This window comes from Manacus candei, unplaced genomic scaffold (assembly GCF_025592945.1).
Source record: "Manacus candei isolate 608988 ecotype Guabito, Panama unplaced genomic scaffold, ASM2559294v1 h1tg000015l, whole genome shotgun sequence".
Lineage (NCBI taxonomy): Eukaryota > Metazoa > Chordata > Aves > Passeriformes > Pipridae > Manacus > Manacus candei.
This window is the reverse complement of record NW_026138063.1, coordinates 4,331,383-4,453,278: the sequence shown is the minus strand read 5'-3', so window position 1 is coordinate 4,453,278 and position 121,896 is coordinate 4,331,383. Positions and strand designations below refer to the sequence as shown.

The 121,896-nt window shown below is 43.6% G+C and overlaps 5 protein-coding genes and 1 non-coding gene across 17 annotated transcripts in view; 3 read left to right on the top strand and 3 right to left on the bottom strand.

Moving 5' to 3' along the window:
• The first annotated feature begins 244 nt into the window (after window positions 1-244).
• On the top strand, window positions 245-45,659 carry LRRC31 (leucine rich repeat containing 31). Its single transcript, XM_051781738.1, has 13 exons — window positions 245-574; window positions 2,415-2,550; window positions 4,936-5,137; window positions 30,473-30,738; window positions 31,181-31,438; window positions 32,718-32,867; window positions 33,249-33,416; window positions 35,889-36,056; window positions 36,917-37,084; window positions 37,856-38,023; window positions 39,122-39,289; window positions 40,394-40,561; window positions 41,717-45,659. Exons 4-13 carry the CDS (start codon window positions 30,726-30,728, stop codon window positions 42,034-42,036), a joined length of 1,749 nt encoding a protein of 582 aa, XP_051637698.1. The 5' UTR covers window positions 245-574; window positions 2,415-2,550; window positions 4,936-5,137; window positions 30,473-30,725; the 3' UTR covers window positions 42,037-45,659.
• SAMD7 (sterile alpha motif domain containing 7) lies at window positions 6,705-14,244 on the bottom strand. The gene is made up of 8 exons (XM_051781741.1): window positions 14,142-14,244; window positions 13,284-13,410; window positions 13,011-13,147; window positions 11,834-11,912; window positions 8,814-9,493; window positions 8,031-8,152; window positions 7,655-7,765; window positions 6,705-6,977 (listed from the first exon to the last, which is right to left on the bottom strand). Exons 1-8 carry the CDS (start codon window positions 14,242-14,244, stop codon window positions 6,705-6,707), a joined length of 1,632 nt encoding a protein of 543 aa, XP_051637701.1.
• Window positions 45,660-48,343: 2,684 nt separating the features above from the next.
• On the top strand, window positions 48,344-70,095 carry LRRC34 (leucine rich repeat containing 34). 7 transcript variants are annotated; one of them, XM_051781746.1, is made up of 11 exons: window positions 48,344-48,556; window positions 48,840-48,958; window positions 49,831-49,955; window positions 50,114-50,178; window positions 50,917-51,000; window positions 52,027-52,155; window positions 53,410-53,505; window positions 54,852-55,006; window positions 55,098-55,253; window positions 56,335-56,461; window positions 56,738-57,683. In XM_051781746.1, the coding sequence occupies exons 1-11, from the start codon at window positions 48,548-48,550 to the stop codon at window positions 56,939-56,941; spliced, it is 1,269 nt and encodes a 422-aa protein (XP_051637706.1). In that variant the 5' UTR covers window positions 48,344-48,547; the 3' UTR covers window positions 56,942-57,683. The 7 variants fall into 7 exon arrangements, 5 of the variants coding, with proteins under 5 accessions (XP_051637706.1, XP_051637703.1, XP_051637702.1 ...); XR_007903584.1 differs by lacking the exons at window positions 48,344-48,556; window positions 56,738-57,683 and adding exons at window positions 57,694-57,793; window positions 70,000-70,095 and having other exon boundaries at window positions 48,563-48,958; XR_007903585.1 differs by lacking the exons at window positions 48,344-48,556; window positions 56,738-57,683 and adding exons at window positions 57,694-57,793; window positions 58,334-58,589 and having other exon boundaries at window positions 48,563-48,958.
• Window positions 59,323-71,050, bottom strand: MYNN (myoneurin). The gene is made up of 8 exons (XM_051781735.1): window positions 70,752-71,050; window positions 69,962-70,260; window positions 67,458-68,269; window positions 65,940-66,099; window positions 65,073-65,251; window positions 64,703-64,786; window positions 64,192-64,278; window positions 59,323-63,034 (listed from the first exon to the last, which is right to left on the bottom strand). Exons 2-8 carry the CDS (start codon window positions 70,225-70,227, stop codon window positions 62,766-62,768), a joined length of 1,857 nt encoding a protein of 618 aa, XP_051637695.1. The 5' UTR covers window positions 70,228-70,260; window positions 70,752-71,050; the 3' UTR covers window positions 59,323-62,765.
• TRNAV-AAC (transfer RNA valine (anticodon AAC)) lies at window positions 70,998-71,070 on the bottom strand. The gene has a single exon. It is a non-coding gene; the product is annotated as a tRNA-Val (tRNA).
• A 26,664-nt stretch (window positions 71,071-97,734) lies between these two features.
• The window catches only part of MECOM (MDS1 and EVI1 complex locus), a 333,582-nt gene continuing 309,420 nt past the window's right edge, over window positions 97,735-121,896 (top strand). For 3 of the 6 annotated variants that reach the window (XM_051781691.1, XM_051781689.1, XM_051781690.1), the window contains exon 1: window positions 97,736-97,927. In XM_051781691.1, coding sequence (XP_051637651.1) covers window positions 97,891-97,927 — 37 coding nt within the window. In that variant the 5' untranslated portion in view covers window positions 97,736-97,890. Of the gene's footprint in view, window positions 97,928-121,896 lie in introns of all 6 variants that reach the window. The other 3 variants (XM_051781688.1, XM_051781694.1, XM_051781695.1) reach the window with 3 other exon arrangements.

The following is a 121,896-nucleotide window of genomic DNA, read 5'->3' as shown; positions in this document are numbered from 1 at the left end:
ATCATCCCTCATACCTCTACTTTTGGGCTCTTTTAAGATCTTACTTCCCTATGCTCCCTGTCTCTTTGAATCTATTGCTGATTCATAAACCCATTTTTAATGCTTAGCTCTTCATTTTGCAGGGTTTTTTTTGGCATGGTATGTTATCTGCAGAACATCAAGCTGTTTGCTGCCAGAAAAGCACCTTGACTATCTGGTTAATCTCTATTTTGCTTTCCCCCCCTCCCCTCCAGAAATTTTAATTCATCTGAACTTTGAGAAACACTAAGTTGCAGGAGCTCTTCCTAGGACAGCTGGGCATGGAGCAGCACAGGGAGCAAACCCATCACTTCAAGCAGATCTCTCAGAAAGGACTGAGGGATGGAAACTGGGCCAGGGAATGTGTCCTCCTGTGTAATGCACTGGATGGACCTACCACTATGGAGCACAGAGCAGAGCAAGACTGAAGTGTACCTGGAGCAAGTTTATTTGCAGTCATCAGTATGATGCAAACAGGAGAGAAGCAAATGGCTGAATCCCAAAAAAACCCAGGGAGTGGAAGTGAAGGTTCAAACTGCTTGTGTTTAAGATCAGTGTCTGTCAGCTGAGGGGAAGGCTGCAAAAAGCAGCATTTCAGAACCTTCCAGTGAAGTCACAGCCCCTAAAGGGCCAACTGCCCTTGTGATTAGGGTAGATTCAGAATTGCTGTTGGGAAGGATATTGCATACAAGAGGGGTGGTTTCCTCTTTCAACTGAAGCCAAACCAACAGCATTTCATTAGCTTACTTTCCCTCTTCTTCACCCCAGCTGTGTGATCTAACACAGCAGTAAGGATGCTGGAAACTTAGTCAAAAAACCAGCTGGATACATCAATGGAACGAAAATGCATCATGAGCTACTGTTAAATACAGAAATCACCTCTGTTTGTGAAATAGGTCCCTGGAGATAAAGAAATTATTCTGAAAGGTTTGCTTTCTTCTTCTGCTCTCCTTTAGGTGTCCTCTCTTGGCCCCTGAGGCAGGACACTAAGATAGGTGGTGTTCTACTCTTTCTGGTACATATTTTCTTATACCCTTAAATTCACTTGTTCCTGTCAATTTATTGGCATTCGTGCTCTCTGTTGTCTGATTGCTTTGGGCTCAGTCATCCTGGATCCATAAGATCAGTGGACTTACCACTGTAACATACACATCAGAAGGACAAGGCTGCATGTTGGCAATTGAATTACAACCATGTCTCTAATCCTCTCTGGAGTCATGCAGCCTTCTGCAAAACAGAAGCTGAAGTCACACTAGAAGTGAGAGCAAGTGTTTGCTGAACAAACCATTCACTTGCAAGAAGCTTATCCACTGGACCCATGGATAATCCTTCTGGCTTTGGGGGAAGAGAGGGGAAAACACAAATCACAATTACCTCACCTATTCTGTTGAGGGGCAGGAAGGGAAGGAGGAGAGGGAGGGAGGGAGGGAGGAAGACAAATTCTCTGGCAATATGTTAGGAGACATCTCCTAGATCATCTGCAGGTGATATCTGGATGCAGGCTCTGGACTGACCTCCCTTTTCATCCAGTCAGCTTCAGCACCGATTATGGGTTCAAAACATAAGGAATAGGGGCCTTGTGCTGTACAGCATCACATACTGTCAAGGCAGGTTCAGCTAAAATCCACCCACAAATACATGAGTCATAACTAAGAAACACGTTCCACTGTAGACATATCCTGAGTCACTTTCATCTCTGGAACTTATAAATATTTAGTTAGCCACTTAGCTTTTAATTTAGCAGAACAACAAAGATTCATCAGACAAATCTCCAGAATTATCTTTCACTAAGAAGCTTCTTAAATAATTCCTCTCATTGAAGTTCCTTTTCATTTCTATACAACTCAGAATTATTTGATATATATAATCGACAAAAGTCACAGGTGAGCTAAGAAATCATTTCTCCTGATTCTGTTCCTTCTGCAATTAATTGCATCTATTTCAAATACCAGCTTTGTTCACTGCAAGAGTATATTCTCATTTTAGTAATAACTGCTGAACCCTAATAAGGACATTAAGGGCATATCTCTCCTGGTGTGGGGTGGCACATCAGATCTTCCTAAAGACCACTGTCAGTCAGACTGTGCTGGAGTCAGTGGGGATGTACCTGCACACATAAATGGAAAACACATCAATACATTTTTTTAAGAACCAGCTGAGATTCAGAGAAAAAAAATACATGAAATGGGCTCGCTAGTATCTCTGTATTTTTGGCAGTGGCAGGAGGGGAGGATAAGAATGGTAATATTTAAGGATATAGCATTAGGAGAAAGTATTTGTTATTGTTTTATAAAAATCATAGATTTGTTGTTATGACTACAAGTGGTTGAGTTAAAAATATTTGTTATATAAAAATGTGAGTCTTGAGTTTACTTCCCTCCATTTAACAGATTGAGCCAGAAGCCAGTGAGAGCTTTACAGACCATCCTTCAATGCAAACCATTTAGGAACTGCTGGAGTCCCAAGAATCCCAGCTGTGCAGAGCTGTTTGAACCCTGGGACTGGAAGCTAATCAGCAAAGAGGAGAACCAGGTTGGCTTGATGCTTTCTTTTTTTCCCCCATGGTCAGCAGTGCTTTTTCTGCTTTGCTGTTTTGTTTGATTGATATTTATGTCAGCAATTCACACACACAGATGCCACATGTGCTTTTAAATTTTGATAAATCAGAACATCTATTCATGTCTTTGCTGTACTGTAGGAAAAAATACTGCATCATTCTCTATACAACACAGACAATAGGTCTTGATAGGTTTTCTGTGGGCTGGGTTAAGGGCTTTGCAGCCTCACTAACAGGGAAATTGGTGGTTCAAGAAGAACATGTGGGTAGTACAGAATTAATGTCTGTCTGGGAGAAAACAGGCTTGGGCAAACTTGGCAATGAGGCAAAGGAAGGGACTGCATAAAGTCCAAGCTAACAGAGTAATTCTTGTGACCTCAGTATAGGTGAGAGTAGGAGCAAAGCCTTCCCAAAGAAAGGAAAGGAGCCTTGCAACTGCAAAAGAACCCCAAACCCTAAACAAGTGAGAAAGGAGAGGTCAGGTTTTCTCTTACTACAACAAGTACTTTTATACTGCAATTACCATAGCAATATAGCTACAGCTCTTTATTATAGCATGAGGGGCTAATCAAAACCAACCACTGCAGGTAACAGAACCCTGATGAACACAGTGGGCTGGAACTGGATGATCTGTGAGGTCACTTCCAGCCCAAACCATTCTGTGATAGAGTAGACTTGTTATTTTCCAGTGAATGATAGAGGGCTTAGATAGAACATTACCAGAGCAAGGTACCAAAATGAGCTGTGTCTAGTTTGGGGTGCTTTCCTGTAAAATTTCTGATGCTGAAGGTGACTCAAAACACTGCACAACCAATCAACATTCTGTGAGGGTAAAGTCAAAAATATGACAAGTTTCTTCTTAGTTTAAAAAATAGAGGCAATTTTAAAAACTAGAGGTGATTTTTTTTTTTTGTGGTTCACACTTAAGGATAATTTAACATTCTGAAAATTATTTTGTGGCAGATTCACAATAATATGAAGTTTTAAAATTTAAATTTTTATAAAATAGCTGGTGGCATGGGTATGGGTCAGTTTGAAATACCACTGCCCTGTGGATATGGCTGCCTGCTCTTGTGTTGGTGTGCTGGATTAGAATGAATACCTGACTTGGACCAGGTGGGAATTCTCCTCACTTGTATATTCATAGCATTTTTTAGAGATTTTTCACCTGTGGAATTGAGCAGAGAATGATCTGTTTGGCTCTGTGTGAGTATATATTCCACATCATCACTATATGCAGCAATCATAAGGTCAGAAACCCAGGTTGTCATAGGAAGGATAAGCCATTTCTTCTTTTTCAGGACTTTCCTAGATGTGTTATTTATAGTACAGAACCATTTTGTTATACGTTTATTGGACCTTTTTATTAATCTTGTCTTTAACCTCAGCCCTATTAAAAAAAAAAAGGGAAGTCTCTGTCCCTGGTAGCCCACACATTTAGTGTAGATACAAAATCAGATACATCTACCTCTTGCAAAAAACATTCTCTTCTTCATTAACTGCATCACTGCTATGAACTAACACAGCAACAGATGTTAAGTGAAACATTTCTAATGATGCCACTCAAAATAAGTCATCTGCATCCCCTTGGGATTTTAGTGCCATAGCAGAAAAAATGAATGCAGTGGTGGCACAGACACCAGGAAGTCATTAAGTGGCAGAGTTCTGCCAGCTTTTTTAGTTACTTTTGATTGCTACCTGAACCCCTTTGCAGCTGGAATAAGCACAAAAAGTCAAAAAACATAAGAATCAGTAAGGCCTCAACGTTTACTTATGAACATAATTCATGAAAGCACATCAAAGCCTGGAAATATTGGTCTGTCTACTGATTCTATGGTTTTTTTTAATTTATTTTTAACTTTTTTTTCCTTCATTTTCTTTGAAGTGTTTGTAGCAGAGGAAACATTCATTACCAGTGGTATTTCCTTCATTAGAAATAGAATCAACTATGTCTGTTTAGCTAAATCCCTTTCCTTCCTATTGCACTCCACAGCTGTTTGCAGTCCAAGCCTTATTGCATTTTGGCTGCTCCAGCACATCTCCCCTGAGTACAGGAAGCCATGAAGTCATTTTTTTTTTTGTCATTTCGGGAAGAAGTGCCCAGTGTGTGTAAAGGATCAGGTGTTTGGGGTGTTTTTCAGTTGCAGAAGTAGTACGAGACTGCAGAGTTTTCATCCCAACTTTCTCAGCTTTTGGCATCGCTCATGTCTGAACCATTTACAGAAATAATCACACTCTTCAGAACCACATTTCAATCTTTCCTCCCTGGCATATGGGATTGCAAGTCAAGCTTCTCTGCTGCTACTTTAGAAAAACAGGTTCAGTTTCTTCACATCCTCGCCCTTTTACCTGTCCCTCAGGTGTGCTGCGTTTCCCTCGGGAGGGCAGCAGGTGACCTCGCGCGGCTTTGCAGCGACATCTCGTGGCCTGACTCACCTGGAGCCGTGTCAGGGATTCCTCTTCCAGGGTGGAGAAAGCCTCGTGTGGATTGAGTCGAATATTTCGTACAGTGAGGAGGTAGGATGCCATTTGAAAACCAGGTCATTAAGTGTGTTTAATTAGGTAAGTGACACTGTCAACATGATTGTCAGTCGTACAAAAATAAGTTAGAAATTGTTGCACATGCTAAAAAGAACATAGGTATTTGCCCTTCTTCCAAAGGCTGCAAAGTTTGGACAGTATGATAAGATGAACATCTGAAGTCGCTGTTGCAAACATCTAATTACACATTACTGAGTGCACAAATATAGCAAAGACATAAAATAAGTTATCTTAAGCTAAAGTAAAAGAACAGAATATGGAAATACTCTCCCTCCTCATGTGTTTAGCCTCTCACCGTCTAAACAGCTTTATACCTCTTGGGCTTTAAGTACTTGAGGCCACACAAACTAAACTAAGGGGAGCGAATCTAAAGTAGCAACATATAGCAGATCCACAATTTGTCAAACCTCAATTCACAGAACTTCAATTATCAAAAATATTTGTGTGTCCTTTGGAGTAAAGAAGTGTTCTTGCGAGGAGAAGAGTGGAAATATACTGACTTCCAAAGCCTCAGTGGAAAACCAGTGTATGAACAAGCCCCTCCAGAGGGAACAAAGATAAGTCACACAGAAATCACAATAAATGCTGAGGGTTTATCCTTAGCCAAAAGCTCTGTTTCTTGTTCTCTTGTTCTTGTTTGTTGCGAGATAATGACTCATCAGTAGCACAAGTGAGGGGAAACCATATTTTTGCAGAGAAAAGGGAGTTTTCAGGCTAAAATGGATGTCTTTTTCCAAAAAGAAGAACACTGAGCATGCTGCTGAGTGAACAGCTTTCCATGGCTTTCCCAGGCAAGCCAAGGGGAAGGTTGTTCTGGCAGAGGTTGGCAGGAACCAGGTGGGTTTGAGCCTGGTGCCTGCAGGAACATTACTGTCCTCCAGCGACTGGTCTTCATGGCAGAGTCTGCTGGTGCTTCCCCCTAAACTCATCTAAGCTGTGCAGTCACACGAAGCAAATTCCAGCCCTGGTGATAAGAATGCCTTGGAATAATTAAAATTAATAAAATTAAAATTACTGTCACACATGGTATTTTCATGTCCAGCGTTTAATCCGGGTATCTTCTTTATACCCTGTATACCCTTCCCAGGCACTTAGAAAGGTTTAGTTCTGGAATAGCAATGGGATTAACTCAAATTTCTCCATATTCTGAAGGTAATTCCATACTCTCCCAATGAATTCCATATAAATATAAATTTTGTTCAGTAGAAGGAGGAGTCAGCTGTGTGTTGAAGCTGTGACTTTCCCAAGTAGTTTCTCAGCAGCCCACAGCAACACAGTGTAAGACAGATGTAAGACAGACAGTGCACTCTGAGTCTCTGACAGCTTTCAGTGATGCCACTGGACCTTAATGAAAAAATAAATTTCCCTGCTAACTATAGTGGTATTCTTTTCAATGAATTGCACTTGAAAGTAATTGCACTAACATGTAGTTGCATTTTTAACGCCTCTGAGATACTACACTTCCTCATGCTGCACTGGCAGCTTATTTCCTTCAGCCACACAGAGGTTTCAGGCTGTAGCTTCTTCTCAAACGCTTTGTAACTAGAGGTTCCTGTATTATTAAAACATGTTGTGTCCTGGACTTAGCTCAACTTTTCTGGAAAGCGATCATCTGGAAGTCAGCCTGAGACCCAGCTGTGTCACAGGGATTTTCCCTGCTTTCTGAAACGATCTGCTCCACTGCTTGGGAAGTTTCTGGGTCCTGAGAGCAGGGACTGTCCAGCGTGTCCCCGCTGCTGTTGCAGTGCAGAGGGGAGGCCATGTCAGAGGGCTGCTCCGAGGGTTTCCCGGCAGCAGGGGGCAGGGGCACCGGCAGAGGGAGATTCATCATGTAGAACACGTTTCCCAGGCGTCGGGACACCTTTAAAGACAAAGGCACAATCGCAGCAATCGCTTCTCGAGACACTGTTAACGCCATTAGACATCAGGGTTGACTCTCGTGTAGCAACGCCAGGGACATCCAGGGGATCCCAGCCATCTCCAAGGGTTATCAGTGGTTAGCAAAAGCGAAAAAAAAAATCTCTTGCATTTTCCCTCTCTCATATTTTTCTAAGCCCGGGTTGTGGAAGGAGCTTGTCAATACTCAGTTTGGGACTGTGGGGCCTGACTGCGGGATCCTCCTGCTCCCTGAGAGCAGCAACACCCCCGGGAGAGAGGGAAGGCAAACTGCCAGCCAGGAGTGGGGAAGGTGGTTTTAAGGACAGAAGAGTGAGAGAAAAGAAAAGAACCAGACAACAACAGAAACACACAGAGAGTTGGTATTAGTGGATGAAATTAAGGGCAGAAAACTGTAAACACAGAGAGACTAACTGTCCCTGAAAAATGTTTGATCATATTCCTTAGGGTCTCTGTGTGCTGTGGTAACATGCAGAGAAGCAAAAGCAAACTATGCTGGAGTAATTTCTTTTCTCCCAATATTATGGTAGTTACCTTATCAGTGAAAAAAAAAAAAAGTGGTTTAGTTTGGAAAAATTTCATCCTGTGAGCTTCTGGCTCATTCATGTGCCTGTGACTTGGGCATACATTTAATGATCATACCTGAGAGCGGATTTTTAATGCTGGTCCGAGTTTTAATCCCATTGTATCCAGGAGATGTTCCTCTGTTAGCAGTGGGAGGGTTTCTCCATCAATAGCATGGTCTTTAAATATCTGATGAAATGATAAAACACATCATAGTGTGCTAAAACAGACTGATTGTTTTTTATGCTTAATCCCAAGACACAAAGAATAAAAGGAGGAAATAATAATTTTATTGATTTATCTTTGTATTCATCTCCTAACGGCACAATGAAAACTACTATTATATTTGTGACTTTGTGACAACCAGCTACCCTCTCACATTGACATTTATTTGGTGACCTTTAAAGCCAGATGGTCCTAAAGACCTGAGAACGTGATGAATGTTTATAATCACCTGGGCATAATCTGAGCAGCCTGGGAGGCTGACGATGAAGTTGTGCACGTCATCAACAGTCCACTTGCGAATGTCTTCGATGGAGGAGATGTCTTCTCCATTCAGGATCAGGCCATGTGCTCCTTGGAGGAGGAAACACAGAAGTTATGGTCCTAGAATTTTGCTGGCAAATCAGGAGGAAGTGGTTGTTAACATGAAAATTTTTACACTTCTCCAGAACCCAATAAATTAATAGCAGTGTGTAGTCACAGACAGATATTACAGGAGTCTTGGACAAAAAAATCTCCACATAGTCAGTAACACCTGGATCTGGAGGGGATTTTTTGGTGGGTTTTTTCTTGTTTACTGCTGGCACTGTACCTACCAGTCACTACACATACAAATGATGCTGCAGTATTTCCTTTAATGAGTACATTATCCAATATTTTTGATTCCTTAGATGTTACTGTTACTTTAATTTTACTAATATGTCAGTAGAACAGATCCAAGCCTTTGCTAACCCATAGTGCCTACTGAGAGTTAGGACACATAAAAAAGTTATGGGCAGAAGGGAGAGACTAACTCACAATTTCAGTCAGCAATTTTGTTTATTTTAATTGATATTCATTTTTAAAGCAGGAATTGAATTCAGTTATTACTGTTTGCAGCATGTGAATTCTACATTTGGTTGCAATGACTCTACCTTAACAAAAATTTACTTAAAACAGGGAGAAGAAATAAGAAACCATATCAATAAAGACAAATGATATCAACATATAACTGTAATCTGGAGATCTGACAAACCTGAAGGTAGCAATGGGTTGTTGGGTACTGGAAATCCATATGGTAATGCTGAGAATGGGATTGCAGAAGGGTACATGTATTTGTCATCAAAAGCAGCACAGGAGCTATTGGCTTCCTTCTCATTTGTGTTGCTGCAGCTGTTGGTTTCAGTAGAAATTTCATGAGTAGCACAGTTCTTTCTCAAGCCTTGCTCAAACTCTTTACAGTTTTTGGCAACTGCAGATGGCTCAGTCTGGTTTTTGCTTTGCTCATGTTTGTTTGGTGCCTCCACCTCTATTTCTTTCTTGTCTTCTTTCTCATCATCCACTGCAGCTGAGGCAGAGTCCGTGGGTTTGTCCTCAGCCTGGTTCTTCGTGCCATTGGCACTGCAATCGGCAGTTTTGTGGTTTCCAGCTCTTCTCCCTGGCCGACGTCCCCTCTCCCTTTGGAGCGTGGCCACTGGCGGGTACGGGCTGGTTGCCATGAGCATGGTGTTCCCATGGATTTCATCCAGGGTGGGGCGATGAACATACAAGTCACTGGGAAGGTGGCCCTCAGGCAGCCTGTGCCTGCCACGGAAAGCAATGGGACTTGCTGGCATCCCATGGTAAAGGAAAGGTGCTTCCAGGCCCAGCAGTCCTTTCCGATGGGCTTTCTCCATTTCCTTTTGCTGAAAAATAGCACTCATCTCCATCTCCATTCTAAGAGACACACAGAGCAGGGGCAGTTAGGGCAGCTCAGTTCCTTCATCACCTTTTTTTTCAGCACAAATGAAAACTCAGATAATTGAATAGGCAAGAGAACTGCTTGTCTTGTCTCTCCCCTACAGTGCTGTGTGTGAGAGGGCACAAACTGCAGATGGAATGGCAAACTGGCTGTATTTAATGTGCTGTCACACACATAAAGTAAGCTAAAAGGAAGGGAAAATATATCTTCCTTGGGATGCCCCTAGATAATATTTCAGACAAAAAAGTGTCATTTGTGTATTGGCAATCCAGGCATTATGAGGTGATTATGCTCACTTGGGGTTTGAAAAATTTTCTCCAGGGTCCTAAGGGTTGGAGACTAAAGAAAATAAGTGAATTACATTACTAATCAGAAAACTGTACTGAAAACTGCAAAATTCCACTGATATTGCAAATGATAAAGAACTAGAATTGTATTATCTCTGGAACGTGACATTCAGAGCTAATGCAAAGTCCCTTGGGTAACTCTCCATAGTGCCTGGCACTGGAGCACGGCTCTGAGAGTGTGAAAAGATTAGATCCGGGTGGGAAGTGTTCAGCTGATCTCCTTCCTTGTGGATAAAGCCAATGCTCCAGAGTCTGTGCCAGCTTCCTGCCCCTGGAGTAGTGGGTAGGAGGGCTTACTAGTGGGATACGGAGACTACAAGGAGTAGTATTTGTCTCTGCTGTACCAACCTTTGCTGGCATCAGCTTTCTCTGGAGCCAAGCCAGTGACCAAACGGAAAACTAGAACTCCTAGAGGAGCTTTGAGGAGCTTTCAGTGGGATTTCTGCATCTTTCTTTGGAAAAGGACCTGTGAAGTTCACCAAGATAGCTTTCTTAACACTGCAATGAGGATAACAGGTCAGAGAGAGTCTGACTTCTAGAAGAGTGGAAAATTGTCAGAGAAACAGTTTGGGCAAAACTATCTATTCAGATTTTTGGTTTGAGCAGGAATTAGTTGATCACTCCATTCAGGGATTTTTCTCTGCCCTCTTTTCATCTTTGCAACAGCCTCTAAATTATTGATTTTCTGCTTTCAGAGATCCAAAGGAAGTGTTTTGTCTGTGTACCATGTCCTTGTATGTCTTGCCCCACTGTCAGTACTCCCACACAGCTCTTGAAGTGGAGATAAGCAATAGAAAGAATTACATTCCTGCTGCTCCTCCAGATAAGATGGTCTGTTCCTCTGAGGACCAGCAGATGGGGAATCACTGAGCTTTGACATGAGGCAGAGTCCCTTGGAGAACAAGGATTTGGGCCCAGGTGCTCAGCAGCACAACTGCAGGCAGCTCTATAGGTGATGTGTGCTGCACAAAGCAGTGTGAAAAAGTGGAAATCACCAGCGTGGAAAAAACTTGAGGTAAAAGATTATCTCATGGATTTAGGCTGGGTTTTTTATGTCGGGGTTTTTCTGGGTTCTGTGGGCTGAGGGAAGAGCCTGAACAGGTAGGGCCAGCTCTGATGTGGCTGAGACTGGATGTGATGGTCATGCTTGCTGCTGGTTATTTTACTTGTTTTTCTCAGGGCTTTTCCATGTGGTAACAGCTAAGGGAAGTGCATTGCTGATGCAAATCTTGTGCAATAATCAAGCTAATAATCAAGCTTTGTTGACTGAAGAGCCTAAAACACTTCTGTCATAATTCTCTTCAGATGCCTACTCATAATTTATCTGTTCTTTGCTCTTAGTCTCACTGTGTGAGGGATGCTACCACTGAGTGCTGTGCTGCAGCCCAGGGCAGGAGTGGTTGAGTTTAGAGTTCTGCTATGGAAATGGTGTAGCTGTGAGGGAGGGCACTGCTGGTTACTTAACCAGCTACTGATTACACTCACACTGGAACAAATTAGTGGACTTCTCTATAATCACCCTGATATTCCAACTATTTGGTAGCTTAAGAAAGCTGCCCACCCTGGTAGGGTGGACACATAGCTAATTATCCCAGGGGCCCAGCTGTAGAGGCTTAAAATGTTGTGTGTGACAGCACACAGCTGGAAGGTTTGAATTAGTTTCTGAATTTTTGTAACTTCAAGGTGTTTGAATCGAGAGTTCAAGGGCTGAGGCTGGAGTTTCTTTGTTTCCTTAACCAAGCTAAAGGGTTTGTTTCTTTACTTACATAATTTTAAGACTAAAAGCAGAATAGAGGCAAGCAGAATGTTCTGTATCTTCAGATCTTAATAGATAATCAAGGGCCCTCTGCTTCTCTGGATGACTTGAAAAAATATCTCAACCACTGTAAACAGTAAATGTGTGCTTTAGTAATTGCCAACTGCCCTAATCCTGGCAGGCACCTCAGAGCAAAGCTTGCTACGGATTACCTGGCAATGTTTTGCTTTTGAGCCAGTTCCTGTCTTCTGGCCACAGCTTCCATGGATTCTGGTTGTAGAAAGCTGTATCCTTAAAGGAAAGGAGAAAAAATAAGTCTTTAAAATTCACTTGTTTCCTCAAGCAAGTGCACAAACCCCAAAGCAATGCAGAGACACTTTAAAAAGCTTTTTAAGACTTTGACTATGGAGTCCACCAGGAAGCAGATATGACTTTAAGTCAAATCCTATTTGTGGTCATTGCTTTGGTGGGAATGAGTAGAAGAAACATGAAGTCCAGCATTAGGTGTCTGCAGGATCAGATCTGTAGTTAGGAATATCTGCTGTTATCGATAAAGAAAGGAGACAGCAGGGTAGTTTTAGCTGGAGTCTTTGAAGCACATATAACTGCTCAGAAAATAATAACCATCAACTGAGCAAAGCAAACCTGATCCTTCCAGACTGTTTTCAGCCTGGAGCCCATGTAATTTTAAATTACATTTCCTCTTGAGGCAATGTCTTATTTGAGATCTGCATTAGGTGGGAAAAAAAGCTGAAGCCAGAAATACTTCTTTATAAATCAATGTGACATTGAGAATTCATTCACTCATCTCAAAAAAGGAACCATGAGATCACTTTATATGAAGTGATATGTAAATTTATGTGCAGCATGACACGAGTGCCACAGCTGTGATATCCAGCCTTCCCCTGGGAGCTATGTCCTGTAATTTTAAACATTTATTAAAAGGACTTGCAGTTGCTCTACATGAATAAGGTGGCATGTGATATTATCATTATAGAATATGATCAGTATAAAGCAGCCAATACTCATACAAGAGCAAGAGTTAAATGTAGCGTGAAAGTGCTGTTGATTTGGCTCATTTGTTTAGCTACAGCCTTCTTTTCAGATGTGAAAATGCTTGGAAAATACAAAAAGAAAAAGAGTAGAAAAACATGCAAATGACTTTGAAAACAGTGTATTTAACAAGAGCTAAAATGGATGCATTTAGACCTAAACTGGTGCAGTTTAGATTCTCTGGTGGACAGGCTGTTTCCATTCAGTGAGACTGTTTTTCTAAAGAAAATAAACTGTTGCTGACACTACCAACAAACCAACGGCAAACCAGTAGGTGCAGTTTGCTCTCTCATTTACACACTCTCACTTTTCAGGATGCAGACGCTGCTTCGTTACCTGGGCCTGGGTAAACTCGGTTGGCCAATATGTTTGGCACGTTTGGGTGCTGCGGGACTGTGGGTCCAAGGTGGGAGGATATGTGGATTTGTCTGGGATCAGCCGAGGCCATCATTTCAGTGGAAGGTAACAGGTCTCTGAGAGGGAAAAAACCCCAACATTCAGATATGCAGAGGACACTGCTTAGTTGAGAATAATCAAAGGTCCGTACATGCTCAGGGACAGCACAGTTGTTATTAACTGCAGTGCTGTGACAGGGAATGGTGCCCGTACCTGTCGACCAGGCGCGGCTCAAACTGGGCGGGGATCGCCTGCACCCTCTGCTGGCCCGGCGCCATCAGCTGGGGGTTCACTGCCATCAGCTGATTCCTCATGAGCATCTCCTGCCGCTGCCGCAGCTCTGGCACAAAGCAGACACAGCTCTGGGGTCAGTGTACTAGCTTAGAAAGTCATTCTGTCTGCAATACAACTTCACCAGAAAAAATGATTGTTTTTTCCTCTCAAGTACGAGTTAGTAAGTCACACTTTTTTTTTTTTTTTTAATAGCAGCAACTAAAAAATATGTTTCTGCTGCCACCATAACTGCTTTGTTTAAATAATGCAAATTTATACAATCAAACTGCATTAAAACTAAACAAGGATGTGCACAGTCAAGTGTACAAAAGGACAATTTACAATGAATAGTAATTCACATGACATTATGAAATAGAAGAAGATAGCCATGGATGTTAAGTTCTCTGCTTGAGACAGCTTTTATTTCTAATGTAGTTTCATTTTTAGAAAAATCATACTACCTAGAACCTACCTTGTCATGAAACATCAACCCCAGAAAGAAGAGCCTACAATGGTGAGCCAGAACATCATAATGTCCAGCTATGGCTTTTGTTGCTAAGTTCTTTTGTGACCTTGACTTGTCTTTCAGATGCTCAGCATCTCTTAATCAAATTCAGAATTCCAAGAGCCCCCTGTGTTAACTTTAAATCACCTTAGAGAAAGATTTCTGCAGTTACTCCTAAGATAAATTTGAAATGCCTTTTTAAGACATCCAACCTGTTGCTGGCTGGTTTTTGTATATTGTAGAGGAATTAGCAATCCTATTAACAGATGTAGTTTGGGGTTCTCCCTGCTCACCTCCTGCTGCCATTCCACTTGCTAATCGGTACAGGTGCTTCTCTTCCAGTGCTCCTTGTTCCCCCAGGATAGACATCTTCCTCATGTGCTCCCGAGGAGTCATGCTGCAAGGAGACAGCACCAGCTTTGCTGGGGTAAGGATCTGAATCAGCAGGGCCAAAGAGAAGAAAGACATTCAACAATGTGGGGAACAGAGCAGGTTATGCCAGTTATTTCTCAGAGAAGCAGCTAGTCCTGCCAGTCACAGCTGGACCCTTTAGTGTTTGTGGGTTGTACTGTTTTCCATACAGAAACTTTCAGGTTTCAGGACAATGCTAATATTGCCTGTCTTTACACCGAGTTGATCAGTGTCCTTGGATCTTACAATGCAAGGAAAGCCAGGATGTTGGGAAACAGCAGCTCAAAAGGATGTAATTAAGCCAAAGCCTTTGCCTGCAGTATCACAGCAGCCCTGAGATTAGTCACGTGCTCATATTTAGGAAGGCAGGTATCTTTGGGTTCCTTTGGGAATTGTAATAGTTTGGAGCCCTCTTTACTGCAAACTAAGTGAAACAGATGGAGAGAAAGGGTAGAAATGAGCTGTTCTAAAAGACATCGACCCCTTAGGGCTGCCAAATGCAGTAGAAAAGGTAAAATAACATGCTTTGTAGTGATGAAAACACTGATAGAACAAGTGAGACTCAGATTAATTACCCATATATGTACAGGTGAATAAAGCCAGGCGAAGAGTAGAAATCCAGACTAAAACCTAATACACTGCAAATGCATGGCTGACTAGCTGCACTGTCACTGAGGTGGGTTGTGAGAGCATTTCCAAGTCTGTCCAAAGAGGAAGGTGACCAGATTAAAAATGATCCTGATACCAGTGGAATGAATAAACACAATATGCCCTGCTCAGGATTTTGGGTGAATAATCTATAGCAGGATTATTTGTGCAGACAGGTCATAAAGAAAGCAAGTCTTGTAACCCAGAGCCTGGATGTTAAAAAGTTATCCTGTATGGAATGCTTTAAGCTGAGGAGTTGGCAGAGGGAGCAGGCCAGCTCCAAAAGCAGCAGTAGGGGCATCTGAACACTCATTTCAAACCAGAGTTGCACAGCAAATGATTGGTTCTTAATTTCTTTTTTTTAAAGTATGTTGAAAGTAGGGGCTTGAATTTCTATCTCCATTTAGCTCTGATTAAATGGACTCTTTCTGTCTTCTGAAAGAAGGAAGATGTAATGCCTAAGTGTTCTCATCCTGTAGATGGAGAGTCATAGCTCCATGAGTTCAGCCAGCATTTGGTAGAGGAAACAGTGAGGGAAATGCAAAGACAGGGGCACTGTTCATTATCCAAAAATCAACTGGAACCCAAATCCTGTATTTTGTCACCCAAGCCATTTATAACTTAATCATTATAAGTTCTTTTGTTGCCTTTGCCCTGTTGATGAGTTGAAAAAGAATTACGGGAAAGCTCTCAATCTAATTCACATTTCTCAGGAATTTACCATTTCCTTGGTATGGTGAAGATACTTGGTCTGAACCTCAAAATGAGTTTTCCAAAAAGTGGACAAGTGAGTAATTTCAGCCACTCAGACTGAGAGTAGAGGCTACACTTGGACTACCCCACTGGTGCTCCCTCAAAATAAAAAATTCTTTACATTTGTAAATGTAGATGCTGGATTCTGTGTTGGCCAAGATTCAGGTCTTCCTGGCAGCAGACATCCTGTCAAATCCAAGACTAGCACCATGTCCTTTGTTCTTGACATGTGTATTACCCAAACATGTGCTGCTGGATATATTTCCATTTGCCTTTTTTTTTTAGGATACTTTAGACTTAAAGCGATTTAGGATGCTGGTGCTTCATGAAGAGCATTTGAGCTGCCAAAGTGCTTCTGAGCTGCTAAAGCATTTTAATGCTCAGTACTAAAGCGATTTAGTGCTGAACTAAACTTTTCAGCAGCTCAAAAAATAGGTGGCAACTGGGATGATGGTATTTGCCACACCATATTGTCCAGTGAGCCATTTAGGTGGTTTCTTGTCATGGATAAATGACTGCATTAAATGTTCTGCAAAACAAATTGCAATTTTAAACTTCATGCTGACCTCCTTACAGCCTGATCTTTGGCCTTTGCCTGGTGCATCTGACCAGAGCAACCTGATCCACCTAAAGATGTCAGTGCTTATTGCAGGGGGATTGAAATAGATGGACTTAAAGGCCCATTATAACCCAAACTGTTCTATGATTTTGTGATATGAAGATGCAAAGAAACCAGCAGAGTTCTGGATAGACATTATAGGAAAAAAATCCAGGTTTTAAACTTTTTATTCTAGTAAATCAGAAAAAAAACCCTTAAAAATTAGTATTACCACTGACAAAGTTTTATCTGTCAGATGACTGACAAGTTGTACCACTTTTGCTTTTTAGGAACTGCTGGAATGCATCAATCCCCTGTTTTAGTCACAGCTGTGAATGTGCTGTATTCTGGGGAATATGTCCCTGTGTGGGAAAAAGACACACAGATAAAAGACACTTCCTTCATCAGGCCTACCTAGAACTTCTACACTTGCCCCTAAAATCACACCTGTGACTAAAATTAGGTTGTTCAGCTCTAAAGTGTAGAATCATGGAAAACCTAGTGGGAAAAGACCCATCTTTTCTGTCCCAGATCCCCCACGTGGGATCCCATATACCCTGTCTGTTGTGACAGATATCTATCCACAGCAGTAACTGTGGTTAGAAACCAGTAGCACCAGTATAGCTGTGGTGTTCTCTGTGCTGTCTGTGCAGTCCCTAAAACAAATCTGGATTTTGTGTTGGATGTGATACAGTGTCTGTTGACAGGCAGTCTCTCACAGCACCTCCTTTCAGAGCTGAAGCAGAAACTATTAAAGAATTTGCTTTAAAACTTTTTTTTTTCAAAAGTGAGGTTTTCCCTGAATGAGGGGTATTGAATGCAGCAGCACCCACAGTGGAGTTGATCCATGTTTACTGATAGATTAGAGGACCAAGATTCACAGAACATCACTTCAGGCAGCATCCATTGCTTCAGGCAATGTGCATCACATAAACAACCCAGCCCTGCAAAGGTAGACTGTGTGGTGTGTTGGTTTGACAGGGAAAAGATATACTACTGAAAAATAGTATTGAAAATTCATTGATACCTTCTTCCACTCAAGCTCTAGCATACTGCTTCCATTGACCCAGTTTTTGAATCATCATGAGCCAAAAGGAGGGTTTGATTCCTTAATGAGGTTTTCACTGGAGTTGCTTCATGACATCATTGGTGTGATAATCAATCCTTTTTAACTTAACTTGGATTTTTGTCTCAGATACATAAAAATAACTCCGGCATTTGTGATAAAAAATGAGATGTTATTTCTACCAAAATTATAATCTACTTCTCCAAGTTGAATGGCAGAGTATCAGTTTGGTTCAAATTTAACACAAAGAACATGTTTTGTATGTATATGTTATCTATATTAACTTAATATCCCTGAATTTCCTGCTCAGGGAAGTATTAAATTGATCAAGTAAGATAAATAGCTTACTAACATCCTGTAAAGACTTGTATGTAACTCTGTGTCTGGAGGTGGCACTGAACTTGACTAATCTATGTTATTCCATTTGGAAAAGCACCTCTTTTGGTTACTTAGCTGTGGTTCTGCCTGGCAGGTCAAATTTAGGGTACTCACGGTTCAGACTATTTTCATAAGAATGGGCATATTAGAAACCACATCAGCAAAGCCTCTGTGAGGGAACAGGGAAAGTATAGTTCTGATACATTTATTAGCTGGGATTTGAGGGTAGCTCAAAATCTGGCATCGGGGTTCATATAAATTCATACACACCAGCTGTCCAGCGTTAGATTCATATATGGCTCTGCTCTGATCCTATTGCACAAATCCTGGCTGTACAGCACATTACGGGGATGAAGACAAGTTAATCTCTACTTTTAGAGTTTTACCCTTAGCAAACCCTTCTTGGCAGCAGGCAGAACCACTCACCCAGGACTAATTCTGTCTCAATTTATTAGATGAGAAGTGGCAAGACACGAACTTCATGAACCAGAAGCATTTGCAAATCTAATCATGCTCCCATGCAGTTTCAAAATGTCTGTACCAGGCCGTGTGTCCATGTTATTAGTTACATTGGCAAGATACAGTATAGTCTTATGTATAATATAGGCCTGGTGGAAGACTTGTTTTTATGGTTAAATGCATTAAGGTTTCATTAACCCATATTGCATTTATTTATATCAAGCACATGGAATTAGCATTTTTTAAAGTCAATGTTTGGTGTACCTCAGTAGTGGCTCCACAGACTGTCTGGAAGAAGCTGAGTATTATTTAAAATGCTCAGTTAATCTGTGTCAGAGACATCAGTCAAACATATAAACTTGTATCCCTGCTTATGACTGAAATCATACATGGTCTCATTTGTGTTTCCACTGGCTTCCTTTTTAGAAAAACCTCTCCTGATTACCTGAGAAATCAAGTGCTGTTTAAAGAAATAGATAAATATTCCAATATTACTAATACTCCTAATGTCATTAACTGTAGGATCAAGGGTTCTTGCTCTAAACTCATGCTAAAAGTCACAAAACTAGAGACTGTAATTATTCTGGAGTCTGCAGCCAACAAATTAAATGACTTTTGGAAAGCAAAAAAGCAATTATATTAACATTATATCATAGAGGAACACAAAATATGTCTTCTTAATTGGGGTAAGGTGCCATTGGAGAGGCTGTGGGGCTAAATTCTAATCCTAGATACGTGGGCACAGACTGCTCAGAGACTGAGATTAGAGTGTAATCCTAAAACTGGATTGAGAACGATACATTCCCTAAAGAAAGGAAAATAACTATATTTATACTGTATGTAACAGCCAGAAGAGTTTGCATTGCATTCACACGGATTTGGAGACATGGATGTTTCTCCATTTCTGACCCAGCTATTTGGTAAGACTGCAAGCAGCAAGTCACTCTTTCTGTTTTTGAAACACACTGGTCTCAGGAAGTAGTCAAGGCTTAGTACTGGCAAACTCAATCCTTCAGGAACTAAGCTAGGTTCATAATAGAAGTTCATCTTGTTCCCCCTGGAATGGCTGGAGGCAAAGGGAAACTTATTCCTGCATGCTACTAAGGCAAGTGATGCATTGACTAAAACCAGAGGTGGAGGTGGCTTGTGCTGAGCACAAACACACACTGAGATCCCACAAAGCCTATGAGGTGAGAGAGGCAGATGGTGGAGGAAAAAGGAGCAGTCCTGCTGTTTGATATGGCACTGGAGGCATATGGATCCAGGACAGTCAGCAGCTGAGGTGGGAATTGTGCTCAGCTCTTCTCCCTCTCAGCTCAGCACTGTAACCACAGGACTGGGCTCTGCAGAACCACAGGGCTGATGTTATTTATTTGTGTTCATAGCAGCACCCAAAGGCTCCAGCTGGGGTCACACTGAGGGCTTGAATTATGCCTTTTAAAAATCTAAGTACAATAACCAAGCAAGAACTAGTAAAAATAGTGGTTGTAGAGGAGAAAGTGTGTGTGTGTGCACATGGATGTGACATTGCACACCCACCCTGTATCCTGGCAAACTGGCACAGGGAGAAGGTGTTTACAAGGAATGAGTCTTTCTATTACATCAGTTATATACACAGAGATAAAAGCATGATGTCATTTGTTTTCCCTGTGGGTTTATTTCATAATTAGGGATGACATTTGAAACATTATCCTCTTTTCTTTGACTTTTTTAGAAGCCCAAAGATTGCAAAATATGGCTTAAGTGGGATCAGTTAAAAGGAAACTAAACTCTTTTTAATAATTTTAATTTTAAAGCATAAAAAAAATAAGTAGGGTTTTATCTATCTATTTATTTATTTATTTACTAATACTGGAAATGTAAGTGTTGGGGTAGAAAGCTTTCTAATTATTGGAGGGCAAAGTTGGTACTTCCAAGTGAAATGCAGTTGAGTTTCAGTGGGATTTATGTCTTGCTTTAACATTAAATACTGGTGCAAATGACAACTCTTCCAGTGCCAAAAGAAACCAGATAGTGGAAAGAGGAAAGAGTTTTAGGAAGGCTATTAAAAACTCTTTCCATTTGGCAACTCTTCAAATTCACTGGTTATCTAAGAATTTGAATCTAGAAAACTTATACTGAATCCTCAGTATCTGACCCTTTAGTCAGGATATTAAATACTGCAGCAGGATCCCTTAGATTTCCCCAAATCCTCCAATAAAACAGAGAACTGCATTTGATGTGTCTTAGACCACTAAGGTAAATCAAGATGGTGTGAGTTTTCATCATTAATAATTCCAGGTCAGCTTGCTTTATTACAAAGCAAGACAGTGTATATTCATATGAAAAAAAATACTTGCAGGTATATTAAAATATATGTAAGTCACATGTGTCAGATACTAAAACCACTATTGTTTTATGAATTCATGTATAAAGTCACAAGTTTAATACAAAATTTTCCCCCCTATGAGATTAACATGTGGAATTGCACACCTGATCCTGTAAACAGACAATGAAATCAGCAACTCAAACAGACTGAACATTTTCAGCTCCAGTTTGAAGGATCAGACCATGATGAAATTCCTTGAGTTAGGATTGCCTCCCTCTCCCACTCCTTCCATATCTCTGGGGCACTGCGGAGATCTGGAAATTCACATGTTGTGTAACTAAGGAACTTGAATTTTTAGCTCTGAAGGCAATATATTAGTGCCCAAACCTTTCTCAGCCTACAGCTAATTCCATGCACAGAATCAGATAATAACAAACTGTAAAGAACCCTTATTACATTATGATATTATTTTTCAAAAATATATCCTACTACATACGCTGGTGTTCCACAAGCTGCCAGCACTGGGGTTTGTTACAATGGCTACACACAGGTAAAATTTTCATTGGGTAAATCTAATGTGGGTTTATCAGACTAAATGAGCCAAATATATCTGTGTGATGATGGCCTTGATTAATTCTGATTGCACACTGATTTAGAAAATCCACTGCTCCAGGAAGTATCTGTAAAATGCTGAGGTTTTTCTATTGTACTTTAAAAATATAAATTATCACAAAGATTAAGATAAATATATATATATTAACAACCAGCTACCTTTTAAGAATATCGTGTTACCGTTAGACAAGACAGGGAAACATTGGTGCATATACATTAAGCAACACAATCTGTATGCAAAGTTTTCTAATAAAATACTTAATATGCAATGACAATCCTTCCCAAAGTAAAATCCTCCATTTGCAAAATAGATCTTTAAGTACTTCTAAAATGATCAAGTTTATATCATAAAGAATACAGCGTTTGCAACCAAATATGCAGAATTATTTACTCATAGGAATACGTATAGCAGATTGCTGAGAAATCAGAACATAGCTAATCACATACTTTACTTTTTCTGCATCACCTCTGCCTATTCATAACTTTAGTCTCTGCACTCCAGTGCTGCTCTTATGTAAAATCACCATGAACAAGTTTGCTTTGATCTGCTCCGTTTCTGTCACTAGACAAGACTTTCCTATCAAAATCTGAAAAATCATACACCTCTTGGTATTGCTTAACAGGTGTTGCATCACCATTTACACTAAAAACCAGCACTTTTTGTTTTATGTATACTTACATCTATTGTGCAGGCCTTAGTTTTGGGTAAAATGAAGACACCATGAACATCCAACAGTGTGTGACTCTGCTATAAGTCTTCCTTTGAGGCTGCCTCAGTAATGTGTTTGGCAGCTTTTAAAACACATCAAGATTAACATGTCAAAAACTGCCTTAACTAACGCTGACTTGACTTTAAATACAAACTGAACTTGTCTTGATTAGCCCTCATCCCTGCTCCTAAGCCCTCCCCACTCTGACATCACAAGCTCTTCTCCAATACCATCCCCTAACCAGGCTGTAAAAACATAATTACATGAAGAGCACTACACTGAGCTGATAAACCTATTTCACATTTAACCTGCTAAGCCGTTGTTAGCTTTTAAGATGCTTGATGCATTCACTTAAAATCTTCCTGTTCCAACAAGAAATACAAGAGAAGGTTTGCAGTTGCCCGGCTCTCACTGTTCTGTCACCTATTCCTCGTGATTTTTAGAAAGGGTGCAGTTCTGACCATTGTCAAGCAGTTATCCCAGAACTGTGATATCCCAGAACTGCGTATCCGATTGGATTGGGGGGAACTGCAAGGTGGAAATCCTGTTAAGCATATTGTGAGGCTAACACAGGGATCAGATGGTTATACTGCTCAAGCCGGCAAGTTACTCTTTAATTCTCACTGGCCAGGAGTTGGCTCCCAGAACCAATTCCTAGAAATGGCAGGTTTTGAAATGCCAGGGAGTGCTTAGTTTCTTCCAATATCCATGTCAGCTGATGGTACAGCAGTGTTGGTGTTTGTTAATCCTTGGACACCTGCCTCAAGTTCATCAGGTGCTCACTGCAACAACTAAAATTGTCCCTCATCCTCTCTCAAACACTAAACCAATGCCTAAATCTGGAGAAAATGGGCTCATTCCTACTGAAAATCACTCTCAGGGAAGTTTTATTGTTAGCAAAGTGATGTGATTCTGCTATAGTTCAGCAAATCCTCACAGAAAACAAACTAATTGTTTATAACATAACACAAAATACATATGCAGTATCTAATATGGGATTTTTTTCAAGTGACTGTGGTTCTCTAAATATTTTTGTTGCAAATGCCATCGTGGCTCTTTTGTTGCTCTCTGGACCTTGTTTACAAAGAAGAAAATCAGAAACATTGCTTAAAAAAATCCAATAGTAGATTTTAAATATTATTTTAGGACTTCCTTTACAAAAAAAATCAGAGACCAGCTAAAATAACCTGAGAATAATTTTCATGTTGTTGTCAAGATCTTTGCATGTACAGGCAGACAAGGAAGCAAAGGAGCATTCCAGGCTTAAAGATAATTTTCAGCTTGTGTTCAGTCCACTCCACTCGGTCTGTAGCTACCTACAGAAACCTGTGACTTGATATGTAATGAGTAGATGCAGTCTTGAAATAAGTTCCTCTGCTGGAATTTTTTGAGATTTTCTGGGTGAAGTTGAAGCAAATGCTGTGTAAGATGTGGGGTTGCCCAAAAATATTAAAAACAAAGTCTTGCATCAGCATCCATTTTTCATCAGATATTTTAATCCATGTGAATGGCATTACAGAAAAACCACAAAAATTTTAATACCAGGAAAAATTACTTCCTGAGGTAGAAACAAACCAGGAATATAATAAGGATATATATTTATTTTTTCCTGTTTTACCTAATGAGGGAAGTTTGGAGAGAGAACAAACTGCTTCACAAGATCCCTGGCATTGAGCCCTTGGTTTCTGGCACAGAGGCAGGATTGCTGTGGGCTGCAGTGACCTGGGACAAACACAGTGCACAAAGATGCTTCAGTGGTCCCTGTCCAGAGAAGACCAAGTTGTTCTTGATGAGATTTTGCAGGCATCAGGCAGGGATGTGTTTCTGAGTATGCAGTGGTCTGTGTGTCTCTCAGCATTCCTGTTCCTGCTGGTGGTCTTCACCAGCACGAAAAATGGCAAAGCAGCAAAGGAGGGAGAGAAAGGGATGTAGGAGATGAGTTGTGAATGGGACAAAGTAATGTAGAGTTCTGGGCAGTTTAGGTACTATTCCAAAGCTGAATTAAGAACAAGGAGACTCTCTCCATTAATTTCAAAAGAAATGTCAGCTACTTCACATCTTTCACAATTCCTGGAGTACCAGAGTGGGCTATCAGTGTGGAATGAGCTCCTTGCACTAAAGTAGATATAGTCTTATCATTGTCACTTGACATTTTATCAGCACTGATTTGGGCCAGAACTTTTCTTTGTTCCCTTTTGACAAAGTCAGTGACAGACCTGGGTCAGCTGATGGAATGTATCAGTCTTCAAAAATGGAAGGCAATTGTATTAGATAATTTTATTACTAGTTCAAGAATTATGCTGGTTGTCAAAATGCAGTGCTGGAATGGATTTGTCTAAGCAGAGAACCTGCTAAACTAGAATCTAAGCAGGTTTTAATCCACTGTTTCTAAACACTGCCTGACATAAGTGAGGAATCTGTGAAAGAGTGATAATCCCTCTTTCTTCTCCTTATCAAATCTACTGAAGCAAGATAAAAATCTACTTATCTCCACTTCAGTGGAGACATATTTCTGTATAATGAAATTAACTGGACTGATACAGAACCTGGTAAATGGCTTATTTATCACAGATCAACCTGTCTTTTCCCAAAATGAAGTTGGTGTTCAGACACATCACGGTTTTTATCTATATCTTTATCTTCCATGTTTTCCCCAAAAGGTCTAATCTAGAAGAGCACAGTTTCCACAAGCATAAGTAAAGAAAGGAGGAAGGTCTGGGAAGTTTAGGACCTGTAGGCTGGGAATTGCAAGAATAAGTTTGAACAAGAAGCTGTGTCCTAGAATCCTGGGATTAGGAACAAACACCAGACTTTACAGTGACACAGAAACTTAGAAAGAGGTGGGATCTTGCTTCACAAGAAATTGAAAAATAACCAGGGAAGGGAACAGGCAAAGCTGTGTGCCAGAGTCACTGTAATCATCTGATGTCCTGGCTGTGCATGATGTCCTTCAAGCTAGAGCATTCCTTGGGAGTTAATTTTTTCCCCAGTCCTCAGCCCTTCACTTGGTTGCGGGGTAGCTCCTTATTGAGTTGCAGACACTCTGAAAAGTGCCCAACTTTGGTGTTCTCCTCTACTAAATTCACACTGACAGGGCCAGCAGATACTCACTGCAAAGGCAACAGGTTGCAACACGATTGCTCGTTCAGTGGAAGAGCATTACATTTACCACAGCTCTTGAGAGAAATTTGGAGAAACCAGTTGGATTACACAGCTGCCTCATTCCCAATGGAAATTCAGGAATTAATCAGAGAGAACTGGAGCCAAACTTTAGACAAAAAATGGAGCCACTAAATTTTGTTTAGCGTGGCTGATCTCAATTCCAAAAGCCAGTGAGTGAATCTCAGTGATGAAATATGGCAAACCATTAAGATCCTTTGGAAATTAAATTGACCAAATGTTCTATGTGGAAAGAAGACTGGATTTTATGTGTCCCTGAATGAAAACAGTTGGAAACCATACAAGTTGAGGTTTCAAAGACCTGATTTTTTGTTTGGCTAACATGATGTAAGACAAGACTAATGTGTTTTGGTCAAAACTTTTAAACTTGCCACATGTTGAAAGAGCAAATCAGTTGATAAAATTAAATTACCATTTCCATACATGCACACCAGATGTAATGGAAACTGCACTGTGCCATATTCATGTCATTTACAGAATTTCACCTTGTACATGCCTTTTTATTTTGGAATAATAACTAACAAAGCAAAACCTGATGATACACATACTTTATAACTCTAATTAAACCATTTCATGGCAGACATTTTCCTGTTTGCCTATTTAGCCATTTTTTTTCCATTACCTCGAGTATGGATTTAGGGTTTATTTTGAACTAACAGCCAGAATACAGGGATCAGGTGCCATCTTTTAGGATTACCCTAAAAATGCTTTACAACCAGCTCCTGTATCTGCCTAAACTTGCTCTCTCTGTCAACACACATTCAGGCTGAAGCTGCACACAATGCAATGGGGAGTTTTGGTGAACCCTCCAGCCCCATTGTACCAGATGGTACCGTATGGAAGTACCACTGATCCTTTGACTCTGTTGATTTGTAATTAGGTTTCTAGTAATTAATATAGTTTGCAGGCCTTGTGTGAACTCTGCAGATTGCCCATTCATGTAAATGATTAACTGAAAGGGGATTAATCCTGGCATAAGTTCAACTAAAAAGAATTTTCCAGACTGAAAATCTTCTCCATTAGTCTCGTATATTGTAAGAGAGAATGAAACATTAAGTTTCTACTTGTGTAGTTCCATTTAAAAAGGAGTAACTTGATATCAGAGTGTAAAAAATGTCTGCATTGGGGATATAAATATACATTTACTGCTATAGATCTTTTAGTCTTTAATTTTATGGAATTCAAAATGCATATTCAATACGAATGAGTAGTTGGAAAAATCTAATTATCATTGCTAATATTAAATAGTTCATAGGGTAAATTCTGGCTTTGAAAAAAAGAATATGTTTTAGAATTCTACAGTTCGTATTTAGCAGCTGTGTTGGTATATGCAAGGTTGAAATTCTTACAGCTGTAATAAATCAGTGGCAACAGGGGCTGTCACACACCTCTGCTCACAGCGAGTCCATCCAGCACATGTCACTGTCATAGAATCCCAGAAAGGTTGGGGTTGGACAGGACCCTAAAGACCACCTCATTCCATCCTTCCACTAGACCAGGTAGCTCCAAGCCCGGTCCAACCTGGCCTTAAACCTGGCCTTGTCCTGCCAAGTGTGCAGCCCCCTCAGGTCAGGCAGAGCTCACTTTTGCATGCTGGCACCAGAGTTGCATAACTTTACTTTTTGTTATGTTTTAAAGTATTAAAGTACAGTGAAATATCAAAATCTTCCTCAACCTTTCCACCCACGAAGTCTAACGGAGTTTAGGGGGCTGTTTAAGGTTACTCAGTGCACATTTGTGAACCCAAGGTTTTATCTGTATTTTCTCAGTGCCTCCTCAAACTCCTGTGAGCACTCTATGGTTATCCATAAATATGGAATGAGGTGGTTGGATTTGGTTTTCATTTCATTTCACACAGTGAAACGTATTTTAAATGGCTGCCTGAGGAACTACTGAGGCTTCTGGGCCATTAAAATCAGAAGGTTGAATATTTATTTTGAGGGAAAAGATGAGGATACTCAAACACTTTGGATCAAATTGAATCCTCAGGCATGCACACTGATCTGGGAAGTCTGGAATGAGTTTGCTCCAGGGAAGTCTCAATGTTGTAAAATATTTCTGAGAGTGTAGGAATAGATGAAAATAAAGTGTTTATCCAGAGGGTAGCACAGTGCTGATCTGTACCTGGAAGCCTGAGCTGTGTTTCCTAACCTTGGTTCTGCAGAGCACTTCCCAGTGAGTGCAGCTGTGTCCGTTCTTCCTTGGGGAATGGTCTTTCCACCCCATCCTCTTTGCAGTCTCTTCTGAAGGATTTTATCTGGCCCTAAAGCTGATCCCTGCTGCTCTGGGGATTGCCTGGGTGTGAAGAAAGTCAGCATCAAATTAGTGGATGACACAGATGTTGTGGCACAGCATCGCTGCCAGCTGAAGGATTCCCAGCTGTGTAGGCAAGGCTGAACTTATGAGGGGTCAAAGTCAGAGCTAAAAACAATAAAAACAAGAAAAAAACAAGAAAAACAATAAAAACCCAATAAAACCCCTAAAAACAATAAAACAATAAAAAACAATAAAAACAATTAAAAACAATTAAAAACAATTAAACCAATTAAAAAAAAATGGATGGAGACAGCTGTGGAGAGCGTGGTTTGATGTACATGGCTGGGAAAGATGAGGGCAGTGAATGTGGTGCTGGATCAGGCCACTCTTCCCCTACCTCCATTTGGCAGCAGCTCCTGGCATGTGTGTTCTGAGTCAGCACAGCCCAAGGGTGAATCCCCTGGCACTGGCCAAGTCAACCATGGAGCAATAAACATTTTTCCATCCCCACAAATTTCCTGGTCCATGAAACTGCCCCCACTTCACTGGGGCAGCAAACTGGGCCACACAAGAGAAGCCCATGGAGGCAAAGCTGGGGAAGGGAATTGCCATGGAAGCAAACAAAGGTCACAGTGTTACTATGTGCTAAAGGACTCAAAATATCAAAAATCCCTAGCAGATAAATACCCAAAATCATTAATTTCTGTATATATACTGGGCCAAGTGCCTCCCTGGCATAAGTGCAGCATTTGTAAGGCAGCAAGGATGGGTTTAGTCCAGTGTGTTTAGATTCTCCATTATTTATACCAGATGCTTGGGGTTTTGTTTTCCTTAATGGATAATAAGGGTCATCCCAAACCGAGTTGTTACTTTGTTTGGGTTTCATTGAAAGAGACACTACTAAAGGGAGAGGAAATCCCCAAAATGATACTTGGTGATTAAGCACATAGAATATAGGATTTCAGTGTTTGCAAATCCTTTTTTTCAAATGAACTTGTGGCACTAATCCTCTAATGGCATTATTTCTTTGGAATATATGCCGGATTAAGGAGTCACAATGAGGCAAAGTACAAAAATCCACATTAATCTCTCACTGATGGATGCTGTGTGGGATGCAACTTTAACTATTTTGTTCCAAAACTGGTTCTGTTCCTAACCTTGCCCTAGGCCTAGACAGAGGGCAGAGTGGACATAAACAAGTGTGACACTGAGCACCCGGCAGATGGTCACAGACATTTAACTGGATAGAGAGGGGAAGGCATTTATTATTTTTAAACTCCAAAAGCTCAGCCTGCCCCACGCTGCCCGTGACGTGCTGCAGGAAGCAGACACAGGTCTGGGAGGCAGGAGCAGGACACCTGCTCAGGAGTGTGTCACAGAGGAGACAGACACAGCAGATAACAGGGCCTGGCTGTCATGATAGATCCTGTGTTACAGCACAGCCTGTGGCAAAGCACTGCACGTGTTTGCAGCCCAGTGCAGCCACCTCACTCTCATTAACTGCTTTGTTTTGGGATAACCCTGTTGTCCCCTCTTCCCTCACAGCTGATGTAAAAAAGGTAAAGATTTGCTTTCTACGAAGAGGAGACCCTGTGAAACTGCATTTCCCTTCTCACTGAATTACAGGCAGTCTGTGAGGTATTGTCACTGTCACTCAACAGCCTCCAGTGATGAAAGAGTTTGTGCATGGGCAGCACATCACCTGAAACACTGATGTCAGACTGTGCAAGTTAGCCCAGCCCAACCACTGTAATTGGTGCTTAACTTGCTTAAGGATTTCCCCAGTTTCAGGGGATAGAGGTTATGAAATATTCCCATTCCACATTCTCATTGAATTGCAGTGGGCACTGAATGTCTTGGGCCAGAAGAACCTGGCACGTGTTCAAAAATACAGGTTGCTTTGTCCCTGCTTCATCCCTGGTCACTCTGTTGTTAAGCACAAGTAAAGAGCTGCCAAATCCAACAAGTCCTTTACTGACACAAGTGATTGGGATTTTCCATAGTTTTTGTAGCTAAGACACCTGAACTTGTGAAGTTAAATAGCACACAGAGAGTGATCCTTCCCAGTGGATACAGGTCTGTAATGAGATGCTAGTTTCAGAAACTGGGACAGGACAGCCACTGCTGGTGTCAGAAAACCCTAAAACCAGCTTGGAGATCCTTTCTGTTCAGGAATAGAAATGTGCCCTCCAGTCCTGCAGGGAAAGATGGTTGATCACAGTGGGTTTGTGCATTTTTCCCTGGTGTAAATGTTCCCTGGTGTGACACTTCTCATGGGCATGATGTTCACTCTTAAGTTTTTCTGTTCTTAATCTTATCCTTTGGGTCCTTGTGCCTTATTCCACCCTGTGGGAATCATTAGTGCATTGACACACTGAGTCAGGCCTGTCCTCAGGGCTGGTGTCTGCTCAGCTGCCTGCAATGGAATCATTAGTTTTGTTTACCAGCTTTATCATTCCCCACCAAAACCACTCCAGTTCCCATATGTCTTTAGTGTGCACATATCCATGGATGGCCTCTTGTGTTTAAGGAAGTATAAATTATATTGCAACAGGTGCAGACAAAGGTGAGCAGGAAATGATAAGGGAAGTTGAGAGTTTGCCACATGAGCGGAGACAAGAAGAGTTTGGCTGGTTTAGCCCACAAAAGGGAAGACCTCACAGATTGAAAAGGATTATCAAGGCTAAAGAGATTCAGCATAAATGGCCATTATATGGTTAAGACAGGAATTGTAAGGTTATCCATTGTGGAAATCAGACTTTAGGGCAGACAGACAAAAAAGAGATATAATGAAGTTTGAGGCAATATAGGGTGTGTCCAATGACTGCATTGTAATGTTGTGTCATCATGTTGCCCACAAGCAGATTGCAGTGGATGATGCAGTGTGACCTCCTCCCGTGTCTCCTGTTGCCCCAAAATGAACAGGAGTGCCTGGTCCTCTGTATCCCTTTTCCTTACTGAACTGTGCAACATCCTGCTGATGGCAGGGGTCTGCTCAGCCCCCAGCACTACTTTTGACCAGTATGGACAAAAGGGGTGGGAAAACAAAGAGCTTTTCTTCAGGTAGTCTTGTAACCTGATCTATAGGGTGACTCAGCCTCTTCGAACAACAGCTGTCTCAGGGAGGTACAGTGCTTTGGGTGCAGCATCGAGGGCTGTGCTGCCACTTCCTGATTTCTGCCTTGAGAGTGATCTCAGCTGGGACATGATCAGAGAATTTACACGGACTTCTCAACCCTCCCCAGAAAAGAGAGGCCAGGCACAGCAGGCTGACTTTGGGATACAGTGCAAAGGAATAGAGGCATTGAGGAAGAGCCCACACACGGCTTGTGCAGAGCTGCTACTGTCAAACTGACGAAGGCAGAAACTTGTGAGAGAAAACTACGTGGAAAGTTCCTCTTAAGGAGAGGAGTGGGGTTTTGTTTGCATGTCATGGCTCACCTCTCCTGCAAGCCCTGAAAGTGCTGTGAAACGTGAAAGGGATCCTCAGGAGAACCAATGGAGAAGACAGGTATGTTCTTTGTCTAAAACAATACCACTCTACACCATGAAATCACAACCAGGGTAAGCAGGATTGCTCTGCAGCTCAGGAGCTGTGCATGTACATCTTGGTATATTGGTTTGTATCAGCTCTGTATTCATAAAAAATACAACTGTGTCAACATATTAAGAGTCAGACTTTAAACAGTGCACCAGCTTTTTGTAACTGTAAGTGCTCTGCCCTTGAAAACTTGTATTATGGCAGAAAACTTCCAACACAATGAGAAAATGTACATACATATATACACATCTGTATATATATACTCACATTTTTAAATACATGCACACAAAGTATATGTGTTCTGTTATTAGCATGAAGGCAATGGTGGTGAATTCTCAGTGCCATTATGAAAGAAGGTAAGCAAGAGTGAACTTTACAAAAGCTAATTCTATGTCTGCTTATCCCCTGAAAGATGACATGCTGAACTGCCAGGATAAGCAGGAAGAGGACACCCCAAACAGTTCCCCGTTTGACTTTGTTAGAAAACAGTTCCAAGGAAAGAGCTGTGCTCCTGAAAAAAGGAAAGAGCAGCCTTCAGCCATCAAAAAATTCTTCAGGGGCTTTGACTTTGGGAAATCTGAAGGCAAGGACAGAAGGGAAATTGAAGAAAAAGAAATAAACAACTCTGGAGCTGATGATCAGAGTGAGAAGGAAGATCTCTCTGTAGAAGGTAATGCTGGTACAATAATGAAATATATGTGCATGTGTATATATTTTAATTTCACAGAAAATCACTTGCTTTTTTTGCTAGCCAAAATCCTGTATTTGCTCCTTACAGCTTATCTGTTAATCAGGATTTACTTCTGATTGGAACATTATCAAGGATGTACCCTCTAATTTGATAGGTGCCAAGCAAGGAGTAAGATCCATGTTGCTGAGGAGGGATAAAGCTTTTGGGTGACCTCTCCCTTGGTCTCCCATGCAAGAAGTCAGGGCTGAAGTCAGCTCATTAGTTGTAGAGCTTATTTGGTTTCCGAGCCAAGCTTTGAGCAGCAGCTTGGCCTGTTGTATTTAGGATGGGTCTCTGTCCACCCTGCTGCTAAAGCAATCTGAAGACAAGAAGAGGAGGTGGTTCCTTCCACTTGAAACTGGGGAGGGGAAGGGAAAAGGAATGAGAATTCATCATGTATGTTATTTTGCACACACAAGAATACTCTTTACAATCACACCAGGGAAAATGAGACTATTTTTAAAAAGGAGCTGGAAGATGAGGCTCAGAATTCCATCCTTGGTCCTAAGGATTTTTAGTCGGTTTGGGGAAACAGTGACAGGACAGCTCCTGAGAGTGGGATTGCTATTTTGTGTAATTTTTGGCTGCTTTTTTTTCATCTGTAGGCATTAGATGAAATTACTGATGTGTTAAAGGGTTTAGCATTGCATGTAAATGCAATTTTCCTTGCTGTACAAACTGCATAGAAGAAGGAGGTAAGTGGGTGTTGCTTTGCAAAGCCCAGAAAAGCAGGAACTCCCTTACACAGATGATGTATGAAGCTGAACACGGGTTGTCATGAAGGAAGCAGCAGGTTCACCACACAATTGCAGGGCCACTGGGTGCTGAGGGATCCAGCTCAGACTGCTGAGCAGTGTGGCTGCAGTGCAGGCACAGCAGTGGTAACACAGCTTGTGTTTCCCAAATAGCTGCAGCTCAGAGCTGTGCATGAATTTCATGTCCTTGAACTGGTGGTGCAGTTGCAAACATCCGAAGTCACTGGCACAAGGCAGTGTGGAGAGATGCAATGGGAGATTCTTTTCTCACTCTGCATCAGGAGCTTTGTAGTGATTTGATCTATAGTGATCTTACTGCTCAGGTCAACATTGATCAAAATCAGAGCCTGGTTTACTGACAGATTTAATTCATTTCCTGAAGTCTTTCCATGGCAGCCTCAGGCAGGTTTTCCACCTTTTTTAAGTACCAGAGGTAACCAGGGCCCTATTTCTCTGTTGCTCAGATGGACACTCACATCTCATTTCTGAAGCGGAGTCCCCATCTGGTGAGCAGAGATTTAACCAGTTCATGCAGAAACTGGGAAAGAAACCCAACAGCAAGAATCTTGATCTAAATAACTGTGCATTAAGTGAAGAAGATGTAACAGAGCTGGGTAAATAAACATTTTATTCAACTAATCACTTCATACCCTTCTTTAATTCTTATTTGCCTGTTCAGTTATTCACTCTTCTCTTTTCCTTCCCCTTTCCTTTATATAGGCCTGGCTTTTTTTAACATCTTATGTGGTGGTCCCAGAGAAATATTAAATAATAAATTATATAAATGATGTAATATATATAAATATAAAAACCATACAGGTCTGTGAAGCAGATGAATGTCCTTACACTCAAACTACAGATAAGAAAACTGAGGTACAAATTGTCATGGTTTTATAATGCTTTATTGGAACAGAAAACACCTTAGTATTAATATGTGTTGACATCCAGAGGGTGCAGAAACATGCAAATATGCCTTTTCTTTTCTTTCCTTGCAGCTTCTTTACTGCCATTTCTCTCAGAGCTGGAAGAGATCAGCCTGTCCTGGAATGGTTGTGTTGGTGGGACTTTGAAGGCTCTCACTGTCCATCTTCATCATGTGAACCTGTTAAAAGTCCTTCGACTTAACAACTGCAGGCTGACAGCTGAGGATGTCATCTCCTTAGGTACAGGATTTCATTTACATTTACTTCCAGACAGCTTGGGGCTAATGTAATCCATCTCATCTCTTCCTACATCCCACTCCTGCTGCTTCCACACTGGGCAATGTCAACTCCTGCTGTGAAACAGTAGAAACTTGGGCTTATGGGTGACCTTATACCCTAAGGTACCTCTGCTGAGTTCATTCCTCAGGGTATGAAGCTTTCACACTCAGAAGGGAACAGAATTCAGTCGTGTTTGCAGGAAAGCATGTTTGCAACTTAGATCAGTATTTTTTTGGCTAGCTGTGATATCTAATGGTAGATAGAAGACCTGAAGCAGTCAGTCAGAGTAGGGTCAGCTCAGGTCTTCAAGCTGCAGGACAGATGAGTGCTCATCACAAAAACCCCTATGGTCTTTTGGAGGAGAAAAAACAGAAGTGCTGCCTCAAAACTTCATGACTTGGGTTTTTTTCAAGTCTGAGAGAAGCCCATCTCTCCGCTTACTTCTTTCCTTGGAGTGCCTGCACCCTGCTTTCTGCAAGACATGAGATTTAAAGGTTATAAAGATGGTATTACACACTTAGGTTCTGACACTGAGTCACCTCTGGGCCTGGAGTTTACTCTGGGGTGGATCTGTGGTTTGTATCTAAAAGAAGGACAAACTCAATCAGCTATGGATTATAAAAGTTACTGTTTATTTTGCAGGTTCTAAAACTGGTCTGAGTTTAAGAGCTGGTGGTTTTTTATGTCATTCATATCCAAGCCTTTTCCAAGAAAGGTTCAGAAATAAAATTACATATATGTTGGTAGCTCAAAAGCAGGTCATGCTATCTGCTGGGGAGGAAAAACGCATTTCTCCAAAAGCTGGTGAAAATAATTGATCTATTTCTGATGAGGGTAAAATCTGTGTTTTATTTTCTATTATTTTTTTCAAATTAAGTTAATTCTTTTTCAAACCCTTTTCTCATACCTTTTTTTTCCTTTTGAGTTTTATTTGCTATATTTCCAATTGACTTATTCTGCAGGGTTCTGTGCTGTTTCCTTCCCATATCTGTTTATCCTCTGCTGAGACAAACACAAAACTGATCACAGGACTTGAATTTCCAGTCCAAATGTGATGCCCTTGACGTGGGGAATAACAACAGTCAGTTTGCATTGATTCTGCCTGCGATTTTGAAAATAACTCATGTATTTAGGCCAATATTGACTGTTTGACCTTGTCCACATCTATCTGAGGAAATGTGACCTCTTGTGGATTCAGTGCATTCTGCTTAGAAACCAGTGTCTCAAATGTAACCATAATAACCTCTCCTGTGAGATTGCTCAGAGCTGTGACTGTGTGAGGTGATAGGAAACCATTCCTGGAGTTATGGTCCTTTATTTATCTTCTGGGTGGAAAGTGTGTCTGGAATGCTTGTCCTAATGTCAAGCAGAAACAGGCTGTACTGCACTTCTCAACTGTACAGTTTGTTCAGTATTCAAGACTGAGGCAATAATTTAAAATAAATGCAAAAATAAAAATTAAGACAAATCCTTTTCTCTCAAACCTAAATATTCACTTACAGAAATAATTATTTTTCTATTATAAATCTTTTGTGAAGAATTAATTATGAAAACACACAGACATGAAAGGGTGTTACTATTAAAATACAGTTCTCAATTATTAGGTTGATGACAAGACTTTAGATCAAAAATTTTTGTGGGACACTTTGAAATTGCATTTGCATATGGTCTGATTAATTGATCTTTCTTGGGAATGAGTATATGCAAATATGCATCTGCCTCCCTCCTCTGCAAAGGAAGTTAGGAAGCTGGATTTTATAGTGGGATGTTAGTGTTTCAAAGAAGCACAGACCATGCTGGCAGATGCTTCAAGCCTGGAAAAGGCTGATTTTTCTGAATGTAATCAAGTACAGTGCTGTCTGCCTTGAAATCATGGGAAAGTTAGTTCAAGTCAAAACAGTGATCATCTTGCTTTCTTATGAAGTGAGTCAGAAACTCCTGTCAGACATGAAACTTTCACATTTCAGAAATAGTAGTGTGAGGAATTCTTCCCTCCCCTCCAAAGTGACCTGTGGACACAGCACAGAGGATGTTGGAAGTTCGCCAAATAAAACAGCAGAACTGTACAGGACAGTAAATTCAGACTTGTCACTTGTATTGATTTCCCTCTAGACTGGACTTTGTGGGTCCTGGCACAGGTCTACAACGATGTCCAACAGCCTGATGAGAGTTTGGGAATGTGAATAAATTTCAGGTCTTGTGTGTACTGTAACAATGACTTGTGATCTACAATGCTCCTTAGACAACGTGAGATTTTATACAACTTTGCTGCAGGAGCAACAATTCATTCAACAATTTTCCTGGCAAGACATTCAAAATAAAGTAATTTGAGAATTAAGTGGCTAACCTTCCTCTTTAATATATTTCAAACCTGTATTTTTGTTTGTACTGAAATTGATACCTAGAACGAATCATCCCATATTTCTGTTACAGGAGAGGCATTTGAAATTGTTTCTCAGCTTGAAGAACTGGATTTGTCATGGAACAGTAACATAGGTGGAAAACTATCACTGCTGACAAAAAAATTCCAGAAAGGCTGCAAGTTAAAATGTCTGAAAATTACAGACTGTAACCTGACGGCAAAGGATGGGGAATCCCTTGGTATGTGTGTCCATCTAGCTGGACTGAGACTGGCTTCACAAGAATGGAGCTTGTTTGACTTCATTGATGGCTGCATGGGGCTCAATATTGGTGGAAAGTTAATTTATTTCAAGCTCTGCATTATAACAGTGTTTACGACACAATGTGGGGATTTAATGCACTTTCTTCCAAAGAAGAAAGTTGTTTTCTCTAATCATGTGAGGGAACATTGAGGAGAACAATTAGATCTAAATCACAGTCTGACAGCCTCTGTGGTCCAGGGGTGCTGCATCCTTCGAGACCTTGGGCAAAAGAAGTGTGCCAGAATTTGCAGCACTGATTGCTTAAAATTAAGCAGCTGAATATGTAGTTATCCATGGGATGGGAAAAAAAGCCTGAGAGTTGGGAATTTAGGCTGAGCTAGCAACCACTGACCACTCCTCCCATCTGTCTCTCACCACAGTTTAGTCTTGTGTGGTCTTTTTATCTGAGTTTGTGTTTTCAGAGGTGTTTTCTCTGTAAAGAGAAGCCTTTGTGCTCTCATCTCCACTGCAGGAGGAGACCCACATGTAACATACAATACTCTATATTTTCTCTTTGTATTTCTGCTTTTTATTCTCCTGTATTTTTATAACTGTCCATGTATTTTTTCACCTTTATTTTCATAGAGATTTTTCACTAATTTTTCTCGATTCCCATCCAATCTTTATTTTGCTGTATTTTGGAGGTAGAACAGGAACTTAGCAAGCCTAAACTACATGTACAGGCAAACCCAGCCCACTTCTTTCTGTCATGGTGCTGTATTTTTCTAGGGTTCATCTGTATGTACTCCAGACAATTACCAATTCTGGTTTTCCTTTCTTTTTTCTTTTTTTCCCCAGCTGAATTTCTAAATGTGATCCCAAACCTCGAAGTATTAGATCTCTCTATCAACAAACACATCGGCTGCAGCATGAAGGTTATGGCTCAGGATCTGAAAAATGTGCCAGGCTTGAAAGAGTTAAACTTGCACATGTGTGGATTAAAGCAAGACAGCCTCCAGGGCTTAGGTTAGACTTTATGTTCAGAAAGACTTTCATTCTGAATAAACTGTACATCTGAAAGCCATTTAGGAAAGGCAATGAGGTGGGATTTTGCTGATGTTTTGGCAGCATTAATGGGCAGTCGTTATTTGCTGTTTGAGGATTGATAAAAGACTACAGAGGCTTTCAGCAGGAGTCACATTTATCTGCCCTGAGCTCAAGCATGTGAAAGTCAACGGGGAGAGTCACCCTCCACACCATTTATCTGAGACACATCTCAGGCTTGATTAGTGGCTCTCTGGACATGCTTCCTCTCTCCCCAAACAGAACATAGACAAGGACACAGACAGGCCAGCTCACTTTTAACAAGATAATCCTACTCTCCCAGGGAAATCCAAATTCACCATTATCACTTAGAGAGTGCCCAGTGAAGCCATATGAAATGGGCTTGTTATCTGTGTCTCTCTCTAGTGGATGTCTCATGGATAAGGTAAAACAACTGGCATTAATTAGCACATCCATCAGCAGTTCCTGCAAAAGGCTGAGGATTGAATGGATTTGGGGGATGAGCTGGCCTCACCTTCACCTGCTCCTTCAGAGAGGAATGGAGCTGCATGGATGGGTGTACAGCTTTGCTGTATTACTGTGTGTCTGCTGTGATTACACTCTGAAGCTTAGTCTAAGAGCTTTGCCTGCAATACCTTGTGCAAACTTTGATGCTGCAGTAAATAAATGCCCAAGCTCTGACCTGGGCTGTTGTAGTGGCCGGTGACCAGCTTGCCCCCTCTCCCGTTTCAGACACTGCTTTGCAGCACCTCACAGAGCTGAGGAAATTAGACATATCGTGTAACAGAGAGATTGGTGGTGGCTTTAAAGACTCAACAGCTCATCTGGCCAGCTTGAAAAATCTGGAAGTCCTTGATCTTCACCAGTGCTGTGTCACAGAAGAGGACATGACCGTTTTGTGTAAGGACATGTTGAGGAAATTCATTAAGAATCCAGGTTTTGACTTCTGAAAATATCTCAAAGACGTAAGGAATTCTGCCTGGCAGAATAGCTGATCTCAGGACTTTTTTCATTAGGCAGTTCTGGAAGTGCAGTGTAGGGAAATAGCTTTCTTGATCAATATGGAGTGGTATCTTTGCTGAACCAAAGGAAATCTCAGAGTGTCTGATCTCACGTGGAATTAAGGACCTGAATCCACCACAATTCAGACCCACAATGGGAATGTGGGAACTGCCTCTAAGCACTGCTTTTTTTGATAATCAGTAATTTTGGAAATACCCAGGGACAGTTCCTCCACTTCTATGAATTAGATAGATCCAAGGTGTGTACGTGCATGGAAATGTAGCTGCCTAAAACTCTCCTGGTGAAGTGCACACCGAGTAGAGAGTGATTTTAGGAGTTCTGGCATTGCTGCTGCTGTGGCTTTCTCCAGGTTGAATTGATCCAACTATAAGTGCTATTGGGAAGAAAAAGGCATTTCCCAATGAATTTGTAAAACAGTTTATTTTTCTGTTTGCATTATCATAACTTTTGGACATTTTTTTTTACCCTTAACAACAACAAAATGCATGACTCAAAGTCTATATTGCCCATATCTTCTTTTCCACAATAAAGAAGATTATTTGAAAAGTTACCTATTAAGCACTGGGAAATATTCATTATTAGTAATAGCAATCATGATTTATTTTTAATTTATTGAATAATAGAGAATAATAATATTAAGATGAAGTTTCAGTTAGCAATGAAGACATTTGGAAATAACCTCCATCTCATTTAATGTTTAATTAATGTTTCTTCACCTAGAAAATTTCCTGGAAGCCACATTCTGACAACTTTCCAAACAGTATGGAATACCTAATTTCTTGAACATTCTTACTGAAAATGACAAGGCTGTTTATGGACTAAAATATTACTCACCACGAATTTGAGTGTAAAAACTTGGCCTTGCCTTGACTTTTGGATTCACTTACAAAGAAAAGAAATTATACCAGGCAAATATACAACTACACATTTGTTGTGGATAGGTGACTGTCTAATAAATATTTGATGTTTTCATAGCCCAGGTGATACCTTTACTCTCCAGTCTTCAAGAGCTGAATTTATCCTCGAATAAAAGTGTAGGAGTCTCATCTGATCCTCTTCTGGGCCGGCTCAGGTTTTTGCCAAAGCTGAAATCTGTGGCCATCAGCAACTGTGGTTTAGGTGAAGAGTCGCTTTCATCACTAGGTAGGAATGTTCTTTAAAGTGTGTCTATTCTCTGGGTATCCCTGTGGGACAAAGCACTTCATTCTCCTCTGGCTGATCTCCAAGGATCATGGTTACATTGTACCACAGGTCCGGAGGGAAAAAGCCTGTGGTCAAACCAGTTCCCCCTCTATATCTGACTGGCTGAAGCCCTGTTAGTCCTTTGTCTGATAGTGAGCTTTTATATAGTGCCTAATTTGGGAGGATAAAGGAACACATGATTTTGTTATGCTGTAATTATAGTTGGGATGTAACACTTCATTTGCAGTTTAGTGGGGTAAAGTTTTGACTGAGGGTTTTCCACCTCACTGAAGGTGAAAGCTTCAGCAGAAACTTTCTGGGGTAGAGTGAAGCCTGGGGCAAAAGAGGAAATTACTGCAGGAGTGGAAAAGATATTGCACAGCCATAAAGAAAAGTCCAGTCTAACATAGGATATGTAAATTCAGCCTCTTTTGCCTACTTCTTGCAAATCTCAGTGGATTAGTGGCTACACTGTGCCTGTGATAGGTGTTCCATATGGCACATGAAATCTAAATACAGAGGGATCTCTCAGTTACTGTGTATGGTTCACTTATATTTTGTACTGTTTACTACTGATATTAAACCTGTAGTAAGGCTTGACTGCCTCCAGCAGAAGCAGAGGCAATCAAAACTGGTCTGAGGTCCCTGCAGGAGGAGTACTATATTTATATCATTACAATTATATAAGAGTGACACCATAGAAATCAGTGTTGTCAGAAGATACAGAGCATTTCACCTTAAATAGTGAGTTCGCAGGAAAAAAAATACTGTCTGAATTAATATAAAATGATTTAAAAGCAAGCTGTTAAATTACATTAATTCAGTGGGACAAGGACAAGCCAATAACATGAACAGAAACATAATAAACCCCTCCACAGATTCCGTGTAGAATCTATAGGCAGGCCTTTCTTATTTTCTTTTGTCTGACTTTTATTAGGATAAAAGAAGTCACTCTAAGCACAGCCTGTTGGGATCCTATTTACAGGTGAATTGCAGGTGAGGTGTCTGTTGAGGCCGTGTTGTTTTCTCTTAGTAAGCAGAAGTTGCTGGTCTTAATCTTTTCAGCTGAGGCTGCCCTTCACCTTCCTGAACTGGAGATATTAGACCTTTCTTGGAATAAGTGCGTTGGTGGGAACCTAAAGCTGCTTTTGGGAGCGCTAAAGCTTGCAGCGGAGATTCAAGTGTTAAGACTGAGCAGCTGTAACTTGGTGGCTGAAGATTTGGCACTTCTAAGTACGTATAACACGGTATTTACCTGCAGTCCAGGCATTTAGACCGCAATTCAGGAGGGGTTTGTTCCTTGGGCTGAGCACGTTTTCACATAAATCAAAGGAAAAGATGGAAAACACAGCAGTATTTTCCCAGAAAGAGTTGTCATCTTGTATGTCCTGTACATGTTCAGTGCAAAAACTGGAAAGGATAAAATACAAAGAATATTTTAGCACTTTTATCTATTAATAAAAAAACCCACCAAACACAGAAAATGTAGGGTTTAAATATCTTTTTTTATATCAGATATTTAAAGATGCCTCTGGGGACATTTTATTTTGCTCACTTTTTGTTTTAGGGTTCACTACTTTATAGAAAATGTATGTGCTGACAGCCAGTAATACAAGCACTACCAGCTCTCAATCCCTTAGGTGTGTTCTGGAGTCAGACTACTGGGGGAGAATTAAAACAGAAATATTTTCGCCCACCTCTTAGCAGCTGCTGGGAAATACAGGAAAATGGGAACATGATAAAGGAATGAATTCTAGGATTCTTTTAAAAACTTGTTCATTTTATACTCATCTTTGTGTTCTGTGGCCCTGACTCAGGGGTTTGGCAGTAGCTGTGTGGCAGCTGTTAAGGCCCTGGAATGTGAAATCTGGTGAGATGAAGCCGGAATATTTTTGACTTTAAAACCCATCACCCTTGATGGGTGTCTCCTTTACCAATCACACGTTAAGGACCCCAGTTCCCTTTAGGGTATATTAGGCCCTCCCACATTGAGAGGTTGCTATTGCAGCAATCCAACCTCATCTAGTTTTGCTCTCCTCTTCCTAAATCTCCCTGTAAAACCTGTCTGCCTATTTTAATTGGCACTTGGTATAACCTCCCTCCAACTGACTCCAGGGTTTTCAGGGTGCCATACCCTTTTAACTCAATAGTTCCGTTCCTTTGGAATTACCCATGTTTAAAGTGGTGTACACTCCTTCAGCTGTGAAAAAACAATCTTTCTGAGATCAGCAGCAGGTCATTTTATGTTGCTGAGGAGCTCAGTCTTGCTGTTTGACTGCTGAAAAGCCTTAAATAATAAGGTATTAAAATACTGCTCTCCTTTCTGAGGAGCTTTTAAAGCAATTGCCAGGATTTACTAGTTGTGTTTGTGTCTGTCATCTCTTACAGCATCACTGACACAGGATGGCCATCTCTCCAGATTGCAGAAGCTGGATTTGAGTTACAATGACAGCATCTCTGATGAAGGGTGGGCTGTTTTCTGTCAAGGTTTAGCAGTATCCAAGGAACTCTCGGAGCTGGATCTCAGCCTCCGCCCGTCGGCCTGCCGGGACTGCGGGACGTGGTTCAGTGAGTTGTTGGCAGCACTGGCACAGCTCCCTGCCCTGGCAGAGCTGGGCATGCAGAGATGGGTCCTTTCAGAACCCCAGAGGAAACAACTGGAAAACTTTAATCACGACAACAAAAGAAACATTCGCTTTGACTGTTGATGGAGGCGGATGGTTTCTGGGAGGCCTTTCATGAGCAGCACACGGACCAAGTGTTATGTGTCTCTCACTTAGGAGACTACACAGTTTTTAATAATCTCTTGAAATAGTTTCACAGTTATAGAAAACTGTTATTTAACCCTCTGCATCATAGATCATTCTATTTAATAACCTATTCTTTGAGATTCTCTGGACCATGCTTACACCACTATAGACACTTAATCTTCATGGTGCAGTGGGTAGTGCCCAAAGAGCAGTGCTGGACTCAGATGGACACACTGCAGGTTTGCCAGGGAAGTGGAGGGGATGTGTGTTAATGCAGGTGGGTGGGCAGCGTGAATGTGGCCTCAGAAAATGCCTCTAATGTGAAAATACTTGAAACTTCTGTGTTTTAAATTTTATTTTCTTCTCCCCCAAAACTTTTACCTCTTCGTGAATAAATTAAATCTACATAATTGGGAGATTTGGAAACCATCCCAACAACTAAACATTATATATTAGTCCAGTAAGGAGAATACAGGAGGAGCTGTTTTGCCTCTGCTCTGGTCCTTGATGCCATCTTATAGTGTAGCTGAGTCCTGTGTACAGAATCAACATAAAATCAAGGTAAGAAACAGTTGTTCAGTGTCTTTGCAGGTCTCAGGGGCAAGGGAAATGCTGTGGTACACTAAATCAGAGACATGTCCTGCTACCTTAGCAGGATTTTGGACACAGATCAATCCATAATCATTCTGGCTAAGACTATGTAAAAATTTCAGGATACTTGAGGGATGTTCCTTCTCATCTTGAGCTGTTTCAGGCTTACCCAGACTAAGCTTTTGGAACAGACCATTTTATGACATGCAGCACAAAAACAAAATTCCATGTCTAAGAGACTGATCTAGAGCATATGAAAGCCAGTGGGAGTCCCTGCAGCGTCTTCGTGCTTCCTGCATTCAGGATTCATCCATCAACCTTCACACCACCTTGTGACATAATGTTCTTATCCTTACCCTAGAGATGAAGGAAATAAGCAAAGTCTATTATTCCAAGCCATAGGGCAGCTCCCAGGGAGAACCCAACACCTTACTCAGTGCCCAAGACTTGTTAGAGAAAGCACTAACTTGGGATGTGTAACCAGCTCCTTTTTAATGTGATAATTACTTTTTTTTTTTTTACATTTTATTGCATTTTCTTACACAGAGCCAAATTCTGGCAGTCATTCGTGTCATGGAGCATGTTAACCCACACGTGAGCTCCAAGACTGCAGTGGGATTATTCATCGGTAAGGTATTTTAGGAAGTAAAGATATTAGATCTGCCCACTGAGTGAGGAGTCTTAGAGAAATCCTGAGGCAGCTTGAGGGATAAAGTTCTGCTCAATTAGCTCTGAGTATCTCTACATGCTGCAGCAACCTCCTGGAGGAGAGGCACAACAGGATCAGTCAGTGGCACTTTCCTAACTTGCTAAGGCCTCTCACCACATTCTGTCCTGCAGATGCTGATCAGTATTCACCTTTCAGTCCACGTGATCCTTCCAACATCAGCTTCTGGCTGGTCAGGGCTATCACCAGCAGCTGACAATGCTGTGCTGATGCCTATTGATCATTTGATCCATGACTTCATGTGAAAGTCTCCCTGGATCCAGTTCCACTTGAAAAGTGCACTTGGCTTCCCCAGCTCTGAGAAATGTGAGTTGAACTGGAGTGTCTTGGTCAGAGGCAGCAGGGAATTGCTGCAGTGTGGGATCAGTTACTTCCTACACAGACCCTCAGCCTCTGAAATGAACCAAAGAGCCCCTGTTTCTTACAGGGCTGAGGAGAGATTTTTCAAGCAGTGGCTTAAGACAGGACATGTGGAAGTACCATCATCTCTGTTTAACAGCAGCACACCAACCATTTCTCTTAATTACTTGCCTTCCTGTGACTTTCCTCCCCAAATATGCCTTTGGTTCAGCTGGGAAATTGATCCTTTATCTGTTCTGTGAGGATGTCTCTTAATCACTCCTTTCCCACTTAAACCTCTCTCTCCAATTAATCTTTAACATCCAGATTCTGTTGAAATCTTCCTGGACTTCAGTGTTGGGGTTTCTTACTCTGCCATAGCTGGGTTCTCAGCTCCAGAGCACATTATGGACCCACTGCAGCAAACTCTCCCCTTGGTGTTCCTGATCCCCTGCTCAGTCCTTTGCCCTCTCATGATTCTGTCATACCTATTGTGCCACTAAAAAGCTTTTATTCCTTTTATCACCTCTATTAAATGTCCTATCTATCTGCCAGTCTTCCCAAAATTCTCTCTTCCAGTGATTTTCTCTAAATTATCCTTCTCTCTGTTCCTCTTTGCCTTCACTTAGGGTGAAAAAATTTCAACAGACATCTCCAAACAATCAAAGCAGCCTCAATCAAAGCAGTGAAATGGAAAATCAGAACAGAGCCGTCCCACTTTCCTGCAGTCCCAGCTCTCTCCTGCCAACAAGCATATTAATGAGATTGCAGTATCAATCAAGAGCCAAACAGAAATTAGTTCCATACCCTGGATGCAGGTTCAGAGAGATGCAACTCTAGGAAGAGGTGGTCTCAGTGACCTGCCTTCACCACCTCCTTCAGGATGCACAACCTTCCCTCAGGCAACTCAGACAAGGGGAGGGAGAGCAGTTCTGACCAGCTAGTTAAACCAAATAAAGGGTTCTGCTCCCACCCACTCTGCATTTTGAACCTGCACAGTGGCAGGTCTCACACAGCTGTGCTCTGTATATGCTACAAATAAAACTCTGGAGGGGGTTAAGGAGTAATCGAGTAACACAGAATAAAAACTAGACAAGGACATCAGATGTCTGGGACAAACAGCTCTCTGTAAAGTGCTGTGGAAAGATGTGGTTGCAGATAAATTTGGCATGCAAGAAATACAGTGAGGAGTGTTTGTCATGGTTCTTTTGAATAACAAAGATGTTATGATGTGCCAGAACCAAAATCATGGCAGAATATTTTATCCTGCAGACTCACTGCTTTCATATAAATCTGTCACACAGGCATTTCACAAACTGTCACTGAGCCATCTCGGGGAGGAGATGCACCACTGAGGATGTGACAGCTTGCAGTCATTCAAAATGCTGTAACTGCAGATTGTCAAAACAGCAGTGAACAGTTTTGCAAAAGTGTGGAGATACTTTCGAAACAGCTTTTTACACCTCTGTAAGGCAGGATGGCAATGCAGGTTCTGATAGAAGTGTGTGTGTTCTGACTGCCTGGAATCGTACTCTGTATTTCCAAACAAGGAACTGATCATTTCTAGAGAAAAACTCATTAAACAACTGCTGGTAGGTGGGGCCACAGATATTGTTTCACTGTAAATATGTTTGTACCTCACTGACTGGCAAACAGATTTCTAAGAATTGCAAGTGAAATACTTTGAGATTCAGAACAAATAACACTTCATTGCACCAGATTCCTACAGGTTAGATTGATTTCCAGATTAGATTAATTTCCACCTAATCATCTACCTTTATGATTAGAGATTATATGCATTCATAATGAGACATCTCAAGAACATTTCTGAGATTGTCTGGTTCAGCTGGGGTCAATGTGGACAAAAACACAAAGCCAAACCTAAAAAAATTAATTTGTTTTCATTGTCACATTCACTGATTCAGATGCTTTAATAGTGCTTGTCTCCCACTTGCTTGTCTCTGCTCACATTTGTCCATCTTGTAAAAGAAAAGAGTTCTGTGCAGTTTACTGCCCAATTTTCACTTTTTTTATGGGCTTCTCTTTTTCTTTTATTTTTCCTTCTTTCTCTCTCTCTCTTTATTTTTTTTTATTAAATTACTAAGCATCAAGAAAGTTCCAATCCCTTTCTGGTTCATCAACCCATACCACAAACTTTGGATCTGAAAAAGAGAGAACAGTCTTGTTACCTGGAGGAAAAGGGTAAAAGCAAAAAACCTTGTGGAATGGTGTCACTGATGTATATTCATGGTACAAAAAGCATTTTGTTCTTCAAAATCCCCTTTTATTCTGGATTAGACTACATTATTGGCAGCTAAGATGAACTGTCAGTCATCTGATTTTTCTCTTATTCTCTGTTTTATGTTTTTCAAGAGGAGTTTCTTACCTAGGTGGACACTAGTCCCCCATACCTTTGATTAGAAAAGTAAATGACAATGTCTACACATTTTTAAATGTCAATTTTTAGTTTGGAAGAATAGTTTGGGAAAAATAGCAGCTCACAAAGAAATTAGAATTACAGAAAGAGAGGAATAATTTAGGTTTAAAAGAATCAAAGACTGAGGAATCACCTTTCCTTCCTTATTGCCCTGTATTTTTTTAAATTCCATGTGACCCACTGATGATACAGAGCAATGTTCTTTTGGAAAAAGAAAAACAACAAACCAAACATAAAATCACACAAAGAAAAGTGTCTTGTTCAATATGTTTGCACAATGGATCTGCAAGTATCAATGAGCTGATGGCTGTGGGCAGGTACTGCAGACAATTATTCTCCATATACAGTTCCTTCAGATTCTGGAAAAAATGTGTGCGCAGAAGGTTTAGTAAGTAAAGGATTTTTCCTTAGCTTGGTATATAAACAATGTACAGAGAATATTAGCAAGTGCAGAAGTTTATAAACTGTGAAATTGTTGGGATTATTGCTAAACACAGAGAGGCAACATGAGTTTTGAACACTGATTTCTGATATTATTCCTATTCTGACAGCCCAGGCCTGGTGCTGCACCATGTACCTAAAGAGATTAGGAGACCCTTCAGTCCTGCATTTGGAAGCAGCTGAAGTTCATGGAATTTCCATGTTGCGGCAAACCAAGATCTTCCCCTTCTATTGCTCCTGCCTGCAATTTATTGATGGCTTCTGGCAGAGTTCTGAATTTAATTCCTTTATCTTATCCCAGTTATAATCTCTGTAATGACTCCAGGAGAAAGACTTCCTCTGGAAAGATACTGAATTGGTTTTCAGGCAGGCTAAAGCATTTAAAACTTATCAGTTCCTTCACCTCCAGAGGTGTCTAGACGCAGTCATTAAAAAGATACATTATGTCAATTAAGCAGTAATCTTTGGGATTTTGTTTTTAGAGGAAAAAATCTCCCAAGAAAGTGCTGTGGAGCTGCATTACAGTTGATGGATGAACACAGAATATTCTGCTCATTAATGTCACATTATACCTCACAGTATGGTGAAAATTTTGGCAAAGAAATCCATGTTGTTTCCTCTGCTGGAAAGATTTCTTATGGGGTTAATTTTATTTCTTAGCAGAAACATTAGTCTGCTTCTTCATTTCCTTTGTGTGCACAGTGCAGGGGAGAGCAATTTAAATGAATGAAATCTGAAAGTGAGTCTTTTGCATAAATTACTACTTTGGTGAATGTAACTTTCAAGAAGAAAATTGCACCAGTGAAAAAATCCTTCTTAAAGAAGTGTTGCATTGTATAAAAAGGAAGGTGTATTCTGAGCCCTACAATGGGGATGTCCATGAATACTGTTACACTTATCATAGCACAGCTTTAGGGTGCATAATGGTTCATGATCAAACGAATAGCAAGTGTCAGTAGAGTTAAAGGCATTAATAATATCACATCCATTTTTAAATTGCCCTCTGCTCAGTTTGCGATATTGATTCTATGCAAATGCAGCTCTGATTTTCTAGTGCACACAGAAAAAAAAAAAGGTGCAAAAAGCTGCAGCAGTTCCTCCAGTCAGTGTTTCATCTTTTGATTCAACACAAAGGTCAGTGTTTCCACATTTTTGCTTTTTCCTCCCTGCCTGAGCGCTGAGATGTCAGTGATAATGAGTAACCCAGGCTCAGGTGTGTGCTGGGTGGAACTGCCTTCTCACTGTAGCAAGGAAAGGAGGCACTCGGAATGCTATTAAAGCACTTTTCACTCAGATCTAGTATCCTGACACTGGTTAATCTGGTGAAGGACCCAGGTACAGTGCATAGTCCCACAAAAGCATGGGAAAGGGAAGGCCAGCAGCAGATGCGGTGTGAAAAATCCTCCAGGCTGCTCAGACAGTGAGCGCTCTCATTTCAGGGAGGTTCCTCAAACCTGGGGGAAGCTTTTGGGGGAAGCTGGGCTCCATTTCCCCTGCACGGGTCTGCCTCGGGTGGGTGGAGCCCACGCCCTCCTGCTCACATGGGCAGTAGTGGAGGCGCTGGGGGGATTTATTTGCTGGAAGGGGCCAGCACAAGCATCTTTGAAGTAGGGACTGATCCGTGTAACCACGAGCGGTTCTGCAAAGGCTCCTCGGAGGAGGGCAGAGCACCAACTCCATGCTCTGGGGGTGAGGTGACGAACCTCCCCTGCCCTTCCCGCAGGTCTGAGCACCCACAGGGGCTCGGGGGGCTCCTGCAGGGCCCGGGGCTGCACAGAGCAACCCCCGCCCGCCCCTCCGGCTGCGGGCCGGGACCTCCTTGGAAACGGGCTCCGTTACCAAACATTGTTCCCCTCGGAGCAGCCTGGTTACCAAATTTACTCAGCCCTTGGCCGGTCCCCGCAGGTTGACGCGGGGAGAAGGAGCAGGAGGTCATGGCTCAGGTAAGGCCTGCAGGGCTGGGGGTTCATCTGCTGTGCAGGGACCACTCCTCTGTTAGCTCAGCTCCTGTGCCACAGCAGGTCAGAAACACCCACCAATCCACGCTTTCCCCTCATGCTTTTCCTGCCTGTATCTGTTACCCCAGTGCTGCATACCGAGAGCTGTAACCCTTTGCAGACCGAGCCCGTTTTTACTGCTATGCAGATCCCAGCACAAAGCCCGCTCCCGGTGCTGTTGCTAAGCTGCCATAACGATGCAGTAACGCTTTGTTTTGTTTTCCGGCAGCACACGTCGGTTCGCCCAGATCTTCACCTGCACTATGTGCAGGCCTGTCAAAAATCGGGCCAGCCTGAAAACCCCTTCGTTGCTCATGTGCTTCAAGAAGCTGACAAAAATGATGAAATGTAAGGCAATAACAGCGTGTTTCAGACACTTCTGAAAGCCTAAAACAGGGTAGCAGGATGAGGAATTGAACGATGAGAAAGTTCTGCAGTTTCAGGCTTAAACACAAATCAAATTTAGCATTTACTGCTGAAGTTCTGGTTTGACTCATCTTGACATCATCTTGGCAGAAGTTTGTAGCTATATATCCTTTCTGGGCAGCTTTACAAGCAGTGAAAGAAAAAAAAAAGGTAAAAAATGTACAGGATGGTGCCTTTCTGTCCCTTAAAAAAAGCCAAACCGAGTGTCTAGTCATCCTAACTCCCTTCCTTTTGTCTTGCTCCTGTTTAAAAAGCCTCAGCTGCATCCAGTTAGCTTCCAGCTGGTCATGCTTCCCTGAGCTGTCTCTGAATCCTGCCAAGCTATTAACCACCCAAATTCTCTCTCATTATGTGGCTAGGTAGGGCTTTCTCTTGTGGATGCTGCTGGGGTCAAAGTTAATTTTCCTTTGGGGAAAAAAAAACCAGAAAATAAAACGGTTTGTGTTAGGTTTTGATCCTGAGAGCAGGATGGAGTAAATAAAGCAAAGGGAACAAATAAAAAGAAGATGATGAGGTAACCTCAGGGATAATCTTTATTTCCATCTGCCTTCCCCTCATCTTGCTTATTCCTGCTTCCTGTGCAAGTGTGGTTCTTGCAGCTGTGCAGTGCCTTCAGAAAGGGCAGTGCTGAGGGACAGCTTGAATCATGTTATCTGCTGGTGTTACCAAAGGTGTATAACCATGTGCAAGCTCCTCAGTGAGGGCAAGCACGGCCACACCTCCTGTCTGGAGAGGCAACTCATTTCTCTGTGTCATTTTCCTTCTCCTTGTGTGCTTACGTTTTTATGTTGCAGTAGATGTACGAAAGGGATCACATTAAAAATAGCTGGAAATAATCACCCAGTGCCTGTGCAGAGAGTTACAGATGATGATCTTGGAGTTCTTGCCTCTGTCTTACGCCACGCTGCATTTGTCAAAGGTAGGGTTTTTCCATGAGTGTTTAACATTGCTGTGCTAATATAAGAAAACATGATCAGTCTTGATTTCAGTCTTAGTTCATCTTTGTTTCTTTTTGTTTAGAGATCAGTTAAATGTAGGTATGCATCTGTCACATTCCTCATTCTTCATCTTTTTCAGGTTTGGATCTTGCTTATAATGTATTGACTGATGCTGGAGCAAAGACCGTGGCAACATTCCTCCAGGTGCCAAAGTGATGGTTATCTTTCAGCAACTTGTAATTTATTTGGCCATGGAAATATTTATATGTGGTGTATTGGAGACAAGAATGCACTGGTTTGGCAAAATTCCATTGGTTTTGACTTTCACACCCCAATCCATCCTGCTAGAATCTTGGGTTGTATTCTCTGTGGAGATTTTTAATTTCTGGTAGAAAGCCATTGGATATTTGGCTAGGGTGTCCCGAGGAAAGAATGGTGGAATAAGCTACAAGGCTTTTAGGCTTACAGTTCAGATCAACAGAGGGGATAATGGTTGTGTCAAGGGCCTTTGTTTTAGCTTCTTTATCACCTGTATTAGCCTTTTTGCAGGCCTAAACATAGGAAACTTTAACGCTGCCTTTTTATCATTGTAAACAACTGGAATACAGATGGAAAATGGTAAGCTGTCACCCGGTGCCTGTGTTCCTAGAGCTTGGGGGGTGCCATTAAATTCACAAAATGCACCTGAGCTTGACCATGTGCCTCGTTAGGTCATGCTGAACACATGGGATCCTGGGTGGTTCCTGTAGGCCCCATGAGGACTCCCCATATGCCTTTCCCTCATTATCTGACATACTCTGGCATTCTTTAACTACTTTTCCAGGTCAGGGGCTGCCTGAAATGCAGCAAAGGACAGAGTTTTGTATGTGTATCCCCTTTCTGAAAAATACAGGTGTGCTCTGGAATAAACTCTCATTGTTTCCTGCTCTGTTTGTTCCTAAGGAGAACTCCTCTCTGCAGTACCTGAACCTCATGTTTAATGACGTTGGCACAAGTGGGGCAGAGCTGATAGCAGGAGCACTTCATGTGAGTGTTTGTCTGGGAGGTTTAGACAGTGGCATCTTGTTGGATATTTTTGCTTTTGATGACCAGTACTGGCTGTCCTGCCAACATCAGAGCTGGCTCAAAGGGGCATCTGTCCTTGCTCCATTCAGCATGTTGCTGTATCACAGGGATACAGCACAAGGTCTGCCTTGTTTTCCCAAGGCAGACCTCAGAAAGCAGATTTCACACAGGTGAAAGTTGCACTGTGCTGCCATTAACACTTAATTATCTATAAAAACAATTGTCTATAAAACCCACAGCTACTGCAGTTCGATTTTTTTTCTGTGTGAAAAATGCTATGCTACAGGATATAGAATGCCATCTGGTTTTTCCCTTTCTTTTTTTCCCCCAAAAACATTGTATTAAATTTGCCTGTACCTTCATGTCAATATTTGTCTTGATTCAATCTGTCTGAGACATGTTTTCAAAACTTTGCTTTACAGCAGCAGCACAAAACCAAAGTTGTTATTTTTGATGTGGTTTCCCAAGGAAATGAGGCTTGTGTGTAAGATTTGTTGTTTTGTGAAGGAGACTCACGTGAGCTCTTTCTTCCTCCTCCACAGTCTTTGAACCCTTGAACTGATTTCAACTAAATTTGACAAACCTCCAAAACACTGAGGCTGTGCAGGAGATTTGTACAACACTGGGCTTGTACAATGCTTAACAGGTTTAAATTAGTTTGATGCACTTTGCATCTCAGATGCCAATTTAGGCAGAAATATTTGCCTGGATTGTCTTCATGTGAAATTTGTGGACTTGGGAGAAACAAAAGTTTTCAAATACTGGAATTTTGCTTGCAGACTCTCATGTCTTTGATGCCACTGAGAAGAGCCTGAGCCAACAGGATAAGTTATCACTTAGTTATCTGTGTTGTCACTTTGACACAATTCTTCTCAAAGGTTGTTTTGTCTCTGTGTGACAACAAGCAGGATTCACACACAAAAAAGGATAGTGTTGTTTTTCAGGCCGTTTTAAAGGAATAGATTTTTTCTTTTTAATTTTATCTAGAGGAATAGAAGTCTTGTGCACATGAGAATGACTGGAAACAAAATAGGAAACCAAGGTGGGATGTTCTTTGCTTCAATGCTGCAAAGTAACTCAACCTTGCAGAAGTTGGATCTTGGAGACTGTGATCTGGTGAGTAACCCAGTAAAATTATCAGCAATGACATAAGTCTTTCAAGGGTATTACAAGGGTCCTGTAGAGCTTAATTAGGGGGGATTGCCATCTGTTGTCATTGATTTTTACATTTTGTGACAGCCAGAGGTGACACAATATATAATACAGCAATGTGTGCTTGGAAAGGCACGTTGCACAAAGCACCTGGGAAGTCAGAACTGATGATATTTTAGAGCCATTGTGTCCCTGGGGATATAAGTGCTTGTCTTTCACATCCTCTGAGGTTTGTTTCTGCTGCTCATTTCTGTTATTCCAATCCTGTGTAATTCATGTTGAAGAATGGACTTTTTGTTCCCTGGAGAATCTTTTCCTTCTGAAGTGTGCAGTGCTATAGCACCTGAAAGTCACCCATCCCATAGCTCTGTTGCTCCTCTCAGATCCATAAAGGACATAAGCACAGCAGTGCTAAATTGAGTAGAAAAGCACCAAATTTGATCTTGGATGACCTGCTTCCTCCTGGAGTCAGGCACTGAGACTTCTAACACAGTGCACAGGGAGACTCAGGAGGGTTGGAATGGCCTGTGGATCACTTTTAAAAACATGTAATTTTTTTCCTGGAAATTCAGAATTTGCTCCTAGACTAGAGGGGGGAATAACCCCTCAGGAATTGTGAAGGTCTTATGAATACATGAACAAGAAAAGTATAGCCAGTGTAGGATTTATTCAAAAGCTTAGTATGTGTGTTCTTGGTAGGGAGTTGATTGAGAGTTGGTTTAAAATTAAGTGGCTTTGGGTGTGGACCAGCCTAATTGGAAAGTAGCATAAGTAAAAATTAGTGAGCAAACCAGAAGGAAATAAAAAAAAATCCGAATTGACCCATATTCTAGAGTCTCATTTCTCTGTACCACGTGATTGATACTAAATTTGAATTTACCTAGTGGAACACACATAAGCTGATCTTGTTTTATAAATCAGGAAAACCAAAATACAGGATCAATTAAATGGAAAAATTAAATGGATCTTTGAGATCCATTATTCTTGCTTTTTATTTTCTGAGTTGCCAAGTCATTTGTACTATTTAGTCTCATTCCACTCTACTCTTCCATAGGCAGTTGGCATTGGTATTGTCAGAAAATCTGTTAGGTGTCTCTAAGCAGTTGACTATTGTACTCCAGAGGACAGGGGGGCAGAAACAATAGTCATGGTAATTTGGCAGCTTGAGCTATACATTAAATAGGTTTCTCTAAAGAGTTTACTTGTTTTCATTTCCAGGGCCTGAAGTGTCTGATAGCAATAGCCACAGCCCTGACTCAGAACAAATCCCTCAGAGCAATAAACCTAAATCGTCCCTTACTGTACAGCCAAGAGGTATGTGAGTGACTGTGGTGTCAGCTCAGAGAGGAGCATAAGCCAAGTCAGTGCTGATGTATTTATGGACATCTGAACTACACAGCTCTCTGGAATTTCTTGCAAACTGAAGCAAGTGGTTGCAGAAATATTCTTTCTCTTTCTGTGCAGTCACCACCTGCCCCTGTTTAACTAGAAGGTTAAATTTTAAAAAATCTCTTTCTTGGTACATTTGTTAAATAATGGGCTGATGGAGAGGGCTTGGTATTGGAGAACAAAGTATTCCTTCTGCTGTTCCAGCATGGAGTTTCCAGCATTGCTCAGCAAACTGAGGGAGAAATGCTGTTTAGCAGGAAATGAGGGGAAGCACAAAAGGCTGCTGTGTACCTGAGTCTAAAGAAGAAAGACACGCTGCAGCAACCCCCCACCTTCCCTGGGCTGGGGGCTTTGAATGTTTCACTCTGTGTGGCTGGTGCTGCTCAGCTCGTGGCTGTAGAGTGAGGGCTGTGGTGGATTCACCTGCCTGGCAGAAGTTCCCAGGTGTCAGTGATAGGAACAGTGTTTTCCTGATTGCACGAAGGCCAGATCGTCCTCAGTTCCCTAAGGTGAATTTAACAGTTTAAACAGATTTTAGTTGTTTCTTTTCTACTAAGACAGTTTTAGAAGTCAATTTAAACTACTGCTATTGAAAACAGAGGCCAGTAAGGACCTGGTCTGGGTATGTCAGAGACTATTGCCACTGTTTCCACCTTTGACTCTATTATTTTCCAAGGCCTCTGGGTTGTTCCCTTATTTTTGACTCTCAGTACTCACTGTTATTTTGTTAACTAAACATGCCAACTTGAGAACAAACTTTCTTTGTCTTACAGTGACAGGACATATTTTTTCCCACAGCAGTCCTGTTTCCTTTTCATAAAATCACAGGATCATTAATGTTTGGGAAAAACAGCAGGATCATTGAGTCCAAACTTTGACCAATTCTTTCTCTTATGAAAGCATAGATTAGCATCATGACAAAATACTTTCAATGTTAGCAAAGACTGACTCAAACATTCAGGTTTTTAAGAGCAATGACTGGAAGGAAAACTGATCAGACATAATGACTAAATGTTGGTGCATCTGATATTTGCAGGGATGTAGATAGTACTCTAAATCTGCAAATATATTTCTAGTATTTTTCTTTTTTTTTTTTTTCCATCTTCAGCCTTATCACAAGATGTTGTTTCATGGCTATTTTTATACAATATACAAAATAGAACACTACTGTTGACCGAATCTTAATGTTAGTTATGTATCTCACTTGTACTGAAGCAAGACCATGCCTTATCCTAAAGTTCAGCTTAGTAAAACTGCGTGTGTGTTTGTAGGAAGAGACCACAGTCCATATAGCTAAGATGTTGAAGGGCAACTCTTCTCTCGTGGAGCTGCACTTGAGCAAGCATGAAATGAAAAACTTTGGTGTAGAGCGACTGTGTGAGGCCCTGTATGTAAACTCCAGCCTGAGATACCTTGACCTCAGCTGGTAAGAGTCATTAAGTAACATATCCATGACTAACAGAAATTAATTTTCTTAGCACCTATTTTTTTTTTAAATATGTGCATCTCTCTTTCAGTAATAAAATAACCTCCGATGGTGTAAAATTCTTGGGAGAGCTGCTAAAACGGAACCAAAGCCTGGTAATCCTGGATCTGAATGCAAACAGAATAGAAGATGTTGGAGCCACATACCTGAGTGAAGCCTTGACTGTGCACAACAGGACTCTGCAGGTGTTAGTATCTGCACAGCTTCCCCAGGGACTGCAGGTGTGGGGAACCTGGACTAGGCGGTGGCAGAACTGGCATCAAAGCTGTGTGCTTTGATGTTGATCAAAATAGGAAAGTCAGGAAGTTCCAAATGTTTTGGTCTATTTTTCCTTCTTGGGGAAAGAAACCTGCGAGTGAGAGACTGGGTGGGATTTCTTTCCTAAGCTGCCAGGTGAGATGCCCCAAGACCTGTGGGACATCCTGGGGTGCTGGGGGTGAGCCCCAGGTCTGCTCAGATCTCCCACAGCTTTTCCAGTTGCTCCAAGAGGTGTGTGGGGGGAAGGCAATTAGATCTGTCAGTTCTTTCTGCATCTTTAAAGAGCAGGTCCCTGTGGGGCACAAACGAAAACAAGAGCTGCAGGCCTTCAGAATTCTGAGATAATCAGATTCCACGCAGGGATAAGGCACTATATTTGTTGATTCTGATCTTCAACACTTAGGAAGATCCTCTATTTAAGTTTGCTTCCGGGTGAACCCAGCAGAGCTGTAATCTCTCCACCAGGGCGTCTTTTGCAGCCGCGTTAAACCCTCGCGGGCAGGATGTAAAAGCTGATCAAAGGTGTTACCTGGAGCCATTAGTTTTAAGTAGTAGACTGAGGAGGTGGCGGCTCTGAGGTGCCTCTGAAAGCCTTCCAGGTTCGCTAACATAAAAATAACTGCCACTCCACAAAGATCAAAGCTTAGCCTGGATAAATGCCAAGGCTTGGGCTTCAAAGCAGACTAGAGATGAGACCTGGCCACCATGGAGCAAGTCACTGACACCGGGGAACTCAAGAGTGAACAACCTTGGCTGCATGAGCCTGGAGAAATAGAGCAAGTCATAGTCCAACTGCCTTTGGCAACCTGAGAAGGATATTATAGTAGGACTGGCCTTGATACAATTAAAGAATTGTATTATTAATGACAAATATAGAAGTTCAATATATATTATATAATAATAACATATAGAATAAGCATAAATCATAGTTAAACTCTTATTCTTAACTAAGAGATGTGAGTTCCATGGTCTGGCATGCACACTGTGTAACTGTTTTCTCTGTTTGTCAGGTTGTCAGTAGTAAGCTGCAGTATAAGTGGCAAAGGACTTACAGCTCTTTCAAATGCAATCAAAGCAAACATGGTACTTTCCTATATATACATCTGGGGGAACACATTTGATGAAGATGCTTGTATGGTAAGTGTTTGTTTCTGAACTCCTCCGAGAGGGCTGGGTTTTGTTTGTTTGTTCCAATTTGTTTTTACTATCACTGGGTAGACTACAGCAATTAGTGAACAAGATACCTGATTTACTGTTTTTTTAAAAAAATAATTATAACTTGGTGGTGCTGGATTGAGACAGTGGAGATCAGCATACTGAAGTGATTGAGTACTTACTGTGTGTTATGTTGTAGAGCCTTCACTGCAGTCAAAAAGAAATTTTATCTGTCATATTCCTGTTTTCATTTTTCAGTCATTTTCAGAGTTAATTCAGATGGGTCGCCTGAGTCCCAGCTGCACAGACGTGGCTCCGTACGAGGTGGACGGGCAAGCTCAGCTGGCAGAGCTGTCCCACGGCCTCCAGAGGGAATACTACTGGGCCCCACGGCACAGGGTCGTGGCAGACAGTGCTGCCAACGCCAGCCTGGGACTTGTAGCTGTTTCAGAGTATCTGTGAGTGAGGCAGCACTCTACAGGCCTGGGCTTTGCCTGTCTGGTTTCTAGTAAAATAAATTATATCAGTGTCAGATTTGCTTCATGTTGTTTCTTCAGGTTTAAGTCTAAAAGGAATCTAAAACTGCTTGAAATGGCAAAATGATAAAATATTGAACAAATGACCTTCAAATTCAGTGCTAAATAATGCCCAGTCTATGGAGAGTCTATTACTATGAAAAAGTTTACACCCAGGCAGAGCACACTGACAAAAGCTGACACCCAAGGCTGCCAGGCAGCAAATCAGACCTGCTGCAGAGCAGGATTCCTGCTGGAGCTGAGAGCTTTTGTTACCATTCTACTCCATATACTCTCTCCTTTTACTTAGTAATTGCATCCTTTGGATCTTCTTCCCATAGGGACATTTTCAAACCAAAGTAAGTGAACTTAAGCATTAAGCCATGATCATGGTGGATCTTCAAAGCTAGTGAATGGAGTTTACTGGGATATACATGGAATTTTGATTAACTTGCAGCCTGTACTTGTTTCTTGCACTATAAATAGGAACCACAACCAACCCTGGTGCCATTATTTCTTCCTATCTCTTGAAAACTGTCTAAAAACTTTTCTGTCATTATAGCCCTGTGGCAATTCCTGCACATGAGTTGCATTTAATGGTAGTTAAACATTGTTTAAGGGTTTGAATGCAGACTTTGTAGAAGTGTGGGAATCACTCAGCTTGTTACCTTTTTCCATCCACTATGCTCATCTCTGCAGAAGTGACTCCATTTATGCTCCTAAATAGAAAAAGTCACCAAACAGAGTCATAGATTATCCTGCTCTCCTATCTATGAGATCCAAGCATGAGGAGAAAAAGGTAAGGAAGTTATTTTACCAATAACAGCTGAGAAGCAGCAGCACAACTTCTGCTGTTCTGACTCTGTATTATCACAGTGGGAGATGTACTGACACCCCTTCCCCAGCTGAAATGACCAAGGCAGTTGTGAGAGCTGGTGTGTGTGTAGGTTTTCTGCCGTTTGATTGCTTTTTTTTCCTCATTGTCCCTTGCCTCCACCCCCAAACACAAATGAATCAGGCTCTGTTGCTCCAAAAAGCACCTGATATCACAATAGGCCTTAGAGGTAAGCCCAGAGCAGGTATGTTTGTCCTGCACACCTGCACAGGGCCCTCCTGACCTGCAGCCACTGTGTTGAGCACAAAGTCCATGTGACACACACTGTGAACACCCTGTTTTAGAGGGGAGCTTATATTTTAACTATTGTTAAACAGGAAGGATGGAGCAATGAGAACAAAAGTTGAGGATACACTGGACGTGGTTGTTTGAGAAGAATCTGCATGCTGTGAACATTTCTAAGTTTTTAAAGAATTAGATAAGCCTGTATTGGTATTTTCCCAGTGTTGCTGCTCTGGGACATAGCAGGCTACACTCTGTCTATAGTCTACAGGGAGGCCTCGCTACTGAGATACTGGTGACAGAATTTCTTGTCAGAAACACCACTAAAAGACTCAGATTAAGGTATTTTTTCCATATATCTTTCTTTCCTTTGTCTGGTATACGAAGTTCAGACTAATTTCAAATTAATCTTTAATTTACTTGTATGAATGACATTCATTAATCTGCCATGGTAATGGGGAACCAACTCTTCCAAGAGCAGTATTTTATTTTTAGTGATGTGGTTAAGATGGCAACAATATCATACAAAAAGTGTGTCAGGATAAATGGCACCTACTTTCAAAAGTGCTGGTGTATGTGTTTGAAATATTTGCACTCTCTCTGACCCCTTGTTTAACAGCAACATGCTCAGCCTAGAAGAGCACTCTGCATTATTGACAATACCCATAAAACCAGCTCATGTGTTACAGTTTACTTTTATATTCTCTTGTAAGTAAAGGTTGCAGAGTAATTCCTGAATTCTGTATAAACAGCTTCCTAAAAACTAAAATAATTATTTGTGCCTAACCCTGTATTGCTTAAAGAGAACTATGCCAGAGACTGCTATTGCTTTTCTTTCTCTGAAAACCAAACCTTGACATCTTGTAAGAATTTATCTTGTGTTCTTTGGAATGAGAGAATTTACACAGGCTAGAATCTTTTGCCATGTTCTAAGTTATTTTAGTAGCTAAAGCAAGCATAGTCCTGCTCTGAAAACCATCCTTCCAGCTTTTAGAACTTGTTCTACTTTGCTGAAAGGCAGAATCTTTGCCCCAGTTTCAAAGGGAAGGAAAATGACTGATCCAGCTGGGCAGTGGTACAGCACAGGTCCCCTAAAGCCCACTCTGTGCTCCAAGGGCCCCCACGGTCCTTGTTCCAGGGTGCTGTGAGAGGGTTGATGTCTGACTGTTTCCCTCTTGCTACTGGTGCAGTCATAAACAGGAGACACAAGGTGAGGGAAAATTACAAAACAAGTTTATTAAAGTCTAACATAAAACACTTCAGGCTAAATATGTACAACCCCCTCCCTTCCCAGGGGATTATAAAATTGAGAGTTGAGGTATATACAAACAACAGAGGAAAAATTGTATATACATGACATACTTTAAAAATAATTTAACCAAAAAAATCAGTTATTAGTCCTTATCTGAACTTAATTCTGCAAGGCTTATTGAGCCTCTCCGGGATCACAGCCCTGAAATCCTTCATGTGGGACTTGTCTGTACTTGAAAATTGCTCTTTAACAAACGATATCAGAAAGGTTGTCATGCTTTGTGCCCACTTATGGGCACAAATTTGGAAGTAAATGTCATACAAGGAGCTATTCTCACCTAAATATTTCCAAGCAGCCAATTCAGAGATTTCTAGATGCAGAGAAGCTATCCAGGCAAAACTTGCACCAACTTCAGTGCAAAACTGACTGAAACAACAGCTTGTGTCTTTGTCTCTAAATGACTGTTAACAGAATTATTAAAATTCCTTCTTTCCTTTTGCAAGGAGACGTCTGCCTACAAAGATTCCATGCTTTCCCATATTAATCCCTTACAGAAATGACCAATACTGTTATGAGCCTTGTACCTCCCAAATGAACCCAGAATCCCTAAGCCTAGGACTTCAGATGTGCAGCTGATTTCCATGCATCTATTGGCAAAAGGTACAGTCCAGACCTACAGCCTGAACACACCTACAAATATATTTATATATATATATATACTTAAAATCTATATTCTAGTAAATGAATACAGTTTGTAGAGATCATACCTCAGCAGCTGAGATATCTTCATGAAAAATGAGGCTAAAAATCAAGATTCTCAGATGGGGACTCAAGAGTGCAGGTCACTACATTATTGCTCCAAGACAAAACTACAAGCCTGTGTATTCTATTAAGAAAGGTTAAAATTGTTGTCTTGTAAAAAATAATGATTATCTTCTTGCCTATAAAGAAAACTAAATGACTAATAAAGCAAGTGTTACTGTTATAAGTATCTAAACAAATCCTGTATAAATCTAAGCACTGTATTTTTTAAAAAAGTCTGAAATCTAAGAATACAGTAACAAGCTATAATTTTAGAAATATAAAACCAGTCCAAACGAACATTGTTATGGAATGCATTTTCTATGTAGGAATGTAATTATTTTTTAGGTTTCTTTCCAGAGCTAGTTCTCTCTCATGGTCATTTATCCTGGACATGTTTATCTTCAGCTACTTTTCCTCAGGGAACAGCAGCATATCGTTAGTTTGTCTTCCAAACCTGTTTAGATATGGAAGTTATCAGTTATAGGGTGTTTCTTTCTCAGTATTCATGACTAAGCCTACATCTGTCCCAAGATTTCTGCTCTATTTTCAGAGAGAGAAAGTAAAGAGGAAGCTTAGGACAAGCTACACACAGAAAAGATCCCAATCTTTGGGGTTCTTCAGTCTTAAATGGCAAGGCTAAGGAATCCCTCAGGGGCTACAGCAACAACAGGAGCTAAAAGAGAAAAGAGGGGAGGAAAAGGGGAAATGCCAAAGAAACAAGAAAAAAAATACCAGAGAACTTCATCCTTTGTCTTCTGCTAGTGTTATGAACATCAGCTGTTCATAAATGTTGTGGGACAGAGAGATAAAAAAATTAAAGGTCAGGCGAGTCCAGCAATAATCAGCTCCAGTGGACAGAATGAGAAATTCCTGAATTAAGGATGTTCCCATTGAACATGGCTGTACTCCTGCTGTCCATGGCAGACTTTATCAGCAAATTTACCATATATTAAAGCATAAAATACGATCAAGCAGCAGGTTTTAAACGTGGCATATACTAAGATGGTCGACACAAAGAAGCAAAAGGTCTATTACTTTACAAGTACAAACATATAGGAAGAGAAAAATAAATCTATAGTCATGGTCAGGAATCAGGGGATCACTCGCAGAATATTTAAAAGAAACCCTACAAGAAATTTTTCATGAGTCTGTTTAATTAAGGTGCATATTAATTATTACTCCGCGTAGAACAGGATCAGTTAAGAGGTATCTCCTATGCTCTTCTATTTATCAGTGTCTGGACACAAGGCATCAGTGGAAATAAATGCTAGCACCAAGTAAATAACCAACAAAGTACAGCTTTAAATGCATTGTTGGTACAGTATGATCACTGTTTCATTACTATTTGATGATTACTTAAATAATGCTTACATTGCTAATGGCACAAACTGGCAAAATAGAGTAGGAGAGTACTCCTATGGTCACCTAGTCTTTTATGACCCTACCAAGACACTAAAAACGTTGCTTTTTAAATATATCTGTTGCCAGGAATAAAACATATCTTTATATGGGCCTTGCTAGGTACCAGTTTTGTGCATTTACTGTGGACAAGTGACATGATAGTTAAAGCAATACACAAAAACTTCAATTAAATTAGTCACACTAACAAAATCTTCCCTGGAAGAATATCCATCTGCTCTGCTGTATTAGTCTTTAATACCCCCTCATGTAGTGTTCACTTACTATTTTCACAGTGAAGGGCAGGATTTATTTCCTCTTCTGGACCTCCTGTCTAGCACAAGAAGCAGCACTACAGTAAAAAAAGGATTATGAAGCTCTCGTTGACGCCTCACAAATTAAGTCACTGCATCTTTTTGTCTCATCTACAACATGCATGTTCCAGCTCTCCTTTTGTTGCTGTTTGTGCCAAACCCAGGGCAGTTTAGGGATGTGAACAATAAATCTGGGACAAGATATGACAATGCTGGATTGACTTAAACAAACAAAGGCAACTTGTTGGAAAGAAAACCCAGTAGTTACTATGCCATTAGGACCCTCTGACTTGCCACACTACAGAAAGAAATTAACCTTCCTTTACTCGTCTTGTCAGGAAAATACACCCAAACCTTTTTTTCCCTCTGGTCAGGCTTCACCTGCAGATGGCACTTCTGGCAGCCAGCAGCAAATCTTTGCAAGCACCTCAGCAGAGCCCTGACCGACCTTCCCCATGGACCATTCCAGCACCTTGGAGTGCAGGCTTATGAATATAGCCAAATTATGACTTTCCCTTGCATCTCTGGGTTAATATTCTTAAACTATTAAATATGGCTTAAAATATCTGTTCTCAAGTGACATTGTGACACATCAAATCAGCAGAAACATGGGAGGAGATCTCCAAGACACATTAACATACGTAACAGAGAATTCTTAAGGCAGGTGTTGCTGGAAAGGAATCGTCTCCTGGAAATCAGTGTTAATTGCAAATAGAAATCTGATTGTAGATTAGCACAATCCAGCACTGCATGATGGAAATGCCTTACAGGTGTCTTTACACAAAGGGAAAACAAAGAACAAGTCCAATTCAAAGAGCGTGACTGCTTGTTTGATCATGTGCATCTTACCAAACGTTTGCAGGTTCACTACCAAACTACTGCTCTGTCAGTACAACTGCTGCAAGAAAATGAACTGAGGTTCTGAGTATCCAGTCACAGCAGATCTCAGCAATGTTTCTGATGAAGGGGACTGGCTCCCCGTCACGGGAAGCAGCATCTGGTGGTCTTCAGTCCCAATGGGAAGAGGAAGTGCTAAAGACATCTCAGAGGGCTTCACATCTATGGACTCCGACAAAGGACTTTTCTGACTCTGAATGGATTCTTGTTCATTGAAAGAATTATCGAGTGCATTGGAATCGGGGGGAGTTTCAGGTCCTGAGGAAAAGACAAAAAAAAAAAGAGATGTTTAAAAGTTCCTGTGCAAATTCTGCAAATTCCTTCTCAACTGACTGTCAAAGCCAACGCTTGGTGTGTTGCAGGCTGCCTGGACAGCTGGGATACCAGTGGCTTCCATGTGCTGGAAAGCCAGAGCAAGCTGTAAATACAGTGTAAGCACAAGGAATCACATCTGCTGCTGCTTGTAGTGTGACAACTAGAAGGATGATGCATTCCAACCTGATCTCTACTTGGCATGGTACAGGAGATAACAAATCCTTAACATCACAGTGAACAAAGGACCTTTAAAAATGTAGTTATGAAAGTTTCCTTGAGATTTCCCACCCCAGAAAATCTCGGAACCAGAGCCACAGCCAAGCATCCTTCTCTAACTAAGGTAGCAATGTACAATGTATCATTTATCCATAAACTTCTTTGGAAAAAGATATTTGTTAACACAATTCCAGCCAGACGCATTATAGATTTTATCCAGTCACTTGAGAAATGACTTTCTATTCCTAATTGAAATCTCTGTTAATGGGCTCCTCGCTACCTTCCTGTTTGAACACAGCCTGACACTGCTCTTGGATGGCTCTCAGATTAAACCACACTGGATATCTGACCCTTCCTCTTTCAATCACGCTCCAAAGCCTGTTATTTCAGTGCTGGGGCACTTCTGTCTGCCTTCTGTCTCTCCATGAGAGCTGGCCTGCCTTGGCAGCTCTCCCAGTTCACACCCTTGGGCTCTGCTGGGCCCTCTCCACACTTAATGCTGCTCTCCCCTCACCCCAGGCTTCCTGCTGCACTGGGGCCTTCCTAAATTCAAATCTGTCTCTGCACATGGCTCTTGCTTTCTCATTCTCTCTCTCCCAGTCCAGATGGGCACAGACACCTATTATTCCTCTTTCCATATGACAGAGGCAGGGATTTATGGCCAATACACAAGGATGGACAGATGAGGTGTACAGAGCCACTCCTGAACAAGGCTGGATACCTGAACATCTCTAAAGCAGTTGCTTTTGGCTTTAAAAGAGAGCTATTATCCAAAAATCTTTTATTTTCTAATTTTAGGCCTGCATGAACAAAAAGATTTATTCAGCACTGGAGGCAAAAGAGCTGATGTAGTTCCTTAACCTTTCTTTGCACAAAGAACTCACCTGCGTGAACTTTCGTTTTGTGCTTCTTTAGATTTTTTATATCCGTGTAAGAATTTCCACACATTTCACAGATAAATGGTCTTTCACCTGAAAAATATTGGTTTGGTAGTTAGAACAATCTTGACACTGAAAGAAAATACAGTTAGAGATGCAGGATAATGGATTTCAATGTTGTATTTTAAAACACAACTTTGTAGCTCTTAGTTTGTCTGTGCGTCTGTACTCAGAATAAAATTGTTTCCAGAATAACAGTTTAAAATAAAGCAAGAAGGCCTTAAAAATTTAAAGTAAAGCCTTGATCATACATCAACACCTACGCTGGTGCAAAGATACTACTCTGAAAAAGGCAATTAAAAAAAAGAATTACTTTTTTCTTTACATTATGTTAGCCCAGAGATGCATAAATTAAGAAAATCTGCTACTTTCAGGTACAGCCCAATACAGTGCATTTTAAAGGCAAAAGGGTAGAATATAATTTATAGTGCAGGAAGCAGCTTGTCCGAAAACTGACCTGTATGGGACCGAAAATGTTTATTGAGCTCTCCAGAGGAAATAAAACTCTTTTCACAAATGCCACAGATATATGGCTTCTCTCCTAAAGGAAACACAAGGACTCTGTTATTTCAATACATAAACCAGAATACACACAGAGAACAAATCAAACTGAAATGGAGCTAACGTCCAGTGGGAGAAAGAGCTCCCTAAACTGGAATCAGAGGGAAAAAACCATGAGAAAGGAACTAGATGACAACTCCAGAGGTAAATTCTGTGTCATTACCCATCTCCAACCCTTCTGCAGGATCCAGCCCTCCCTGGCCAGGCCTGTTTGTGCTCCGTCCCTTGCAGGTCCCTTCCAGCTCTGGGATTCTGTCCCCCCTTACCTGTGTGTTTCCGGGAATGGGTGATGAGTGAGCTGGAGACAGCGAAGGCTTTCCCACAGCTGTCACACACGTAGGGCTTCTCCCCGGTGTGGCGCCGGACGTGGTAGGTGAGGGTGCTGGCCTGGGCAAAGCGCTGCCCGCACCGGTCACACACGTACGGCTTCTCCCCGCTGTGCTTCCTGCAAAACAACACCCCAGTCACCTCCAGGAGGGAAGGGAAGCAGCACCCACTGCTGAGGAACCTGCCTCAGTTAGTGCTTCATCCCCAAAGCTCCTTCTGCTAATGGTCTGGGATACAGCAGAGATGTAACAACTGAGTCTGGTCTGAGCCTGCAGTTCTCGCGGAGTGAAACTCATGGCCTGTTCCATCTGGGATCAGCACACCCGTGATTTCCACGGCAGCTGAACTGAAATACGGGCCCTGCATGTGTAACATGCACCATGGGAACTCAGCATGCTTTGCATTTTAGTGAAAGACAAGATGACGATTCCCAACAAGGGAATACCATTCCTGCTTCTGCCAAAAATGCTGAAAGCCACACACAGACAGCAGCGAGAACTGCTCTGTCACTTCCCACCACGGAACTCTCTCTCCCTGGTGCTGCAAGCAGTTTAAAACAAACCCTGTGCCCCTGCCACAAGGATACCAGTGCACAGGCTGCAACATTCATACAGCACAAATCTCCTCCCTAATGAGCAAGTACATCCATGGAATTATTCTGTTAGGCACTGTGAGAGAAGTCCCATGAGAAAAGAGGGAGAAATGCCAAAATTATGTGAATGTGTAACTCTTGCTCACACTGGAGTAAAGGATTCTATTTAAGCAGACTCAAGGACAAGCATTTGCAGGATCTCCCTCGTGCCCACCTGGCGTGAATCTTCAGGTTGCTCGAGGTTGCGAACTGCAGGTTGCAGACGTCACATTTGTAGGGTTTCTCCTCTCCGTGATGCATCCGGCTGTGGAACACCAGCTGGCACTTCTGAGCAAAGCCCTTGTCACACAGTTCACACTTGTATGGCTTCTCCCCTGGTGAAGAGGAACACACTTGTGCTCTCTGTATTTACCTAAGAAAGCTTTGCAATCCATGACCCGAGCAGAGCTCAGGTGTCTGTTCTAATACTTCACAGCGGATAACAAGACTATTTTGTAACACATTATGTTTGTGGGGAAAAAAAGGTAATAATGTTTTTAATAGTGCCACTTTCTCCACATTATTTTGAGAATGCTGCTACCATGTTTTCAGACTTTTTGCTGGTTATGTGTATTCATCACTCAAAATATTCAAGATGAACTAGTAAATCATCTGCTTTTTCTTGCCTGCCCAACTAACAAATCTATTTCATAGAAAGTCTTCAATGTACAGTCTAATGCTCACTAATTTCTTATTAGTGTCTGCTGCAGAATGCTGCAGGTACTTCTCTGACTAGTCATGTTCTCTTAGTGCTGAACAGTCTCCTGCAAGGGCTTGTGCAACTCTGCAGTCCCAGATGACAGTAAAAAATGCCTTTCTCTGCCATTCTGTGGCAGGGCACAATCAAACCACGAACTCAACAACTCACAAGCATATTGTGTACATAAAATCTTCAAAAGTAAAAGTATTAGACATCTAATGTGCCATCTAGCAACCAACACCATGGAATTCCCTGCCCACTCATGCAGAAATTCCCAGGACAATACCCTCAGAAGTACAAAGTACAGCTGACATTCCTACCAGCACCATCCCTGAATTCTGCTCACAATCAGGCTCCAGCAACTTGTTGTTCATCATCTTTTTAAGTCAGACATGTTGTTTTAAAATACTTAAGTGTTTCTAACTGATTCTTCTTTGATGCTTGATATGACACAAACCCCTGGTAACGTTACTGAACGCAACATCACACATTCCAGCTGTATTTTTACTAAATAAAATCCCAAATGCTGTAGTAATTCAGCCAACTTCTCTACTTGTTTCCGAAGACCCTAAAGGACAAGTTATGTGTAACGAGATTGCATTTTTTCCCCACTTTTGTTCTCAAACATGCATTATGTTTTGAAGTTTAAAAAAACGCAAGAGGAATTCTGGTATCAAGTACAGAAAGATTTTCATGCTCTACTGACAGTAGCTTTTGGCACTCCATCACTCTACAGAGCTAAAGCCAGCTCTTCTGAGTCTCTCCAGAAATCAAGATGCTCAGACTTATAAAGTCCTCTCTAGCTACTAAAAGTAGAAACTATGATTTTGTACTGAAAAATGCTGAAACATTTTATGCTACCAGGATATCAGTACTATCCCAACAAACAAAATTTCAGGAGGAAGAAGCGAGAATGCAAAGATCTTTCTAGTTCTGCATTCAGAGGCTGTGTGTGATTTCAGGTCTCCACAGCCCACGAGGCCAAAGTCTTACCTGTGTGAGTTCTTACATGTGTTTTCAGCTGATTGCACTGGGTGAATGCCTTCCCACACAGGTGACACACGTAGGGCTTCACCCCCTTGTGTATCCTCATGTGCCGACGGAGGCTGCTCGCCTCAGAGAACACTTTCCCACACGTGTTGCACACTGGCTTGGCTTTGGAGTACTTCTGGTCCAGCTCCTCTCCCGAGCTCTCCAGCTGGTAAGAGCCCTTGTCACTGGCTATGTTGGACATACAGTGCTCCTTCAGGGCACAGCTCTGCTGAGGCTTCCCCCGTTTCTGTTTGGCTGCCATGGTCTGGGCCAGCAGATCCTGCACTGCCAGCGTCTCGCTCTCCCCCACGGCTGCCAACTGCAGCTCGGAGTTATCACTGCCCTGGGCAGCCTGCTCTGTTATCTGGGTGGCCAGTTTGTTTGCATCTAAAAACATCTCGATGGATGTGTTCTCGGTCACATCGTTCTGATACGGGAGAGATTTATTCTCTGTGCTTTTGGGGGGGCTGAAATTCTTCTTCCGCTTTTTGGGCTGAGGCGATTTCTTTTCCAAAGCTGCTTTCTTTGCCAGGGGTTGAACCAGCTCTGCAGCAGCAGCAGCAGCAGCATCTGCTTTCTCCCGATTATTGTAATCTCTGAGAGTCAGAAGGCAAGTCTGCTGATTCATTTCAACGTTCCCAGTGATACTGGATGTCTCTGTGGAAGAGGGATTAGCAATAAAAGCAAAGTCCTCCATCTTGATCTTGCATTTAGTGACCACTTCTTCCACTTTGAGATAGTCGGCAGCCTGGTGAATCTCTTTAACATTCCAGCTGCAAGGAAACAAGGCTTGGGTGAAACACTCCGGACAAAGAAAACATTTGTTCTGCACCGACTGTATCGCGCAGGGACACAGCTACGGAAAAGTTACAGTGTCAGAAAATATAACTTTGAGACCACACAGGAAGGTCTGACCTCTCAGTGCTGCAGCAACACGGGGCTCTAGAATGTCTATTCCTCCTGAGCTGAAGTCATTGTCTAGTGGGGTCTGCACACCCTCGAACTGAGGATTTTTATTTCCATTACATGCCTTTGCTGAATTTTAAGTTAAAAGTCAATTTGTAAGGTGGTGATGCTTATTGAACCAGAAAGCTCAGAAATCACAGCAGAAAGAGATAAAACACTGGAGAATAAAATGCATAAATTACCATCCCATAATCCTTCTGGCAAAAGTGTCAGGTAATTCACCAGCAGCACATTCACCTCACCAATTCTGTGAGGCAGATATTAATTTTGTTTTATAAAACAATGTGAAAAGAGTCTTAATTCTGTATCAGCTGCACACAGACACCACTAACACCAAGGAAGTCCTCATTTAAACCACTGCACTCTATTTTGCAGTTCCTGCAACACAGACCTTGATGGTTTAGAAAAAATTGATCTGGAAAAGGTGGCAACATGTACCATCAATGGGTGCCACCAAATTTATGGATTTACAGCACTTTAAAGAGAGATCAATGGTAAACAACATAATTCTAACACTCTATTACACAGTAAATGCAGTTGAACAATAAGTAACTTGCACAATTACTCTCTGTACATGAATACAACTGTTTCAGCATCTTGTACCATATGAGCACCGGGTTCAAAAAATCCAGAAACTCTCCTGCTGCAGTCCCAGGCTCCAAGAAAGCTGCACACTTCTGCTCATTTGTAACTGTCAAAGCACCAACCACTAACTCCAGCACATGGCTGTGCACTGCTCTACTGCTGGTAATGCTCGTAGCTAATTAAAGAAACACCCTGCATCTGGACTTAAATTATCGTGAGTTTTCACACTTCAGTAGAAACAAAGGGGTTTTAAGCCTGCATTTGACACCAGACACTGTGAAAGGAGTAAAAACTCTTAACTAGGTACTTCTAAGTAGCCACACTTCCCTGGTGAGGGATGATCTCTTGCTGACAGAAAAGCACTGAAAGGAATCCTCACTGTACATGGAGCAACACAACAGGCACAAATTCAACGCAGTAATGGGGGGAAACACTTTTTCTATGATTCCTTCTGGGCACTGTAATATGAGATTTTAAGTAATAGATCATGCTAATTTTAACAAATGTGATCTTTTGAAATCATGCCTATCCTCATGCATCACTCAGACTTTACTCTCTACCATGTACAGAGTTTCTGTGTGTTTTTGCAAAAAAAGACTACTGTAATTCACCTCCAGAAACAACACACTGGTCCTTCCCTCTCCTGGTAATCATGCAAGATGTTTAACCCCTTCCAACCCAGACAGAAAGAGCGGGAGACTGGAACTATCAACCAGTGAAATATCAGACAACACACCTTTGTTTTGGCACTCCCACGTGATGCAGTATTTTAAAACACGCAAACAGATGAACTTCAAGTTGTTAATATGCATCACATCCACTGTTCCTCCAGAACTTAATACAAAGAATCCAGTTCTGCCTTACCACAAAGTTTATTTCCCTACCCCCTTCCCTCCTTTAACAGCATAAATTACCTGTCAAGGTTTAAGTTTCCCGTATAAATAAATTCCAGGAGCTTTTGGAAGCCATCAGCTTTCACTTGAGTCTGATCCAGGACAACATTATTGTCGGACGCGTCTCTGTAGAAGGCCCCGAAGTACTCGCTGAAGGAGGCGAGCACGTTCCTGTGCGCTTTGAACTGGAACTCCCCGATGACCACAGTGCAGTCGCAGAGGAATCCGGCCTCTCGCTGCTTGTTCAGCCTCTCCAGCAGGTGCTCACAGTGATGGGAATACTGCATTTTGAGAACGCGCTGCAGCCGCTCTGTTCTGACCTGTGAAAGCACAAAAATAATAAAAAAAAATTATTTACGTGCAAGCTGTCACTTTGTTTTGCCCTCGGCGGAGTTAATGATTACAAAAGAGTCAGTGTCCGTGATCACCGAGGGCAGTTTGAGTAGCAGCGGGATGGAGGATCCTCCCGGACTCGGGGAGCCGCCGCTTTTAGGACAGGGGGCGGGCAAAGGTTTTGTGCTCCGCCGGCCCCAGCCGCTGAGCGGTCCCGCCGTGTCACACCGGGCCCGGGGAAGCGCCCGAGCTCCGAGCCCCGCGGCTCGGACCGCCCCGGGCACCGGCACCGGGCGGTCACCGGGCCGGGCTCTGGGGCCGCCGAGAGAGCGAACGAGGCGCGGGACCCGCAGCCCCGCGGCCCGGCCCCGCCGCCGGATGGGTCGGAGCCCGCAGCGCCCTCCCCGGCCCCGCGTTCCCCGCTGTCCTCCCGGCGCTGCTCTCCCGGCCCGGCCCGGCCGCGGCGGCCCCCGCGCACCTGCGGGGGAGGGCGGAGGGAGCGCTGCCTTCAGGCCGCCATGTCCCGGTGACGCCGCCGCCGCTTCCGGGACGCGAGTTCCGGCCGGGGGCGGCTCGGGAAACCGGGGAATAAGCCGGCTTTAGTGTAATGTTCCCGCCGGGCCGCGCCGCCGCTTTAATTAAAACAACTCCGGTGAAACGGCTTTAATAAACCGAGAGCGGCGCTCTGGTTCCTGAGGAAAATAAAACGAGCCTCCTCGGCGGGTGTTTCCGCCCGGTTTCGAACCGGGGACCTTTCGCGTGTTAGGCGAACGTGATAACCACTACACTACGGAAACTCCGCTGATGTTGTCTTCTCCCGGTTATCCACTAATTCCCTCCCTCCCCACCGTCCCCGCTGTCCCCACCACGACCTCCGGTGTCTCATCCTGCCCCGCGAAGTGCCCAAAGCACCGGGATCGGGGAGATCTGCATCCCAAGGGACCCGTCAAATACCACACGAAGACCCACATCCTCCTCCCGCCTCCCGTCCCCTCTCTCCCCGCAGCGCTCGCAGGTCACCCCCAAGCGCGGGGGGCTCCGGGGTAGTCCAGTGCTGCCCACACACACCGGGAATAGCACCACCCATGTGAAACAGAAATTTCAAGGAGGAGATGGGGAGTGTTTGGCACTGCTGGAAGGGCAGATGAACGCACAGCCGAGCTGGGAACAGGACACAGAGCATGTCACACCAGGCAGCGACTCTTCTGCGGGCCTCTCACTGCAGCTGGAGTTGGAGAATGGGGAAGCCACTAATCCTCCCGGATTTTCTACTCCACTGGGCACTAAAAATGCCTGATCTTGGAAGCAGCTACAGAAGGGAACTTGGTTTTGCCATCCTTTGCAAAGGGGAACACAAGCCAAACCCCAGCCAGTGGAAGAAGGAGTAAAAAGAACTGAGAGAAATGAAATAGGAATGGCTCCAGAGTGACAGGGAAGGGAAAGGGGAAAGGAAAGAAAGCTGGAAGCAAGTAGCGACAACGTTCTGTTGAGTCTGGCAGTGGCAGCTACAAGATTTCTTAATGCTACTGCTGTAATCTTGCAGAGGTTCTAATGGCTGCAAGGATTTGGGTGCACAGAGGTGACAAAATGAGCATCCTTAATAGCTCTTTTTGTTCTTGTAACATCTCCCAGGTCCATGTGGAAAAACACTTCTGGGAATCCACTTCTGCACAACTGTAGCACTCAGTGTGAGTTTGACATTGCAACCCACCCCCATATCTCCCCAACACAGATAACACAATAACATAGTAACACAATTACACCCATTTTGTTCCTGCAAGATCTTCAGCAGTCCCCAAGGATTAAATTTTAATAACTGTAAATAAACTAATAAAACACAATACAAATTAACTAATGTATATGTATTGCTATTGACATCATAATATTTTCAGTCACAGGTTGATGACCATGGTTAAGGAAGGAAGGTCCTGTTTAGGTCACATGCTATAACCTTCTCCAAAGAGCTGAATGGTCTCAGCTCTCACAGCTGCTGAATTTGCCTGGATTGTGAACAGATCAAATCTATTTTGGGTATTTTTTTCAAAACAAACCACATAATTTAGATATATACATTCCCAATGTCCTTTACCTATGAGAACTCCAGAGTACCTTGACCAGAGGGAGATGCTGGTGTTGCCATGGAGACTGGAGTGGAAAAGTACTTGTCCGATACCACTGTATTTTGTTTGATTCCTGTAGGTATCCAAAAAAGCACGGGATTGTCATGTTCTGGGCAGATGTGAGACTGTGGGGAAGAAGTGGCACAGCTATTCCCTGAGCAGGCTGATGTGCCAGCTCTGTGTCTGTCCAGGCTGTGCTCACACTTGATGTCTCAGCACGCGCCATGTCATGGACTCCAGTTATGGTGTCACCCACAGTGACAATCAGTGACCCCAATCTTTGAAGGCTGCTCCTGGTCCCGTGTTATTTTCCAGCTTGACCTGGACAGCTGTGAGCTTAAACAGAACCGAGCATGGGTTCTCAAAGAAAGTGGCACTTCTTACGTCACCAGAGCTGAGAAGCTGATTGTACAAGGCACAAAGGTAAAATTAATTATGTGTGTCTCAGGCTCAAGGAAGAGATGACTAATTATCCTACTGAGGTGGAAAAAACTTACCACCTTCCGTGAAATGACAGTTCAGAATCAAAGGTTTAGTTGCCCTGAAACCCTCTGTCACTGTCCTGATGTTGGCACAGAGTTATCAGAGATTGACAAGCTCCACTCCAATTCTATCATGAATTAATTATCATCATGTTGGTGTAAGGACTTACTCCCACTGGTCCTTTCTGCTGTTTGCTGGTGGCCTCTTCCCTGGAGTTAAGTTGAATGCATGGTCCCGGGAGGTCTTGGGGTCAAACTCAAAGCCCCTCCTAATAAGAAATTTTCAGTTTTGTTAGAAGGCTTCTCTCTTCCCTGAGTGCCTCCCAGCCAATTACTGTGTCAGAGTATGGGGAGGCTGAGCCTAAAACAGTGCATAGAAAATGTTTCTAAAATACATGTAATTTTATAACAGATTTTAGTTAACACTTCATGGAAAATAATCTGAGATTACAGTTACCTGGGAGTCAGAGTCTAGGGGGAACACCAATAAAATCGTCTGGCACGATTTATTCCTAGTTAGTCCATGAACACATCTTTCTGAATAGGTGTACAATACTTTTTTTGAGGCTCTTTACCAGAACGATAATGAACAGCACATGTATGACTAAAGTTGAGAAGACCAAGAGCTCTACACTACTGCTTTACATTTCGTTGTACCTGCACAACTGCACTGCCTGGGAACGCCTTGCTTTTCCATGGAAATCTCAGTGTCAGAAAGCAAACACACTAAAACCTCTGAGGAATGTGACGCGGCAGAGGGGAGGCAGCCGGTGTCCAAGGGGAGTGCTCCAGGAAACAGGTCCTTCAGGGAGCATCCGCCTGGCACCGACAGGTCATGGCAGAGATAAACAAATGCTCTCATCCAATGGAGCGCGGGGGGCTGGCACAGCCCTGCTCCGGGGGGGAAGGCGGGGTCTGCGCCCGGCTCCTCATCCAGGGCAGGACTTGAGTGTGGGCCCGGGCCCCTAAGTTCAGCCCCCGGGCACCAAGTCGTGGCCCTAAACCCCCAGACACCAGCACCTAAAATCCTGGCACCAGCCCCTAAATCCTGGCACCAGCCCCTAAATCCTGGCACCAGCTCCTAAATCTTGGTACCAGCCCCCAAAATCCCTGGCACAAGATCCCAAACCCCAAGTACCAGCCCCTAAATCCTGGCACCAGCCCCCGACTCCCGCTCCAAGCCCTGGGCCCGGCTCCGTGTCCCGGTTCCCCACTCCAGATCCCAGCTCCATTCCCAAATCCCGGATCCCGGCCGCGGTGCGGGGCGGGCGCGCTCCCGCGAGCACGCGGCGCGTTCCAAACTCCCGCCACTCTGAACGCCCCGCCCCCTCTTCCCGATCCATCCAATGGCGACGGAGGAGGGCGCCCCTCCTGCCAATGGGAGCGCGGTAGGCGTGGCCGCGGCTCTTTAAGAGGCGGTGCGAGGCGCGCCCCTGGTGCGTGCCGTGTGGGGAGGTCCCTTGCTAACTAACCCTAATGGCGCCCGCGCTCCTTTCGCCTGCCCGCTGTTTTTTTCGCTGACTTTCAGCGGGCGAGGGGAGCGCCCGGGGGGGTGGGGGGAGGCGGAGGAGGAAAGGGGTCCGGCATTAAAAAACGTCAGCGAGGGGGCTCCTCACCCCGGCCCGCTCTGGGGTCCCCGTCCCGCAGCCCGGAGCGCTCCCGCCGCCGCGCCGCACGGAGGCCGCGGTCGGCCGGCCCAGGGCCACTGCCGCCGCGAAGAGCTCGTCTCTGTCAGCCTCGGCGGCGGCCGGGAGAAGAGAGGCGGTCCCCCCCCCAGCCCCGGGCAGTCGGGGGTCCCAGCAAAGCAAACCGGGAGCGGCGCCGCCGGGGTGGGCAGCCGCGGCTCCCTCAGCCGTGGGGTGCGCGGCCGGCGCCGCCCCGACACCCCCCAAACCCCCCATCTCCACCGGCACGGTCCGACCCACCGGGGTCGGGGGGTCCCAGCGGACCCCTCGGCTCTGCTGGGCCGGCCGGGGACATCAAAGGGAGCCCCCAAGGCGTCGGTCCCTGCCGAGGGTCGCTGTGAGCCCCCCGGTGCGGGATGCCGAGATCTTATCTGGGAGAGAGAGCCCTGCGGCCATGGGAGCTCGGAAATGCAGGATTTAATGCATCGAGTTTAGGAAATGTTGAGTTCTACTCATCGATTTCTAGCAGCGCGGGGCTGAATTTGCGGAAACATGCGAGATTGAGCACCGGGGACAAATATTTCGCTGAGGTGTGGAACAGGGATTGTGAGAGGAAGGTGTCAGGGCTTGTCTCCATTCCTCTCTGTACCGAGGCCTTGGCGCTGCCATGAAGAGAACCTGCCCGTGGTGTGCCAGGCACGGCACCAAACCTGGCTGAGATGTGCCAGGCACGGCACCAAACCTGGCTGAGATGTGCCAGGCACGGCACCAAACCTGGCTGAGATGTGCCAGGCACGGCACCAAACCTGGCTGAGATGTGCCAGGCACGGCACCAAACCTGGCTGAGATGTGCCAGGCACGGCACCAAACCTGGCTGAGATGTGCCAGGCACGGCACCAAACCTGGCTGAGATGTGCCAGGCACGGCACCAAACCTGGCTGAGATGTGCCAGGCACGGCACCAAACCTGGCTGAGATGTGCCAGGCACGGCACCAAACCTGGCTGAGATGTGCCAGGCACGGCACCAAACCTGGCTGAGATGTGCCAGGCACGGCACCAAAACCTGGCTGAGATGTGCCAGGCACGGCACCAAAACCTGCCTGTGGTGTGCTGAGCCACGGCACCAAAACCTGCCTGTGGTGTGCTGAGCCACGGCACCAAAACCTGCCTGTGGTGTGCTGAGCCACGGCACCAAAACCTGCCTGTGGTGTGCTGAGCCACGGCACCAAAACCTGCCTGAGTTGTGCCAGGCCTGGCACCAAAACCTGCCTGTCGTGTGCTGAGCCACAGCACCAAAACCTGCCTGAGTTGTGCCAGGCCTGGCACCAAACCTGCCTGTGGTGTGCAAGCACAGAGGGAGGAGTGCCCAGAGCCCACCTCCTGCCATCCCCATCATGGGAATGGGCTGTTCAGTTACCTCTGCTGATAAGTTCTGGCCACAGGCCAGACCTTCTCAGTGTTTCTGTACTGACCACTTGCAGAAGGTTCCCTGGAGCTGCTGGTGCGATGGAGCCAAGGGTGCCCCACTGCCCCATCACAGGCCTCAGCAGGGAACAGACATGGCCCTACAAACTGGGCTCGGGAATCGCTCAGTGCTCATATTAACCAACCCTTCCATAATTTCCTGAGCGTTTGACCAGTGCCATCTTGTGGCCTCCATTTCTTTGCACTAAGGATGAGAGTGAACCTGGGTACTTAATTTTTTGATTCCGTTTGAAAGAAACGTTCTGCTGCCAGAATAAGTAGATATGGGAAAGTCTGACCCCACACACTTGAAGATGTGTAGGTCCTTTCTGGTAGTGGAATCTGAACGTTGCTTAATAAACCTGATCCAGCTAAAGTTAGCACTGGCTCTGCCTCTTGTAATGCTCTTGGTTCAAACAACTGTGTTTTCACTGTTTTATCTTGTTTCCGAGCAACAGCTTTCACTTAGCATCAAATACTTCATTTCAGACTCGTGACTAAACATGTAAAGCCAAGATATTTCATGCACTTACTACATTACATTTTTCAAATGAAACTCTCCTTGTCTCACAATTCTCTCTCTGAGAAAAGTCGTGTCTCCTAAATATATCTGGTTTTGTGGCATTTACAATGGTTTTTTTTTTCACTGTCAGTTCTCTGAAAGAGACAATAAGCTTAAACTGCCAAGTTTCTGCATGCATGAAAAAGTATGTGCTCTGCAGATCCATGTCAGAGTAAAAACGCTAAGGAACTGAGAGCTTGGTCTACTTTTGTTTCTATGTATTTCTGGAAGGAAGGGAAACTGTGCAATGCTGTATTGTTGCAGAGATTACAACAAATGGAGCTGTTGCTACTGTTTCTGAACAGTCTGCAGGTGCCCTCCTGTCCCCAGGGAAATGGTGAAAGGTGCTAGTGTGGCTTTTTAGGAATGAAAAAAGAAGCTCTTGGTGATTTCTCCCCTGAAGAGTTTAAAACCATTCCCAACTCTGTCAAAGGAATTGTATTCAGTGTCTCCCCTCCAAGCAGAACTTACCTGGCTGAGCACTGGTTACCTGTAAGAGCCAGCACCTCCTGGAGTAGCTCCACCTCAGCACTGAGCTTGAATTATGTGGCACTTAGTTTATTTTCTTCCCTCAGAGTGTAAATGCTCTTCTTAATATCTCCAGATTTTTTTTTCTTTTGAAAAATCTAGTAGTTTGTTTGAAGCTTGTGTGCACTGAGAAGTTTATGATCAGGTGATGATTTTTGGGAGAAGAGGGGCTCTTGTGCTCCATAGTTATGGAAGCACATTATTGAGGTTGATACTCTGGGCTGCCACACAGTTGGTTTGGGATTTAGGGCTTTGCATCCTGGGTGATTTGTTGAGTGCCAGATGCTCAGGAATTAACACCAAGTTGTCAGGAGTTTCTGTGGGAAATGTTTGGACAGTGAGCTTTGAAGGATGGCTTGCTGGTGTCTGCTTGTGTCTGCTTAAGGTGTTATCACTGCTTGAGGTCAGTCACCCATTTGCTGTACCAGGTTGGGCACATGGACAGTGCTCTGGCCAAAGGTGATACAGCACTGTCTGAAACCCCAGCAGCACGAAATGGCCTCACTGCACTCTTATGTGCCTGGGGTTGCCTTCCTTCTGCATGGTCATCTTTTAGTGTGCTGTTCCCAAACACTCCAGAGTTTTCTGTCCCTGTGGGAAATTGCTCCTCTTCTGTGGAGAACCTAGAGAAAAAAAAATCATCACAACGTGGATGAAATCTCTTAGGAGATCCCATAGAATTGACAGGGTAGCAGGAGGGGTAATGTTACCATGCTTGTGCAAACAGCCCGCTTCTGAGGGTGTTTGGGGAGCTGACAGATGTGGGGCCCCTGAAGGGACAACTGGAACTCCCCCTTTACCACATTTTCAAGTGCACCTTTCTAAGCATGAAATCCCAGCCAGGGTTGATTCCAGCTGTGGTGCTGTGTGGCAGGCGGGGTCCAGAGTGTTCCACTCCTGGCTCTGCCTTCAGCCACCTTTCAGTGTCGTTACCCTTTCCCACCCCCTGAACAACTTGCTGTTTAGAAAAGCAGCAGAATTTACATTGCTTTCATTATTCTGTTTCCAGTTTACAATTTAGCTTTCTTGCATTAGTTTAAAAACAATCACGATTGTTTGGGCTGTGTGTGATGTATCAGTGCACAACAAACAAACCAAGGAAGGTTTAAATCAGTTCAAGAGGTTTATATGCAAAGATGGATAAACTTGAGCAAATTAGAATAATTTCCCGTGTTGGTATGACTTTGTGTGCAAATTTGAAGTACGCTTTGCTATGTACTTGAAATGACCAACAGAAAAGCTGGAATTTTTTCCCTTAGTGAAAATTCTGCTAAATGCTTCCCAGAGTTGTTGGCAGAGGTGGCAGCACACGCAGACTTTGTAAGAACAGCGCGAGCAGAGTTAACGTTGAACTGCGATATTGAGTCGAACAAAACAGTTCAAGTTGACCTTGCTTATGAGACAACAAAAAGTGTCTTAAGGAGAAATAATAATTATCAAAGAGTAAAGAATGGTTTAATTCAAAGGCTGTTTAACCTCCGACAGGTCTGGCAAACATTAATAGAACCCTACCCTAATTCTGTTTGTAGATTGCCTCAACAAGGGGTACTTTGAAAGTGTGGTTGGATGTGGTATCTAAGGATATTTATCAGCAGAGGGAATGGAAGAAGCATACATCTCAATCATTTTTACATAAGTAATTTAATGGTGAAGTGAAATCACGCAATCAAATCTTTGTAAATACTAAAAAACATGGACTAAAGATGGTTTAAGAATGTGATAAATCTCTGTGCTTTTCTTTGCCCAGTTCTCTGCATTCAGCTTAACACTCCCAAGCTGGGAAGTTCTATCCAAAACAAGTTTGGAAAAAGCGACCCCAGGCAGTGCTAAACCTCTGGCACGGGAGCCTGGGAGAACTGCTCTGGGTCTTGGTCCTGTGCTCAGTGACTCTGACCTGCTTGCTGGGTCAGAGCAGGTCTGCCTTGAAGGCAGAGCTTTGCACTGCATGGCCTTTGCTCCGAAAGCTGGGGGATGGCTTTTACCTCCTGCATTTACAGTTTCCAGGCTGCGGAGGCCTGAAATGATTGTGACTTGGGTGGGCCTATTAGTGTGTTAAAATTAAGCTTTATTAGTTGATCTGTGTGTATTCAACTCTAGCTGCAGTTCTGGGTGAAGTTTTACAAACCCTCAGGTCTGTACAGAAAAACCAGTGTTTGGATCCATGTATACTTCCCAGCTGTATCAGACCTACAATGATGGTAGTTTAGGAGTAGAAGGACTTTTTTCCACCTCTCTTTGGTCAGTTGAATATTGTATTTCAAAGATTTCGTTAGGGTGAGCTGCTCCCCTGTGGCTGCTGAAGCCTTTGTTTTCTATATCTTATCTGTGCTGTGAAGGTCTGTGGGATGTGCTCTTGCTGTTGATCCTATTTTTTCCAACGGTAGATGGCAACAGACATTCATTTGTAAAACATTCGAGTGGAGCTTGGTGCATTACAGGATTTAATATGCAGGGAGGATCATTCTCTGGTAGGAATTTAAGTAAAACTATGTGTAAATATTTTTCTTTTTTTTTTTTTAATTTTCTTCCTTTTTTCTTTTCTTTTTTTTTCTTTTCTTTTTTCTTTTGTTTTTTTCTTTTGGTTTTTTTTCTTTTGTTTTTTTTTTCTTTTCTTTTTTTTTTCTTTTTTCTTTTCTTTTGTTTTTTTCTTTTTTTTTCCTTTTTTTCTTTTTTCTTTCGTTTTTTATTTCTTTTGTTTTTTCTTTTTTTCTTTTGTTTTCTTTTGTTTTTTTTCTTTTGTTTTTTCTTTTGTTTTTTCTTTTGTTTTTTCTTTTCTTTTTTCTTTTCTTTTTTCTTTTCTTTTTTCTTTTCTTTTTTCTTTTCTTTTCTTTTTTCTTTTCTTTTTTTCTTTTCTTTTTTTTCTTTTCTTTTATTTTTCTTTTCTTCTTTTTTTTCCAAGTGCAGGCAAAACTGCCATTAAATCGAAAGATTTGCAATTAAAATAAATTTTTATAGAATCCACTTGAAAACGAAAGTTTGGAAAGACGATGTTTAAGCTTCACAGGAGAGTACTATAATGAAGTCAGGTATTTGAAGTGCACTTTCCAGTGTATATTATAGGTAAACTCAAGTGATTGAGAAATGTTGGGTAACACTAGATTTTTGTTCCCTTTCATGTTTGCTCAAAACAGCACTAATTTTCAGTTTATCTTTGGTCGAGAAACTAATTAAAATATATCTTTGCACAAATTAAAGAATTCTATTTCTTGTCTATCCTGTTTAGGATTCATTTTGATAAATTATTTTGACAACGTGACCCCATTTAAAATAGTGTCAGAGACCAGCATTTGCAGATCTTCAGTTTTACTTTTGCCTCTAAAAATGCACTGTGTGAGTTGAAACTAGATGTGCAAACATCAGCCTTTCTAGTACGCGGCACTACGTTGTAGGAAAAATTGCTTTCCACGTTTCTCGTTTATTTAAATAAATTTACTGTTTGCTTTTGTGGAATATACACTTTGTTTCCCAAAAGCCAATGTGGGAGTTGTGTGAGTGAGGAAGGTAATCATCTATAACAAAGTTACAGCCGAGTCACAAGACTTTTGGGAATTTTACAGCTGCAAACTGAAGTTCTCATGCATTATCATAACATTCTGGCTTGCCACGATAACGAGTTTAAAGGCTGGAATTTCTCTGTTTTTATGGAAAAGATAATCAGACTTTCGTACATTAATGATGGAATATTGGCAGCTGCGATAATTTCATGGTAAACATTTTAGTGCTGCAATTAGTATTTTAATAAGGCTGTTTCTTATTACTGTACTGGTATTTATCTGAATTGTACAGTTGGGCGCTTCGCTGTGCTCCGTGGGGGACAACACGAGGCAGAAAGGATAAAAACTGACTGAAACCAAGTGATGAAGGGGGTTTGGTCCCAGGGCTGCTACTGGGTCCAGATGTGCCCTTCTGAGCCTCTTGGATTGTTGCTCTATAAAACGGGGGTAAGGATGCTGACCCCCTGTCGAGGCTGTGGATGGGAAGTGCTCGGCAGCATTATCCGCCTGTCCCCTTGCCCGGGGCAGCAGACCCATCGAGCCCTATTGTTTCCGGAGGGACCCGGCTCTTCGTGCATAAAACTGTCTTCTAGGTCGCAAACTTCCAGGATCAGGAACATTTACCACGTCTGCGTGCTTAAACCTTTTCTCTCCGGTCCAGCCTCCGAGCCTCCTAAAGAGCAGAATTCCATCACTTCTTTCATCACTCTAATATTCCTTTAAACAACTGTATCATGGGATCTATTGTACTTAGCTGTAGTATGTCTACCGTACAGTCCATGTTTTTCATCACAGGAAGCAGCTTGAACTGCTTATAACACATGGAGTAGATATTTGTCTTGTTTTAGAACAGCTTTATATCGTTCAGCTGGCTTTACAGCCTCTTCTGTGTCTAAAGATAAGTACGTTTAAGGATAATCCTGAAGTTTTTATCTTCTGCATCATCAGCCCACACTTTCGTTACGGTTTCATACTGTGCTGCTCCAGGCAGCTTTGAACAGCCTTAGCTTGACAATTAAGGGAGTGAACCGGCAAAACTGCTAATTTCTCTCCCTGTCCTTCCACTCTTATCTCGTATTCTCTAAGGTACACGTCTTTATCTGCGTGTTTCCAAGAAGGTGTTCAATTAATAACTCAGACAAGTCAGAGCTGATAGGATCTTTTCATGTATTAATTTAACTCTTCCTTTCAAATGGAGTGCCAGAAAATGACTGTTTTCATGTTTTCTCTATTTATTCTGGCTGGATTTTTTTATTGAAGTTGCACGCCATAGTCCTTTGATTCTGCTCCCAAGAAATTATCAGGGATTACCGTAGTGGCCTTACAGGTAACGGGGGTTCTCACTGATGTGTTGAGTAGTAGCTTTCTTCTGTATTAATGTTGATTTCAGATTGGTTTTGCTTATAGCAAAAAAATAAACCCACGCACTTGGCCATGAAGGATATAGAAATATTACGGTTTTTTTACTCAGTTTGTTGTGTTTGGGGTTTTTTTCTGATAATAAAAATGATGCAACTCAGCTGATGAGTGCAACAGAATTAATTTTCAGTGGACAATCATAAGATTTGTTCAAAGGCAGAGGTTTATTGGTTTGTTTGTGTGAGTCATTTATCAGTTACAGAGAGTGATGTTTGAGCTCCCTGTTCTTTCATTAAACATGAATGACAATATATTTAGTTTCCACCTGTGTGGGTCTTGCAGCAGGTTTAAATTTGCAATAAGAGCTAAGGTGATTCGATATTAGGAAAAAAAAATCCTCTTGGCTCTTGTCTATGATTTAAATTCATCTGGTCCCAGGGGAAACTCAATGTGAGCTGGGAGATGCAGAAAAACCATCGTGGTTCTTGGCTAAACAATAGACAGGAACACCCATCCCCACAGACAGCAGGTTGTTTAGTGAACATGAAATTTATGAATCTCCCTGAGAAAATAGGTAAGCAACTAACTAAAACATAAAGTTCTATACTGAACAAAAATTCTTTAAAACCCCTCTCGGGGAACCTTTTTTTGTTTTGTTTTATTGGAGATGAAGATAATGATTTTTTTATTGGTGTTTTTGATGCCAAAATATCACTGATGAAGTATTTTACAGAAAATACTTCAGAAAATGAAATATTTCTATTCTTATGGCTTATAAGTCCATGTTCTAATTGCTTTCAGAGAGAGCAATTGAATTTGAAACTATCAAAATAGATGGCAAATTCTGAAAAATGACAAGTAGATTCTTTCTTCTGATTTTCCTGTGAAAGCACAAGAACCTTTCAGTGAAAAATTTCCCTGAAACTAATGTGTAGAATCTAAATGTGATGTTGGCCACTACAGAAATAAAAAATAAAATTACCCATTAATCAGCATTTTGATATCATCCCTTTTTCTACCAAGTTGATTTTTCATTCTTCAGTCATGAGGACTTTCCATAGTGATTTTTCCTTCAGGAATGCCATTTTTAATGTAGCAAACTTATGTCACCAGGACAAAAAGTTGGTTAACATTCAGTGAGGATCATAAACACATGTGGACTAAGAGTTAAATCGCTGATCCTGTGATTAATACTGACCGTTGTTCTAGTTGTCAGTCCATTCCGTGGAAATCTTGTGAGTGTAAAGTTCAGGTTTAATAAGCTTGGGGATTCAGCAGTTCTGGAGTATTTCCAGTAGTTTGCTTCCATTTCCAAGTTTATCTTGGTAGTACCACCAAGGCAGGTGACACGTGAAGCTGCAGGTGACTCGCTGGCTCGCGAGCCTGCTGTGTCACGGGGCTCAGCTACAGCACTGTAATGTTACACTTCAAAATACAGTTAAGTCTTGTAATAGAAGCCAGTTCCAGTTCCCATCACATTTTAAGTGTGTTTCTCTGCCGTAAGGTCTGGCCAAGTGTTTCAGATGGTTCAGGAATACAGCTTAAAGAAAAATACTGCAAAAAGGAAAAATATTTAAAAAGGTGAAAGTCTGCTTTCTCGAAGCCAAGTAGTGCAATACTATTTTCCTTTCTTTTTTTTTTTTTTTTTTTTTAAGTATAGTGAGGGCTTCAAGTGTTTCCCATCTTAATGCTTGTGCAAGATAAAATATGCCTTTTAAATGAGCCTTTTCATATAAACAAGAGATATGTACGTTCACTGGTTGAAGGCTTGGGAAGCAAATGTGAAACCCAGAGGAGATGTTGTTGAAAGCTCGCTGGTGTAAAGGCAGGTCTTGGGCTGTCCCCAGGTTCCTAAGGACCATGTACTGCTTGACAAGGAGGAATATGCACTGACAGCATTCCTTAAAGGAATGCTTCAAGGACAAAATTAAAACATTTCCGTAGGGTGTAGCCATCAATCACCAGGAGGATGTTCTTGTACACCAAGTACAACACAGCAGAGCTTTCCAGTGACCTTAACGCACTGGCCAGCATAGGAGCTGCTACAGTAATTACAGATTACATTAAGTATCGAGCAAAAGCCAACAGCCAACTACCAGGCAAACCTTTTACACATTATTAAAATCATATCCTTCCCAGAAGATCCAAGCTAATAAAATTGAATTCGATAATGCAATCAGTAAAAAGCGGGTTTAAAAAAAAAAAAAAAAATAAACATTTCTCCTTTGTTGATAACGTCCCAAGAAATCCCCCCTGTTTTATATAGTGCCTAATGTACGTAAGTGTGAAAATAATCCCTCAGGTATATTAAGAGTTTCAGTTGCACATTCTCTGAGGCTGCTTCGAATTTTTTATAATTACATTTTATTAAGAAATAATTGTTATATATCAAGTGTGACTTGCACTTTGATTAAAGACTGAAGGCTGTGGTTACCTAATATTTCAGCAATTAAAATACTGGGAAAATTTTAGAAAGCATAAAATGGGAAGGATTTTTCTTGTATGTTAGAAGATCATTCTTCCTGAACAACTGGCTGGGACAGTTTGTTACAGACCCTGAAAAATAAAAAATATTAGAGATTTATCATGAAAACGGAGGAGGGAACAAACACTTTGTATGTAAAGGAGACCAGTGTTCACTGCTCACATTTCTAATAAACTACTTATGACTGGATATGTCCTCTGTTTGGTCACCTTGAAAGAGCCCAGGTGTATCTGACCAAAAGATTTTGAAAACCTGGCATTTTGAGGGATGGACTGAATAAGAAATTTTCTTCTTCTTGGCCAAGTTAGAATATGTTATTATTAAGTAGAACCAGGGTTACCTGTGTTGGAGAACTGACACTGTACAGCAGCTGCTTTTGTGAGGTTATTGGTCAGTCTATGATTTCATACGAGCCTTAAACGTTAAAACAAGGCATATACTATTCCCATATATCATATACAAAGTTTAGAAAGAAGTTAATATTGAACAATATTCTACAACTGGATTGGTTTTCTGTTTCAGTGAGCCTAAAGGGTCTGTGACCTGGCTGTAAAGCTGTCAGCAAATGAGTGGAGTCTGCACTGAACATCTAGAACACGGCTCGAAGCAGAATGTGGTGCAGATTCCCTGATTAGGTGGTAAAATGATTAAAAATAAATAAGACCAGGAGAAATCAGTTTCATGACGATGTATTTTACATACAAAACACTGTCACTGCAAAAATCTCTCTCTTAAATCAGTAGCTGGCACGGCAGTACAAAATTCAGCCGTGCCTGGGTGAGGACCTGCATGTTTGTTGTTTCTTCAGTTCTCCCAAAATGATTGGAAATGTTGCAACTTTGTGCATTAGATCACAGCTCTTACCTAAAGCAAGAAGTATTGCCTGCTCTGTTCCTGTGGAAAGGCACAGAAATCCTGCTTCCAGTAGGAGTTAACTGTGAGTTTGTCATTCTCAATTTAGGCAGTTTCTCCAGGTCTGGATATAGTCTTAGCTATGGCTTTTGAACCAAAGTTGCCCCAACAAATTCTATTACTTTTTAAAAGTCACGTTGCTTATTTCAAAACCGAAGTGTAGGTTCCTATTTTTGTAAAAAATGAAGCAAGCCCTCTCCCCCCTGGCTTGAGTCTTTGTTGTTCACTGCCTCAGGAAACTTGCCTGAAGCAGCAAATGGATGGAGGAGCAGCAGTACAGCAGGCCAAAGTCAGCCCTCCTGCAGGTCCAGTGCAGTCCTTGGAGCAATGCCTGCTGAAACTGGGGCTGGATTTGGTTCTCTATCTTTGCTGTGCAAGTAGAGATCCTGTTTCAGTTCTTCAGAGGCGCCCAAGAAAACTTTGTAATTGATGTTTTCCACTCATTTTCTTTCTCTGCTGGTTCTGTATTTTGGTTGAATCGTGTTTCCCCAGCTTTCAGATGTATGTTTGAACGCTGGAAAAACTCACTCTCATGCATAATGAAAGAGGAAAAGTAACAGAGGAGGAATTTATTGGCTGGAGTCTCCATTCCTGCTCTATATCTTGCTCTACAAGCTCCCACAGCAAGTGAGTGGTAGAGCCAAGAATAGAACACCACTTCTCTGACACCCAGTCCAGTGCCTTAACCCCTGCCTCCCGTGAGAAATTTTGTTTCGTTTTTCTGTGCAGTGCAAAGATAAGATCATACTTTATTTTGGTGCCTAAATTGATCTCTGGGGTGAATGAATAAAGTTGGGAAATAGCCAGAGAATAACACAATGTAAATAGTGAAACATAAGGAGGTTACATATATGTAAAACACTACAGCTTCTCAGTCTGCTGTGTGGCTAGATAGAATTAATTAAAAATTGTATGAAGCATTTGAGTTCTCTCAAGTTTGTTTTGAGCATATGAGGTCTTCTTCAGCAAGAAAGCAGGATTTCTTTTGCTCAGCTGGATTTTGATTGAGAGCAGCCAGTGGAGGTGTTCTTTGGTCTGTAATGCAGTCTCTGGTAGCATTTGCTTTGTTGGGATAATAGCAGGTGTTGTGCTGCCTCTTTGGGGACAGCAAAGGAATTTGGGAAAAAGATGGAGTTAGTGTGAGTTGATTAATGCATTGGAACTGCAAAGCATTGCTGTTCTTAAGGACTGAGTGTAATAGGTGTGTGTAAACCTAACAGAGAGATGTTGATATGAAATACTGAACTGCATCCAGTACTCACAAATGGTAAAGACAAGAGGGGTCTCTAGAGGTGCTGACTCTGAAACAGCCACTCTAAGTTTGGTTAGGAAAAGTGTACCCTCTCCAAAACCCCCAGCTGTGCTCAGCTACCAGGGATACTCACACTGTCCTTTGGTTTGGTGTCCACCAAACCTCCCAGGAGATTCATGGCTGCTGCTGTGCTCTGTTACAGCCAGCTCCTTTCCAGGATTTCTCCTCCTTTGAGCTCTGATAAATCAGGGAGTTATCACCTTGCACTCAATTTCAGGCAACTAAGAGCTTCTCTTTCCCAGCCTTCCCCAACATGTGAACAAGGGGCAAGTGCTAAGTGCCAGAGTTTAAACCTGGATCCCACCTCTCTTTTAAGAGAATATAGGTTTGAAGAGTAAATATTTATGAAAGATTTATTTCCAAAATCTCTCCACACATCATGAATGGGTGTGTATGTAAATGAAGGGGAGACAGATTGCTGTGAGAGTACAGAAGAGAGGTCACTGTAGCTTTCTGTCTGTGTTCTTTAGCCACACTTATTGCTTTTATACAAACATCTGCAACACAAACTGCTCAAACGCATTTAAAAATGTCCCTACATTATTTCAGGTACCTGGCAGTGTGGGTGCACACACAGGTTGCTGGGGACAAGCTGAAGCATGACCTTACAGCACCACTGGGACAGGGACATCCTTCTCTGCTGATGGCAAAGTAACACATTTCCTTGCTCACTGGCTAGGAACGATGGGGAATTTTTTGGCAGTGCTTTGCACTTGGGAACTCTTTATTTCTCACCACTGAAACACTTGGTGGGAACATGCCAGTTTCAGTGAAACTTCTGTAATAAAAAGTTTGTTTTCAGGCTAGACTCTAGAGGGAGTGTGCTCTAACCCTGATCTGCCTCTCAGAGAAGAAGGATTTAACCCCCAAAGTCTTCACATTCCAAGAGAGCTCTAATTCTGAGTTATGATGTTGTTAGAGTGCTCTTTTTCCTGTGCTTCTGTAAAAGCAAACAAACAAAAAAACGCAAACAACAAGCAAATCCCACTTCTAAAGTCATCTTGTTGTGATTGAGAGTGCTTCTGAAATTTTGAAAGGGTTTCTGGGATGGGAAAAATTCTTTTCCTTCTCTTTCAACTTTGCACCTCACCACTCCGTCATGAACTTTGCATCTGAGATTTTGCTCTTGATGAATGAGCTCTCAGCCATAAAGACTGCTGTGAACTAGGCTTAAGGACTTTCCTGAAAAATGAAAACCAAAAGGCTAAACCACAGTTACCTTAGGAAATGTGAGGAGGGAGAAAAATGAGATCTTCACTCTCCTGCCTCTTCTGAAGGGTTTTGTGATTCATTCTTCAGATTCTCCTGTGCAGACACTGGCTGCTTTTGCTCAAATGTAAGATGTGGGTAGAGGATTGCTCTGTTATCAGGAAGGGTCTGCTGGGCTCTCAAGGGACTGGCAGGCAATGGGATGGTTCTGATGGAACTGATCCCTTCATGATGCTCTGTCTAAGGGAAGTCACAAATTGACTTGGCTCTTCACCTTCATGGGCTTCTTTGGTTCCTGCAGTTAGAAATGCCAGCTGCATTGTGAAACAAATGGAAATTCCATCTGTTGTTCTTTCTGAAATATGATATCTATTGTTATTTAATGCTTGCTGTAGTTGTGGCTATAATATTTTGTCATCATCTGTGTGACAATTGAAATAAAAGAGTTGAATTTTGACCTCATGGTGTGGGTTGACTACTGCTTATACTCAGCCTTCTTCCAGGCAGCAGATACCAAGAGGCTGCTCCTCCAGGCTGTTGGAGACCTCATGGTGTTATCTTTACGTGGAGTTGTATCAAAGAGAAAAATTTAAATCTTGTGAATCACTACACATATACTCACCCCCCTCTGGGAAGATGCTGGGGGAAAAAAGTGTTTGAGAGCTGTCTGGTGTGCTCTTAGACTGTGCTCATATTATGGCTATGGGCACAGAATGAAAGAAAAAGTGTAGAAAACAAATGGGAATGCTAAAGAAAATTTTCCAGAGACAGTTTGAAAAAGGACTGCTTGGTAGTCAAAGTGTTGCAGTACTGTACTTGATGGGGCTTTAATATACATTGGGTTTAGGTATGGTGGAATTCCTTTGGGATTCCATATCTAGCAGAAAGTTCTGAGCAATGGTAAATGGACTTATGTCCTAAGCAGAAGTAGCAACATGTAGCATACAAGGGAATTATTCCTGTGTGATGTGGAGGGAATTGGACACACTCTGCTGCTGTCAGCTGCAAGTACTGTCTGTGTGTGCCCTCTGTTGATAAAAGGTGTGTGTGTCCATACGTGCTTTAATACCACCCTGCACAAATTGAAAAAGTGGTGCTCTAAAGATACCTTCCCCCTTAATGTCTCTTAGAAATAGCTTCCAAACCAACTGTTAGTGTAATCTTGCAAAGTCTGGCAGTGCATTTGTGCTTTAACACTGATGAGTCCTGTGCACAAAGTGCTTTGAAAACACCTTTCAAGAAAGGAGAGCAAACACGGTTTGTCTCAGCCAGTGTGGAAGTCCTGCAAAACTCCTAGGGAAGGATTACGGCAGAAGGGAATATTTGCTGGGCACTGGAGTGCAAAGGAAGCCCAAAAATTTTACATTTTTTTCTAAATTATTTTTGTGAGTACTTCAGATTTGCTTCCGACAAACTGTTTATTTCACTATTAATTTTAATAAATTGAAGGCATGTTCATTTCTAGGTAGTTTTTACTCAGTTTTCGAACATTGAGCCTTGTTTTAGTTCTGCTGGGACTGGAGGATGGCGTTCTTTGTTTTGGTGCAATAACCCTGCTATAACCAGCCATCATTTTCTGTTCCCTGCTCCCTTAACTTCTGTTCTTTATGTGACGCTATTTGCATCTTTGCTCCAGCAGGCATCAAATAAGATGTTTAATTAAAAATGTTATTGGAGGTCCAATTTAAGATCAAAGATCACATGCTATCAGAGATCCAGTACTTTGATACCACAATAATAGGTACCTTAGAAGTAGTCAGATGGGTTAGATTAGATAGTAATTTATTTTAGCTTGTTTCCTTTCTCTTAGTACTCATTCCAGATACCATAACCTGCTAGAAGTTTTAAGAAGAAGCAGTAATTTTTAAAGTGAAAAGTAAAAGGCTCCCAGTTTAAACAAAACTGATCAAAAAATTATGGAAGTAGGAAATTGAGACCTTTAGAATATATATGACCAAAAGCATAATAAACATTGACTGGGAGCATAATCCTGAATGCTAACAGAAGTCCGTTTGTTGTAACAAACATTTCATCTAATTTAATCTTCAAATGTATTGCTGCCAGAAAGAATAGAACTTTCAGGCTCTAATGTGCTGGTTACTCTTGAGCTTCAGCTTTAACTAGTGATGCTGATAGTGTCTCCCACTGAAAAGACCATTTTAATTACGGTTGTCATCCATCTCAGTGAGGTCTGTGCATGTGTATTAGTTACAGATCATTCTTTAAACTACTAAATAAGTTGTGTACCGAGATGGGAACAGGACATAAAATTAGGTTCTGTTGCCATCAGAGCACAACAGTGTGTGAACTTGAGCTCTTGTGAGCGCAGAGCTCACGGTACAACACAAGGCCCTGTTAGTTCATTCCCTGGCTGTGCATCTGCACACTTAGTTCTCAGGTCCCACAAGACATTAATCACCTCTGAAAAGATGCAAGAACCCTCCACTTCTGACACAGCCCATGGCAGTTAATGGAACCGGGCGATGTGTTTTTACCTGTTTATTTTTGTTCTACTTCTGAATTACCTTGATTTTAGATTACCTAATCTAAATGTCTGTTTGGTGGAGAACACTAATTTTTTTGTATCCTTTCACACTTATGAGTTATTCTAACAGCTCTTCCGGCTAATAAATCATAACTAAGTTGGTTTCTAATGCATTTGAACTGTCAGCCAGTATGTGCAGAATGTTATCAGTTTTCACGTGTTACAGATAGGGGACGTGGAAAAGTGGTTTTCAAATGGTGTTGAGCTCCTGCAAAGATTTTCCATTTGCTTCCTTTGCCTTTGTGCAGTCTCGAGGTGACTGTGCTGAAGTGGGAGGGGGGAAGGTCTGCCAGGAGGGACGCTCCCAAAGCTTCCTTTGGCACCAACGGAATCCAGAAATCTCTGAACTGGGCAGAGTTCTGTGAATCTCCTGGAAAGACAAGGGAGCAGAACTCCAGCTCCTGCTTACCAACCCCGAAAAAGACTTTAAATGACTTTCCATTTCTTCTTGCCCCAAAGTGGCTTTGGAAACACGGCAGGAATGCAAATAAACGTGTAAAAGAGTCAGTCTAATCGGGTGTACAGTTCTCAGAACTTCATTACTCTTGCTTATCTGAAAAACTGCAAATAAGAAGGGAAATGCCAGCGGGGCAGAGATGCATTGTCACATTGCAAATTTGGTGTTTGGAGGGATATTTGTGAATGCTAACAGAAAGCCTAACATCCCAAATTCGGTACTTGGGTTCAGTCTTGTGAATGAACACTATTTTTAGAAATGAACTCAATTGAAAAATCCTTATTTTCCATGTAAATGGACATCTTGTTTAAATTCAGAGGCAAAGAAACCTGAGGTTAAGTGTAAGACCCACAATTCAATTTGCATGTTGAGTAATTCAGACTGTAATAGAAGCTTTGTCATGTTAAGGTTAGGTCTTTCCTGTGGCTGTTCAAGTGGGCTCTAAAGACTTTTTAACATGTTGCAGGATATTAAGAGGGGAAGGTTTGACCTACATCCATTTTTTTCAGACCCACTTCTGCAGGTTTCATCACACTTCCCGTGTCTCACACGTGGGACATTGCTGAGGGCAGAATAGGTGCCCAATTGCCTACATACAATTTCATCAGGAAAGGTATATGATTTATTGCCCTGTAAAGGGTTTTGACATGAAGCCTGTGAAAAGCACTATATAAATGCCAATACAATATAAAACGTCACACAAATACTTTGCTCATTAATTCCGACCCTGTGCTTTTGTGCTGGAGAGAAATGAGAGTGAAATATGAATGTGTTCCTTATGCTTTAAAGGGAAAAAATGGGTTTGTGGATCTTATAAAGGCTGATGTGTTAACCTGCCTTTGTGGTTCCTTTAAAGACAAGCAGCAAGAAGCCCCCTCTTTGCCTGGTAGTAACAGGCAAGTGAAAGCAGATAAAGCCCCGACAAAGGGGAGCCCCACGTTGGTGATGACAGTCCTTGGTCACGACACAGCTCTCACCACGCAAAGAGATGATTTCATTTTTTTCATTTCAAAATTTCATTTATTTCAGCACTACTAGCCTTTCTGCCATCACCCAGCTACAATTTTACCCCTTGTATTTTGTCGTATTACCTTCTTTAAACAGCCTAATATCCAAATCTTCCCCAGCCTTCGTGGCCTGTTTCAAAACGTGGCTCCAGCAAAAGAAAATGTGCTTCACTGGAGTGTTTTACTGACTTGTTACAGCTGAGCAGCCCCTTTTGAACATCTTCATTGTCTTGCCTGAATGGCACAACAGCTCCTCAAAGCCCAGATCTCACCAGTCCCCAGGTCCATCCTTCTGGGAAGCCACAGGACCAGGGAGGAAGAGGAAGGTCACAGAACATACCAGAACCCCCCCCTTTCATCCTCTGCAGGGATTTTCCAGTTTTGCCCAGTTCCCTTTGCAGAATGGGAACGAGCCTGGCCCAGTGGGTATAAATGACAAAATTCTTGTGTCTGATCAGCTGAAGTTTTCTCTCACCTGCATGGTGGGGCTTCAGTTTTTTTAAACGCTCATGCATCAGCTTAAGCTCTGAACACTGAGTAAAATTTACTCCATTCCTTTATTTTGATTTCAGGTTGCTTTTCAGATTCCTTTCTCCTCCGAGTTTCTCTGTGATTTTGATTGTTTCTGTTTTCACTTTAAATAGGATGTTCACGTTCTGCTGATCTCTGCTGACATTTTCCCCTTCTGATTTGTAGTACTATTAATTCCCCCTCTGTTCAATGTTTTGTCTACATTCAGAACATGTTTGTTTTTCTCTAGTGGCCTGTAATTACTTTCCCCCTCCTTCTCTTTAATTTTTCCAATTATGTTCTCCACTGATGCTCCTTTAAGAGCAAGACACACTGTGGGTAACTTCTTGAGGATATGAGGATATGACTTTTTGGGCCTGAAAGTGCTTTTAGACTTGGAAAAAAAGCTTGAGTTGAGAATATTGATTGCAATTCTCTTTGGTATAGGGATAAATTAGTGTTTTGGGTGCAGTTAGTTAATAGGTGAGTCCTGTTTTTTGTCCAGGGATGGTCCTGCATTGCCACCTTCTAGAGGGATGGGGGGCAAAGGCAAGACAATCCTGCTGTGCACTTTAAAACAGAGACCTTCAGCTCTTGGGTTTAGGGAAACCTCTGGGCATTTCAGGTGAGGGCTGGAGGAATCCAAAAGCACCAACTCAAAGTAACACAGGAAATCTGGAAGGAAGCAGAAAATCAGGTTCAGTTCTCCAGTGTCCCCATTTACCACAGGGGCCTCCACCCTGGTCTTTCAATCTTGCCTCTGGCCTGTTCATTTTCCTCTGTTTTTCTTTCAGTCTGTGTTGTGGAAATCCAGGTCGTTCCTACAGGCAGAAACAAGATCTACTTCATAGTTGGCACCCCGTACCATTTTCGCAGGGAAACATTTCTCGAGGAGAGCTCTGCAGGGCTCGCTGCCGCTCCGCGCGTCTCCCCGCCTGTGAATGCACTTCATTCTTCCCGGCCCCGCGTTTCCAGCGGCACCTTCACCAGGGACACGCTAATTCCAGGCCTGCTGGAAATCCAGAGGCAGCTTCTCTTCCTGGCAGGCGCCGGTACCGGACCGTAAAGCAAACCCCTTTTGGGAGGGTTTCCCCCGCGGGTTCAGCGCGGGGCGCGCACCCCGTGCCCGCGCCCTGCAGTGCCGCGCCGCGGCCGCGAGGGGGAGCCGCAGACCGCGGGGGCGCGCAGGGGCCGGGCGGGAGCGCGCAGGGGCGCGCAGGGAGGTGCGGGGGCGCGCAGGGAGGTGCAGGGGCGCGCAGGGCAGTGCAGGGGCGCGCAGGGCGGTGCGGGGGCGCGCAGGGGCCGGGCGAGCCCCCGCGGCGGCGGCGGCGGCACCGCGCGGCGTTTCCGCGGGCGCGCTCTCGCTCCCCCCGGGTCTCTCCCCAAAAAGGGTCGAGCAGCGTCCCCCGGGGCGCTGCGGGGGCTCCGCGGGCGCTCCCCCGCCTCGAAAGTCGTTTAGAGGCAGCGGCGCAGCGCGCAGACAGGGAGGCTTTGTGCAGGCGTGTGCGTGGAGCACAGCGCAAAGCGGGAAAAAATAAAGAAAAGGGAGGGAAGGAAAAAAAAAAAAGAAAGTGGTCAGGGTAGGTTTGTTAAGGAATCCGGTAAGTTATAGGAAGCAAAATTAAATGTCTGGTGCTTACACGACGGCATGTTTTACAAGGGAGAAGGAAACTGTGCAGAAAATGCATGGGCTTTTATTGTTGGTTTTCATTGCCTGTATTGTGGTGGATGCTTTATGCTACGGAGAGCAAGTTTAATTGAACCAGATCGCTGATTTCATATAGTAGGGGGCATGGGGTGTGTTTTTTTTTTGTTATGTTTTCTGAGTTAACCGTTTCGGGGACTGGAGGCAGGCAGGGCTGAGCTCCGCAGCTCCGAGTTTCGAGCCAGCAAATAAAAACACATTACATAAAAACAAACACCGAGCCCGGTTATCAAAGCCTCGATCTCTCTCTATTATTTTCCCTTGTATTTGGTGCCTTTTTTTTTTTTTTTTTTAATCACATCTGTCGTTCCCAGCCTTTCCCAGGACTACAAAGCAAAGTGGACAGCTTCCATGTGACCACCTAGTACAGGAGGCATTTTCTGCTGGGAAACTTTGCAGTGGTTTTCTCCTTTCCTTTCCTTTCCTTCTGAGAGCTCAGAAAAGAAAATGTGCAATCTTCCCAGTGATTAAAGTCTCCGTATTTGTCTTCAGAGTTATCGGGTTTATCCAAACTTTTGTGTGTGTGTGTGTATCCCCCCGCCCCCCCTCCTGTGCATTTGTAAAGTAGCCCCATCTAGCAATGATAAATATCCCTGTTGATCACTTGATTGATTACCTCTCGGAAAGGTCACGCGGGCTTGCAGTAATTTCCTTTTGCCTAAGGCTCTCTTTTCACTTTTACTCCCGCACGACAGCTCCAAGTATACAGGATCTTTATTTTTGATTTTTAACCCCTAAATAGCTCCCCGAAAACAATGCGTTGGTGAAAAGAAGGAGGGAAATCAGCCGGCGGCTCGGCGCTGCCCCAGCCCTGCCGCGCTCTCCCGGGGCGGGTTTGGGGAGGGAGAGCCTCCCTCCCCTGCTCTCCTGTGGACTGAGAATTCGGATTTAAACAACCAGACAAGCTATTAATTTACCCATGCTACCCAGGGTCCTGAACCCAATTAATTTCTAATAATTACAGCCCAAGGGGGCTGGAGAGATCCCTCTGCCTCTTTCTAGCCTTGCCACTTCGCGGCACCGAGGTCAGCATATAATAATAAAGTGTATATTTTGAAAGTGATCAGCAGAACAGTGAGTTATTGCAATGAATGAAAATTGTTTCCATTTTGGCTAATTGAGCCCGTGGCTGAAAGCTGGAGTTCTGAGACTAAATAAAGAGGACTGTTTCATTTCGACATGGACTGGAAATCCCTGCATAGCTTTTCGGTCACCCAGCAAGAAGCTTAATTTCTTAACAGCAAACCTGAAATCAAGCGTTGGGTAAACAGTATTAATAATTGCATTACAATGATTAAATTAATCTTACTGGTAGCTAGGAGAATATAGATTGAGATTGAATAACACGATGTAAAGTTCACTGCACAAAGACAATAGCACAACAAATACCTCGATGAAGAATTCCAACTTTTCTCCAAGTAGGCTGCGGGGCTTGTTCAATTATAATGTAAGGAAGAGAAAATTTCCTGTTACGGGGAATGCACTGAAACCTGTGTGTGAGGGGGTACCTTTGGTCTCCCAGCCTGTGTTAGAAATAGATTTAATTCCACTCCTCCACCTAGGAAAAAAAAAAAAATACAACCCCAAATTTAAATCTGTGTTTCTGGCCGTGGGTCTGCTGAAAACGATCCCGCATCCCCGCGGCCGGTTGCTTCCCACCGGGAAGGGAGCGGAGGTTACCGGCGCGGAGAAGCTTCCCCGCACGAACGAAACGGAATTCCCGGGGGGCTGCCCGGGACCTTTCGGGGAGGGGGGCGAACCTGATGGGGCCGAGACGGGTGACCCCGAGGGCCGGCGTGCGGGCGGGGGGGCGGGCGGGGGGCGTCCCGGGACCGCGGCCGGTGCCCCGGGAGGGCGGCGCGGCACCTGCCGGGCTCCCGGGGCCGCTGGGACGGCGGGCAGGTGGCGGTGACAGCGGGGCACGGCCGGGGTCAGGGCTGCCAACCCGGGAAACCCGCATCTGCAACCCCGGCCCGGCCGCGGGGCTCGGCCGCCGGCGCGGGAGCGGGTCCCCGGTGCGGGGAAGGACGCGCATCTCTGCCCGGGCGGAGGCTTTGGGGGGTCTCTGTTTGAACCGCGGGAGGGGGGCGTGTGAGAAGCGCAGGGAGTTTTGCAAAGTTCACGGGCGTTTTCATTTGTCCCGAGTGAACCGGCGCCGCAGGTCGGTGCGGAGGGGGGTGATCTGGGGACATCCCGGTGCAGCCCCGCAAGGAGAGGCGCTGCCTGCGAGCGAGGTCTGAGGTCGGGTTGTGCCGGGACCCTGAGGGTGGTGTCAGGACCCTCAGGGCAGTCCTGGCCCCCGACCCTGCCCCACACATCCCCCTCGCAGCCCGCGGCCGCTCCCCGAGCCTGCCGGGGCAGAGGGGCCCAGCTCCGCCCGGGACAGCCCAGACTGGGCACCTCGAAGGGCCAGGGGAGGCAGCCCCCTGCCCTTCTGCCCCTCCTGCCCCTCCTTCTCAGTGGGCGTTGGGTGCACCCCTGCCCGGCTGCGGGGGGATGTGTGGTGGGCACACGGTCCTAAAAACTATACTAAACCTAAGTCACAAATTAAAAATAACGACGGGCACCAAGGACGGCTCCGCAGAGCGGGTTCAAGCCCTTGCGCCCGTCTGACGGGCGTTCGGGGCAGCACTGTGGGATCCGCGGTGCCCCCGCCCCACGCCGGGGGCTGTCACAGGTGGGGTGGGGGGGCTCGGGCCGGGAGGGGGGGGCTCCACGGGCGACCCCGATCCGCGGCACCGGCAGCCGGGGCGGCGGGGGTGGGGGATTGAAGGGGGAAGGGGCGATGCTGAGGATTTTATTAAAACAAAAAGTTGAGCAGCGTGTATGTACTGGCGCAGCCTCGAGTCCGAAAGATTGTAATTTTCTTTTATGGCGTCTGGCAGGATTTGCAACAGATATTAATGGGAACATAAATAGCGCATGGAAGGTATTGAACAAAACTGTTTAATGCAAGGAGGTTGTACCAGGGGAAAATCTATACGTAGTTTGGATTGATTCATACCTCGGACACAGCCATCCCCTAAAGGAGTTCCCAATTTCTGCGCGCTCCCTCTTTGATTGACAAACCTTGTAATTAAAACAGATTAGAGCGGTCGGTGTTACTGTTTTTAAAACGCTTTTTTTCTGCCCAACTGGTGGTGGCTGAGCCGAGTTCAAGGTGGCGAAAAAGTGTGCGCGCTGGGAACGTGTACGATTTCATGGTACGCATACATAATAAAACATGTAATCAAATTATATCTCCCTGCCTATATATACGGAGAGATCTACGGTAATTGCTGCCAGGTGAGAATAAACTATTTAAACGTTGCGAAGACGCCAGAACAGTATTAATATCCCATTAAAAAAAAAAAAAAAAAAAAGGCAGGGAAAAAAAAAAAAAAAGGCGTCACTTTTCCCCCCCCTCCAGCCCCTGCCCGACGGGATCGCGGGTCTCCCCCGCCGTGACCCCTCGCGGGTGCGCGGGCGGCGGAGCGGCTGCCCCGCGGCCGCGGTGGCGCAGCCCGGCGGCCGCTACCCGCCTCGTCCCGGCCCGTCCCGGCCCCGGTGCCGGCTGTCAGGGTCCCCACCGGCGGTGATGGATCGCTGCAAACTTTTTTTTGGCGGCGCTGAAATGTTGAAGAGCGGGGGGGAGCCGCCCGTGCGCATGTGCGAAGGTGTCCAAACTGACAATGCTGGAGAGATAGCGAGCCGGGATTGAGAGAAAGGGAGAGTGTGTGTGCGGGAGAGGGAGAGGAGAGAGGGAGAGGGGGAGCGAAAAAGGAGGAAAAGCTCCGGGAGGAAAAAAAAAAAAAGAGCCCCCCCCCAACCCCACGCCAGCATCGGCCGCGGGACTGGCAGCATGCGATCCAAGGGCAGGGCGAGGAAGCTGGCCGCAAGTAGGTGCAATACCCCTTTCTCTTGGCTTTTCACCCTCCCCTCTCTGCCATGTTGCATAGATATGTCTGGTGCGCCGCGGAGCTCGCCGGCAACCTGCAGCATCCCCTCCGCGCCGCCCGGCCCGGCTCGGCTCGGCCCGGCCCGGCACGGCGGGCGGCGGCGGGACCGGGGCGGGGGGTGCGGCGGCCGGAGCCGGGCCGGGGGCTGCGGGCGGGAGGTGGGGAAGGAGTTGAGGAAAAGTTCAGTGGCGAGCGCTGGAAGTTGCTGCTGCTGCTGCCGCCGGGGGCTGGAGGGGGGGGGGGTGTCGGGGAAGGGGGGGTGCGAGAGGCTCCGGGCCCTATAGTGGGCGCTGTGGGCTGTCGCAGGGCCGGGGGCCGTGCGGGGGGAGGGCGGTGAGTGCGTGTGCGGGTGCGCGGAGGGGCAGCGGCAGCTCCGCGGGGGAGGCTGGCGAGCCGCGGGCGCAGGTAGCCGGTGCGGAGCTACCGGAGACCCCCCCGCCCCGCTCATCCGCGGGCTTGTGCCAAAATCCGGCTCCCCGCGCCCCGCGGAGCCGCGCGTGGGGCGTGCGGGGCAGCGCGGTGCGGGCGGGGCCGCGGGAGCCGCCCCGCGTGGCCGGGATGCCCCGCGCGGTTTTGGGGGGGGACACGGCGGGGCCGCCGGGCAGCGCGGAGCGGTTCCCAGCCCGCTGGAGTCACCCGCTAAAAGTTGATGTAAATGTTGTAATTTCAGGCGCTTTTCCAGCACTTTTTTATACAGTTTGGCCGCCCGAAGGTCTGTGTTCCGCGAGGCGAGGGCTCGGCCGTCCACACGCAAAGCCCGACTTACTTAATTATTTGTCTTACGCTCACCCCATCTGTTTCTCCTTTATGATAGGGATCTCTGCGTTTAACTGCTGCAATGTTGGGGCTCTATCTTTTTTTTTCTTTTTTTTCTCTTTTTTTTTTAAAAAAAAAAAAAAGAGGGATTCAACAACAAAACTTCACCAGCTTTCGCGTCCTATTTTAAAAGCAACTGATGTCTTTATTTTCTCTGACACATCTGGGCAAGTTTCATTTGATATCCATGGCGATGGCAACTCACATTCTCGAGTGAAAAGAAAACGGGCAGGCGAAAAAAAAAAGTGAGATGAAATGTTGCATAAGTTGCGTGACGTAAAAAGCAGATGCATATTTACTCTTTATTTGTGAAAGGGAAAAAAATAGAGGAGCGTGGAAAAGGGGAAGCAAAAGATGTCTCTGGATCATCATCAGCTTTTCTGTGAACCTGAACAACTGCAGCAACCTGCGTTTGATTAGGGTGATTTTAAAGTGGATAATCCAGCGCCCTCGGTTTGAAAACAAATATATTGTTAAATCTCTAGGTTGCCATTCTTGCTTTGGAGATAACTATGGAAAAAGAAAAGCTCACGTCCCCCACAAAATCCGTCAGGTTTCCTTGTCTCTCCCTTGCTTTGCTCTCTGCGCAGCGATGCAGGGCTCCTGCTGCTGCTCCTACTCCGGCTCTGAGTCCGGCTCCGCGGGCGAGATCCGATCGACTGCAAAGTTTGTGCGCCTTGGCTTTCGCAGCAGTAGCAGCAGCACTTTCCCCCCCCAAAAGACAGATGCGTTGCATTAAGTAATCCTTCGGTTGCAATCGACTCATAAAGGAAATCATATTTAAAAAGCCGGGATTTCTTTCTTTTTTGTGTTCCGAAAAGCTGCTTCTTTCCCCCCCGAAGAGCGTCTCAGTTTCATGGCAAGTGGAAGGAGGGCTGGAGGCGACCCCTGTAATTTAGTCGTTCGAGAGGAAAAGTTTTTAGCTTTTCGTTTCTTTCTGTCTGAGTTAGGAATAGAAAATATTTTGTAGCCTTCACCCTCTTACGTGGAAAAAGGTACAGATCAGGATCGAGCGCGCTTCTTGTATTATTTCACTTTTACTGCTTCGCGCGTGAAACAAAAATTGCCCCCGTTGCGTGACTGTCGCCAATACCCAGGAAAGCTTTTCCCTCCTAATTAATGGAGAACAGCTTAAGAGCATTTTCTTGACCTCAGTGTAAAATCGCTAAAAAAATAATTTTGAAGCTTTGCCCCCCCCCCCCCCAAAAAAAAAGTAAAAAAGAAAAATAATTCAGAAGAAAGAAAAAGAGCCACGCGGGGAATAGCTAGTGAATTTTTTAAATGGCCAGCTGTAAAAATAAGGGCAAACACACGGTCGAGTCTGTCTCCCCGCCACGCTCTCGGGAGGCAGGCGGTGAGGAGCGGGGTGCGGGGAGCGGTGCGGGGCGCGGGCCCGGGGGGTGCGGGCCCGGCCTCCCCCAGCCGCGCTGCACCTGCGCGGGCATCCCCGGCCCTCGGGGCAGCTGCTTTTCCACTCGGGTGGGTTTGTGCCCTCCTGGTGAAACCGTATCCCCGAATAACCCCCGCCCCAGCACGGGACGCCGCAGCCCTGCAGCCGGCCAGGGGTAGCCCCAGCCACCCAGTAGCCTCATAAAGAGACAGAAGGTGATCAGATTAGGGGAACACACGTGAATAAGGAGGCACTTGTTACTTTTACACTTTATCACCACTTTTTTACAGGCAATTTAGTGCAGCCAAGGTAGATCCAGATCCCTCTAACCATCTGAGATAGTAAAATAACACTTTCCTAAGTTTCAGCAGGTTTTCCTGCGCCTGTAATTTGCCTCAGTCTAGTACTTAAAAGGCTTGATTGAAAAACAGAGCCGGCAAGTTTATTTGCCTGTTTAAGACTCTGTCCGGGAATTTGTTTTCGAGCAGGGAGACGTTTGCCGTGTCCCGGCTCCCGGCCCTCTCGGCGAGGCTGTTTATTTGCCATCGCTTTACCATCACTTCCCACTCCGGGCTCCTGGACCGCCGGGGGGAGTCGGTGCCGGTGTCCCCGGTCCCTCTCACACCGCCCCGCCCGGCCCAGCCCGGCCCGGCCCCGCCGCTGCTGTTGCCGGTCGGCACCGCCCCGGCACCGGGCTCGGCTCGGATGGGCTGGCTCGGCTCGGCTCGGCTCGGCACTGCCCGGCCCGGCGGCAGCCCCGGCGCTGTCCCCGGGTGGCTCCTGCGCGGCGGGTGCGGGCACGGGAGGCTGCGGGGACTGGCCAGACAATCCCATTATATGCCGGGCACATTTTTCACCAGGCGCTTCATTAACCCTTTTCAGGGCACAGAGTGTGCGTGTGGCTTTTCGCTCCCGCTTTCTGCCCTTCCTTCTCTCCTCCTCTCTCTTTCTTTACTTCTCTCATTTCTGTCCCTTTTTCTTTTTCTCTCCTTCTTTCTCTTTTTCTCTTTCTCTTTTTCCCTTTTTCTTTTCTTTTCTTTTCTTTTCTTTTCTTTTCTTTTCTTTTCTTTTCTTTTCTTTTCTTTTCTTTTCTTTTCTTTTCTTTTCTTTTCTTTTCTTTTCTTTTCTTTTCTTTTCTTTTCTTTTCTTTTCTTTTCTTTTCTTTTCTTTTCTTTTCTTTTTTCTCCTCCTCTTCTCCTTCCTTTTCTTCCCTTTCCTCTCTCCCTACTTTCTGTCTTTCTCCCACTGTCTCTTACTCAGGGCCAGCTGAATTTGGGATCAACTTTGTTGTGCTGCAGTAGGTGACGCCGCGCAGAGCTGAGCCCAGGGCTGAGCTCTGCTGTGCCTCCTGGCTGCTCCCCGGCCACACCGGGGTGCTGGGCAGAGAAGGGACACAAAGGAAAAAGACGGTCCGAAAAGGAGAGCTCGTTATTAATACAGCCCTGCTTGTAAATGAAAAATGTAACCCTTGTTAATTAACGCTGTTTACATGGGGTACAAGAAACTTAAGAAATGTTTCTACAAAGGGGAAGGAACTGTTTACAAAACTCTTTCAAAAGTGTGACATATTGCTGCAGTTCCAGCACTAAAAAGCCAAACACACTTACACGCCTTTGAAGTTGGCTGGCTGAGGCAACATTATTTGACTCGGATTCAGATATTGCTTGTGGGTATAACTAATGGCTTTTACCTAGTTAGTGGGCTGGGAGGGGCGAGGGCCTGGGCGCCGTGGCCATTGGGTCCCTCTGGAGAGCCGGGGCTGGCTCCCTGCCAGCTCTGTACAATGTCAACATTGAATATTTGAATTCCCAGACTCTATTTAACAACTTTCTAAATAAATAAACTCATTGTGTGTCTGTGTTTAAAATTATTTCACCTCTTTCATGAAAGCTACAGCATCTTATTACACCGGCCTCTCAGGCTGCTTTTCCCCCTTTTCTTTCCAAACAAACACAAACGGAGCTGAGCACGGGTGGGTTTTTTTTTACTGTCTCATATCTCCCATTCTCACTTTCTGTCTCAGGAAGCACGAGTGGAAGCTGCTCGGACATCCCACCACGTCCTTAGTGGGACAGCTCTGTGCACCCTGTTATCTAATCACAACTAAAACCAAAGCCAGGTTCACCAAGTCAGTTAAATATTAATCATTTCTAAAAGGAGGCCCATGTGAGTGCCATTGCTGCAGCAGTGCCCTGTACATACTCAATCATTTTGGCTGCCATACCCTAGGCGGGCTCCAGGGACAGCTTTCATTGTTGTTGCCATAAATGGCTATTAGTGTTCATATTCACCTATTCACCTACTTATTTAAGTGCACATAAGTGTGGATGTGGCTGTGCTTGCTGGATATGTGGGCATACGTGTGTGTTCATAACATACTTTTCTGTTTATGTCACAGAGATATATGTGTGTGTGTATATATATATAATTCCTATATCTATGTGTGCACATACAGAAAGAAAGGCAGGTAAATCCATTTGATATTTGTAGTTGCAATTAATGTATGTACGGTGCATGGACTGATGTGCACGGGCTCCTCGGGTGCTTGTAGTCCTGGCACCAATATCTGTACATCCACACAGACTCTGAAATGTTCTGGATGCATATAGGAAACACAGGGTGGAGATACAGCAACCTGTATATATAAATATGAATATATTGCAGAGATATGTTGTTCCCTGGGATGCCTCCCAAATGCACTAATTGTGCGCTTCCATGGTGGGAGTATTCATTGTAAAATATTTATTGGCTTCACTTGTAAGCCGAGGTGTGTGGACAGAGAAGGTATTTGTGGCAGGGAGCACAGCTCCCTGATAAAACTGTCTGAGTTGCTGAAGGAGAAAGTGGGATGAATTTTCTGCCAGGACAGGTATGTGGTGGATGAAAGGAAAGTGTTGCTGGTTGCTCCAGCCCAGGGTAGATGAAGAAAGGGCAGTGGGGAAGCAGATGGAGTTTTATAAATCTCAGCTAATGAAACCTTGTCCACAGAAATTGCCTTGCTTTGTAGTAAACCACTCTTTAAACAAATGTACTTTAGCTTTGGAAGGGCTTGTACAGACACTTAGGTTTCCAACCAAGAATTCATAATATTTGTTTATTTAAAATTTAACTAGGTTTGCTGTCATTTTTGGAGCAAGTCGGTGTTCTTTTGCTGTAATTTAATACAATCAGTTTTACATCATTTCAGTTTAGTTAGGCAAGGAGTGGCTTATGAAGAGCAGAAAGAGGTTTAATCCCACATGGTTTTCAAACTAGCAGATGCAAGTGCCATGTTATTCAGTAGGCAGAGCTAGAACTGGACAAATGCAGATTAGAAATACAGTTTAAAATTTAAGTAGTGAAGGTATTTAACCAGTAAAACAATTTACTGAGACCTGGGTGGATTTCAGCATCACTGGAATTCCTTTGTCTTAATTAAGCTTGGCTGTTTTTCTAAAAAGATATGAGCTAATCCAAACAGGAATTAATTTAGGGAATTCCTGTAGCCTGTGTTGTACAGGAGGGCAGACCAGACCCCTCTTCCTGGTTTTATAATCTATGCACCTAGTTAAAGCAGTGCCGTTTCATATGGAGACATAAGCTCAAGGCTGGGATCACAGGAATGCACTTAAAAACTAAATGGCCATTAAAAAAACCCGAGCTCGACTCAGACAACGCAGAACCAACGTCTGGCTCAAGGTCTTTTCCATCCTTAGCACTGCTGACCTGGATCACAGGCTTCCTCAGAGCCGTGCTGGGCTCAGGAGTGCCTGTCCATGGGTTTGAGGGCAAAGGCAATGATGGGTTTAACAAAGATGGGAAGAAGGAATAGGGTGAAAGTGCTGAGGTTTGGATACAAAGAAGGGGATCTGGGGTCACAGGTTTGATCACTGCTCTGTGAGGGGTTTCCAGTGGGTTCCTGCCATGTGCAACTGGTCACTGCTGCAGTTCTAAACACCCAGAGCAGGAACCAGGTAAGACCAGTATAGATCATGATATGGACTAATGAGCGCCAGGAAGCACCTCCAGGCCCCCCATTGCTGCAGGGGCTTTTGGGGGGGGTGTTTGCTGGCAGATAAATGGCAAGGTGGGAAAGGGGATGGAGATGCTAAGGAGCAGTGGATGTTGTTGTCCCAGGACTCTATTTCTTTGCATTGCCATCTAAAGTAAAAACCTCAAAATGCTCAGGGTGCAAAGCAACCCTGCCTGATCATTCACTGACTTTATGTTCCCTCCCTTTTGTTTGCATTTCCAGGCTATGCTGAGGCATTGCCTTCTCCAGTGCTGCTGGAAGAAAGGGCAGCCACGGATACGTGTGGGAGGAGGGAAGCTAGTCTGCAGTGAATATTGTATTTGGTGCTAAATATGTAACAAAGAGAAAGAAACGTGAGTTAATCCAGCAATAAGAGTTGGGAAGTGAAATACAATTCATTTTATTTCAGGGTTTAATACCGTGGCCTGTTTCAGTGCAGCATTATCTTTTAAAGTAGGATATACACAACGACATGACCCCCACTACCTTAAGGGAGTGTCAAAGTTTGATCTCCGAATAAAGGAAATTCAGAGTTAAGGCTGAAATGTACCACATGGCCTCCAAGTCCCAGGAACAACAGGAGGCAAGGAAGTACCTAAAGCTGTGGGCTGCACTTTAAAATGAGTCCAGCAGCTACCAAGCTGCCAGTGCTCGTTGCAGATACGCAGCACGGTTTGAGCTGGGATTTGTGTTGACTAGAGAGAGCCTGGCTCAACAAGATCTGAGATGATCTTGAGTCTTTTTGGAAATCTTGGCTGATCTGTGATGAGCATGTGAGTTTTACGGTGGAAGGATTACAGGTCTGGGCTTAATTTATGCAACAAAAACACTGTCTCCTTTGACACCAATAGCTTTTGTTTAGAAAATCTTATATTGGAGCAAAATTTCGGTTCAGGAAAGAAATATACCCAAGTTACAGCTTTATTCATTTTCTGAAGAATTGCTTATATGTCTGAATGGGTGCACTACATTTTAGCCCTGTTTAAGCTCCAAACTAAATTTAAATTGCCTGTAAAATAATCCGCAGAATGGAAACTGCCACACAACCGTAGCCCTTGCTCCCTGACCCAAACCCATATTCCATTGCAAAGCACTGCACTGCTCTGTTCCGTGATTACAGTAAGTTAGAAACCAGAAGAGCAAGACTTCTATGAATAGGTTATTTTTGGCAATTGCATCACCAATTATGTATAAAATTTCAAAAAATATGAGTTCTGCCAGTTTGATCTCTGAGAGGGATACAGAAAATGAAAGCTTTGAGACTGCTGTAACATCATACTATTTTGTCTATTAGATATCATTAGATTACCAGAATACTGAGACCTTCATATCAACCAGTCTAACAAAAATTTCCCAGGTGGTTTAAATTAAAAAATTAGCCATAAATATATTTTGTATAATGCAATTTATTATGGATGTTTATTGTGTGCAGTGGGAAAATGTTTGGTTTCGGATGATCTTACCGTATAACATGTGCCCTACTGAAACTGTTTATACTGTGGCAGGCTGTAAAAGCTCCAGTCTAATTCCAAGACCGGCTGGGCTACATGCTCTAAAAGCCACAGGAAGGCAGAGCCTGTCCCCTGTAAAGCCAAAGGGGCAACAGCATCTTGTATGGGACATGTGCAACAAAAATCTTGGCAGTGGGGAGAGAGCTGAATGGCAGAGAAGACTGGAGGATAGTTCAGGGCATGTTTATTAGGGAAAAGGGGATAAAAATGGTACCAGCTTGCAGCAGGTCCTGTTATACTGGGGTGGGAGGCTCACCTGTGTCTAAGAGGTGTTTTGCCTCCTACATTCCATGTTTTATCAAGCCTCCTCTTGTTTCAGCTGGGTTTGGAGAGTGGGCCTCTGTACTGATGCCCACCCATGACTCCAGAGTTGCCCTTCTGCAGCAGAGAGAGGGGACTAACGTGGGCTTAGAGACCTTGGGGTCCCTGTAGTGAACACATCTGCACTCTGCTGGGATGCTGCAGCAGGGAGCTGACGGCTTCAGGAAGAGATCTCCCGCCTCCTCTCCTGTTCTTTTGCACAAAGTCCTCACGCTGGCAAGGGTGAAATCATTCCTCAGTTTAAAAAAAAGCAAACCCTCAAAAACTTCCCCCCCCCCGCCCCAAGCTCCTTCACACGTGTATTAACACCAAACTGGCAAAGCCAATGGAAAAGGATTTTGCGTTTTGGCAGCAGAGCTGCCTCAGAGCTCACTGCGGGCCTTATCCCAAACCCACTGGAGCTGAAGGAGCTTGTACCGACTTCAACGGGCTTTGGATTGGGTCTGGCCAGGAAGAATCTGCTTCTCTTCATCCTCGGGGGCTGGGGGGTTATCAGCAGCTTTTGCTCCACGGTGAGCCCCAACATGCGATGCTGTAACAGATACCTGGATTTACATCAGTGTAAGTGAATTAGGTTGGCCCTATAATCTGACCTCATTTCAGAGTCATTTTAGCCATTACAATGAAACATGAACGCTGCTGATGGGGGGATTGCAGTGACTTTGAGTACTTGTTTCCCACCATACCCTGCCTGTTCCCCCTGCTCTCCCTCTCTCCTGTGGGTTGAGGACTTCTGGGGGCACTTGGGGGATGCAGGAGGGGGTCCAACACCCCTGGCTTGCGCTGCAGGGCTCCACATCCCAAAGGCTGTGGTTCTCCAAATAGCCTGAGTTTGTACCTTCTGAACAAATAGCTTTGCTGCTGAAATACCTGGTGCCTCTAGTAAGTGCTGCATTTATTACCTCCCGATTTCATCTCAGACAAACAGAAGGTATGAGAGGGACAAGCACTGACCGCTGGAAAAAAATCACCCCAAGCATGTCTAAAGCACAGCTCGAGTCACTGGTGGTGCCCATATTTTTGATTTAAAAACCATTTAACATTTCCAACGTTTGACAGAAATGATTAACCTTCCCTTCTTGAAAACTCTTTGTGATTTGAACTTACTGTGTCAGATTTTATTTACTTGCACCTTGGTGAGGAATTAAGCAATGCTTTTGGTGAGTTTTAATCTTTCCCATTCTCTTTGTGGCTCTCTATAAAGGAAGAAAAGGAAATATGTTGTTTGAAATAATTTTGAAGTGATGTTTCTATTTTACTTTTTTTAGGCTCTTGATGTATTTTTGGCTGCAGGGACTGGCATGGAGCAGTGGTCTAAGAATACATAACGTGGAAAAGCAAAGGGATGTCAGCTGTGTCTGAGTTAACAACATGGCTCTATACTTTTGCTGGTTTGTTGTTACTGTGTCATGATAATGATAATTTACAGCCATAATGAAAACTTGTTAATTGTAAAAGATAAACAGTATGAGATATTTGTCCTGATTCTTTCAGTTTGTATGGTAAGCAATGTTTCAGTAGTCACTGGCTGGCTGTGTAAGTGCTATTAAGCAGTTATGCTCTGACTGAATAATTACTGTCCAGGAGTCTGGGCTTCCTGATAAAGCCAAGGTAACTAAGAAATGAAGAAATGATACACTATGTCACTCCAGACGATGCAGATCAGAGAGGTCTGAGGGAATAAACCTGTGCAGTATCTTTCATATCAGTGACCAGGCTCAGAATGAAAGGAAAATTGAAATGATCTGTACTGACCCAATGCCCTGAGTGAAAACTGAACTGAAACTGAGCCAGAAGGGGTGGTACAGAGTCAGACCCAGGATGGGATGCAGCAAAACTTCCCAGCTGGGGCCTTCACCACGCACCAAGCTGAAGGATCAGCCACAGACCAAACATGGGAGATTTATTTCCATTCTGACATTATTATTTATTATGACTTGAATTAAAACAGCAACCACAGAACGCAGCCAGGACTGGATGCCTGTTGTGCCGAGCTCTGTGCAAACACGGGCAGCCCTCACAGAGCTTAGGCCTTGAGAAATGCAGATTAAACCTCGGGCCTGCTGCCCTACATGAGCAATTACAGCATCATTGGAGGCAGTAATAAAATCCCAAGGAGAAATGGATGCTTTAAGGAAAATCCATGGAGTCGGGACTGCGGAGTGCTAGGCTTTCCACTTGCACATGGGTGGACGTGCTTCAGCTTTAATCCCATCAGACCTTTCCCCCTGCAAGGAAATGGCCCTTCTGGCTCCCTCTTAGCCGACCCTATTATTTTTGGCCATGTCCATTAATCTTGGGTGATCAAGCTGCATTAAGCTGTGAGTGTCCTTGCAGCATCACCTGCTTGCTTTCAAAGAAAATAGCTCTGAGATTCCCAGGGAAGGAAGAAGGCAACACGGGCAGGTAATCCAGCCCTATAAAATCCCCGGGTTGTGGTTCCAGCCCGCTTTCCACGCGGGCGCTGAGAGAGGGACCTGAGCAGTGTGGCTGGCAAGTGCCAGCAACCAGAAAGTCCCTCAAGCCTATAAGGTTTATTAAGGTTCTTTTTAAGTCTGTGCCAACAAAAAGGGTCCACACAAGCTCCAAGCGAGGCTTCATAAGCTCAGTTTTATGTTCGGATAATTTGGAGCCAAACCGTCACGGAGTTCACATAGCGAAATACCCCACGGAGCATCGCAAACTGCGAAGGAAATATATTGAGGAAAGGGAGGACTGATAATTTTATGGTTTTCCTCGAAGTTAAGCAGTAAAATGGGCTTTATTTAGCAACTTCCTAACTTCTGATTGCAATTCTGTTACCAGGGTAAGGGTTTTACATGTAGCGTTTTGTAAATAGGGAGAAATGTTAGAAGCCAAGGTGCTACAGCTTTGTGCACAGCGTTTGGACCGGTTGTGGGAAGCAGTGCCACACACTCCTGGTTCCCAAAATGTTTGACTTTTGGATCAGACCCCTGGTCAGGACATGGCAGCAACAATCAGCTCTGCTGTGGAAAGCTGAACATTGAGCTCAGCATGGCTGGGTAGCCCTTGGAAGGAATAATCCTTTAAAGAGAAAGGAATAGCTTGACCCGGGTTCAGGAATGAGAAACATACACTTAATTTTGGAGTGTGAAGCATTTCTAATTTGAAATACATTGAAGAGCCTTGATTTTTACAGGTGAGCTGATCGTCACAATCTCAAGGCTCATCTTCTAAAGCAGGCTATTAAAATCCCTTGTCCCTCAGCCTTTTGACCAAAATATATGTGTGTAAGACTAGGTCCAGAATTCCTCCGATGGAATTTATAAGATAAACCTCCATTATGTTTACTCCTCACACAAATAACTATTTTACACTTGGCATGGCTCATCTTTTAAAAATCTATTTTACAATGTAATAATTCACACCCACTTCTCTTTGGGAAGTCTGGGAAGTCATTTATAGATGGGAAGTTAAATGTGGCTGGGCATTAAAGGGAGTACTGCTGATACATGCAACAGCTCAAAATGTTGAGGGAAGTGGTTATGGATACGGGAGAAGATGCCATCTTGACCTTGGCGGTTTGTTTATTAGACACTAAATCACAGACATTTCTTCTTCCAGTTATAACTGGTCTGAGGACGCAGATATAACCTTAAAAACCCTTTCTGGGGTTTTAAACAGAATTTAGATCTCATCAGCGCTCAGGATTTATGCAGCTTGAATGAGAAAAGGGAATGCAGAGACCACTGTGGGAAAGGAAAAAAAAAGGTGAAAAAACTAGAGAAAAAACCCCTGAAATAGTCATTCCAATGGCTGTATTTCCTTTTCAAAAGGTTGCCCGTCCTGGTGACACAGAGCAGAGAGAATGAGAAAATATTTCATGTCTTTTTACCCACTTTGTTTATGCACCTTGTGCATACAACAGCCAGTAACCATCAAACTCAACCTCCTATATTCTCTGGAAGGGAGGGCTGTCTCTCACTGTCAGCAGCAAAGGTAGCACTGGAAATAAGGTGGAAGCGACCGGACAGTGGATCAGGGATGTTGGAGAAAGAGTACTGGGAGATGGGACGTGCCTGATGGATTGCTATCAGACCCCTGAGCAGAAATAATTCAGGAATATACATCTCTCTCTCTCTCTCTCTATATATATGTGCATGATCTCGGCAAGCTAACATGGCTAAATCACCTCTGTGCATCCTGACCTCCTGCTTAGTCTCTCGTTTCAGAGGCTCAGTGTGAATTTGGGTGCTGGGCTCACTCTTCAGGTCCACATATTTGCTTTGTGTTCGTGCTCTGCAGAAACAGCTCTGCGGGTCGGTGAGGATCCAGCTGAAGCCTGCGAGGGCTGGAGGGAGCAGTGTTGCTTTAGGCTCCCTGCCTGTGGAGTGACATATCAGAAGCAATAAGTCTGAGCCTGAGCTGATGTCTAACAGCATCGGAGAGCGGGCTGGAAGGCTGAACTTCTGCAAAAATGAAAGCAAGGAATTTAACAGCAGTAAAAAAGAGGTTAAGGAAAGAACAAAAAGGAAAGGAAATAAAAGTGATATGAATGGCTAGAAAAACAGCTATGTCCAAATATTAACCTCTGCTGCTGTATTTGGACACTGGACTGAGTTAATGGGAGTAGGCGGTGAATACATGTTTCGTTGGAAGAAGCTACTTAATTTCAGAAATTATCTGGATCATCTTGATACAGAAAATATATTAGGACAATATATTTTATGCACGTTCAAATCTGCCAATAGCTTGAAGACATATTCTGCAGGAGGTTAGCAAGAGAATATGTGTTTTGCTGGTGGGGTTTTCAGACAAACTCTTATGCTCTTGGAGCTTCTTATCCCTTTCTTCTCCAAGATATCTTTCCCCCAACCATCAGAGGAGCAGGAGCAGACAGACCTTTCCCCAGCCTGCTCAGCCATACCTCCTGTCAGCTGCAGGACACAGACAGACAGCACTGGCTTGAGGGTTTTTTTCCTCTTAGCATGATAAAGGAACAGCCCCAAAGCACAGGAGTTAAACTGGTGTCAAACTGGTGTGAGAGCAGAATCTGCTTTGGCCCCAGTGCAGCTCCGCTGGCTGTTCCTCCTGGGATGCGTCCAGGATGGGGAGAAAGCAGATACAGGGCAATCTTCACTTGTCAAGGTTTTTCTCTAGTCTCTAACACTTAGAAGTGGAAAATATTTTCGGTTCTTTAAAATAATGGTTTTTCTCTCCCTCTTGGATTTCTGGATGTCCCTGGGATTTGCGTTCTTCCAAGAGCATCATTTGTTTCACAGCAAAGAGTCACGGTGAGACAGCCTGGGCTTTAATTTCTGGGAATATCTTTATAGGCTTGTTTTCATGGCTATATAACAACATTATTTTATCTATCCATCTCTCAGTCCACTTCCTGATATACTGAATTATCAGGACTACCCATCAGTCACTCTTGTGTTTTCTAGCCCTCAGTGCCAGTATCAGTTTTTAGGATATTTTTCCAGTACTACAGCTATGCTGATCTTGGTGACTATTACAAAAATTATATAATATCTTTAAAAAACTCTGCTGAGATGTGCAACACCAGCTGAAAAGAAGCAAAAATTAGATTTGAATTATATAATTACTGGCTTCCTGAGTGTTCGAGTGAGGAAAGACAGTTGACCAAGTTACTTTTTTTTAAAAAAAAAAAAAAGCAGCGTGGAAGAGGAGGACATCTGCTTTTATAATTATGCACTAACAAGCTGTGACTGTGCCCCACCTAATGCTGTCCTCTGCAGCCTTTCAAGGCTGTCCAGCTGATTTCTTTCCATGATTGCATCAGGATTTCTCAGGTTTTCAGAGGCTCACGCAGTATGTTCGTGCACCTGACATGTCAGATGGCCTGAGATGTGGTGGGACATAGGGGTGGTGGGAGATACAGGGGTGAAGATCACTCAGTACAAAGAGAAAAGAAAGATTTTGAGGGTGTGTCCTACCTCTCCTGATCTTCACCTCCACACAGCTGTGCAGGGACCTGCTCAGCTGTGCCACATCACGGGGAAATTGGGCCCTCTGTTTTAGACTTGTTTGCGAGGTAGTTGGTGAGTTGGGAGGTTGGTTCTGTGTGGGACAGAAGAAAAGTTTCTTGCTGCTGAGTGTGCTGCTGTTCATCCTGTAGGACCTCATGGGAAGTGTTTTACACCCTGCTCCAGGTAAGGCTGTGTGTCTGTGGAGTCACCATCTCAGGTACCGCTCAGTTAGTGATAGTTTTGGGCCGGGGACTTTTGGGCTTTGGCAAACTGTCCTGGTGCTTCTTTGCTGCCTCAGTTTCCTCCAGCACTGCCTGCAGCTGAAGCTGGGGCTGTTTCTATCTCCTGGATGTAAATACATGCATTAACAACAGTCTCAAGGTGCCATCCTAGAATTGCTATCAGCAAAGTGCTATTCCTCCTGGAACTTGGGCAGAGGATACAAGAAATGGTCTGATGTTTCCTTGAGAAATACCTAATTTTCTTCTTCTCTTTTTTTTTTTTTTCAGTGAAGTTTTCACTTATTTAGTATTGTGTCTACTGGCACTGCTTTTTTTCAGTGTTGGTTACAAAGTCCCAAAGCAATAGGAGGAAGAGGTTTTTTCCTCCCCTGTGTGCTTTTTAGATCATATTGGAGATTAGCTCGGGGGAACGACAAACCACTCTGTTCCCAGCAGTCTCCCCATCCACAGCTAAAATGTTATGGGAGTAGGTGTTGGATACCATGTCTGGTTTTATTTCCTATTACAACCTTGAGTGCCAGCACTTCCGTTGTTTCTTCTTCCAGCCCTATGATTCTGCCATATTCTTTGTACTTTCCTTGATGTAGAGAAATACATATAAAAACCAGAAAACATAACTCCTGGCTGCAGGTTCAGATGACTATCATTCAGCAGCAGAAGTCAGTGTGTTTCTTCAGTTTCCTGCTGCCCTGGTCAGCACTGTGTGGGAAGGGAGGTGGGAGATGGTTTTGAGGGTGCTCAGAGAATGCTGGTCTCTTGAAAGCTCACAATGTGCTGTGTGTGGGGAGAGCTTTGCCTGTTTTGTTTGCAGTGGTGGAGGTGATGGAATAGCACCATCTCCCTCTGGTTTTGGTTAATAAGCAAGAAAAAATGTGCTAATCCTCTCAGAGTGTCTGATAAAACCAGCAGACAGGCTGTGCTGTCCCATGGAGGCTTTGCTGACCACAGCAAAGGGCAAGGTGTGTGCTGGAGGCTGTTGGTGTTGAGGAGCATCCTCTGGAGGGGACAGGAATTGCTGAAAGGCTCTCCAGCTTCTTGTGCTGCCCTTAGCACTGGGCCAGTGGGATTTCCCATGTCGGTGGTGGAGTTTCCCACATTTATGGGAACCACAGGCTTCCCAGAGCCAGCAGCCACCTCTGGTCTGAGCAATACCAGAAGCAGGAACCTGTTGATCCGTGCAGAGCACACTAGAGCCACAGAGTGGTAGGTGATAACTTTTGTTCCTGAGGCTTTGAAGATTTTTTTCTTTGACTTGTGGAAGGGGATTTTCACCTCTGATGCCCCAGGTGAGCAAGCTGGCATTGTTAGAGTATGGTTCCTTCACGTGTGTGTCACTGTGGGCTCTAGCACCTCTTAGATGGCTTATCTGTAGCTCGGGGTTCAGCAAGTGGTGCCCATTTTCTGGATCTGTGAGGTCTGTGAAAAACCTGGAAATATATTTCTGACCAGACTGAGGCATCATTTGCCATGTAAAACTGTAAATCTGTGTTTATCCAACGTTAACAGATGTAACATAAATGAGTTCCTGTGCTGTCTGCTGGTTCGCTAATGGCACTTGTTTATAAGTGCTTTATGTTAACAGCTATTTGATGGTGCCCATTAGTTTTTCCTAGGTTAATGTTATATAATAAAGTGAATGCTGGCCAAAAGCAATAGTAATACGATAAACAAAAAATCCAAATGCTGGGTGAGAAATGTAATGGAGCGAGGGCTGAACTCTGGTGGGAGTTTGGTTTAATCTAAAGGTTAAAAAATGTTATAATTTGGGTTTAAGTAAATTGGCTCTTTAGTCCCAGAGGTCTTGCTCTTGTACTTCTTGTGCCTCCAAAGCTTCCACTAATGCCGATGGGAGTCTTGGGCGCACAAGAAATGCGGGTTCAGGTACTAAAGTTACAGATTGGCTTGGACCAAAACCCCTAATCCAAATACCTCCGGCTTTTGAAAGCATTTGCCAATTGGATTTGAATCTGGACACAAACATTGTGGCTTGAGCTCATCTGAGCTCACTTACATCTGTGTAAATCTGTAGTATGGCCCTGATCCAGCAAAGCACGTAAATATGTGCCTAATTTGACTTCAAGGGGACTATTGTGCGCTTAAAGCTAAGCATGTGTTTAAGTGCTTTGCTGGACTGAAGTCCAAATACATGGGAGTCAATGAAATGACACCAACTAGTGCAGTGTAAGTGAGATCTGAAATGAACCAAAATGTTTGCATTTCTACCTGGAAATGAACACCCTGTTCACATCCTACATATCCTGCGTGTGCTTTGTGTTTTCATCCATCTGCACATAATGTGTTCTGTACAGTAACCTGTCCATTCAGTACAGTAAAAAAAGAAATATACTTTGAATTTTCCTGCTCTATTACTCATATTTCATGAAATGTGTTCTTATGCCAAGTGTCTGTTTATATATATTTATACATGTTGTTTCTTTATTGATATTGGCAAGATACAAGAAGAAAAGAAATATTTAACAGGTAAAAACTTGTAAACAGTTTTATCCCTCGCTTAAAACCTTTTTTTTTTTTTTAACGAGTTTACCTGACATGGTCAAATTACTTTAGCTTGGTTTTGGTTTTGCCAGTCTGACCAATATGAAAAGTATTTGTTGAAGATATAGGTTTGTTTTTAGCTGCAAATGCACACGTTAAACGTGTTTGCAATTAACTGACACGTGAACATGCCTTTATACTCAACTAACAAATGCCACTTTTGTACTTTAAATCCCATGTTTAGTGATTGCCACGCTACATAAAGCTGTCAGTGAATATTTTCACATGAATACATTAATACCAGTTAAAAGATTGTGAATTGCTTGTCGGCTGCTGCAGCTCATTGCAAAGAGAACACAAAAGGGTTAATTGAGCCCAGCCCTGCGAAGGTGGCAGAGGCATAGACTAGAATTGGGAATTAAACCCAAAACAAATACAACAAGAAATAGCCCTCGTGCCTGAGTATGACAACCACAATGCAGACATAAAGAGGTGTAAGCTGCAAACGTCTGTAGGTTATTAATGAGGTAATAGAAGCAAAATTAGGTATCAGCAGGGTTTGGCTCTGTTTGAATAAAACTGAGATCTTTTATCTCAGAATCTGCTAGGCAAGACTCATAAGCTGTGATTTGGTGGTCTAGGCTGTGCCCTTCTTGGTTATGGGAGTTGACTCATGCCATTTAATTCACCAGTGTTTTCCACTCAGGGCAAACAGATGTGGAATCTGATGCAGAGAAAGGTTGGCAGGGAAAAGGGAAAAGGTTTTCATGGCAGTTTATGAGCAAAAATGCTTTTGTGTGCCTACTTTCAAATCAAAAGAATATTTTGCACTTCAGCTTTGTGTGTCTGGAGAGCTGATACTCTTTTCTTGCAAAGCCAGTGTGGAGGGGCATGTAATGGCAGTGCTAAAACCTCTGTGTGTCCAGCTGACCCCTGCCCAGGCTGAGGTTGGTTCTCTGTTGATTTTGCCAGCTTCCCTCTGGATTCATTTCAGCCTAGATGAGAGCAAAGCATGGGCACAGACCTCTGATCAAGGCTCAGTATTTGTTCCCTTTAAGAGTAAACTTTTCTCCAAAATAACAGAAAAATACTTCTTTCCTGGCTCTTGGAGGACTTGAGAGCCAGAGATGCTGCTGATGCACTGCTTGGAGTGATCTGCCCTGTCTGAATCCCTCCTCAGCCCCACTGTCACTGAGTAAGTGACAAAACTCCCATTAACTTTAATGATGCAGAATCAACCCTAAATGGGTATGGTTTGTCTTTAAGAAAAATTACTAAAGGATTCAATTACACCATAAATATATTCAGTGGTTGTGAAGTGATTCTGGTGCATGTACAGCCAAACCCTGAATTCCTTCTCAAGTAAGTGTCTGGGTGAGGATTGATTACAAACCCTGCTCTAAGTTACACCCATATAACTCCCCCAGAGCTGATGGCATTCCTCCCTGCTTCCCTTGCATGGACAGTGCAGGGAGGCTGAGCCGCAGGGAGCCTGCCACATCCTGCTTCTGCTCTGCTTGGATGGGAGCTGGGAGGGATGGAGCCTGTCCCTGCGGATCTGCAAAGTCCTTGTGACCTGGAGCAGCACCTGTGGTGTGATGGAGGCTGCACCAAGGGTGCTTTTGGCCCTTCAGCCTTTGAAGAGCTCTGGAATGATGTAATCCCAACCCTGTAAGCCGCTGCGGGACCCTGGGGTTGAGAGATGCCCTATAAATCTCGGTCTCTGGGTTTTGTTACCTGCCTGCTCTGTTACATGAGTAATGACTTCAGGTAAAGAATGGGCACTGGAGCAACGGGTAATTAACAAAAACATCCTTCTGTGTTTTCTGCTCAGCTTCCGTGACTGGTGTTTTCAGAAGCTGGGCACATGTGATTTGTAGCCTCCCTCTTTCACCAACGCAGAGGCAGGGCTGGTTTGAAACCTGGCAATCCCTGAACACTTGCCCACTTTCCTGCCCTTTCATTTGATGCAGCCAGGGCTGGTTTTCCAGAGTCGCTGGTATCCGCCTTGACGTGACGTTTTCATGCTACAGTTAAGTTTTTTTTTCTGGAGCGTGGGTTGCTTTTGAGAGTGGCCTGGTGCAAGTGCATTAGCAAAGTGAGCCTGCTGTAAAATATTGCTGCATCCAGCTGTCCCGTCAATAGGTCAAGCTATTTGTCCGATCCAGACAGGGTGTCTAGTTCTCCTGGCAGCGTCCCTCGCTTTGGCATGGGAAAACCTGTTTTGTTTAGCACTAGGGAAACAATATGTATAAATAGTAATGCTTGAACCTAAACACTCCCGTTGTCTTTATGCACAGAGTGCTGTGTTACTGGTTATTTTATGATAGATTTTTTTTTTTCCTGCCCCCGAAGGATTCGAGTCCCAGCCTGCAGAATAGCTGCCGTTGAGTGGAAGCATTCCTGCTATTTTCCCCTCAATTCAGAGGAAGCAATGCACTTGTTGTGTTACCTTGGTGAATCGAAAGTGGTTTTCACTTCCCTTAATTAAGCCTGCTTTGGCTCTGGCCCCTCCAAGATGGAGAGTGGAGCGCACTCAGGAGCGCTGCCGCTGATTTGAATTCCTAAATTCCTCTCCTTGCAAACTTCAAAGGCAAGTATATTGCTCTGTCTAAGAGGCACCAATTATGTAAACCCTGGGCTATTCAGAATGTTCCATAATTATTTATGTTCAACGAAAGAGGTTTTAACCCAAACTAGACAGAAAACTGGCATTTCTCCAGTTATTAGATTCGATTGAAAAAGGTATTAAACAATGGGCAGGGTAACATGGTAGATTAGTGTCCCTTCATCTTCCTGACCTGGGCATGTGTCAGAGCTGTACTGAACTGACCAAAATTACTTTGATTTGATGGCCATTAAAGGTCAGGAGCAGAATGGGATCAGACATCTTAGTTGAGGCTGAAGTACAGAACATTATATATTGATAGTAATTAAGTTGTTTCATTTAATAAGCACCATCAGATTTAAAGGCATTGTTACAGTATCAAGGCTGGGAGGAGGAGACAGGCAGCTGTGATATGGGCTGGGGGAGAGAGGGAGAGAGAAAGGGTTCTGGAATGAGTGAAATGTGTCCCTGGAGTAATTTTTTATTTTATAAACTGAATGCAAACCTGATGGAGAACTATGGAAATGAGCAGTCATGCTGGATACATACACACACACTCTCTCAATATTCCTATACTGTGGGTAATGAAAAGTGCCTTCAGGGATGGGGTGGCCCTACCATTCATCAGTGCCATAGCCTTAAGTGGGTAATAACTAAGAGCTCCCATATCTAGTGTGTATATAAATTCTAGCTCCTCAGTATATTTGCTGCAGACTGTATTTAATTTATACAATTCCTTAGCTTTAAAGCTGTCAATTGATAACATTCAATCTGTGAGCCTGACTGATAAAAGGGAAGGGAAGAAGTATTCTCTAGTGACTAGAGCAGGAGAAGGGTGTAGGGGCCAAAGATGTGCATGAGCAGCAGTGGTCCCTCATGTGGGCTTTGCTGAGGCCAAAGAATCCTATCTTTGCTTTTCTCTTCAGCTCTTTGGGACACAGTCTGGTCCTTCTGCTCGAGAATGTATTGAATAGGTGTTGAATGTATCCACAGTCAGCAGGCAACCCCCTGACATTCCCCAGTTGTGGTGAGAATGGCATCCCCCTGTGCTGTTGACCTTTGTGAGTTTGGGAGATGCTGAGAGTGGTAGTTTCCCTGCATCCATATTCCAGAGGTATCTGTAGGATCAATCACTCTGTTTGGGGGGGTTGGTGATGAAGCTGACTGGCTTTTGGAAGGAGCAAGATGGGAAAGAAGCCTCCAGTGCAGCAAAATAAAATGATGTGGGTAAGTGAGGGCTCTGCAGGAATTAGCTGTCCTGTGGATGCATAAGTGGATGTTGAACTTGGTCAGTATGTGCTAATCCAAGTGTTGACTCTCCCCTTGGACACAGCAGTGGTGGGGGATGTGAGTCTCCATGACTGAGTGGTGTACCTGTCACATGAACACTATAAAGACAGCCAAGCTCTCACACCTCAATAAATTTGGGAAGTTGAAGGGAAAATGGCCAAGCCTTTTGGAATTCAGCTTGTGAACCCAGTATTGCACATTTTTCACTTCTCAAAACTGTTATTAACAGGGAGCTTTGTTCTTGATCCATATTTCAAATATCTTTGTGTCCAGGAGAGACTGGTCCAGAGCTTAGCTCAGGTTCCCTTCATGGCAAGATGTACTGGTTCTTCCTGACCCCAAGCTGCTCCTGGGCTGCAAAGGCTGTCCCACACAGGGCCTCTCTCAGGTGAAGGGTGTGGCAGAGCAGGTGCTGGTCAAGGCAGATCTTCAGAAGAGCTGGCATCTCTTTCTCCTGGTATGTGGTTACACATCTTGCTGACAGAGGCACCAGGAGGTTAACCTGGCTTTCAGGGTAATTTCTTCCTCTGTATGAGACTTTGAGAAATGTCATGCCTTGCATGTGGAAGCTTTTTAAAAGTAATTTAATGTATTGATTGGGAAGGAACAATAATGAGAGTGGACTGGATGGGGACTTTGTGGATGAGGCACGCAGAGATTGTTGCTCTTATGAAAGAGTTGTAGTAGGTGCCTGTGTGGGCTTGTGTGTTTGCTGGTTTGTATGAGAGGAAATCCCACTTGCCACGGTGGCCTGAGACAGTCAATTCATTGAAGACTATCTTTGCAACCTGGATTCACCTGAAGCTCCAAATAGTGCCTTGAAGTGCAGTTAGATAACACTCTCTTTGATTCTGAGCTGATGCACCTGTTGCTCGGGCTGCAGTGCTGCAATTCAGTGAAAAGGAAGAGTAACCTACCAGTAGTGCCCGCAGGAGCGGGGTGGATATGAATACAATTGCTAAAATAATTATGTGGGATGCTCTGAATCCAGATGGTGTTTTATAAGTTCAGCTGTAGTTTTAAATGACTGAAACCTTGACGTTGCTCTTGACTGGAGCCACGGAGCACAGCTCCCGCAAAGTTCACTGGCTCCAGGCAGCTGAGAGTGGAAATGATTGTGCAAACTGGGAGGTGCCGGATCCGGCCGGGAGCAGTGTGGGACGAGCAGGAAGCGTGGTGTGGGGCAGGCGTCCAGGAAGAGGATGCAAGGAGGAGTGGGCACCACGTTCCTGGAAAGCTGGTCGTGAGGAAGCGCTCCTGGCCGTGGGTGGACATGGGAGTGGTGGCAGGGTGCTAGTTTCAAGTGTGGTAGCCTGCAGGACAGAAGACACATGTCTAAGTGGAAATGTAGGGGCTGGGCTGGATTTGGGTTTGCTTTGGGCTCAGATTCAAGAATAAAAACCTTTTTTTGGCTTAGCAGTGCCCTATCCATGCCCCTCGCTGGAGACACTGCCTTTCTTAGTGAAGCAGAGAAGTTGTCTCTCATATCCACTCCCTACTTCTCCTACTGCTCCCTGCATCTGTGACCCCACCTCTCCAAACAGCCCATTTTTCAATGACAACTGAGCACCTTATTTGAGCAAAATAACTCCATTAGGAGAGGGTTCCAGTGCAATCAATAAACAAGCATCGAGTAGAGATAAATAAACTTGAAACAGGCATCATAATTAATCTGTGTGTGGGGGGAGAGCTAAATGAATTAGCAGTGTTTAAGAATTTGGCATAGAAGCTTTCAGCTGGCACACCTGCTTTGCCCAAACTCTTTCAATGGGAGAAGAATCTCCTGAAAAATTACTCGAAATGGCCCAAATCACAGCTCAGAGCTTGCGATAGCCCAAGACAGGAAACAAAAAGAAGGAACGTTTGCCAAAGGAGGGCTGCAAGGTCTTGGAGAGCTGTGATGGAAATAAACCTGTTGAGGGCTAAACAAAACCGTGCATCGCCCCAGTACAAAAGAAGGAAGGAAGGTGATCGCAGCGAAACGCTGGCGGGCTCCATGAAACCCCTGTACCCTTCTAAGAATACCCTTTCAGTATGTGGGTCAGGAAGCAGCGGTGGCTTCAGCCTGGATGCCTGGCGAAAAACAAAGCGATTGTTCGGTGGTATGTTAATGTGGCAGGTGCAGTTTTATTTAAACAAGAGGTAGCTATTGTTTTCTGGAAGTGTGGTGATTTACAGGCTCATAGCTTATCCTGGAGGATCAGGGTGTTAAGTCATGTGCGTGTATGTGTGTTTTAGCCCGGGGTGGCCGTTCTCCTGTCGGCGTTTCTGAGCCAGGAGGAACTTAAAGGGGACGGCACCTGTAAGCTGAGGGATGTTAAACCAGGGCTGTAATAGGTAAACTACTGAAAGTGGGGACCCGGATTTGGAATGAAAGGGAGGTGTGGTCTCCAGCCCATGTTATGGTCTTGGAGGCTTGTGTAGGACCCCAGCTGATCTCAGTGGGATTTGTGTGTGAGGATTTGTGAAAAGAACCTGGCCTTATAAACACTGCTTGCCTGGCAAGCTGTGGGAGAGAACAGGAATTAACAAATATCTTCATTCCTGACAATTATTCCAATGTGGTACCTCCACGGCCGAGGACAAAATTGTCAAACACTCAATATGTGACCTGGCATCTCCCCTCTCCCTGTCCTAATTGATTTTGCTTTTGTTGAGCTTCATCCTGAGCAGAGGGGTAGCAGAGAAGGCCCTTGTCCCATAGCAGAGACACTGAGCTATGTGGGCTGGAGGCTGGTCCTGCCCCAGCAGGGAAGCCCAGCTGGTTTCCCTTCCGTGGGTCTTTAACACCATGGCAAGGGGCTCCTGCTGATGCTCTTGGTGTGGTTCTATGCATTTAATCTGATTTGTGAGCTTAAATAGGCTTCCTATCAGCTTTTTGACCTATCTTTGCATGGTAATGTGTTTGTGAGGTTTTGGTTTGGCATTTTTTGGGAGAGGGTGTCAGATAACCCAAGTGGGCTGGGTAGCTGGGGAACCATGTCTTGTCCTGCCTAACTCCACAGCAGCGCTTTCATCTCACCTGTACCTTGCCTAAATCTCTGCCTCTGGGCAGAGTGCAGGTATGGATGCAGGGAAACTCTTCTGCACCTGCTGGTTATTTATGTCTCTTTATTAGTGCTCTTCTGCCTCGAGAGCATCTTTCCAGATTGGTCAGGTTGTTCTCTGCTGCGCTCCGAGTCCAGAATTTTTAGAGACTGGATAAAATAGTATATTCCAGCCCTGAAAAACCTGCTGGGTCTCTCTAACCAGGGGATGAGGGCTTTTTT

Bases quoted from the DNA above. Each gene is read 5' to 3' on its own strand.
- SAMD7 (XM_051781741.1), bottom strand. From the start codon at position 14,244: ATGACTCCTCGGGAGCACATGAGGAAGATGTCTATCCTGGGGGAACAA. The intron at 13,411-14,141 runs GTGAGCAGGGAG...GCTTTGTGCCAG, and splicing joins AAGTGGAATGGCAGCAGGAG to AGCTGCGGCAGCGGCAGGAG. The intron at 7,766-8,030 runs GTGATTATAAAC...TCATTTCATCAG, and splicing joins GCTGCTCAGATTATGCCCAG to ATATTTAAAGACCATGCTAT.
- MYNN (XM_051781735.1), bottom strand. From the start codon at position 70,227: ATGCAGTATTCCCATCACTGTGAGCACCTGCTGGAGAGGCTGAACAAG. The intron at 65,252-65,939 runs GTGGGCACGAGG...GTTGTTTTGCAG, and splicing joins AACCTGAAGATTCACGCCAG to GAAGCACAGCGGGGAGAAGC. The intron at 63,035-64,191 runs GTGAGTTCTTTG...TCTTTTCCTCAG, and splicing joins CAAAACGAAAGTTCACGCAG to GACCTGAAACTCCCCCCGAT.
- LRRC34 (XM_051781742.1), top strand. From the start codon at position 48,669: ATGCTTTTCCTGCCTGTATCTGTTACCCCAGTGCTGCATACCGAGAGC. The intron at 51,001-52,026 runs GTGAGTGTTTGT...AATTTTATCTAG, and splicing joins TGATAGCAGGAGCACTTCAT to AGGAATAGAAGTCTTGTGCA. The intron at 55,254-56,334 runs GTTAGTATCTGC...TCTGTTTGTCAG, and splicing joins CACAACAGGACTCTGCAGGT to GTTGTCAGTAGTAAGCTGCA.
- LRRC31 (XM_051781738.1), top strand. The intron at 33,417-35,888 runs GTACAGGATTTC...TTTCTGTTACAG, and splicing joins TGAGGATGTCATCTCCTTAG to GAGAGGCATTTGAAATTGTT. The intron at 39,290-40,393 runs GTAGGAATGTTC...TAATCTTTTCAG, and splicing joins AGAGTCGCTTTCATCACTAG to CTGAGGCTGCCCTTCACCTT.